Genomic DNA, 144179 nt, shown 5'->3' with positions numbered 1-144179 from the left:
TAATCAATTCCTGGAATAGGGAGAGTCAAGGACAAGGCAGAGGCTCCATGGATGCAGAGGAGAGGAAACAACACATGAATCAAAATCTTATGTGCAAATGTAACCCCTGCCCTGCATTCCACAGTGGGAATAACAGAATTTTAAGTTTGTAATGTCAGGCCTTCCCTTACTACTGAAAAAATTCACTTAGATGGGTAGGAAATTTTCCTTGCCTTCAACTTATGTTTTGCAAAAGATATTTTGAGTTTGTAATAAATTGCTTACTTCTCAGAGGAAGAGAATAGCTCTGTTTCATATCTTTCCACTCACTTCTAAAAACAAGTTTAGAAATGTCCTGATCCCCTATTATTATACATCAAATTAGGACAGGCTTTGCATATCAGACTCAAAAGACCTTACTTTATCCAGTAGCATAGTGTCAGAGATCATTTTTAATTTTGTATGTTGATTTCAAATAATAATAAATTTTTTAATCTATGCTACCAAATCTTTGTTATACAACAGGCTAAATGACATAATAACCAACAGCCTTATAAATGAAATATGTACAATGTGTTGCTTGAAAATCCCATCCAACCTAAATAACCTACCCTAATGAGATATATCCATCCCTTGAACCTAGAAGTCTCACTTTAGAACTTGTGATCATGCCCTTCCATCTTCATACAAATTGTTTGGGAACTAAATTAGAATTCAAAATCCGATTCCATGGGTCCGAGGTGGGATCTAAGGTTCTGCATTTTAACATGTTACCAGGAACACAATGCTAGTTCCCAGACCACACTTGGATTAACAAGGCCAGAGAAATCACAGACTATCACTGGACAACAGATTTTTATTTGAAAAGAGAGGTGGGATAGCAGGTTGGAAGGAGTACAAGGTGGAGTCAAAGACAAGAAATCCAAGACCTATTTCTGCCAATAATGAGCTGGTGACCTGGGGCAGAGCCTGTGAGGATCATCAGCTACAGTTCCCTCAATATGTCTTTCTGCAATAGAACAGTGAATTGGTTTTCTTTTTTTTATTGATTTTTTAAAAATAAATGACAGTGGAATGCATTACAATTCTTATTACACTTATACAGCACAATTTTTCATATCTCTGGTTGTATATAAAGGTTTTCTAGGATATAAAGTATGTTTTTAATAAGCATTTAACAAAATTCTAGCCTTAATGAATAAACATGCTATAGTTGACTTAATTGCAGTCAATGTATTTATTTTAAAATGTTAAATGTTTTCCTGCTGAGAGTGCATCCCAAACAGTTACCATCTGGTTATAAAGAAAATAGAAAACTAAATTACCTCATGAGAAAGTGACCTCTTCTCTTTGTAAAGTCACAGGGTGAACACAACAGAAAACAAAAGATGAGGTTCAAGAACCACATTCAGGTGGTTAAAATATTCCTTCTCACATGTAGAAATAAATACCCTCCTTTTCTGCCTCAGGCATGACTTTTAGCAAAATTTACTCTCCGAATCTGGAATGAAGCATTTTTCATTTCTTTTCAACATCTGGCTGTCAACTGATAGCAAGCAAAGGAAAAGCAAGTGTTGTCTCCTGCTTGTTGGTCAGTGCCAGCAGCGTCCCCCACACAATAAACAGGGTCCAGTTGGAACAACCCTAAATCTACAATTATGTATTTTGTATAAAATATTAGTTCTTAATAATATGTATGTAGTAAACTAGAAAGGATGAGTTTTTAAAAAGAGAAGAGAGAGAGGGAAGAAGAGAAAGAGAGAGAGGGAGGGAAGGAGATCATCTCACTTGACGTGCCTTGTCAGGAGCTCATTTGCTCACTTCCGCTCACTTTCTCACCGTCTTTGGATCACTGTGTTTTTTGAAACAGCCAAGCATCCAAGGGTCACCTTTTGCCAGCTGCCCTAGTCCTGTTGCTTTTGATCGCTTTCCCCTGGCAGATGTGATTCTTTTTGCCAGCTCACTCCTTTGCGTCTGCTAACTTGGCACATACTACTCTCATCTCACTAGCAGGGCTGCCTCTAGGTGAGAGCACTTGCTCCTGCCAAAGGCGATCTCCCCTGGGAAGGGCAGGCCCCGTCATCTCCTGACAGCCAAGGCTCCCACAGCGGATGCAGCTCTCTTCCTCTCTGGTCCTGGTGTCAGCTTCAAAAGTCTGACCAGCTTCCATCAGCAAAAGCTCCCTCTTAATTGCTATAGATCAAAAGTGCTGAGCATGTCAATTAAAAGAGAGGAGGAGAGGACAGAGCAAGATTGGAAAGATCTAGCATTACCAAGATAACCCACTTCTTACTGGGCTGATGGCTTTCTCTGTGCCACCCGGCAAAGTCTGATTAATGGGCTGGTCACTTCCCTGAGCGCAGAAACCAATTTCATTGCCTCCTATTTACCCTCACTCTCACTGACTTTTCTCTTTCCTCTTCTTGAACAAAGGGTATGTCTACCCTACATTTCCTAGAGCTACCTCATATTTTCATAAGGGGAAATACAGGCTGGAGCATGTAACCTCATTTCTTCTCATTCACTTATTGTTCCTTTATTCTTTCCTATTACATTCTATCAATGAAACTAGAAAAACTTAATTTTTAAAGCTGGAAAAGGGTTTCAGTAACCTGAATCTAATAGATGAGTAAACGGAGGCCACAAGAGTTTAACTGACTTATACAGGGCTGCAGAGAAGTTCTAAGGAGGACCCTATTTTCTGTTGGATGTAATTTTCTATCGCACAACTATGTTTCTGTGCTAGCCACATTTGAATTAGCTGATCAAAAACCTTGAAAGGCAACTCCATGTACTGGCTAACAGCCACACCCATGATGCCACACTAGCCTGCGCCATGGCTCCTCCTCTCCAGATGGGAGTTTATAGCAGTCGGACCTCATTGAGTTGCTGTGAGAATTAAGACTGTTAGGATTGGCAATCTTCTCTAGACTTAACGCATAGTGAGTTCTAATTTACTGATTATTTCTGAAGTGGAAATCAGTATTCACAGGAAGTAAAACATTAATAGTTCGCTTAACTTATTTAATGCATATAACAAATAAGTTAGAGACCAGTGATCTCTACAAATTGGATATTTCATGACTTTTTTTATTCATTTGGCAGACCAACAGAGTGCCACATTTTATTATTCCAAGTGAGGAAATACGACAATTTCCCATTTACTAGCACACCTATCTTATAAACTAAAGAATATTTAATTTCCAACTAGTAGCAGAGCATAATTTGAAAACTAAAAATAATTTCTCCCCCTCCCCCCAAAAAAAGAATAATCCTTTTGCTTTTGATAAAAACAAAACAAAACTTTGTCATAGGCCAGGATCATACAAGCACTGGAGTTTGCAAACTCTTCATTTTTATTTCATCTCCTCCAACAAAGAAGTATGCTCCCAGAGGCATGTGCATCCCTCTTTGCTCTCACCTTCCTGGGGAGATGCCAGGCTCAGGGACTTTAACTGAACAGACGTTTTTCAGGGTAATAAATGAAGCAGCTGCCAGTCACCCAAGCCTTAGCCAATGTTCATCAAGTCTGCACATCAATCTAATTTTCCAGAATCAGGATCCAAAAATATTCATAAATATGTCTAATAAAATTAACTTGGAAAAGGGGCAGGATTTCTCCTCATTACAAAACTCAACTGAACTTCTAAGAAGTCAGTAATAGTGATGTGTGAGAAAACAGACAGAATGTTTAAAGATCAATGTAGGCTGTAAAGGTACAAACTGTGACCAAACTAAGAACAGTGATGGCCCCACTTGCTTTTGTTGCACTCAGATCAGGCCTGAAAGTGAGTTTCCAACAGAAACAGAGACAGGCTAAAACAGGCAACAGGAGGGATTCTGAGGAAAAAGGCTCTGGGATATATCATAAAAGGCAACTGATGTCCATGGGGAGGTCAGTCTCAGAGAAATGGAACATCAGGGGAGACACAGTTACTGTCTTCAAACATCTAAAGCGCTGTCATATAGAGGGGGAAACAGCTGTCAGAGGGCATAAAGAAACAGAAAGAATGAAAACTGATCTTTGCTCCGTGAAGAATGTACTCTTTTTTAAAAAAAATATTGAAATTATTTTGCATTTAATATATGTACTTTTTAATGTATGTATTTTTTAGTTGTAGGTGGAAACAATACCTTTTTTCATTTTTATGTGGTGCTGAGGATCTAACCCAGTGCCTCCCACATGCCAGGGGAGCGCTCTCACTAAGCTACAGCCCCAGCCCATGAGGAATGTACTCTTAATGCTTACAGCTATACTCACCCCAACACCATCCCAGGAAAAAATAAAGAAAGAAAGAAAAAAATATAATGCATTTCTTGAGCAGTGGTGAGTGCCCTACCCTAGGAGGCATTGGAAGAAAGCTGAATAAAGATGCCTTCATAAGAAAAGCCCATAGTAAGAAGTTGAGCCTGAGATCTAAAAAAGAGAAAGAAGGTGGCTAGAGTTCCTGGCAGTCCTATCACATGATCCTGCACATAACCCAGCCACTTTCTCAGTCTTGATATGTTGACAATTGAGGCTATTGCGTATGACAAACTCTGAGCATCTTTCCAGTGTAAATATTCTCCAGCATCTAACCAAGATCATATCTGTTTTCCCCTTAACTTCTATTACAGAAACAATCATTTACTGGATGATTTCCTTCAAAATTATTAATGTTTTTAAATAGATTGTATTATTACCTCATATAGAGAACTAGGTTCCTTCAGTCATAATTCTAACCCAGGTCTGGCTGATGCTCTTAGACCACATAGTAATTAAACCTGACTGTAATTAAAACTCATTATCTTGAAAATATTCTCATTTTGCCCTAAGGGTCTCTGTTCCATTGACACTCCTATATTTAAAAATTCATACAAAGTCCTGATTACCCCAAGATTACCTTGGAGAGTTTATGTCCTTGACCCCTCAATTACAGTCATCTTTCTTTGCACTCCTCTTCAGTTATTTACTTCTTGGGCTCAAGGTCTATTCCATTTCTATAAATATCCTCTTCCTGGCTGTTAGACTAATTCCTTCATTTCATGACACCTGCACTCTAATCTTCCTGTCATGTCTTGGTGATCTATACCCTCTTCTCATTTCAAGATATTGTGATGCTCCACCTTGACCTCTTTTTTTCCTGGCCCTGCAAATCCCTGTTGCACATGCCCACCTGAACTTCCACCTGGATTACTTCCAACCATTTCCTATCTTCCGCTTCTGCAGATGGGTTACCGATGCTGATGGGTTGATGAACACCAAGCAGCCATGAAGATTGATGCCACCATAAATGTGCTGCATTCCAATTGCAGCTGCTCTCTCGATCTGCAGTGCTCAGCAAGTCCTAGTCAGGGCCCTCCATCATTTCCCTCAATCATCTTTCCAAACTGTCACCAATCTCCACAAGCTTCTAAAGACCACTACTCTATTTCAGAATATAACTTAACTTCTTATGTCACATTCCTCAAACTTCCAACCTTACCCCCTCATTCTCAGCACAGGAAGTTCCCTTCTCATTTACAGAAGAAAAAGACAGAAAAGAGAGAGGAAGTGGGAGGGAGGGAGAAAGGGACGGAGAAAGAGAGGGAGGGGAAGAGAAATTCCAGCCAAGTGTGGTGACATGCACTGCACCTGTAGTCCCACCTACTTGGAGGCTGAGGTGGGAGGATCATTTGAATCATTTGAGCTCAAAGGTTGAAGACTAGCCTGGGGAACATAGCAAGACCTTGTCTCAAAAAATAAAGGAAGGAAGGAAGGAAGGAAGGACAAGACAGATGAGCAAGCAGGGTGGCAATGGTACACACCTATAATCCTAGTGGCCTGGGAGGCTGAGGCAGGAGGATCACAAATTCAAAGCCAGCCTCAGCAAAAGCGAGACATTAAGCAACTCAGTGAAACCCTATCTCTAAATAAAATACAAAATAGGGCTGGGGATGTGAGCCAGTGGTTGAGTACCCCTGAGTTGAATCCCCAGTACTCCTCCCAAAAAGAAAGACATTCCATCTATTTCCTATCTCCAAATTCATATGCATCCGCACTTCCTTTCCTCCTGATAAGGCAACCTCTGTGTGTGTGTGTGTGTGTGTGTGTGTGTACACACACATATACACACATATGTACACATATATACATATATACACACATATATAAGACTGTGTCTCTGGGTTCTCTATCAGGAATTTTATTCTATCATTAATACACCATGTTTTTCAAACTCTTTTCTCTAATTGTTCATTTCCATCACTTTGAAAATACACTCAAATCTCCCTGAGCCCCACATTCTCTCTGTATAATTACAATTACATGTAATTGAGTCCCATGTGCAGAAGAACCTGGAACACAATTAGTTCACCTTCAGTTTCCATCCACTATCATCCTGTCACTCCCCTAGATGGCCCTCTTAAACCACGTGTCTGGCTATCTAACACACGCTGTCCAGGGCTAGACTGGGAAAAGAGACACTCTTTACCCTGAAAGAAATTCCAGCCAAGTGTGGTGACACAATGATTCAATGTAGTAAAAGGCATTTGTGATTGGGTTTGGTGGGTCAGTGATTGCTGCATCAATTGTTCTAAATTATACTTACTGATAGTCTTGAATTTTCCATATTAACATCTACTGCTTCCAAAGTATCACGTTTGTAAAACTATGATTTTTTTCCTAACTCATCCAGACAATTCACTTGATGGGTTCTCTCAGGGTTGGTGCTGCAAGGTTAAAGCTGTCTTGCCAGCTTCGAGTGCCCTCTGCTGGCTAAATATGAGTACAACATGCAAAGAGTCTGGTGAAGGTGTTCAGATTACCACCTTGTATTTATAGTTCACTGTTTTAGGTTTATAAAATTCTTACATTTCTATTATCATATGACATTAGTTATCATAGTAAAATTTTATTCTCCATGTTTCCATTTTATCTTATGCAGACAAGTCTGAACTGTCCAATCCAATACCCACTAGCCACATGAGACTCCTGAGCACTTAAAAACCTAGTTCTAACTGACAAGTCTGCAAGTAAATATAAAATGCACACATTTTTAAAAAAATGTCTAATGGCAAAAAAGGGACAGGTGGTGAAAGTACCCGCTGTCCCACCTTTTCTGAGGAGTGCCAATGGAACCACTGAGAGCTCACCAAAGGCTGGTAACAAGGTATATGGAAGTAGTTTGGAGGAGACAGCCAGAAATTCCAGATTCTTTCAGGGTAAAGAGTGTCTCTTTTATCAGGATAGCCCTGGACAGCGTGTGTTAGATAGCCAGATGCTGAGAGCCACAGCCGAGTCTGTATGGCCCCTGGCAATTTGCCAACAGCATTGGTTGACAGGCGAGGCATTACTATCCGCCTCGGCCGCTACTTTTGAGTTCTCGCACTACTTTGGAGTTCTAGTGGGGATTCCCGGGATTCCCCGAGAGTTCCCATTGGTTGGGGAAGTGCAGGAGGAGGGATTTCCAGAGGAGATTTTCCAGTGGCTGGTTCCTGCACAAGCCGCGTGGCGTTCGGGAGGAGTTGCTGGTGGAGTTCAAAAATAAAGTTTGTTCCTGCTTCAGTGGCTCGTGATTTGTGTCCAGCCAGACTGCGGCATTTGGTGGCCCATACAGGGAGCGCCTGAAGCTTGGGCGTAAGTGAAATTGCTCGCCCCTAAGGAAAGGCGACAGAATGGGTGACCATTTTAAAAAACAATGTGTTCTTGTTTTGATTTGTTTTGTTTTGTTTTTGTTTCAAGCTGCCTATCCCTAGAACTTTCTCAGGCAAACTGGGAAAAATGGTTGGCTCAAGGTTTGAAGTTGTTCGCCCCTGAGGAAGAGATAGAAATAGACCACAAATGCACATGTCAAGAAAATAGGAAAATTGATACAACGATTTTTTGTTCCGTTTTTGTTTCATTCTGTTTCGGTTTTGTTTTGTGTTATCTTATTGGGTTGCGTTATCTTTATAATAGATTAGAAATTAGTAAAAAACAAACTGAAAGAGTGTTAAGTAAATTGTTAGAGGTTCAGACCATGGAGAAAGACATTTTAGATCAAGCAAAAGAGAAGGTCTCTCGAGCTAGTCAGACAGAGGAAGAAAATTTAAAGGAAGAAAGCTTAGAGGAGAAACAGCTATTAGGGGAAAAGCTACAACAGGAGGCTGCTACTAACACCGTTCTATCACCAGAGGGCGTAATTCAACCAACAGCTCCACCTATGGAGACAGCTGAGTGGCCCTCAACCCCCATAGTTGATAGATGGGATCCTGAGACAGGACCTCAAAGATTAGCATGCCCTGTACTTGAGCAGGCAGGAGGGCAGCGAATTCACCGTGCTTTAGATTTCAAAACAGTGAAGCAGTTAAAGGAGGCTAAAACAACCTATGGTCCTCAAGCACCTTTCACTGTAAGCATGGTCGAATCCATTACCAACTTGGACATGACACCAGCAGATTGGGCTAGCATGTGTAAATCTGTACTAAATGGAGGACAATATTTGTTATGGAAGGTTGCCAATGAGGAATTTTGCATGGAGACGGCTAGGCGAAATGCAGCAGCCGGTTACCCTCAAAGAAATCTAGATATGTTGTTAGGAAATAGACCTTATGAGGGTCAATGGCAACAAATTGAATATGATCCTGCTATATATGCAAAAATTGCTGCAGATGCAGTTAGGGCATGGAAGACTTTACAAGGACATGGAGAGTTACAAGGTCAATTATCTAAGGTAATACAGGGAGCTAATGAACCTTACACTGAATTTGTAGATAGGCTTATTCAAACAGCTACCAGAGTTTTGGGGGATACAGAACAAGCAATGCCATTAATTAAACAACTGGCTTATGAGCAAGCAAATCATTGGTGCAGAGAGGTCATTAGACCATGGAAACATGGAGATTTAAATACATATATTAAATTATGTAGAGACATTAATGAACAAGGGCAAGTCTTGGCACCTACAGTACAACAGGCTTTAGATGCCAGGCCAAAAACATGCTACAATTGTAAACAAACAGGACATTTTAAAAGGAATTGCCCCACAGGAGGAGGGTTTAACAAAGCTAGGTATCAACGGAGTAGAATACCGGGTATTTGCCCACGATGCCGTAGAGGGAGACATTGGGCTAATGAATGCCATTCTCAAACCACCATAGAGGGTACTCCCTTATCAAAAAACGGACAAGGACCAGGTGTTTACCCACGATATCATGGAGAAAGGCATCGGGCTCCATTGCCAAAAAACGGACAGGGGGGCCCAATGCTCCGGGGCCCATGACCACAAATATATGGGGCACTGGAGGAACCCAGAAACACCATGGAGGAACCCAGCAACACCATGAGGGTAGTGCCCAGGACACATTATCCATCAGATCTCTCATCAGACGAACCAGAGGGAGTGCAGGGTTGGACATCTGTGCCTCTGCCACAGCAGTACTAACTCCAGAGATGGGAGTTCAAATCATTCCCACAGGAGTGAAAGGACCTCTTCCCCAAGGAACAGTAGGCTTATTGTTAGGACGCAGTTCTTCTACTCTAAAAGGACTTATGATAAGTCCTGGGGTAATTGATCCTGATTATGAAGGTGAAATAAAAATTATAGCTAGTTCTCCAAAGGGTATATCAGTAATTTCACCAGGAGATAGAATAGCACAGTTATTAATAATACCCAGCCTACATAATAAATTTTCCAGTAGTAGTATAGAAAGAGGTTCCAGGGATTAGGCTCCTCAGGTGTAGATTGGGCTATGCTGTCTTTAAATTTAGATTCTCGCCCAATGCTAAAACTAAATATTCAAGGACATGAATTTAATGGGCTACTGGATACAGGTGCAGACCTTAGCATCATATCTCATCAAGAATGGCCAAAACATTGGCCATTACAACAAGCCACTCAAACGCTTCGAGGCCTAGGAGTGGCAACTAATCCCCATAGAAGTGCAATGGTATTAGATTGGAAGGATCCTGAAGGATGTGAAGGAACTATACAGCCATATGTATTGGCTCATCTTCCTATAAATTTATGGGGACGAGATGTCCTAGATCAATTAGGTTTGACATTAACAAATAACATCAATCCAAATGCGCCCACTATTAGGGCTAGACAAGGTTTCAGGAAAGAAAAAAGATTAGGAGAACAAGGCATAGCAGCACCAATTCAAATAGATCAAGGAATAAATAGACATGGATTGGGTTTTCAGAAGGGGTCACTGAGGCAATAAAAATTACTTGGAAATCAGAAAGACCAGTATGGGTTCCTCAGTGGCCTCTGACTAAAGAAAAGATACAAGCAGCCCATGACCTGGTCAAACAACAATTAGCGGAGGGACATATACAACCTTCCGTATCTCCCTATAATATTCCCATTTTTGTCATTAAAAAGAAATCTGGTAAATGGAGATTATTGCAAGATTTAAGAGCCATTAATAATGAGATGGTTATTATGGGACCTGCTCAATCAGGGATTCCCCAATTGTCTGCTTTGCCAAAAACCTTGTATGTTTTAGCTATAGATATTAAAGATTGTTTTTTTTCAATTCCAATTCACCCTGAGGATAGTCCACGTTTTGCATTTACTATCCCTGCACTAAATCATGAAGGTCCTGATCATAGATATGAATGGAAAGTACTCCATCAAGGGATGGCTAACAGCCCAACTATGTGTCAAATTTATGTTAACAAAGCAATCCAGCCACTTAGAAATCAAAATCCTGAACTACAAATATTTCACTATATGGATGATGTATTATTGGCACATAAAGATAAAATCACATTGCTAGAATGTTATGCCACACTTACAAATTTATTAAAAAATTATAATCTAGAGATAGCAATAGATAAAGTACAATTAAATTTTCCAATTAATTATTTAGGAGTTCTATTATCCTCAACCATGGTCCGTCCACCAAAATTAAAATACGAATAGATCAACTCAAATCACTTAACGACTTTCAAAAGTTATTGGGAGACATAAATTGGATAAGGCCTTATCTAGGCATACCAACAGGAGAGTTGGGACCTTTATTTGATATTCTAAAAGGTCCATCAGATCCAAATTCACGTGCATGTTAACTCCTAAAGCAATAAAGGCATTAAAAATTATTGAAACGTATATGGAAAATATGCATTTGGATAGAATTGATATAAGTTTGCCTTTATTATTTATTGTACTACCAACAAAAAATATTCCTATAGGAGTATTTTGGCAAGAAGGTCCATTATTGTGGATACATTTATCTTATTCTCCTAACACTATTCTTACTAGGTATCCTGAGGCTGTAGGACAATTAATACTCAAAGGAATAAAAGCAGCAAAGGGAGTGTTTGGAATTTCTCCCAATAAAATTATTACTCCATATACTATGGATCAAATTGATGAGTTAGCTAATGAGTTAAATACTTGGGCAATAATCATGTGTAAATCTAATGTTTCATTTGATAATCACTTACCATCTAATCCTTTGTTGTCTTTTTGGTCTAAGCATCCTGTAATTTTTCCAAAAATGACAAGAAAAACCCCTATCATGAATGCTCCAAATATATTCACTGATGGGTCAAATAATGGTACAGCAGCAGTAGTTACCCCTGATCAAACTTTTACATTTTTAGTATCCAAACAATCAGCTCAAAAGGTAGAGCATAATGCAGTTTTACAAGCTTTTGTGATGTTTAAAGATTCTGTATTTAATTTATTTTCTGATAGTCAGTATATAGTTAATGCTGTAGTATCCCTTGAAGATGCTGGTAGGATTTCTCCTTCCTCTACTGTTTTCTCTTTGTTTTCCACTATACAAAGTCTAATCTGGGACAGAAAAGATTCATTCTTTATAGGACATATCAGGGCACATACAGGATTGCCTGGAGCCCTTAGTTTGGGCAATGATTTAGCAGATAAAACTACACATGACATACATATTTTCTCTACACTAGAAGAAGCTACAAATTTTCATAAAAGTTTCCATGTCAATGCTAATACTTTACAAAAGCATTTTAAAATAACTAAGGAACAAGCCAGACATATAATAAAACAATGACAAAATTGTGTGACCTTTTTACCACAAGTTAATCTTGGAGTCAATCCTAGAGGACTGATACCTAACCATATTTGGCAGATGGACGTCACACACTTGCCAGAATTTGGAAAATTAAAATATTTGCATGTTACAGTTGATACCTATTCTGGATTTTTGATGGGCTCCCTTCATGCCGGAGAAAAAACTAAAGATGTTATAGCTCATTGCTTACAAAATTTTGCCACTGTGGGCGTTCCAAAACAGTTAAAAACAGATAATGGTCCTGGCTATACCTCTACCTCTTTTAAACAATTTTGCTCATCATTTGGTATTACTCATATAACAGGAATCCCATACAATCCACAGGGACAAGGCATAGTTGAAAGAGCTCATCAAACTATTAAAACATACTTATTAAAGCAAAAGAGGGGATTCGAAAGGGGTATATATCCCCCAAAGATAAACTTAAAATAACCCTTTTTACTCCAAACTTTTTAAATTTGGATTCATCAGGGCTTAGTGCTGCGGAAAGACATATGTATCCAAAAAGTGTACATAAGCCTAAGGTACTTTGGAAAGATATTCTAACAGGACAATGGAAAGGTCCTGACCCAGTGATTGTCTGGAGTCGGGGTTCTGTTTGTGTGTTTCCACAGGGAGAACAGCAGCCGATTTGAATTCCAGAGACACTAACCAAAGCGATTTCTAAAGACCAAAAAGAAGATGATTTGGCTCAAATCCATAACAGCTGATATCCAGAGCTCCATCCTGGCTATTCTTACGTCTGCGACAGTGATTAACCAGGATGCTTTTGTCAATATCTATTTTATTATTGCCTTTTCCCACATCATAAGTTCTATTTTATTTCTTAAGCTCATACAGACCTAGGTTAATGTTTTTCTGATCAGTTTTATTTTTTGACTGTGGAGTTTTAAACATTGCAATGGAGATTTCACCTGTGTAAAGCTACAAGGCCTTTACTATTGTCTTATGTGTTGTATGTTATGTGTGCACACTTCTGTTTTGTGTTGTATGTCTGTATGTGCGTATGTCCATATATCATATATGAGGAGCGCTCATGAAAAAATGGATCCGAATTTTTTTTATCATGTGATTTTAATGGTTTAATTTAAATTGGGTAAACAGCTGTTGAGGATTGTTTTAATATGTGAACAAATAAGGAGGTTAACAGATCTGTTTACTTTCACCTTTCCTTTTCATTATATTTAATAATTCTGTTCAGGATAATGTAAATTGTTCAGAAAATTGTTTTCTTAGTACCTGTTGGAATGTTACATAATTTTTTTTAGCATCATTGCCAGAATTCCTATCTTCATCCCAGTGCCGGTGAAGACAAAGATAAAACCAAACTACAGCTTCTTCGATAGTTATCATAACAAACTGTATAAACTGATGCATCAATAATAATAACTCAATAAGTGATGCTCAATCAAGAAGTCAATTTACTATGGGAGGAAATGGACATATTGATGGATTCCTCTGCTTTGAACTGCTTGCAGAACTTGCCTGGACTATGTATCACTTGTATGCATTGTGAACTATCTGTTGACGCAGCGAATTGTGGTAATGCTGGAGTATCTTTGCTGATGGTGTCACCGGTGGTACAGTTTTTCAAAGGAGCCCTATTTGGCTTAGTGTCGTGGCATTTTGCATCCTCCTCCCTTCTACTAGTGATGGTCTAAAATTTGGGGGCCAACAGAGGTGAGGCAAAGAACCTCACCCCCCACTGGCACCAAGGCCAAATTTGGGGGCCAACAGAGGTGAGGCAAAGAACCTCACCCCCCCACACTGGTGCAAAGGCCTATCCACAAGTATGGCTGTATGCTGGACCGGTAGTCAGTGACGGGTATGATCCAATTGCAGTGGTACCAACCTAAGACAGGAGGCTGACGCCTAGAGGTCAGTTCATCCGATGACGGGTAAGGACCATATGTTGAATTGGACAACCTAACAGGCACGGTCCCTAAGCCACATTGTTTGTTGTTTAATTAAACAGAAGGGGGGAGATGCTGAGAGCCACGGCTGAGTCTGTATGGCCCCTGGCATTTTGCCAACAGTATTGGTTGACAGGCGAGGCATTACTATCCGCCTCCCCCGCTACTTTGGAGTTCTCATGGGGATTCCCGGGGATTCCCCGAGAGTTCCCATTGGTTGGGGAAGTGCAGGAGGAGGGATTTCCCAAGGAGATATTTCCAGTGGCTGGTTCCTGGACGAGCCGTGTGGAGTTCGGGAGGAGTTGCTGGTGGAGTTCAAAAATAAAGTTTGTTCCTGCTTCAGTGGCTCGTGATTTGTGCCCAGCCAGACTGTGGCAGCCAGATGTGTGGTTTAAGAGGGCCATCTAGGGGAGTGACAGGATGATAGTGGATGGAAACTGAAGGTGGACTGAAGGGAGTACATATGATTCTGAGAATCCAAGATGAATGATCCCCGGTGATGGCGAGGAGGCAGGAAGAAAGCAGCAGACATGCCAGGTGACACTCATATCCTTAATAAAACTGCCTTCTATTTTTTTTTTCTCATGGTTTTAGGTAAGGGACTATGAGGGAAATAAATAAACATGAGATATGTGGCATTCATTTGAAATGCTCACTTGTGTGAACATCATCTATAAATAGCTAATGGGTTAAAAGCACTAAGCATTTCCAGATGGCTTCCTCCCATCCTTTTGTGACTCCCTTGACACTTCTTATTTATTCATTCCTTCCTCCCATCTTGACTAAGACCTTGCTCAGTAAACGGGGATTCCAAGAATGTTAAACCCGGAGAAACCTTTAGAAGTCCTTTTTTCCTTTTCATCCATACATTTATGTAACACAGAATGAAGCTCCCACTATGTCAGGCACAATGCTAGGCCGAATGGAGTCCAACCAAGGGTGCCCTCAATGACAATCATTATCTCCCACTGTGTCCTACTCTGAGAAAATCCTCATATTTGAAGGATTTTGTTTATAGCCACACACAGAATTATAAAAAAGGCTGTGTGTTTCGAGTCAGTTCAGAGTGGCCGGATCATAGTATGGTGGGGAGTCTGTTAATTCCCGAGCAGCCCGAGCCAGATGGCTTTGACTGTAAGAAAAGTTTGCGTGTCCACTCTGTCAAAATCTTGAAGTTTTTGCCTTTACAAAATGTTCTTTTTCTTCTCTAGTAATATTTTTAAATTTAACATTGCCTTTTCTGATATTTATAAACAGCCATGTTTTGGTTTGTTTCCATGGATTATCTTTTCTTCATCCTTGACTTTTTTAAAATTTATTTTTAGTTGTACACAATACCTTTATTTTGTTTATTTATTTTTATGTGGTGCTGAGGATCAAACCCAGGGCCTCCCATGTGCTAGGCGAGCGCTCTACTGCTAAGCCACAACCCCAGCCCATTCCTTGACTTTTAATATTTCTGTACCACATACTCCAAGTATTTCTTATGAAGAAACATTCTGACAATCTTGTGTCTCTCAATTGGAGCATGCAGACCATACGTATTTAAAATAATACTTAAACATTTGGGTTTGAATCTACCAACTAAATACTGGCTTTCTGTTTGTTACTTTTCTGTCTCCTTTTGGATTGATTATATGTTACCATCCCATCTTCCAAGCTATTAACTAAGTACAAGACAGTTCGCCAGATGAACTTTGACTGACTCAGTTCTCTTCATGTTCTCACCTGTAGTTCTCAAGAATTACTGTAGACATTGCTGACAATGTAACAACCTGAGACAGGTAGGGACTGGATGAAAAGCCAGGCCTCTGTTCCTGTCTTCCCTTCAAAACATCATCATCAACACTTTAGCACAGTGAACCACAATTCCGTGAGGTAAAAAAAGTTGTATGGGCTGCTTTCAAGGGTCCCTTAGCTGCAATGCAACAGGGGCATGTGCAAGTGAGACTTGTCTACCTTGGAAAATTTCCTGAGCCTTGGGAGACCACTTATAAATGAACCCTAGGTTTCTATTATCCCTTGATGCCTATCTATAAGTTGTGAATTTGCTTTGTATACTTTGTGGATGGGTGTTCTGTCTCACTGGAAGAAGCTGGCAACCAGTACACAGTGAATCTGCTTTAGCACAGGTAGCTTTTCTTCTCATAGTTGTGATGATGACTATAGTAATCATGACTTTCAGAGCCTAATAGTATTTTTCTTATTCCCAGTCAGTGAAGAAACTTTCCCTTTCTACTCAAAATGTGTTCTTAGATAGGCAGCATAAAAATCACCTGAAAGTTTGATAGTAATGTAAAATCTCCAGCCCCACCCCAAGCGTTCTAATCAGAATCTACAACTTGCCAAGATGACTCATGTATGAAAAAAATTGAGAAATACTACCTTAGTACACTTTAATTTACTTTTTTATAATTTATAAGCCATTTCATGTATTTTATTTACATTTTAAATTCACAAGGTTATCACTTTAAAAAGTCAATATTTATTTTCATGTAGCAACATATATATTTTCATTCATATTTATTACTTTGTGAATTTCTGACATTTTATCCAAAAATTTTCCTTTTGCCTGAGCATATGTGGACATTTACTTTTTTTTTTTTTTTTTAAAGAGAGAGTGAGAGGGAGAGAGAGAGAGAATTTTAATATATTTTTTTTTTTTTTAGTTTTTCGGCGGACACAACATCTTTGTTTGTATGTGGTGCTGAGGATCGAACCCGGGCTGCATGCATGCCAGGCGAGCGCGCTACCTCTTGAGCCACATCCCCAGCCCCTAGACATTTACTTTAATGTGGTTTCCTCATTGAGTTTTTGTTCAAAGATTTATTTCCCTGTCATTTAAAAACTTTAGGAAGCTGATTCATAGTGGGGTAGGGAGGGGGAACATGGGACGAATAGACAAACTCTAGATAGGGTAGAGGGGTGGGAGGGGAAGGGAGGGGCCAGGGGATTAGCAATGATGGTGGAATGTGATAGACATCACTATCTAAAGTATATATATGAAGACATGAGTTGGTGTGAATATACTTTGTATACAACCAGAGATAGGAAAAATTTGTGCTATGTGTAATATGAATTGTAATGCATTCCACTGTCATATAAATTTTAAAAATTAATAAAAAACATAAAAAAAATTATTATGAATATTTTCAAATCTATGATAAAAGAAAATAGTACAAGAAACCTGATTACCCATCCTTCATGATTCATATATGGCCAGGTTTTTCTATATCTCCTTCACTTCATACTAACATACCTGTTCATCTATAAATATTTCAGAGGCTATCTCTGAAATGCAAGAAGTCTTTTGTCCTTAGATTATAACCTTACTCCAATATCATTATTGCACCTGAAAGATTAACCTCAAATTCTTATTTTTAAAATAAGAAAAAAAAAATATATATATATATATATTTAATTGTAGATGGAAACAATACCTTTATTTTTTTATGGTGACGAGGATTGAACCCAGTGCCTTACACATTCCAGGCAAGTGCTCTACCACTGAGCCACACCGTAGACCCAACATCAAATTCTTAATATCCTCATATATTAAATGTCCACAATTCCAGAATAATCTTATATATTTTTGTTTTCCATTTGTTTACAATTAAAGCAGCACTTGTATCTCTCCCTCTGCTTTTCCTTATGAACACACATTGTTTTGAAAAATTTTTGTCTTTAAAGTTTTCCAGTCTGAATTTTGCAGATTACAACCTTTGTTCCTTCATCTTCTGTACTTCCTATGAATCAGCAGATAAAAATCTTGAAACTTGGGGAATCTATTGTTAGTATTGTTACTCCTATTTGGAGGTACAGAATATCTAATTCTCCTTCTTTTTTTAAAAAAAAATCTTGTAAAAATGATCCTAATCTTCTATTGCTTTTTATTTAACAATTAAATACTTCTAGCAAGGAAAATTAGCACCCACCAACTATTCATTACTCTGAAATATATTGTTTTGAAGAAAAAAAAGCTGGATAAATGTTTGATGTTTCCACTCATTTATCTGTTTTCAAAATAGTATCTGTTATAGGTGATCATACTTTTGAGGGGATAAAGATCATTATAAATTCATGGATTTAAACAGATTTCTATGTAGTTATTTTCTCTAAGCCTGCACAAAATGTCTCCTCTTTGGCTGGGGACAGTTTGACATGACCCTAAGTTGTGTTTGACAGTTTTTTTGCTAATGGCAGTACAAGATTATCCAGGTTCATCTTGTACATTTAAATCCCAGACCTAAAATGAGCCATTTATCTATGAAGGTCTGTTGTCTTCTGGTAAGAAATATTATTTTAAGAGCACAGTAAGTATACCCAAGTAGGATGTTCATTGCAACTGTGTTACTCATTGTTTCTGGACTTTTTCAATGGATAAAAATGGCTGAAAAAAATTAAATTTTTTTTAATATGCAAAGAAAATGAGGAGAGAAAGACATAGTTACACAGATAGTCGTTCATTCAAAAACAGGTCCATTCTATATGATTGAGTCCTAATTGGATTCAGTTATTTCATTTACTTTGACTTAAAATTTGCCATGTAGTTATAAAAATTTTATGTCATAATTATGTAGAATAATACCCAATTCTAATATAAAATCTACAAAATAAGAAATATTCTATACCTAGCTTCTCCATTTTCTATGCACATGTATTTCCTCCCTTTCTATAGTTAATTCAAAATTTCAGTATTCTATTTTTCTTATTGTTCATCTATAAAATCAAATTCTTTGTTTTTAAGTCACCAAGAATGGCATCAGCAAAAAGGCCAAGTAGGCAGCCCAAGCTTCTCTTCTCACAAATAAATACCCCTAACCAAAAAGAAACTATCAGAACTAACACTGTCATAACTCTGGAAAACCATCAAAGGCTTCTATCTACCTGGTACACACTGAATCAAGGAAAGGTAAATTTTAAAATAAAATAGTAATGGAGAACTTTCTGGCATTTACTTGACCTTGCACACCCCCTCCCTGGCTTGGAAGTAGTCTTAAAGATAGTGGTCCATTTCCCAGGATGGAAATTCTTGTCCATGAAGAAGCATGTATATCTTATTTGCAATATTTTTTGCATGTCTGTTCTAAGCTGGGGGCTATCTGAAGGAATAATGCAAGGTGTTCCTCTTTGTTCTAATTTGAAACTCACTGAAATCAGAAAAGTGGTAGGCATTAAGTGAAAGTACTGCAAGGTAGATAGAAGATACACAGACATCCAGGGCAACAGATTATAATTGAGACATACAACACACAATCGAAGGCCTAGGAGAGATAACTGAAAATTTAGAGCAATCAAAAGCACCCCTATTAATGGGAGAATTTAGAAGCCCATGCACATGTCCAGGAAAAGAACTAACCTCAGAAAAGACCTCAGAGGAACCCAAGCTTTCACATGGGTGGATCTCTGGGCTCAGCAAAATCTGGCTAAGTGATAGAGAAGAAGGTCCCATTACTGAGCTGAAACAATCTGTGAAGACTCAAAGAGGCCCCCAATCTCTGTTATTGAAGGAAATCGTTATCAAACCCAAGAAGAACAAAAGCTAAGAAAAAGACTTTCATGAACCCACATGACAAGGCATGTATTGTCTGTGAAAAATAGTTTGTAAAAGACATTACCAAAATCTTCAGTAATCAAAAATAAAGGAAGTAAAGGAGAAGAAATGATAAAAATGAAAAAGCAAACCCTGTGATTTCCAGGTTACTATATGATAATATGCGAATGTACAGTTTTCAAACATAAAAATAAGTCACAAGATACACAGAGAGACAGGAAATGCGGTCCTTTCAAAGGAACAAAATGAATAAACCAACACCGTTCTTGAGGAAATCCAGATGTGGAATTTACTAGACAAAACTCCAAAATATCTGTCTTAACCATAATGGATGATGTGAATCTACACATCTAAAGAGCTCGATAAACTCTAGAGTAGGATAATCCACACTGAGGAACATAATAATCAATTTGTTAAAAATCAAATAATATTGAAGAAGCAAGAGAAAAGCAACTTATCATTTACAAAGGACCTTCAATAAGATTAACAACAAATATCTTATAAGAAACCATGAAAACCAGAAAGATGTGGGAAGACACCTTTAAAGTGCTGAAAGAAAAAAGACAATCAAGATTTATATACAGATGAAAAATCAGAAAAAATTAAGACAGTCCCAAATAAGCACAAGCTGACCTACCCTATCAGAAACACTTCAAGGTTGAAATGAAAGGACATCAAGCAGTAACTCAAAGTTATATGAAGAAATAAAGGGCTATGACACTTGTCACTAAATGAACAATATAAAAGCTAGGATTATTATATTCTTGATTTATGACTTTATTAAAGCCTACATAATGTAAAAGTCAAAATATATAAAATAACTGTGAACCTATGTTATTGGGCATAAAATATATTAAAATGTAATATATAATAATGCAAAAAAGAAAAAAGTTTATATGCTATGAAAATGGTACCAATTCAAATAAGATTGTTATAATTTTAAGATTATAAATGTAATACATATGGTAGCCATAAAGAAAATACAAAAAGTATGAAAAAAAAAGAAATGAGAATGGAACCAAAATACCTTAAATAATTAGAGAAAATAGAAAATAAAGCTGAAAACTAGCAGAAATCATAAAATAATAAAGATTAGACTTTATAAAAATAAGGAACAGAAAAACAGAAGCTACAAAACCAAATTTTTTCCCTCAAAAGATTGACAAAACTGACAAATCTTTGATTGATGAAGAAACAAACAAACAAAAAAAGAATACCAAAATCAGAAATAAGGTAGGAACATTATACCATCCTTACAGAAATAAAAAGAACAATAAGAGAATACTATAAGGAACCATACATTAATAAATTATATAACCTAAAATAAAAGTGTTACTTCCTGAAACAGACAATTCATCTAAATCAACTCAACAAGAAATATGCAATCTAAAGAGATTTGTAATGAGAGATTGAATCAGTAATTGAAAGACTTTCAACAACAACAGAAAATAAAAATCACAAGTCCAAATGGTTTTACTTGCGAATTCTATAAAATATTTAAAGAATGAATAATAATCCCCTTCAAACTCTTCCAAAAACTAAAAGTAACATTCCTGACTCATTCTATGAGGCAATCATTGCCCTGATAACAAACCTAGATGAAGTTATGACAAAAACAAAATTATAGATCAATATCAATGTGCATACAGATGTAAAAATATTCAACAATATCAGCAAACTGAATCCAACAGCCTGTAAAGATGATTATAACACCATGATCAAGTGCCTATCCAAGTGCCTACCAACTGAAAACTAGAAAACCAGAGTAATAAAACATGATAAAATGTTCAGACCAATTGCCGATTCATGCTAAATGTATGAACCTTAAAAAACAATATTCTATGTGAAACAAGCCATGCATAAAAGGAAAAATAGTCTTGTTACATTTATATGAAATATCTAAAAGACAGAAGGTAGATTTGAAGTTGCTAGGAGCTGTAGGGAGAGAAGCAATGGAGAGTTATCACTTAACAGGTGAGGAGTTTCTATTTGGAGAGAGAAAAAAGTTTTGGAAATATGATAACTTCCTAATATTATAAAGGGAATTAATTGTAGCAAATTATCCACTTAAAAATAGGAAAATTTTTATCAGTAAGTGTAGAAGAAAAAAAAATAGAAAAGAAAAGAAGAAAAATATCTTAAGCCCCAAATCTAAGTCCCCACCTCAGGAATCTAGAAAGGCACAAAATAAAGCCAAAGAAAAGTAGTAGGAAATAATAAAAAAAGCAGGGATCAAGAAAAATAAACAAAAAGCTGCTTCCTTGAAAAGGTTAACAAAATTGAGACATGATCAGGAAGTGAGAGAGAAAATAACAGTAACCACTATCAAGACTGAAACAGTAGATATCACTACAGATCCTGCAGACATTAAGATGAAGGAATACAACAAACACCCCTATGTGAATAAATTCAATACCTTGGCTGAAATGGTCCAACTCTTTGAGAAACACTGACAATATAAAATATATTATTTGAATAATACTGTAACAATTCAAGACATTGAATTTGTAATTTAAAAACTCCCAAAAAAAGAAAATCTCCAGGCACAGATGGCTTCAATGGAAAATTCTGCCAAAACTTTATAAATACCAATTCTATTCAATCTTATCCAAAAAAAGAACAAAAAGAATAATTTTCTATTTTATGACCAATACCAAATCTAATCAAAGATAATTACAAAAAAGAGAAAGAAAACCTAGAGACTAATACCCCTCACAAAAATAAATCCAAAATTATTAACACTAACAAATAGATTTCAATAATATATAAGAATTATACATCTTCACAAAGTGAGGTTTATGCCAGGGATGCAAAGCTGGTTCCATAAAAATCAAAGTAATTCACTATATTAATAGGCTAAAGAAAAATCATATGATCACATCAATCAGAAAACAAATCATTTGATAAAATCCAACACACATTTATGATTAAAAACTCTCAGAAAACAAGAGACAAAGCATCAAAAAATTATTGTTATATTTAATGGCAAAAAGAAATGCTTGCCCCTTGAGAGTGGGAACAAGTTAAGGACATCTACTTTCACTTATTTATTCAGCATAGTGCTAGATGTTGTAGCCAGTGCAAAAAGAAGGTATACAGTTAGGAAAGGAAGAAAAAAAAATGTCCATATCTGATTGTTCTTAGAAAACTAAAGTAAATGTGTTCAGAAAAGTCACATAATAAAAGAGCTCAGAAAAGTCAGAGATGCAAGGTAAATATACAAAAAATCAGTTTTTTAGCAATGAGTTTGTGGACACAATATAATACCATCTACAATCACAAAAAAAAAAAATGAAAGGAAATAGATCTAATAGAACAAATTCAGCAAATACATGCCAAGAACTGTAAAATGCTTACTTAAGAAATCAGTGAAACTGTAAATAAATGGAGACACATAGCATGATCATGGATTGGAAGGTGTAACAGTAAAGATGTCAGTTTCCCTCAAGTTGATGTAGAGTTTTAAAGCAATTCCTTTCAATTTCCCAGACAGATATTTTATAAATGTATACAAAATTATTCTAAAATTGACGAGCTAAGGCAAAGGAACTAGAATATCTAAAATAATTTTGAAAAATAATAAATTGCAAGGGAGTGAGTTTTTTCAGTTTCAAGACTTCCTAGAGGTTGATTATTCCTTATCTGAAATGCTTGGAATCAAAAGTATTTCTGCTTGCATTTTTTTCAGATTTTGGAATTTATATATGCATAATGAGATATCTTAGGGATAGGACCCAAATCTAAATCTGAAACGTTTATGTTTCATATGTATTTTAAAATACATACTTAAAGGTAATTTTATATAATATTTCAAATAGTTTTGAGCATAAAAAAAGTTTCACAGTGTACAATTTCCCACTTATGGTGCCATGTTGGTGCTCAAAAGCTTTTGGATTTTAGAACATTTCAAATGACAGATTTTTGGTTTAAAGATGCTCAACCTGTAGATAGCTTTAATCATCATGACTAAGTGATATTGGAAGAGGGATAGAAATAGATCAATAGAACAGAATACTCAGAAAATACCACACAAAACACACAACTGATTTCTAATAAAGGTGCAAAGGCAGGCAATTCAATGGAGGAAAGCCTGTTCAAAATATAGGGCAGGAACAACAAATCCTACTATTATGTATAACTAATGCACTAATAACAATTGTAGAGAAAAAAGATATATGGGGCAGGAGTGAATGAATATCCAGGTGAAACAATAAGCTTTAACTAACTCTCAAAAATTAACTGAAAAACATACTAAGGACTTAAATACAAAACTACAAAACTTTCTGAAAAAAAAATCTTCAGGTTTTAGGCCTCTATAGAGAGTTCCTACATTCAACATCAAAGCATGATCCATAAAAGGAAAAACTAATAAGCACTGCTGTCTTTCTAGGCCAGGAAAGTCAAGTGTCACTTGTATATACCATACAGCCTTAAGGTCAGTGACAGATTTACCTGCAGATACATACATATCCCAGTTCTGTGTCTGAGGGTCCCTCTGGCCTAGTCAGGGGTTTGAGAGCATAAAGCTGGCAGGTGAGCAGAAAGGCTTCAATCAGGCACTGACAGCACTGGTAGTGATACAAAGATCAGTTAAGTACTGACACTAAGTAATTAAGAATGTATAATTAAGGGCATGCCATGATTGACACAACTGAACTAAAGCTGCATGATTAGTCTAAGGAATTGCTAGGAAAACTAAGTGTGTTTTGAGAAAACAGCAAGAAAAGTCCAGAGGAGTTTCATGAACACTGAAAGACCATCTGATAAAGAAGGCTCAAATCTGATGCTTAGAGATAAAATAGAAAGATTTTGCCTAAAGGAATACATACAAGTTAATGAAAATCTGCTGGGTCTGAAGCTGGAAGTATAACAGTGCAGTTGAGAACACAAGACCAGGAATGAGGCTTTCTAGGGAAATGCCTAGGAAGTCTCTGCAGCATTCCATCCCATAGAGGGCAAAAGCAGAATGAAGCTGCTCTCTTCCTGGCAACCTTTTAAAGAAAACCAGCCTATCTCTACAACAGGAATCCTAGGACTTATCTGAAGGAGTGCTTATGTAAGTACTGAAAAACAGGAGACAGGATCAATGATATCCCGATTCTTAAAGCACGTTCATGGCAAAACATGGACTAGGACCAGATATCTTTACTTCTTTTCTGTAATAGACTGTTTTCTCTTTTTGTACTTTATTTTGTGTCTGCTCCTTATAGCATGATACCCAGATACAATGGGATGGGGAAAAGTGAAATTTCTACCCTTTAAAATGGAAGGAAAATTATCTTGAAATCCCAACCCCAAGGATTTTCAGTAGTACAGGGTCTTCTCTAAAATTTCTCCAAATTTCTAAGGTGTGGGAAGTGGATACTGTTCTGGTGGCTTTTGATTAAAGGAAGGGCTTTCTGGTACCCCACCTCTCCACACATGGTGATAGCCTGACACTCAAACTCAGTCATAATCCGCAAAACCAGCTTATCACACCGAGTACTTCCTACCACGATTAAAGAGGCTGCCTTACTTAACCTACTTTTTTTTTTTTAAAGAGAGAGAGAGAAAATTTTTTAATATTCATTTTTTTTTTTTTTTAGTTTTCGGTGGACACAACATCTTTATTTTTTTAATGTGGTGCTGAGGATCGAACCCAGCGCCCCACGCATGCCAGGCGAGTGCGCTACCGCTTGAGCCACATCCCCAGCCCATAACTTACTTTTTAGTTGGCTTTATTGTGTCCCCTTTCACTAGCAGTTTCATCTAGTAATTGTTTTAGAGAGCAATGTTTCAAGTCAAAAGAACAACATTGTTCAACTACATAAAAATTGCATATCACTGGAGCACCTTAGGATCTGGTAGTGACTACAGAAATCATTTAGGTTCCTCAGCATATTTGTCAGAGAATAAACTAAAGCCAAGAGGATATGCTCCAGGCAACTTAGTCAATAATAAGTGAAAATAGTATCTAAGATTCCTGCCAAATTTCTGAAGAATCAGTTTCTTCCTTTATGACTATCCTATATAAATAAATAAGATAAAGGAATAGCCTTAATAAAAGCAAACTACTAATATGTAGAAGCTGTTAATGTTCATTTTCTCAAAAGTCCACTTGAGTGTCAACAACGCATCAGAGTGCAGAGTGGTTGTAGTCTTGGGGACTTAGGAGTCATTAGGATTATTGTGTGAAACTCCACTTACCTGCTTTTTCTGGTTTTTTTCTGATACTTAGGAATATATGTTGAGAATTTCAATGCACTGTGCATCATTATAATGTTATATATGTTCTAAGAGTAGACGGAAGTGGAATAAAAGAAAATTTATTAGTATTAAAATAATATTAGGATTATTTTGTAAAGAAGAAGAAAACAAATTCCATAGCTTCCAGTGCTTGCTTGCAGTAAAGAAAACATGAGACAGAGATTATTGATTTAACAAATGGATGACTTTATTAAGAGAAGGACAAGATTGTTGTTTATCTCAGTCAAACCATCCAGGAAAACAAAGCACACATACTTATACAATACTTTGGTTTGAAAATTAGTCATAACATAAATGTTAAACCTGATGTTGGAAGAAACAAATGGGACATAAGGTGTAAAATACAAATCATGAAAACACAAGCTTGCATAGATGAAGTAATGTAGATATACAAGTGGTATCCCAGGAAGGCCTGAGCACTGGAGTGCCTTGATGATGTTGACCACCTCAACCTTCCAAGACACAGGAAAGGAACCAGCACCATGTTTCTCAACTTCCTCAGTGAGGTTATGAGCAGGAACAATTTGTGCTGTATGAAAGTGAACTGAAATAGACTGTTTCCATCAGCCTAGTTCAGGGGGGCACATACATACAGTACCCACCACAGGTCACCTTAAGGCATCCACAAAGTGTCCCTCACAGTTTCTCTAGATAGGCATGTGTTTTGAGTTGGTCTTCGTTTTCTGTCCTTAGACAGGTAACTCTATTTTACCAAGGCTCTGTTCAGCTTTGTTAACAGCTATTTCAAACCTGCTTTTGCCTCAGGCTTGCCTATCAACTGATGAGCACTTGAGATAACACTGAATTTGTTTCATAAATATACCCACACTCTGAATATCAAAAGGGCTCTGAAAAAAATCTTAAGTGCCTCACACTATGTAGTCTCTCTCAAGAAATGACCTTTCCAAATTATAAGACAAATGACAGTATCTCCTCAAATTTCCTGAGCAACCTGATTTATGAGCAGTCTCTTGTTCTTTTTAGTTCAGTACCTTTTCAAAATATATATTGGGCCAGGATGAATTCTTAGGAGAAACCCCATATTACAGAGAATTCTCATTTTGGAACATTATTTTTATATGTTATTTCCCCACCGAACCATCTTATTATTTACAGTGTTTCATGATATGAATACTGGTTGTCTAGATGAGGCAGATGAGAAATATAGCTACTTCTGAGAAAGGGCATTTGGTTTTCAGTTTACTGCAAAGGCTAAAGTTAAAGCCTATGGGAATTTCAGAAACCAATTCAATCAGAAGTACAAAACTTCTGATAACTAAAACTCTCTAACCAAATTTAAGAGTTAGAAAATATTTTAGCAATTATGGTCTGAAATTAACTGCAACAAAAATGTGGCCTATCATAGCATAGTCTCTCAACTATCTTCTCATCACTGTTCTCAATCCCCACCTGCTCTTTTTTTTTTTTTTAAAGAAATATTACTCAAACCCTGTCTTTCAATTCTTTTATTCTTTATATTTGAACCTCAGCATGGAATAACAGGCACTTGGTGAAGGTGTTCCACCTCCCACTGTCTTGACAAGGTCACAGTGAGGAGGTCAAGTGTTTGGCAAGGCCACACTTGTGGGAAACCAAAACCATGAGACCCTTTTTTTATGTAATTGGGACTGTTTATTTTATATTCAACCTGACAGAAGACATGAGTATACTTTAAATTCTAGATGGTCAAGAATATAGCAGGTGGTTCATGACTTAAAGGTTGTTTTACTATCTCTCAGGACATTGAGGACAAAACAAAAAAATATCAACAATCATTCTGGGAAATGTTACAGGAACTCTAGGCACCACAATTGATTATATCAACTAAGAATCCAAGTTCATGTCTTCCGTCTCTCAAGTCTAAGCAGATAGTTATCATGCCTATCGCACGAAGCCCACCATATGTAGCCTATTTAATTAAAGATAGGTTATAGTATTCATTCAGGGGAGAAAAGGTTAGTAAAAATATATTTTCCTTCTAATAGACCCTCCTTTACTTTACATAAGGATTTATGATAAGCATACAGAGCCTGCCCTTTAGTTAAAGATTAGTAAGGAACTGCTGTACTTTGACTAAGGAAAAAGGAAACTCTCTGAGAAAGCAGCTCAACCAATTTTATGAGAATAAATGTAGACATTTTTAGATGCTTTTAGAATATATTATAAGATTTTTATAAAGGGACTTTTAGATGGGATCTTATGTACAGGTGTGTTTTAAACTTAAAGATTACTGATTGATTAGGAGACAGTCTGGTTACATAGTTTGGCTTCTGTTAAATAAGGAAATGTCAAATCCTGGAAATTGTTAATTGATGATACATTTTATTAATAATTCTGTACCCATAATGATAAGAAAAAAATAGAATAAAAGGAGACAGAGAGAAAGCAGCTGACAGCTCTCTCTCTCTCTGGAGATTGCTCCAATGAAAGGACTCCTTGTCTCATCCCTTGCGCAGACGCCACTCATCCTTCAGGACCCCCTGGACCCCGCTGGGGCAGGACCCTGGCAGGCACTAAGTTGTACAATTAATCCTGCTCTGATCTGAAAGCTGAAATCACTATGCTATGCTATGAAAAGTTATTTAAAGAGAGAAAAATTATTTTCTACTTTGCTGAGAATACACAAAAGCATATTAATCCTATCAGGAATATGTTAGTAGGAAGTATTCATATGGGAAAGAGAATGGCTTTTAGGCTAGAAATTTCCACAAGTTAACATGATTACTTACATGATTGTGTTAGTTTATGGTATCAAGTAGAAACTGTAGAAACCACTCCATTGTCAATTCTCATAATTCTTATCATAGTGAAAGGTCTCCTGGTTAATTTTCTTCAGATCAGAAAATCTCCATTTCTAGTAAATGTCTACTCTGTTTTTTGTTTGTTTGTTTGTTTGTTTGTTTTTGGTTGGTGTTTATGGTAAGCATTTCAGTACACAAAAGTAATGGTAAAATTCTTACAAACAACCAGAATGTTTTCATAGCACAACAGAACTTTTGGAAGTATCTTCTACACAGTTACCACAAAATAGGAGGACAGTAAACTCTCAATTATTCAGAAAGTGATTATCAGGTTTGAAGGATCTGGTCAGGAATCTCTCTCCCTCCTTTTATGTTTTTGGTCATGTCTCTGCTATTTTAGTGGACTGAATTCAGTGTCACGTCAGCCACAGCACAGTGGGAAAGAAGGTCCCAAGTCTCAATGACAAGGATGCTTAGAGATCAACTATGAATTTTGTATCTCAATGAACAGTTGACCACTAATCACATACAGAAGTACACTGAGCTCAGTCAGAGTCAAACTAATTTAAGGCAATACTGCTCCTCATAGACATTGCTGACATGAAGTGCAGGATACATCAGAAAAGCAACTCTGTAGTATAAAATTTTACCAATTTACTCCTACCTTCTTAACTTTTCTAGAATAAATTTTAGCCATTTCTGATGACACTTGTTATATGCTAAGAGCAACAACAGCCTCTGGGTTCATCCCTTTAATAGTGTTACATATCATCATGGATAAAAAAAGATTCTTCCACCAAGAATTTGGATGACATTGTACGCCATGCAGCATTAATAGGATAGTCTATAGTTTCCTTCTCTGCCCATATTACCTACCATGGGCTAAGAAGGAAAATGTACTCTATCAACAGTAAGAAAAGCAAGTATGGCTTTAAGACGCACAGGCACCAACAGATATGAGAGAAAATGGAACTGTTTTAGAGTCACTTCTCTGACTATGAGCAGTAAGTAAGGGACGTAGTATGTACTTTAAAAATCTTTTCATTTTTTTCTGAAAGATTTGATTTTTTATGAATACTTCTAAAAATCCTATGCTATCAGAATATGGCACACTATATACAGTGAAATCTATATGAACAGTGTACTCTTTCAATATTAATACTCCTTACACAAATGGTATCCCCCTCAAAAGGGAAAAAGCCTTTGACTTCACTTTATTCTGTTCTCAGTCCTTCTAGCTATTTATAAGAGGAGTCTCACTCCTTTATTAGGCTCTAAATCTTAACCAATAATCATAATTATGTTCTAAAACAATCATCACTGAGTAATCAATCTTCTTGATATTTCCCAAAGTAACTATTATATTAAAGGCAACAAATTAAACAAAAATCAAGGCCCTAAAATGTTAACCACTCATGTGGTAAACTGAATGCACCATATAATAGTAGGTATTCCTGATTTGGCACAAGACAGATTTAGAAAATATTTGATAAAGAAAAATAATTATCAGTTTAAAGATACTTATTTTTATACTAACACATTCTGACTGAGAGAAAGGGATGGAGAGCTGTCAACAAATTTTAATTAATGCATTACCTAGTTCTTTCTCCAGCCACATCAAACAAGAGGGAAACAGGTTGGGTTCAGAATTTTCTAGAATGGTTCAATAGAACATAAGGCCCAAGGTCATGAATTTTAGCATATGTTCAACTAGAACCAAGGAGCTCATACCATTCATACCATTCTGAAAAGATTTTACTCCTGAAAGCATTTATACATATCTTTCTTTTCTAATTTAGATGTTTGTCTATAATATATATCTGTGGGGAGTTGCAGTTCAATTAGTATGCCACCAGGTATTGTGAAGTTATTTAAGAAACAGTAATTCAGCAGTATGTAAAAATCACTTTCTAAAAATTTCAATGTTCTTTTACAGCAGGTAAAACAACTATCTAGCCTCCCAACAAAATAATTATGTCTAACAGTGGCTTGGACACTGGAGTCAATTTTTTTTTTTTTTTTTTTTTTTTTTTTTAAGTCAGAGCATTTAATGTGACCATTATCTAACTCCTCTACCAGGTAACAATTTGCAAAAAGGTAGGGAATGACAGTGAAATATAAGGCTCCATAACATATTGTATTCATTCAGCAATATTGGGGTTAATGGGATCTGGCTTCCAGAGAACAGAAATCTAGAAACAAAGGTTTTCCCAAGATCAGAAGTATTCATTTCATTTACATCACAACATTAAATCATAATACATTGGGGCCTAAAAATTAAATTGCATGTGTTCCAGTGGCAGGAACATAAAAAAAAAGTGTAAAATGCTTACATATTTATATAAAAATGACAACGTAAAAAGAGAACAAAATGAGTAATGTCTGGCAGTTCATTAACAGACAGTTGTTAATTGCCTCTATAATCTCAAAGATAATCATTACATTATTTGAATGAGAAAGAATGAGGATATATTGGGAGAATTAGATTTCTATCTCCTTATTCACTGGTAAATAATTACAGAAACTCTTAAAAATTGTTTGCTTTACAAAAAAATAAAATAAAGACAAAATATTTCAAAGACTAATCTTTAAAAAACCTAAAAAACAAAGTAACAAATTTTCAATACTGATGAATTGGCTGTCACAAAGGCTATATCACCTTTGCTCACTAAGATAGCTAAAACAAACAGCATTCTGGTTAAGTGTTAAATGGTCTGACATTTTTTTGACTAAAGTACGTTCAGTTAACATTTTACAATAATAAATATGAATGAATGACATACATGAGAAACAGAAGAAATGTAGAATTTTTAAAGCGAAATTGATCATTATATGAGATAGAAAAATAAACATTTATAAAATTAAAATATGGCAAATGATGTTGCCCATTTGCCTAAGTTGATATCAAATAAAAATACAATTGCTGTTTTTCTTTAAAGTTACCATTAAAATATTTTAAACACGAAGCAAAACCACAGGGCAGAAAAAGAAAAAATATAGCATTATTTTAAGTCAACAAGGCTAATCTGGATATTGAAACCACTATGGAATTTGACTTAAGGCTAGACTTCCATTTTCTCTCCCCTTCTCTACATGAAGATTTTTCTATATTCACTTCACTTCACCATATTCAAAATCCTGTTATCTTCCCTTTCCTCCATTTCTCTAAAATGACTATATCCCTTAAGGTTTTTTTTTTCTTCTTTCCAGGTTACCATTTGCCTAAAACTTAAATTTCAGGTATGTTATATTCAAATTCCTATAATATAAAAACTTTATGAAAGTAATTATCTTTCTCAAAATGAGATATTCAAATGTACTGAGAATCTGCTCTAAATAGCTTCCTGATACTGCCCAACTTTAAAGACCATCTGAAAAGATAAGGCAAAAAGAAGGTAGTTCCCACTAGGGTGATTAACAACTTTTTCTTTAGTCACCTATATATTTCATTCCTAAAGAAACACTATTGAAATGCAAAAATGTCAGATTACATACAATAAAAAAGAAAAGCAAGTCAAGTAATGGAAATTATTGTATATAAATATATAGATTGATTGCCACGTATGTTAACTAAGTATTATGGGCAAATAAACATATTTTATGAATCAGCTACTAGACAAAGACACTGAATATCTTGAAGAGGGGCCTAAAGATCTTCTACAAAGTAATACAAGGCCCACTAATGCCCATTTATAAATATGAAGAGTCAAACTCTTGGGTTTAAAAAAACACTATCAAATTCAACATCATGTTGAATTAATTTAATTATTGACAGGTGCACAAAACGTTACTGAGACATTGCCAACAAATACTGCTGTCTTTTAAACAAGAAAGAGAACCTTCGATCTACAGCCAGAGATATTGACATCACTTATGCAATCAAATTCCAATTTAATTTCCCTTGGCTCTACAAGTGAATGTAAAACAAGGACAGGATATAAAGGTTTTCACTTTCAGCTGACTGCACAACCCAAGTTAAAGTTTCAGAGAATTAAGTTTTTGTAAATAAAGGGTCCACTGCCCAGGGGCTTCAGAAAGCCTTGCTACTAAGAAAATATCCGCACAGTGTTAAAAAATGGTGTCTAGGCCAGTTTTCCCAAGAGGGCCTAAAAGGGTACAAAAAAACCTCTCTGTATGGTCCATGTATTCAGAATAACATTTTTCAAATTCTCCAGATGTCTCTCTTTTAAATACTTTGTAATTATGACTTTTTTATTTTCCCAAAGAAAATAAAAAGCAAAGGCCCTGTCCTTCAAAAACATCACACACTAATGCACCAAAAATCTGCTTCTTATACTCTTATTTTGCCTTGCATCCAAATGTCACTTTTCACTCTGATTATTTATCTCCATATAATTCTAACTGCTAACTAAAGCTTCATCCCTAGATAACCAATACTCCATACATACCAAACAAAATGGCATCTAATAATTCCCTTAAATACTATATCTCAGGAAGTATATCCAGCACAAAGGTGGCTAATATTCAGAAGCTGCATTTTCTTATACTGCCCAAGTGATAGAAAATAACCAAAACATTTGAAATGAATTGAAATCATTTATAGTCCGAAAAACACTTGAGAAAAAAATCCCAGGAATGCAAACAGGCAGAAAATAATAAATGTGGGATGAATTCTGTATTATCCAGTAATATTTGCTACAGTGAGTCCATTTTCAAGGCAGATTCCTAGGTGTTTTTTTTTGTTGTTGTTTGTTTGTTTTTTTACTGCTTGTAATGGAAACCTGGGGAGGGAAAAAGAAACAAAATTAAGGGAAAAAAATTTCTGAAACTCATTTTTTTCTCCTTGCCCAAGCAAGATAATTTATCTTTATTTCAAGAGGATCCCCTTTGCTTTGCTCTTGATAATAAAATATTCATATCCAGAGAGTTATTGTGTTATTTTAACATTATGCACAAAATATATGTCAAAGACAATGAGGCACCCCCCAAGTGATGCATGCATAATTTGAAAAAGAGAAATATGAACAACTTTCAGTTAAATCAAGGATGATAAAAATGCCACCAATTGATGAAAACTGTGATGAGGGTGTTGTTTTGATAAAGACATTTATAATATCCAATATCTTTTAAATGTATTTTGTCTTACTCTCAAAATTGGATGAATATCAGAATGGGGGAAAGGAAGCTTTTAAAAATGCAAATGTCTAGCACTCTTTACCAGGACATTCTGATTTAATTAGTTTAGAAAAAACAAGAAACAAAGTCATCTGTAAAGAGATATTTTTCTTTAATGACAGTTGAAACAGTAACTTAAAAGAAATGTGGGAAGACTACAATTAACTTTGGAAAATGATAACAAAAAATATCATCTAAGAAATCTTAAAAAATTGCAATGACAAATTAATTCTGTCAATTGATAAGATTCAATGTTTAAAAAGTCCATTGAATCTGCAAACTTCTTGCATGTATTTTATTTTATATGACAACTTTGACAACTCTGAATCAAATATTTAGATTGCCTCTATTCTGCAGATAAGGAAGTTAATATATAACAAACTACCTTTTTATTATTTGAAATTACAACTACCAAAAAATTCATGTAAGTGAATGCATACCCTTAAAAGATACAATCAATTACTAAATACAACCATTTTAATGGTTTATTCCAATTTAGATGCTCTTATTTTTCTGCATTTTCTTTACCCCACCTTTTTTTACATAAAATTTTATACGGTACATATCTATGCTTATTTAAAACCTAATTAAAACAGTCATGGGCAGAAGAGAAATAACAGTCAATACAAGTTGAGCATCTCTTATCAAAAATGCTTGGGACCAGACCTGTTTCAGATTTTAGAGGTTTTCAGATTTTGGAATACCTGTATAGACTTTATTAGCTAAGAAAATCTAGTCTAAAAATATGAAATCTAAAATGCTCCAAAAATTCAAAACTTTTTGAATACCATATCAACACTCAAAAAGTTTCACATTTTAGATTCTGGGATTACAAATGCTCTATCTATGTAGAGAAAGCAGTCCAACAAATCTTAATGTGGTCATGATAACCCTTTAGAAATCTGCTGAATGGATGAGCTTTGGAGGAAATTGCAGAGACACAGAAACATTTGCACTCAATTTAAGGTGCTTGTTTTTTATGTTTTGCATGTGTGTGTGTGTGTGTGTGTGTGTGTTGTAATAAAGAACAATACAATGATCTACTACAGAAAGAATTTACTTTCCACTCTAGTCATCAGAAGATATAATTTGATTTTCCAATTTAACAAAAGGTTTATTAAAAAAAAAAAAGATTCAAAACCTGACCATATACACTTCTTACCTTTATGAGAGGAATCCGATTTTGAGAAATGGCGTGTGGAATTATGCTGGTTTGTAAAATGAGTATGATCCAGACCCTCGGCCTCTGTGTTTGTAGGTGGTGGTGGTCTGAAGGAAGCCAAAATTTAAAGACATATCAAAGTAATGGTTACTACAATTCTACCTCTCATTGGATTACATGGCAAACCTTTTTCTGTAGAAATGAAAAGCCAAAATGCTTTAGAAATCTCACTTTAGTTCCTGGATAGTTGCATGGCCTTATTTGACCCTACTTTGTTTTGATGCACACAATGCAGTCAAAACAAATATTTTCTCAACACCTCACCTGATATTTGTGGGGCACTGTGCTAGAAAAACAAAGATAAAAGAGAGATAACTGCTGGTATTAATAAGTGTACTTTGTTTCAATAGATTTTACCAATAAAGAGTAAAAAATGAAAAAAGCAATGGATGATTAGAAAGTAATAAAGTTAAACAAAAAAGAAAAGAAAAGAAGGAGAGGGGAAAGGTGACAGGCAGGTTAAAAAGGGATGGAGGGAAGGAGGGAGGGAGGCAGGAAACTTCAATAAAAGTTAAAATTTCATGAGTAAAGTTCCTTTATCCACTAGGTGGCAAAGCAGATCTTAGTACATTTGCAACTTTCTATGTAATACATTTGCAAATTCTTATGTAAAAGAAAACAAAAATACTAAAAAATAATTTTTTGTCATTCTAAACTTTTATTATTTTAATTACTTAATATAGATTTTTGTAAAAACTGGCATTGATGAAGATAGTGAAACAAAACCTTTCATTCATTATTTTTTTGTTTCCCAAAATTATACTCAAATTTTGTGTCAAAACATGAAACCTGATGCAGTTAAGGGTGAAAGGTTGTATTTTGTGTAATTATAAGGCATAAGTATCCTGAGTTTGTCAAGTTGTAGTCAGTTTAGTACAGTGGGCTCTGTAATATAAAAATAAACACAAATGTGTTCAAATTCCTTACCCTATCCTTAGCATTAAAGTTCTCCCTGGGTATTTAGCATCTGGAATAAGTCAGAAATGGATGTAAACTTGTATATATACAGTTAGGACTGTGCTGTAGGTTCTATACGATTATCTCAACAAACTTTCAGGACAAATCTGCATAGTAGGAAGCCTGCACATATTTTAGATTTAGATTAGGTTGGATGAGGTAATGATCTAAGTTCACATAGCTGTTAACAATAGCAAAGCCAGGACCTGATCAAATGGACTCTAAATCAATGCTCTGAACAGAAGTACATAGGTGTTTGCTTTTACCAACAGAGCACACAAGAGAGATCCATATCTATACACACATATGCATGTGTGAAAATGTATTTTCATAAGATGTGAATGTTTTATATTTTCATTCATGTCTTACATATATATATATATATATATATACACACACACACACATATATATATATATATATATGTCAATTTGAGTACAGTAAATGTGGCATTTTTCATTTCTCATTGAACCATTTGTTTAGAAATATTACAAATGAAAGGAATGGTGCTTTTCTTTTAATATTACCTGGCATTTATAGAAAGACAGAAGCCAAGTGGGAGTCACAAAAAAATTCCCTAATTATTGGCTGGATAATAACTCATTAAGAAAAAGGATTTTAAACCTGCAAACAGAGCAAAGGATGTCAACGATCCTCTGAACTCTCCTTGTAAGGATCAACAAATCACTTTAAAATGCCCTCAGTTCTCTTGGTGTTTGATTCTGTTTAGTTTCAGTTTATACAGAAAAGAACTATTAGCTTATTACTTCCAGGGATCTTACCAATTTTTGTTGTTGTTATTGTAACAAAAATGGTTGTTACAAAGTTAAGGATATTTATAAGTAAAGTTAGAAATAATGTCATTGATCAATAATTTGTACCTGTTTCCTACTATGCTCATAAAATGATTTGTATCTTTTTGTTGTTGTTGGTTTTGGTACCAGAGATCGAACTCGGGGGCATTCAACCACTGAGCCATATCCCCAACCCAGTTTTTGTATTTTATTTAGAGGCAGAATCTCACTGAGTTGCTTAGCACTGCACCATTACTGAGGCTGGCTTTGGAACTTGCAATCTTTCTGCCTCAGCCTCCTGAACTGCTGGGGATGATTTGTATCTTCAAGTGATATAGATAAATGTCCTCAGAATTCACTTCAGAAGTCACTTCTTCAAGAAACCTGCCTGGACACCCAAACAAGGTTAGGTGTCTCCTTGTGCTCTTATACACACTATGCTTTTTTATCTATGGAGCTTAACATAATAATAACAGTTATTGAAATAACTGTTTAGACAATAAACTTCATAACAGCAAGAAACAATTCATTCTTTTGGACTACTGCTTACCCCTGTTCTGAACAATTATTAAGGTGTCCAATAAATATTTAATAAATGATTAAATGGAGATAAATATAATTCACATACATAAGAATGTACAAGGAACTAAATGAGATTTATAAAATCTTTAGCACTTTCTAAGGTAAACCTGCAAGCAAAATATCAAATAGTATTTCCAGTATAGAGTTATACAGGTAAAACAATTTGGAATTTGGGTTATAACTTTTTCCAATTACAAAGAGTTAGAAGTAATCCAGTCTACTGACTAGTTTTCTTATTTCCTTACAAAGAGAAAAACAACTTATAATGACAAAAGAAACTCGTGAGAATTTGTTTCTCCTCTCTTCTATTTCTACTACTAACCCATGGAAGTAATAAACATCTTAACTTAGGAAGCTCCATGTTTTTCAAAACTTGAAATCATTGCTGTCCATATAGATAGCTAAATAAACTTTTCTACCATGACCAAAACAGGATACTAGACTCTAACCAGAGAGCATATATATATACAAACATACACACACACATCTAAGGTATATAAACTTTCATTTTTAACTACGAAAATAAATGTTTCACAAAACTCTTGTTCATTTTTGTTTTGCCATATATATAATCTTTCAGTAAATGATATTTGAAGACAGTGTTTCCTCTTAGGTCAAAAAAGATTTAAGTTCTACTAGCAGCCATAAGTCAATTTTCACTAATAGCCCTTTTTAAAAATTTATTGATTCTTTTTTTAGTTATAAAGACAGTAGAATCCATTTTGATATATTTATACAAGCATGAAATATTCTCTTTCTATTTAGGACCCCATTCTTTTTAATTTTATATTTTTTGAAATTTTTTTTAGTAGTAGATGCACACAATACCTTCATTTTGTTTATTTCTTTATTTTTTTTAAATGTGGTGCTAAGGATGAAACCCAGTTCTCGACACATGTGAGGCAAGCGCTCCACCACTGAGCCACAACCCCAGCACTAGGACCCCATTCTTGTGGATGTACATGATAGTGGGATACACTGTGATGCTTTCATATATGTAAACAGAAAAATTATGTCAGATTCATTCTATAATATAGGATCATTTGATTACTCTTTCAATAAGCCTAATATTTTTAGAATATCTATTTATATTTACATTTATATTCCAAAAACTTAATTTCAACAGGAGGAAGCTTTTGAAATAGCTGTCCAAGACTATTCTATCAAATCAACTATAAAGGTAGTAGTGTTCTAAAGAGGCCAAGGACTTATTATGAAATCACTCTAAAATTGATTTGAATTCATTTGACTAAAATCGTCATCATCAGCATCGGTATCATTATCATCATCCAGACATATTTACCCATAGCTGCCTTTTATATTATCTAGATATTGTGGAGTGTACTAAACTATATAATTCTAAATTGTGGTTTAAAAGATATTTGGCATGTTTTTAACCAAAAATTATGAGAGCAACAGATTCTATATAATTAAACAGACTATATTACTATTATCCTCCGAGTAATACAAACACAATATTATTTTGTTAAGGGTATTTATCTTTTGAAAACACATGAGTTTAAAAACAGAGGATGGATTTTTAAGGACACTAAATATATTCATTTGAAGAAAGCAAGTCCAGCAACTTAAGTATTGGTAATAAGTGGCAACAACTGTATATATTTTTCAACACAATAAAACTTACATTTATAATTTTAATAAATATTAATAATTCAAGGTATTAATGATTCAGAATTAAATATTAGGTTTAGTGTTACTTTTTTTCTTTTTTCATTTTAAGAATATTTTAACTGATAAATAAAAAATATAAAATTTGTATATATTAACAGGATGACATATTTATACATGTATATATTGTATAATGTTTAAATCAGATTAAACATATCTGTCTCCTCATTTATCATTATTTTATGGTGACAGCTTTTAATATACTTTTTTCTACCTTTTAAAAGTGTACAGTTCATTACAGTTATTTATATTCATCTTCCAGTACAATAATAGCCCACCAGAACTTCTTGCTCCTGTAACTTAGTTTTCATTGATCACCCTTTTCTCATTCCTCCCTCCCTGCTCCTTTCCCCAGTATCTTTTCATATTTAATGTTTTGTCTTCATATTCTAATTGAAATGTTGTCAAAGAAAGACAACAAAAAACAATAGAGAAAATAAGAGGTTACTTCCTCAGAGAATTAAATATTGATAACTAAAGGTGGAAAGAGTTGTATTTTTCCTATAAGTAGGACTCAAGACTGCTTGAGAGAAGTCAGTCAGGAAGTACATATGCCACAGCCAAAGCTATTTGCTCTGGAGGGATTTAGAGTTTGCAATGACTCAAGTATTTGCCTAAGATATTGAGATTCAATGCAGGAATGAGTTTTAGCATCTTTAAATGTCATGCATACAGTAGTGTGGATGAAGAAATCCAGTAAAAATTTAACACCTGAGATTTTATTTAGGAAAATGGTTAATCTCATCTCTCCATAGCTGAGGGTATAAATTCAGTGAAGACACAGATGGAATTGGTCCTTCAAAAAAGCACACCTTTCCCTATATACCCCAGTTTCTGTAAAATATCACTTATTTGACTTATGCAACCCAATTTAAGACTAGAAATTTTAAAAGTTTGAGAAGAACCCTTAAAGATTTGACAGCACCTCAAACCTGCAGTTTTCGATATCTTCTCCAAAGAATAGTCTTTTCAGGCAACTGACATCTCCTTACTCAAAATTCAATTTCCTCTCTCCCCTTTTCAGGTGTCATCTTACCGTGAAGGCCTGTCATTTTTAGACCGGTGGTGAGCTTCATCATGCTCCTTTGACTTTGGGTGTGTTGATTTAGCTGGTTTTGACTATGAACAGAAAAAGAAACAAACAAAATGTACACACACACACACAAAAAAAAAAAAAAGATCAAGCAAAGAAAGAGGTTTAAAAAACATTTAAGTTCTCCTTTAGTAATTTCAGGTTACTTACATTTAGTTAAGCAACACGAACTTATTTTATATACAGTCACTCTGAGGTTTTAAAAATACATAAAAAATACATAGGTTAAAGGAAAAAGAAATGTTTCTAGATGAGATAATCTCTGTGTGGTAAAGTAAAAAGTTGTAAAATGCCATTTAAAAAGATTTTGAGGAAACCAGACTTACTTTAAAAGCTTGAGAAAGGAAGAAAGAAGAAAAAGATATTTGTACATGGCAGATTGAGACAAAGCTTCTCAATGGAGTTAAAAAAAAAAAAAAAGCCTTTGGTTGAAGGGCAGCCATGTAAACTAACATTAAAGCGATTTAAACAGAATCTAAGCCTCGTTTAAAAGAGTGAAGTTGTAGGTGGTGAAAAAGTACATTTAAAAGTACAGTATAGATGATAATTAAAAGGCTTTAAAAGGTTAAATTGAAGGTGGTCGAGATACCTTCATGGCGGAAAAAAGATTGCTTTATTGCGTCATTCGAAGCCTAGTTAATCTTAAAAGCATTACTTAAAAAAATAAACATGAAAATGGGAAGATAATAGGATAAAAGATATTTAGATAAAAAAGATTAAAATTTTGAAGTGAAAAACTTTAAAGACAGAAGAATAGAAAGTTAAAAAGAAAAAAGATAGAAAAGATGTAGGAAGATAAAAAAAGGTACGAAGACAAGAATTTTAAACACACAAAATAGGAAAAAAAAAACTAGGAGGAAAATAAGCAAATAAGGGTAAATATAAAAACCTTAGGGAAAAAAAAAAAAAACTAGAAGATAGAAATAAGATAGAAAATGGTTGAAAATGTCAAGTAAAGGTATTTCAGATAGAAAATACAAAAGGCTAAGACAACTATTAGATACAGACATATACTTATTAAAACAAAAAGAGGGAATTGGAAAGGGGTATATATCCCCCAAAGATAAACTTAAAATAACCCTTTTTACCCTAAACTTTTAAAATTTGGATTCATAAGGACTTAGTGCTGCGGAAAGACACATGTATCCAAAAAATGTACATAAGCCTAAAGTACTTTAGAAAGATATTCTAACAGGACAATGGAAAGGTCCTGACCCAGTGATTGTCTGGAGTCGGGGGTCTGTTTGTGTTTTTCCACAGGGAGAACAGCAGCCGATTTGGATTCCAGAGAGATTAACTAAAACAATTTCTACAGATCAAAAAGAAGATGATTTGACTCAAATCCATAACAGCTGATATCCAGAGCTCCAGCTTGGCCATTCTTACATCTGCGACAGTGATTAACCAGTGATGCAATTTTTATTTCCTTGCCAGCGCACCCCATGTTAGTTGTGGTAGTGCTGGCATATCTTTGCTGATGGTGTCACCAGTGATGCAATTTTTTCCAAGAAGCCGTCAATTGGCTTGGTGTTGTGGCATTTCTGTATCCTCCTCCCTTCTGCTAGTGATGGTCTAAAATTTGGGGGCCAATGGCTTATGCTGGACCGGTAGTCAGTGACGGGTATGATCCAATTGCAGTGGTATCAACCTAAGACAGGAGGCTGACGCCTAAAGGTCAGTTTTCCGATGACGGGTAAGAAGCATATGTTGAATTGGACAACCTACCAGGCACGGTCCTTAAGCCACATTAACCTCACTCCCCCACTGGCACCAAGGCCAAATTTGGGGGCCAACATAGGTGAGGCAAAGAACCTCACCCCCCCACTGGTGCATAGACCTATCCACAAGTATGGCTGTATGCTGGACCGGTAGTCAGTGACGGGTATGATTCAATTGCAGTGGTATCAACCTAAGACAGGAGGCTGACGCCTAAAGGTCAGTTTTCCGATGACGGGTAAGAACCATATGTTGAATTGGACAACCTACCAGGCACGGTCCTTAAGCCACATTGCTTGTTGTTTAATTAATCAGAAGGGGGGAGATGCTGGGAGCCATTAGCCAAGTAGGTATGACAATTTCCTTGCCAGCGTACCCCATGTTGCTGACATTTGGCAGTGACATTGAATGTAGGTAACCTTGCTCAAGGACCAGGCGGATTAGGGTGTTCCCGGTTTAAGATAATCGGGTTTAGGGCGTTCCCAGTTTAGGTTCCAGGTTTAAGGTTTAAGATTATTCCTGCTGGGAATAGGGCGTATCCTGCTGCCTGAGTTCCCCTTGAGTTCTCACGGGATTCAGACAGTATTTTTTGGGAGATATAAGCCCAGTGGATTTGGATTTGGGCAGAGAACGTGGATTTCCCCAGAACATGATTGTAGACGGTTGGTGTGAGTTCGGGAATAAAGAGTTGCTGTTTGAATCTACAAGCTGTGTGGTGGCTCGTGATTGTGTGCCCAGCCAGACTGCGGCATTTGTGCCCAGCCAGACTGCGGCAATATATAAAATACATATATATGTATTATAATACATACATAACATATATACATATATAAAAATACATATATATGTATTTATATGTATATATGTCTATGCTCACAGATATATACACACATACACACACAAAGGCAGGTCAAAGATGGTTAATGCAGCTATATAAGTGGGCAATATACAAATAAACAAACAAGGTCACCCACACAGGCATGCTTGGCTATATATTGTTAATTTAACAGCTGGATAACTACTGATATGAACTAAAGATACCCAGAGTCAACAGAATCTACGTTTGGGCTCTCAAACTTCCTTCTATATACCTGGCTGATGATTTTCTAGCTAGGCAAGTAAAGCACATGCAAGTTAAGTTGCCCAAAAGAAGAACTATTACAGCACCAGATATAAATCTAGAAATCACAGAAGTCATGGTACTTGCTAGACATATGGCTGTTGGCAGCAGGTCCACCCTGGCCCCTGGAGCCCTACCTCCACTAGTTTGTTCTGCATGCCAGTGTGGCCAGCTCACAAGGCCATGGCGAACTTGCGGTTTTTCTGTTCCTGCTTGTCCGTCTGAGACATATGTATCCCACGGGAATGCCTTGACCTTTTCTGGTCTGATGGACTTATTGTTAAGGGAGGTTTCGGTACCTGACAATAATAGATGTGGAAACTAAATTTCTCCCCCCTCCCTCCTGCTTTTGGGTAGTTTTCCACTTCTGCTGCTTGGGGTATAAAAAAAGGTGTGTTAGCAATAAAGATTATTATTGACTCCTGGATGAAGAACCTTGGTGTCCTGTGTGTCTTTTAACCTCGCCGTCCCTCGCCGGACTCGGCTCCCTTGGCCGGACGCGGCAATTGGAGGTTCCCACCGAGATCCGGAAAGCAGGGGTAAGCGGACGGGGCTCACCTTCTAAGAAAGAAGGGGGAGGATTGGTTTAAAGATAATTTAAAGAGACAGGGTACGTACCATGGGAAACTCAACAGCGAAGGTTCGTCTGGCCAACGAACTAAAAGAGCTGTTAAATACACAAGGAACAGGAATAAAAACTAAGACTGCAACCGAATTCGTTGAAATTATTGCCCAGGCTTGTCCTTGGTTTCTGACAGGAGGATTTCTTAATAATAGTGACTGGGACCTGGTGAGGCATGACCTTCAGAAATTATTGAGGGACCGGGGCTCGGACAGTGTCCCAGTTGCCACTTTTTCCTTATGGAGGTTGGTAAAGGATGCTTTATTAACAGATAAAGTAAAGATCAAGGATCAACTTGCTGAATGTGAACAGGCCCTTAATCAGGTGCAGGAGGAGCAAATGGCAGAATCCTTAAAGGATGAGGGTCCTCTTGAGGACTCGGGCTCGGGGGGTAAGAAACGCCTCCAGATTTCTAAGCCCGAAAAGGATCCTGAGGACCTCAGTTCTCTCTCTGAGGAAGAGGAGGGATTAGAAAGGGAGATAGAGGAATTAGAACATCGCCTTAAAAGGGCAAATGTGAGGGTGCCTAGGGCCCCCTCAGTTGCCGCACCTCCTCCCTATAATCCTGATTGGAATGAGGACGCCCCTACTAGACGGGCGGGGGTCCACTGGGGTTCTAGAGCGGCTCAGGTTTTTCCAATGATTGAAAACGCCGATGCTGATGGACAGCCGGCCAGAGCCCATGTCCCCCTAGCCTTCAAGGACATAAAACAGCTTAAGGAGGCGGTCATTAATTATGGACCTCATGCCCCTTTCACATTGACCCTCTTCGAGTCCTTCTCAGCCAGTCAACTAATACCTAATGATTGGCAGCAACTTTGCAGGGCTGTGTTGTCTGGAGGGGATTTCTTATTGTGGAAAAGTGAATATCATGAAAGGTGCCGCGAGCTGGCTCAGATTAACCTAAATGCCGGCCATCAACGGCGAAATGCTGAAATGTTAACAGGAACTGGGCAGTATGCCACCATAGGCCAACAAATTAATTACGACCCAGGTGTTTATGCTCAAATAGCCTCAGCTGCAGTCCATGCCTGGAAAGCCCTGCCCATTTCTAAGACTGAAACAAAAATTTCCAAGATCTCTCAAGGGCCCTCTGAACCTTATTCGGACTTTATAGCCCACCTAATGCAGGCTGCTGGAAAAATATTCCCTAATCTAGAACAGGCTATGCCACTTATTAGACAACTGGCATATGAAAACGCTAACACTTACTGCCAAAATGCTATTAAGTCCTCCCGGGCCAAAAGTATAGATGACATGATTCGAGCATGCAAAGATATAGATGGGCCTCATATTACTGGTCAGGTTTTGGCTGCTGCCCTTAAGACTGGAATGCAAAAAGCTGATAACAGGGGAACCCGCTCTAAGGGGTGTTTTAAATGTGGAAAAGAGGGACATATAAAGAGAAACTGCCCGGAAAGGAGCGAGGGTGCTGGCAGAGGGATGCCTGGAATTTGTCCTAGATGTCATAAAGGAAATCATTGGAGCAGTGAGTGCAGGTCAAAATTTGACATCCAGGGTAACCCAATACCGTCGGGAAACGGGAACAGGGGCCCGCCCCGGGCCCCGGAAGCCAAAGTGTACGGGGCAGTGCAGGGACAAAACAGTGCCCCAGGGAGTGGGCGTCTCCAACGCCTCCCACTGACCAACCCCTTTCTATCTGGGAACTCCCCAGGGGAACACCAGGAAGCGCAGGACTGGACCTCAGTTCCACCTCCCGAGCGGTATTAACTCCCCAAATGGGACCTCAGACGCTGCCTACTGGGGTTTTTGGGCCCCTGCCAGAGGGGACGGTGGGACTAGTGTTGGGACGAGGTAGCGCACCTCAGTGGGGCTTAAAGATTCTTACGGGGGTTGTTGATGCTGATTATCAGGGAGAGATAAAAATAGTAGTAAAAGCTACCCAAGGAATTGTTATTCTTCCCCCCGGGGAGCGTATAGCTCAATTGCTGCTGCTACCCTTAGCTTCCATTCCTGGGCACACCCTCCGTGGGTCCCGGGGCGACGGCAGCTTTGGCTCCACTGGAACTCCCCAGGCCTTTTGGGTAGCTCATTTGGATTCGCGTCCCAACCTGACTATTGAGATACAGGACAAGGCTTTCAAGGGAATACTAGATACGGGGGCGGATGTCTCTGTCATTTCTGAAAAACAATGGCCACCTGCCTGGCCCCTCCAGAGTCCCTCGGCCATATTACAGGGGATAGGACAGACCCGACCAAAAAGAAGTGCTTCCTTTTTAAAATGGAGAGATGGCGAAGGACATAGTGGCCATTTCCAGCCCTATGTGGTGACTGGACTCCCCACAAACCTTTGGGGGAGGGACTTGCTTCATCAAATGGGGGCTATTCTCACTACCCAGACTTTAAAAGGAAATAATAACTTTGTTAATGATGCAATGCTAGACATGGGATGGATCCCTGGAAGGGGACTAGGAAAGAGACATGAGGGCAGAATATCACCTGTGGATCCAGCAGAACAGGTTACCCGGCGGGGAAGAGACCGGAGAGGACTGGGAAATTTATCCTAGGGGCCACTGAAGTGCGGCCACCTCCACTGTCCATTACTTGGTTATCAGATGACCCTGTGTGGGTAGAACAGTGGCCCCTAACTAAGGACAAATTACAGGCCGCTTCCCTATTAGTTCAAGACCAGCTTAAGTTAGGACATGTGGTGCCCTCTACCTCCCCTTGGAATACCCCTATTTTTGTTATACAAAAGGGGTCTGGGAAGTGGAGACTTCTTCAGGACCTACGGGCTATTAATAAAACTATGCAACCCATGGGACCCTTACAGCCAGGGCTACCCTTTCCTACTGCTATCCCAAAGGATTGGCACCTTATTGTTATAGATTTAAAAGATTGTTTCTTCTCTATCCCCTTAGACCCACGAGACCGAAAGCGTTTCGCTTTCTCCTTGCCTTCAACAAACTTTAGGGAACCTTACCAACGGTATGAATGGACCGTCCTACCTCAAGGGATGACTAATAGTCCTACAATGTGCCAATATTTTGTAGCTGAGGTTTTGCGACCCTTTCGACAGCAGTTCCCACAGCTCTACCTCATTCATTATATGGATGACATCTTACTGGCAGGGCCCAAGAAAGAAAGGCTTCTTCAATCTTATGAAGTCCTCCAATCCCTTCTAAAAGGGGCAGGGCTGGTCATAGCACCTGAAAAGGTGCAGTTTCAACACCCTTACAATTATTTGGGATACATCATTAATAACATAGGAATCTTTCCCCAGAGACCCCAGTTCCAGATAAATCAGCTCAAAACTTTGCATCAGTGGCAGACATTCCTCGGAGAAATACAGTGGCTGCGCCCTTCCTTTCATATTCCAACTGGAGAGCTCAAACCCCTGTATGACCTCTTGCGAGGAGATCCTTCTCCTACGTCGTGTAGAGTACCTACACCAGAAGCCTTACAAGCACTGAGGCTAATAGAAGAGGCTCTGCAGGACATGCAGATTATGCAGATAGATTATTCTCTGCCCTTGTCATTTATAGTTCTACCTTCTAAAATTACTCCCACAGGAGTGTTCTGGCAAACGGGTCCCATTTATTGGGTCCACTTGCCGGCTTCTAACCCCCGGGTATTGACTCCCTTTTATGAGCTAGTTATTAATTTAATTTGGAAGGCTAAATATTTGGGTGATGCATTGTTTGGAAAAACCTTTGACATACTTATTCAACCTTACACTCAAGATATGATACACAAGTTACAACAAGAACATGACCTTTGGTGTCTTTTCCTGTGCAGCTTCAAGGGTCAGATTGATAATCACTTCCCTAAACATAGACTTTTGGAGAGCTTTAAAAGGTGTCCCATTATCTTCCCAAAGATTATGAAAAGGGAACCTATTCCAAAGGCCCAAACTGTATATACAGATGGGGCCAAAAATGGATTTGCCGTCGTTTTTGATGGATCTCAAATTCTCCGACAACCTGTGTCAGGTCAGTCGGCCCAAAAGGCGGAAGTTGAAGCTTTAATCATAGCTCTCAAAGTCTATAGTTCTATTCCTCTTAATGTATATACTGACAGCTTGTATGTAGCCAATCTGGCTCTAGTCATAGAAACAGCATCATATATTGGAAAGCAATCCACCATCACAGAACAACTACAGGTAGTTCAGCTTCTCATTTGGGCTAGACGAGATCCTCTATACATTGGCCACATCCGAAGCCATTCAGGGCTCCCTGGACCTTTGTCAGAGGGCAACGCAAAAGCAGACGCTGCTACTCATGCTGTTGGCCTTTCCTGTGTGACGACCGAATATGACAAGGCCTTACAATTCCATAACAAATTTCATTTAAATGCACAGTCTTTACGCTTCCATACAGGATGTTCACGAGACCAGGCTTTACAGATTGTCTCATTATGTCCAACCTGTGCACCATTTATTCATTCTCCTTCCCTTGGGGTTAATCCAAGAGGACTACAACCTAATGATGTCTGGCAAACTGATGTTACACACTTCCCTAGCTTTGGTAAGCTCTCCTTTATACATGTTTCCACTGACACATATTCTGGCTTCATTTTTGCCACCTTACATACTGGAGAGAAGGCTAAGGACGTAATCAGTCATCTTCTAAAAGCCTTTTCCTCCATGGGCACCCCACGATGCCTCAAAACCGATAATGGTCCCGCATATGTAAGCCAGGCGGTTCAACGGTTTTGCACCCAATGGGAAATTAATCATAAGACTGGAATCCCTTATAATCCACAGGGACAGGCTATCGTGGAACGAGCCCATCAACATTTAAAAACTTATTTACAAAAAATAAAAGAGGGGGAGATATACCGGAATTGTCAGGGACCACAAGCACTTCTAAGCATAACCTTATTTACTTTAAATTTTTTACTCACTGACACTGGAGGGCGCACGGCTGCACAACGCCATTTTTCCCCTCCCACTGTACAAGATGCTCAAATAAGGTGGAAAGATTTATCCACTGGAAAGTGGCAACCCCCGGCTCCACTCTTAGCTAGAGTGAGGGGAGCTGTATGTGTTTTTCCCCCAGGAACTGAGAAGCCCATTTGGATCCCGGAGTGCTGCACCAGACCGGTGAATGAAAATTCAAGACAAAATGAAGTTCCCAAGATGGCTGATCCTGCCGCTGTTGTTCTCACCCCTTCAAGTGAGTGCCGAGACACACCTCATGAGCTGGACCCCACTTGTGGCATTCCTTCTGGACAGGTTGGTTGAAGGAGGGCTTGACCCCCCACCTGGGAATATTCATGAATATCTTTTTGGAGCCCCTTGTGAGTGTAAGGGAGGGCCCCGGCACTCGGCCCCCTCTGGTTATATCCAGAGCATTGATTGTGGGACTAAAGTAGCCTATATGGCGGCTGAACTCAATCAAAACATCGGAGGATTTGAGCAACCAAAATGGGTATGTGTTAATAAGCCTGGACTTGTTGTCCCTAATCCGACCGAGACTCTTGGAAGCTGTCCCGCCACTTGTCATTACATCCCGGCAATGCACATCTCCTGTTATACATCGGCCTCAATTTGTGTTAATAATCAAGGAAAACAGTATTTTGAGGCCATCCTAACTAACACCCGTGGAGAATGGGGGACCACTTATAATTACATTCCTTTTCTTGGTGACCGGGGAGGGGAAGGCATCACGACTCGGTTAACGGAGGCGGGATGTGAGGGCGTCGTGGGTAAACCTTCCTGTTGGCCCATGCAGGCCCCCATCGGAATCTCTGATGGAGGGGGACCCACTGATGCTATCAAACACCTTCAGGTGATTAAGCTTTTAAAGCCGGAGATTCCTAAGCCTACATACCACCCCTTGATATTGCCCAAATCCCAGCTTCCTGATTTAGATGCCAATACATTAGATATCCTAGAAACTACCTTTTCTTTACTTAACAGTTCCAACCCTACCCTTGCTGGTGATTGCTGGCTCTGCATGACGGCAGGTGCAGTCATGCCATTGGCGGTTCCTATCAATTATACCATTGATGATGACAACACATGTCAATCTGGGCTACCCTTTAAGGTGCAGCCTCTAGGTGGTTTTATGTCATGCCTTCTGGGCATGATGCAAAATAATACCTATGATGTTGATGTTGGAATCTCTTCTTTTGGAAACTGCTCATTAGTAAAGAATTACTCCTCACCTACTCCGCCCATTTGTCCCCCTAATGGTACAGTCTTTATGTGTGGTGGAAATTTAGCTTTTCCCAGGCTCCCAGCAAATTGGACTGGTGGTTGCGTTCTGGCATTACTGCTTCCTGATATCACGATTATCTCAGGAGATGAACCCCTACCTATTCCTAGCCTAGACATCTTAGTTAGAAGACACAAGAGAGCTGTGCAGGCCTTACCACTCCTTGTTGGCCTTGGAATAACCGCTGCTGTGGGTACAGGCACGGCAGGATTAGGTACGGCTATACATTCTTACCGCCGCCTATCTCAACAGCTTATAGATGATGTGCAAACCCTGTCGGGAACCATTAAAGACTTACAAGACCAGATAGACTCTCTAGCAGAAGTAGTTCTTCAGAACAGGCAGGGTTTAGACTTGCTTACTGCCAATCAAGGGGGAATTTGTTTAGCCCTTGGGGAGAGGTGCTGTTTTTATGCTAACAAATCTGGCATAGTTCGCACAAAAATTAAACAACTCCAAGAAGACCTAGAAAAAAGGAGGAGGGAATTATTTGAGAACCCTCTCTGGACTGGACTTAATGGATTTTTGCCTTATCTTCTTCCCTTATTGGGGCCATTGTTAGGCCTCCTTCTAGTAGTGGCAATAGGACCCTGCATTGTAAATAAGATAGTACAATTCATTAAGGATCAAATTAATATCTTAGCCTCTAAGCCAATACAGGTTCACTATCAACGCTTGAAGATGGATGATCACCTCTCTGAGATATACTTCAGACCGATCCGAAGATGAGTGTCCTCCTTAAAAGAAGAACTCCTGCCATATCTTTTCTCTATGCATACCTCTCCCTTTTGCCTTCCTGTACTAGGATCTTTGCTGTCTAATCTCTCGGTCCAATCACATCTGCCATTCGGCGGTGACGGTCGTGGGTCCCGTAGGTGGAGACGGTTAAGCGTTCACCGCAATAATGTCTTGATAGGTCATAACACCTTGAGCTGATCTTGTAGTACCCAGTGACGGGCAACTTTCACGCTTGCTGTGCGACCTAAGACAGGGAATCGGGGCCTTCCCAGAGACGGGTAAGCATCGCAAGGGCTGTGAACGACCTAAGACAGGGGCTACTTGATTCCCACTGGCATGCAAAAAACAAAAGAGGGGGACTTGTTGGCAGCAGGTCCACCCTGGCCCCTGGAGCCCTACCTCCACTAGTTTGTTCTGCATGCCAGTGTGGCCAGCTCACAAGGCCATGGCGAACTTGCGGTTTTTCTGTTCCTGCTTGTCCGTCTGAGACATATGTATCCCACGGGAATGCCTTGACCTTTTCTGGTCTGATGGACTTATTGTTAAGGGAGGTTTCGGTACCTGACAATAATAGATGTGGAAACTAAATTTCTCCCCCCTCCCTCCTGCTTTTGGGTAGTTTTCCACTTCTGCTGCTTGGGGTATAAAAAAAGGTGTGTTAGCAATAAAGATTATTATTGACTCCTGGATGAAGAACCTTGGTGTCCTGTGTGTCTTTTAACCTCGCCGTCCCTCGCCGGACTCGGCTCCCTTGGCCGGACGCGGCATATGGCCATTACCCTCTGACTTTCCCAGTTTATAATCTATAATACACCTAACCTTTTCTAGTTAACAAAGAATTTGAATAACTGTGGCTTATATTATATAGCAGAAGCATTTGGGTATTCTTGATTAAAAATAAAATGTTAAAAAAAAGTTTGAATTACTAAAAGGATAAGGCGGGGAGTTAACTATACATAATTAATATGGAAATAATCCTTTCATTTGATTTAAGTCTGACTCTTGGATAAGCGAGGAAGAGAAAATGATAGAGCAATATTATCAGTCTTAGTTTCTATGTCTTCTTCTGCCTCACAATCATTACCAAAAATGTGAGGCGAAACCAGAGCTCAAGAGAAAATCTGTTTGAAAGAGAACAGTGCTAAAGATCGACTGTATCATGAACACACATCCAAAGTTGCATGCTTCCAGGACTGGTGCAAACTCCCTCCCTAAAAAGTCTTTATTGTGTGTATTCTTGTACTGCTCCTCTGCTTTTATTCCATCCTACTGGGTCATGTATTTGTTAGCTATCTAATCTTTGTTTTCCTCTTTGCATTACATAAGATCATTCAGGAAAGATCTTCTTTATCTCCATGTGGGTCCAGTGTGGTGCTTTGCAAACAGTCACTGATGAGTAAAGTCTGTAAAACTGAACTTGTAACCACCACATACAATAATCAGATTACAGCAGAAAGAACTGCAGTCACTGCTTGTTTTGTCAACTATTTCCAATTAATGAAGAGAAAGAAAACAGTCCAAGCTAGTGCTAAAGAGTTCTTCCACTGTGACATATGCAATAATTTGCTAGTGATAAGTATGTATCTGTCAGTCTTCCATAGAAGTTGTGTCAATGAAAAGAGAAAACAAGTACATGGTAGGGATAAAGAATAACACAAGTATAAAAGGAAAGTAGACAGAACAGATTACCATGAAAATTCTGAAAGCATGTGAAAATACTCTATTCTCCTATACTGTAAGTATATGCAAACAAAGATCATTCGTAACCAGAAACACATGCATCTTAGGTCTTAAAATGAATAGACTAAGCTTTTTCAATCTTTGCAGTTATCTTTTTACATAATTATTTTCAAGAACTCAATGACCTTTCACAGTGAAACAACTTTTACACATTAGATTCACATATGGTAATATCCTAAATATATTTGCAGAGCCTATTCTAAAAGCAGAGTTCCCTTCCCATTTCTTATCTTATTTCTAATAAAAAAATTAAAACACACACACATACACACACACAACCACACACAACCACACCATACCTTCCACTCAGAGTCATGCTTTCTTTTGTCCAAAGACGACTTCTCCCGCTCTTTGGCTTTCTTATAAGCTTTCTTTTCTTCTGCCATTAGAAGTCGAGCAATTTCCTAAACAAGATCCAGTCAATATCATAAACTACAAAGTTGCAGGTAGATTACTGGGATATTTCCAAAAAATATTGTTAAATTCATTAACACAAGCATACCTCATCCTGGGCTACTTGAGCTGCTCGCAGGTCCACCTGGGTAGCCTTTGATGTAAAAGAAACACACACAAAAAAATTAAGACATTCATGTTGCCCACTTAAAAAATCTTATACAAAATACACTGGTATTTGAAACTAGTTGTGATTAACACCTCTGAAGTTGATCAGTAGTTGGTGTGCTTTCACTAGTCAGGCAGCAATTCTTTTGATCAAATCCTCCAGCAGGTTCTTAAGAGAATTGCTAGAAACTTCATAATGCCGAGACAGGGACTTGGAGATCTGTTGTCAATACTTAGTAAATGAACCTGGATGTAACACCTCCCCCTATCCACTTGGGATATGTTCCAAAACCCTCAGTAGATGCTTGAAACAGCAAATAGCACCAAACCCCATATATAGTTGTTGTTTTTTTTTCCTGTTCATACACACCTATGATTAAATTTAATTTAAATTTAGGCACAATAAGAAATTAACAATCATGAGTATAATTATTATAATAATAATATACTGTGTATATTAAAATATACCAAAGTTGTGAATTGTTTATTTCTGAAATTTTCTATTTAACATTTTGGACTACATTTAACTATATGGGTAACTGAAATTACAGAAAGAGAACTGCAGATGAGGGGAGATATTGTACTCCCATCTTTGTTTTCCACATATCAAAAAGATTTTAAAAAAACAGATTTCAGTTTCTTAACTGATGGAAGACTATAATGCCCATTATATAATAATAATGTTTATTCAATTCACAAAAAAACCTACTGATTCACCTGAACTTTTGCCTTAAAATATGCTCACCAAAAGTTCTTCTTCTTGCAGTTTTCTGGCAATTTCAGCATCATACCATTCCTGATTCCTGTGGGGGACTCGTGGTGCAGGAGGGCAGACAGCATCTTTCACTACCCGTGGCTTCGTTCCTGGAAAAAACTCATTGCAATAAGGCAACTGTGGTTGTTTCCTGAAAAGTTGTGAAATTTAAGAAAAAGAAGTTTTTCTTGATGTATCTAGCATTGAAAATATTGCCTCCATGCCCAAATTCAGTGTGGGGTGCATCTGAAATATATTTTTCCCTAGGTATGCAAGGACAGTGCTGCTGATCATCCATTTTAATAGTTACCCGCCCCCAAACCTGACAAATAAAAACCCCCTTTCACACGGTCCCATTAACAGCAGAATATTGCACAAGAAATTACAAGTGAGGCCTTCACAAAATAGAAAGTAGAAAAAGAAAAAGTTAAGGAAAATCAAAAGAATTTCTTTTAAAAAGGAGGTTACAGCATCATTAAAGAGACTAAGCTGACAAGACTAGAGGAGGTGAGAGAGACTCCTAGTTACCTCAGATGGCATATCTTACTGCAAAGGGAACAGAAATAGCATCACCTGCAAATTATGTGAAAATACCTGTTAGCCAATCAATGGCCCTGCCATGGCTTCTGCTCTGATGATAAACAAACCCATTTCTTCAGATCTTTACCACAGCTTTCATCCATCCTTTAATGTCATTATTAAATTTTAGGAAGACATAAGAGAAAGAACACAGAGCAGTGACCTCAGAGTTCTATTCCTCTGGGGAGAAAGCAACACGGGGGACTGGTGAGTTTTTTGTTGTTGTTGTTTGTTTTTTTTTTAACTTTAAAATGTTATCTAAGACAAGTTTTGAGAGCTATTTCAAAATTGTGACTATTTCTCTTCATACCCATTTATAACTGCAATTACTCAACAGTGTAAACTGTAGTATATTCAGAAATAATATAAATTTTGAATGCAGTGAATAAAATCAGTCACTTGGAACATCAACTTTTAGTAACTGAGGCACAGAAGGGGAAAGAAAGTTTACTCCTAATTGCCTCTCTTATACCAGCATTTGGAAACTATGGCTACATATTATAATCTCTTGGGTAGGGGTGATTTAAAGAAAATTTTTAAGGAATATTTGCCCCACTTTAGTGTAGTGTGGCCTTGGATAGGTTTAAGTCTTTCCAAATAATTCATATTTACAACTAACATTGCAACCACTAGTTTAATACATTATCAAAATGCCTTATCACACTAGATTTACTTGCTGAAAATATGGAAAGGAAGGGAGAACTTAGTGAAGAGAATTTAGGTTATATTGTGAAGCCCATCTTTGTAGAGTTTTCAGCCTAGTCTTGTGATAAACTGAAAAGCTACAGACCCATATGCTTCTATTTTTACCACAGAGAAAGCAGAGTAAACCTAGTATTTTAGCTCCAGACTTACACAGACCATTTGAAATCATCCCTAGAGCTACTAAATCTTACAGGGAGCTGGAGTAGAGAGGGCTGTTCTGAACCTAAATTTCTGATTGGTTTAGGACAGCAAGAAAACAGTGGCATGCTCCCAAGAAGATAAGTAGAATGTAAACCTCCCTAAATTTAACCCTCCCTGAATTATGGTTAGCTTAGTCATATCTAGAAAAGGAGATTTCAAGTGAAATAAATTAGACAGGGAACTTCGTATTGGGTGAGGTCAGCAGAAAAGATAGGCTGCTATACCACACTCCAAGTCTCTAGAAAAATGATAGTTTAATAATCAGTCCAAAGCCTAATTGAAGGTGATACAATACAAATAGTTTCTCCAGTTTTGCTATATAGTGAAGTGATAAGTGGGATATACTGAGATTTCAAGACAGCAAACTTTCTCCACTATTATGCCTTCTACTCTACACAACAGAATTAGCTGAGAAAATGTAGTCAAATGAAAAGTCTTAATTGGTCTGACAGAATGATAACATTAGTGCTTACAGTTAAAAAGAGAATGATAACTTTAATTATTCATAAGAGTTAGAATTTGAGGTAATAACTCTCAGTCTCAAATATTTAGAGGGGAAACAGTTCATTTAAACTTTTGCCGTACCACTCGTATTTACAAGTCTCATTAGATAGAAAATCCCAGTCTAGTACACTAGATTTCTAGACTGGCAGGACTGCCTAGTCATTATAGGATTTTCTGTTCCTGATGCGATGTGATGTGAGTTTTTCTAATTACAAGAAGAAATACCAGATACTTTAGTGGAAGGCTGTCATTACAGAAAACAGTAATGCTTAAAAAATTTTTTAAATGTAGTTAATTAAAGGAGATTAAAGGAAGAGTTGCCTTTATTTTAACAGCTTAAATAGAATCAGAAAAACTATCTTCAACTAGGTGAGCCAGATTTCCAACAGTTCCACATATTAATGTAATTGTTCCTTGTATTTCTGTTTATCATTTCTCCAGTTTGAGAACACAAGAACTTCCCAAAATGAAATACATGAAGCATCCTCTTAAATAAATTCTGATAAAATAACATTGCTTAAATTAGTACTGCTATTCAAAATACGTTTATTTCAAGCTTGAGATAAAATTAAATGATGACTGGAAGAGTCTGAGATATCATGCAAGAATATTTTATAAATAAGCCATATGACACCTGGGAAATGCCATAGTATATTTAACTAATAATTTGTAAAAGAAAGTGCAAAATATTCCAAGGCCCAGAGAATTTAAAAACTAACTTCAAGGCGAAAAAAAATCAAAGCAATGATAAGCTGAAACAGATACACAGTGCAATAAAGAAGCTACTCTGAAAGGTTAGGTACGGTCATTGTCCTACAAAAAGTAAACTAGTCATATATTTAATTTAGCAATTTTATTTTGCTTTCCTTTTTCAACTAAATCTATAAGTGTTGTTTTGAAAATGCTCTTAGAACTAGCTTTGTCATCTTGCTAGTTTCTTCATTATTAAATTAAATAAAACTTTTGCTTATAGTAACAACTTTAAAAATTGAGTTTTCTTCAACAGCCAGTGTAGCCAACAGTACTTAGATATTACATTTTAAAGTAATCCTCTGGCCTACTCCAGGAAGGTTGTAAAAGCAAATGCTGACAGGGCCTGTGAAGGTAAAATTTATAAGGCAAAGTAAATATCAAAGGATAGACACTAAGCAGTTTACATTGTAACCATAACACATACCTCAACACATCATTTTTTTTTTAAATCCTACACTAGCGATATAAAACCAAACCTTTGCCTCCACAACTGTAATACTGGAGATTGTAATTCAGCGTTTAGTTTCATGCTTTTTAAACCTATTTACAACACCCTAGAACAAAACTTGAAGCCACAAAAGCTAACCATCCCTCAGAGCACATTTATAAGGTCAGATTCATAGAATCAGAAATGAAGAAGGTAATCACCATTCATCCCCCTCACGCACCCACCTTTAGAACTCTTTCTAAATTTCGAGAAATATAACTTCTTTATAAACCTACTCCAAATAGATCCTACTCTCTTCTCTATGCCCCCATAGCTTTTTGTTCATGTTTCCCTGTTATATAATTTGGGAGTGTGTTTATATATCCATATTTTTGGCTTGACTAATAACCTTCCAAGGCTCAGATCCAAGCACAAAGGCCAAGGCAAGAATATTTTTGGTAGATTTTCAGTATGGCTTGCTAAAGTAAATTTTAATTTTTCTTATAACCAAGTCCTTTAATTAGAGACAATATAATAGGAAAAAATCAACTGAATCACCCTGAATCTGTAACCTAGAAACCAGTTCCCCAACCAAGAAGAGTGTGACTGAACAACAGGTTCTTTCTTGGTACCTCTTGCCCATCAATCCTTCTGTCTCTGTAAAATTTCAATAAGAGCTAAAAGAAACAAAGATGATGAATATGATCAATTAAAATACAAGACAGTAGAGTGCTATAATAGTGCTGAAGGCACATGGAAAGCATCAGAGAGTCATTACTATGTCAATAATGGACTGCAGAGTTAAGCCTGAGGTGTTCTAAAACATTGACACTTACCTCTAACATTAACCTAATTTCTATACAGGCACCAAGAACTTGTGATGGCGCTTTAGAACACCAAGTGAAGAGTTAGAATTGGAGAAAGAGCACAAAATGTAACTCAACACAATAATTTTTAAACTCTAAATTCATGAGAATTACCTTTAGGTGTAAAACATGCCCAAACTGACTCAGAAATTTGCATTTTTAGGAAACAGTCTAGCTGAATCTGACAATTTGAAAACCCTATATTAAAAGACTGCCAATTTTATATTTGATAAAGGGGCTAAAAGCATGCAATGGAGGAAGGATAGCATCTTCAACAAATGGTGCTGGGAAAACTGGAAATCCATATGCAACAAAATGAAACTGAATCCCCATGCACAAAAGTTAACTCAAAATGGATCAAGGAGCTTCATATCAAATCAAAGACTCTGCACCTGATAGAAGAAAAAGTTGGCTCCGATCTACATATTGTGGGGTCGGGCTCCAAATTTCTTAATAGGACACCCATAGCACAAGAGTTAATAACAAGAATCAACAAATGGGACTTACTTAAACTAAAAAGTTTTTTCTCAGCAAGAGAAACAATAAGAGAGGTAAATAGGGAGCCTACATCCTGGGAACAAATTTTTACTCCTCACACTTCAGATAGAGCCCTAATATCCAGAGTATACAAAGAACTCAAAAAATTAAACAATAAGATAACAAAAAAACCAATCAACAAATGGGCCAAGGACCTGAACAGACACTTCTCAGAGGAGGACATACAATCAATCAACAAGTACATGAAAAAATGCTCACCATCTCTAGCAGTCAGAGAAATGCAAATCAAAACCACCCTAAGATACCATCTCACTCCAGTAAGATTGGCAGCCATTATGAAGTCAAACAACAACAAGTGCTGGTGAGGATGTGGGGAAAAGGGTACACTTGTACATTGCTGGTGGGACTGCAAATTGGTGCAGCCAATTTGGAAAGCAGTATGGAGATTCCTTGGAAGGCTGGGAATGGAACCACCATTTGACCCAGCTATTCCCCTTCTTGGACTATTCCCTAAAGACCTTAAAAGAGAGTACTATAGGGACACTGCTACAACAATGTTCATAGCAGCACAATTCACAATAGCTAGACTGTGGAACCAACCTAGATGCCCTTCAATAGATGAATGGATAAAAAAAAATGTGGCATTTATACACAATGGAGTATTACTCTGCACTAAAAAATGACAAAATCATGGAATTTGCAGGGAAATGGATGGCACTAGAGCAGATTATGCTAAGTAAAGCTAGCCAATTCCTTAAAAATAAATGCCAAATGTCTTCTTTGATATAAGGAGAGCAACTAAGAACAGAATAGAGAGGAAGAGCATGAGAAGAAGATCACCACTAAACAGGGACGAGAGGGGGGAGGGAAAGAGAGAGAGAAGGGAAATTGCATGGTAAAGGAAGTAGACCCTCATTGTTATACAAAATTACATATAAGAGGAAGTGAGGGGAAAGGGGGAAAAAAAAACAAGAGAAAGAAATGTATTACAGTAGATGGGGTAGGGAGAAAAGATGGGAAGGGAGGGGAGGGGAGGGGAGGGAAGGGGAGCGGAGGGGGGATAGTGGAGGATAGGAAAGGCAGCAAAATATAACATACACTAGTATGGCAGTAGGTAAAAAAGTGGATGTGTAACCGATGTGATTCTGCAATATGTGTATAGAGTAAAAATGGGAGTTCATAATCTGCTTGAATCAAATTATGAAATATGATATGTCAAGAACTTTGTAATGTTTTGAACAATTAATAATAAAAAAATAAAATAAAAAATAAAAATACTGCCTACACAACTCTTCATTTTACAGATGAGAAAGATGAGGTCTAGAAAATAAAGTATTTACAGTCCTATTGGCAGGTAATATTATTAAGGAAATATCACCAGATCTTCTGGGTTCACTAAAGTAAACGAGAAGTTCAGGAGTTTTCACTGAGTATTGAAATTTCTGTTGTATGGTCTTGGTAAATGAAGAAGTACATTTGGGATGGGTACCTCCAATTGTAACCTAGATCTGGAAAAATCTTCCAAGGAATCAGTATATTCTCATAGAAGGGGAAAAGTAACAGATATTTTCCTTCTTCCTACAGACCTAAGATTGAGTAAATACCTTTATGGACATTTGGATCCAGGATTTTTTTTAAGGACATGAGTACGAAGCAGAAAGGAATGAGATTTGCTTAACATGCTTACTAAAGACATTGGTTTGTATGTATATACATGATACCAGGACTTCCAATGGGGTGGTCCTTTATTACCTGGGTCATGGTGATGGTGCTGCTCCTCACTCTCTGAGAAGGGAGGAGTCCTGTGCCTGTGTCTCCTTTCTCTGTGCTCACCTTGCCCATGGTCCCTCCCATATACAGCTTCCTTGCAGTGAAGCCCTGCTTTCTGTGAGGACTTTGGTGAAAGTCGATCTTGGTGTTGGGACTGTTTTCCCCAATTATGAGTTCCATGGCTACCATTAGCCTTCCAGTCATCACAATGAGTGCTCAGAAACACATCACCATTGATCTTAGGAAGTGGAGGTCTTCGGAGCTTCTCCTGACTAGGCTTTTTTCTTTCATGCTGCTCGCTGGTAATTTGGGCATCATCTCTCACTTTGCCCCAGCTGGAGGAAGACAGGGATCTCTCTGGTGAACAATGTTTTTCCAACTCTTTTAAGTTCTCCAGTGGATGTCTTGGTTTCTCTTTCTTCTGCTTCACAGTCTTTCCATCATTCTGTAGTCTACAAGACCTTGAGTATCCAGAACCCAATTCCCTGGCCCTCCTTGACCTTGGCTGGTCTGAGTGGAGGTATAGGGATATGAAAAATAAAAATGCAAATTAACTTAATGAGAGTATGAACTAACTACATAGAGGAAGTCAGGGCCCAAGTTTAATATTTTCAAAATGGAGAAAACTGCTTAACAAACTGAGCAGAGAGAATGAGTATTTACTAAAATGTTCCATGTATACAAAAAGGATTCTGGGTATATAATCAGAAAGGTGAAAAACTAAAATTAAGTGAAATCTGAAAGAAGAATTTGATCTTGATTAGGCAGAATTTATGGAGTACTTTCATATTTGCCAATAACAAAGAATATAGCTGTTGAACATTAAAGTGTATTGTATAAAACTGTTTTGGTACTAGTATGGGGAGAAAAGTAGGGACTCAAAAGTCTTATAAAATAGAAAAAAAAATTAAGATTTGTGATTTCAGTCATAGGCTTTCAACTATTCTTAGGGGAAATGGCAATAAAATTATATCAGAATGTTGCTAGTTTCTGCTTAGTTTTGAGAAAGATCTTGATATTCCTATACCCACTTCCCTTTTGTGGCCAAAGCAAACATTCCCAGATACTTCAAAAAATAGCCCTTTATCACAGTTCAGTGTGGAAAAGGTTAAGAGGAGAATTTCAGGTGAATAAATAACCATGTTTTATCTTTTAATAATTCTGTTCTCAATTTTAGTGAATCTTGGCAGAGAAAAAAAATCTTAAAAGGGGATGCCAAAATGGAATACATAAAAATGGGTCACTTCCTAAATATATTTCCAAAAATTTTTATACAATTTATAAATAAATATATAAATCTCAAAATTTAATACAAACTTCAGAAGAGCACATGATGGGTGCTTTTGTCTCATTCAAGCACACTGAAAAAAAAAGCAAATTAATATGCACTTTCCAAGGAATGTACTGATTTTAGTGTTTTTAAAATTTTAAATTCATTTGGGGAATAAAATAAAGAAATCCTAATTCCAAAGAAAATTGCTAATTTAGTTAAGATACATTCCCTTTTGGAATTAATCATTTGCTGAACTGCATGTAACAAAGCTATCACCATTTGATGGGGTGTAGAGAAAATAAAGAACTATATTTTCTTAGTTTTTAGTGTGTTTTTACTGTTCGGTTGCTTTGATACTGTTAATCTGATAAAGGAATAGTGTAAAGGGGTGTCACAGCTTCCACCCAAAAATCTCAGTTTCATCTTACATTTTCCAGAAGAAAAGGAAATCTTAAAGATAAATCTGTATTAAAACCTATAATCAAAACAATCTGTACAAGTATTTAACTCTACAATTTACAGTTAAATTTATATGACATAAAAATAAAAAGTGAAATGAAATAACTACTCTATGATAAATAAAAATTCTATTCCTTTAATCAAAATATTATTTTAAGTCTATTTTATAACTGAGCAAGAATCATTTGGCTTGTGCAATAATGTGATATAACCAGCTATTAAATGACAACCACATTCAAGAAACAATGGTTTATAGTGTTGATACCAATATGCACACAAGTAACATGAATGAGTCTACTTTTAAGATCAAAGGAAACAGAAAAGGTTTGGTTTTGATATGAATTTGTGAGGCTGTGTTTTTTAAAAATTCCTGTTGAACAGTAAACCCAATAGTAGATTTATTCTAAGAACATGTGTTGAAATAATTATTACAGAGTCGTCACTATATTTTCAGAAATGACTGGAAAAAAATTTCTCTAGTTTACCTATTGTGATATCTATAAATTTGAGGGGAAAAGAGACAGAGGTGGAATATCTGTGTCAGTCCTTCAAAACCCCTTCCAGCTGAGGACTGAGAATTAGACACTTTTTGAGACTAGGTTATTTGGCAAATATAAATAACCTCCTTATTGCATACACACCCACACCCCACTTCCATGTTTATCATTCAAAATAAAATATTTTAGGTAAATGCTATATTATATACACATAACAACATATACACATAACAACATTCATGAATGTATAGAAATAGTACTTTAGAGTTCACAAGTTCTTCACCAAAATTACATTACTTGATTTTTTCAATATGCATGTGAAGGACATGTTTTTAAAATCTTATTTTACAGATCAGAAAACAAGGCTTAAAGATATTGCAGTAGAGATCTTTTTTAAAATTACAGTTGCTCTAAAGAAGGGACAAGACTTGAATCATAGTCTTATGACTTTAAAAATAATCATACATATGAGTGTAATACAGGGTATGTAGCTTTGAAAGAAAAACATGGACTCACAAGTGAATAAAATAAACCATTTCACAAGTGACATAATTTGAAAACATTTTGGATAATTTCAAAATTTTTAGAGAATCTATATATAATCATTTTTAAAAGATTAAATTGTTAAATTTTATGTAAAACAAAAGCTGAAAGGACAACCATTTCTGTAATGTTATACTGTGATTATGCAAGTAAGGCAAAACTCAAACTAAAATCAAAAGAAGTACAATTAAGGACTATCCCAGATGTGTTGGGAAAGGATCACACCGCAAACAACAAAAAACTGCTTTATAAATATAAGCCAAATTATAATATGGTCTCTGTGGAATTCAACTTGGCCTAACTAAAGGCATATAAATGAGGATCACATGTTTACCAACATGTAATCTCTCAGCACCACCACAGCTGAGGCAAGAGAAATTCTAGTATCTACACACACTTGCTCAGGTCACCACTCCCTATTCTTCAATACACACTCAACTCCCTCAAAACAGCATATATTGTGCTCCATATGTGTACAATGAGTCAAAATATATTTTGCTATCATGTATAACTAACTAGAACAAATTTTTAAAAAACAAGCAAATATGCCAATCTCTACAAATTTACAAAAATAATTAAATATATAGATTGTTTTTATAAGGTGTATTTCAAGTGTCTGAGAAACCATTCAATTCTTAACACAGTCTCCTACCTAGAGATGAATCAGAATAAGAGTAGTCTAGTCAAAACAAATAGGTCTGAGTTTCAACTCAAGTTAGCATAGATGTTAAAATTACTACTTTAGACCAGTCGGGCATGTTGGCACATGCCTGTAATTCCAGCTACCTGGGAAGTGGATCCTGAGTTCCAAGCTATCCTGGGCAACATAAGTACCCTTCTCAAAAACAAAACAAACAAAAATATTTTAGTATTCTTAATTATTTGCCATCCTAATGTGTTTGGATTTAAATTTTAAAATAGTTTTATTTATAGTGAGCATGCCTCTAGAGCAGAATTAAAAATTAAAAACAAAAAAAAATACAAGATAATATTTCTGAGATTTGAATTACAGCTGAAGAATAACTTTACCTTCTGGTCTCCAGTATAGCAAATGTAGTAATAACTTTTCTTTCTTTTTAAATGATGTAATATATCATTTCATCAGAAAAAAACTAGCATAAAAAAGATGGTTATCAAAAAAAGATCTGAGCATTTCACTTACGAAAAAAGAATCAAGCAACAAACAGAATCAACCTGCTTATAAAAATAGGCCACAGAGCTGATCCTACTGATCATAGTAAACTGAGTACAAAACATGTGACTGCTTGCCCGGTGTGCAAACCTGTAATCCCAGCAGCCAGGGAGGCCGAGAAAGGAGGATCAAGAGTTCAAAACCAGCCTCAGCAATGGCAAGACACTAAACAACTCAATATATCCTTTCTCTAAATAAAATACAAAATAGGGCTGGAGATATGGCCCAGTGGTTAAGTGCCCCTGAGTTTAATCCTTGTTACCCGCACCCCCCCAAAAAAATGACTGCTCAAGATTATACTCAAACTATAATAATCATATCATCTACATATATGTTGCTTCCATTCTACTCATCAAAGACAAACACATCAAAGTTGATAACTGGTTTTGCAAGGTCCTTTTGGATCACTGACCTTAAAATTTTTACTATCTAGAAGTTGTCTTTAGGTTTTTTTTTACTCATGACCCAAGGTATGGTCTTCAAGCTTATGTTCAATAGTGACTCTTGAAACCACGTGAGATGTCATTCCTTAGACAAATCTTTGAAAAGGGCTGAACTTACTTGCAAATACTCATTTCCCAACACATATTTAAGATAAAGAGTCACCACCACCACAACTACCACCACCACACTGCAAAGCAAACACCAGAGAAGCAAGACTGTAATAGAACTCTATTCCCTTATACATATATTGTAATCAAAGAGCAAAGAAAGCAAAAAATATATAAATAAAAATAAACAATGCATCTCAAAATTTAGTATTGTCTGTCATCAGCAGGATAAATCACTGGCCTAGGTTTAAAAGGCAAGAAAGCATGGAGAAAAAAAAGTTTTGTTTCCCAGAAACTGATGCATGGTGTGCCTTCTTTATTCACACCATTTTGCAAATTAAAACAGCAATGTCCAGACTTCTTTGAGAAAATTTAAGTGCAAAGACTCATCCATCATTTTCAAACTCTATTTTATGTACTTAGAAGATAATACATCACTCCAAGAGACTGCAGCACGGGAGAATACATGCCAAATCTTACAAAGCCATATCCAAGTTTAAAAGTCATAAAAATGGCTCTGATTATCCAACTATGGAACAGATGAATTCATTACCTTATAAATAGAATCCCACCACAAATCTAAATGTACTCAATATCTGGGATAAGAGAAATATCCCCAGGTCCCTAAGGTCACTTTATGGATAGAATCCAAAGAGTGTCTTGCAGTTATATCTAAGAATAGAGTAGGTCATAATACAGGGATGGTTACCTCCATCTTCATAAAAGTAACTATCTCCATAAGCACTGGCTCCAGAAAACTCTGGAATGTGTTTCTTTCGCTTTTTCTCCTCTTGCAACTCCTTTTCTTGCAAAAGGCGAGCTATATCCTGCAAAGACAAGAGGGAATGAAAATAAACACCACCAGGGAATGAACTATCTCTATATAATGAAGTTCAATATCCTACTACCAAGCTTTTATGGTCTTTGTCCATGGTTCCCACACTTCCTGGCATTAGTCTCATGCTAGCCAAATACCATAGACGATTGGATTGCTCAATGGCAGTGGCATATAATACAGATGAGTAAAACAGGATTTTATTTTCTAATTGAAAGTTAAGTCTAACCTAATTTCAAGATATTCAAACAGTATTACCTACAGCTGGTTGTACAACAGAATTTTAAAAATACACATTTGTGGGCCCTTCATCTAAGCTGACAATTCATTAAGTCTGTATGGGGAAGGTCACAGTAATCTATAAAACTTTATAAATTATAAAGGCACTGTGAGAAAGAGAGTGATGAGTAACATTCCAACTCTGCTTCTCAAAACATTACCACCCCTACATGAAAACAAAAGAACATGCAAATAACTTTAATAAAATTATAAACTATAAATGCCTCAAAAAAAGTTAAATATCTATGGGAATACAAAAGATGGAATATTATTTAGAAATTAGTACAAAACTCTGCATTGTGTTAGGCTTTGAATGAAGATCTGAATTTCAACATAGAAAGGAGAGACAGAGCGAGAACATCAGCAAAGTTGTGAATGTTAAAATGGGCATCAATCTAGAAGATGACCAGCAGTCTAATCAGAACACAGGCCATGAGATATTGAAGAAAAAAGGTGAGAAAGATAGTCAAAGGCTGAATCACAAGCACTCCTCACAGAGAATTATAGGAAGTCTGAAGCCCAAAATATAGGAGATAAAGGGTCACTAAAGGTTGTGGGGTGGAGAATGACAATGTTCTAAATCTGATGGCTATTTCTATGAAAGTCCTATAAAATAGCATATAAATTTTTATGCTCACATACACTTTCCTCATTAGACACATAAAGGTTCACAACAAATATGGCAGCAATATTCAAGCATGCAAATGGTAATAACCATCAGAGATAATTCTCTATATTTATAATAAATAAGGAACACAAGAACTGCTTAGATGTCAGTGATGAAAATTGGAAGTAAAAATTACTATTCTTTTGAAATCTTCTGAATCTGTCCAGAGGAATACACTAAGACTATAAAGCAATTTAAAAAAACATCCATATGAGTGAACTAGACTTTTTTTACATCTCTGCCAAAATGCTGGATGCTAAGGCTAGGTAAAATAAAACTGATTTGGGGCTGGGGTTGTGGCTCAGTGATCCTCAGCACCACATAAACCTAAATAAAGATATTGGGAACATCTACAACTAACAGAATTTTTTTTAAAAAGGGGGGGGGGGTGTATGTGAAGGATCCATTTCTATTTATAAATAAATAAATAAACAAAGATGTTCACTATACCTTCAGCTTTTTTTTTCTTTACTATTTATCAAACTAGCCTTACAAATTGACTTTATGTTAAGTAAATGCCTAAATGCAAACTTAAAATATATTAACACATTGCTCTTAAGTGAAAAAATATACATGTATGTATATGTATACATATATATGTATAGATGTGTGTATGTATTTTTTGGGGGGTAAATAATCTATTTTTAAAAGTCTATACTACACAGTGTCAGACACTTGAGTGGGCATTCATAAAATATTCCAACTCAGAATGAGAGATAAAGGATACAATCCTACTTAACACAAGTATACTTCTCATGCCTAAAACTTGAATTTCTAACACTTTAACAGAAAAAGTATGCTGTAAGTCTGAAAGTTAAGATGGTTTTCTTTCCCTTCTAATTCAAGCAGAGATGCTTTAACAAGATATTGGGTGAGAAACAATAACTACTAATATAAATTTCTTTGAAGCTTCTACTATTTATGTGTGTCATGAAGACTGAATTATTCAATTCACATGCGTTTGACTACTTAATGCATCATTTTAATACATCTGTGCATGTTTACCAGGCACCAATGCCTAAGTCAGTTTCGTTACTTTGACGTCTAAGAAAGTAATATATCAATCAGTTAGGAAGGGAAAGAGGGGTGGGAGAAACAGTTTGCTTCTCCAAACTATAATCTGTTAAATTAGATGTTCTCACATTCTTACACAGTTAACCAAGGGAAAAAAAAAAATACAAACACCTCCCTGAGTTGTCAATTTTACTAAGCATCCAACAATTTTCTCTAAGTGATGTGTTCTATACAAAACCAAAATTTCCTGTTATAACTGAGGGAAAAAAATACAAAGAAAAATTATCAGGCCTAACTGCCAGCAGAAATTAATAAACTACACTTCAGGGACCTTATAATTGCTTTCCTGATATTGAATTTAGTACTAATGAATACACAATAATGAACACTCTCCCAGTGTGAAGAACTAGGACAAGAATCATGTCCCTTCTTTACAATGTATTATTAGCTAGTCAAGGGCATGGTTTTGATCAAGTAGAAAAACAATAATAATATGCACTTATTACCTAAGCTTTTTTGTCTATAGCTTTTTTGAGTAAGTTTCTCCTGGGTGTGAAGAAATGGTTTGCTAGACTTGAAGAAGGGAAAAGATTCAATGGAAAATTGCCACTATATTATAGGTGAGGCTTAGCATAAGTACCCCACTTCCCTGCTTTCCAACATTACTGTGCAATGAATTCTGCTGGGAGATTTCATAATGAAGTAATTTCCTTTGAAACAAGCTAAAGATGACAATTATTAGTCACCATGCATCAATGTAGCTAACCAGTTTAGTCACCTTTGATACAATCTCTGTAATCCTTAGCTTCCTTCCTGTTAAAGGATAGTGTAGTCTAGAATATCATTCCCTAAACTATTCTGAAGAACACAGAACTCAAAAGTCTAATAAAAAAAGCATTCAAATGAGAGCATATACCACATCTCTTCAAAATGCCTATTAATATGCTTCAATCTTTGATTAAAGAAACTATTATGTTTCCTTAACCTAGAATTTTCCAAACTCATTTTATGAGAGAGCCCGTTATTATATATTGAGTGATATATATTTATTAATATGAACCTTGTGGAATTTCTGTTCTACACAACATAACTTGGGGAAACACATCTACAGAAATGTTTAAACCATTTCAAAGTCATTTTTAATTTTTTTTAACTTATTAGGTAAACTTATTTGGGGCCAACAAGTGGAAATATCCCTGTTCTACAGAAAACTCTCCAGGAAGTACGATAACTAGAATGGGAACTTACATCTCACCTCTCCCTTTTCTGTTATCTAAGCTTACTCAACTCTGAAAATTTGAATATATAATCATAAGAAAGGGCACAATTAAGAATCTCTAGAATGATACTAGAGAGTCATTTTAATGAAAACATAGATTTACTGATATTCTTCAAGGAAACAAACATGATGCTGTGGACCAGTAGGGAATCAGAATATAGAGTTAATATCCCTAAAGTTTTCATCTATTTATGAAGGGTCAAAAGCAAATCTATTAGTATAACATAAGACATGCAAGGTAGAGCCCAGGGGAGTTGGGTACATCTTTCCCAAGTAGATAACAGATTATCAAATCATGGTGTTGAGTTTCTTAGAGTATTATCATGGTTTATATGATTTATATCAGGGTTACTTCTACCTTAAAGTTTTCTTCTCTATCCACAATTGTAGTGAGTTTCAAAAAGAGGAGATATATTTTAAAACAATCAAAAGGAGATCCAAAAATGTGATTATCAATTGACTGAAAGGAAAAAAAAAAACCTATTAACTGGCAATTAACATATTATCATCCAACTCAGTATAGATCTCAAAACAGATATAATAATATATGATAAAGCAGATAACTCAAGGAGTTATCTAGGAAAACAGAATACTGTCAATTCTATGGGTGTAAAAACATCAACATAACTAGGATAAGAAGAAAGAACTTTCTCAACTAAAAGCTACTCTCTCATCTCCCTTTCTGCTCATGTAAATATAAATTCATCTTTAAGGTTTCAAAATAAAGAAGTTTTTTTAATAACTAAAATGTGTTGCTATTTGAGCTCGTTTCTAAATATTACTAACTTATATAAATATTCTTTCAGATTCTTTTGAAATTTCTAGTCACTTAAGAGTGTTATGAATAAGTACCAGGACTACCACTAGATTATTTTTTTTTTATATATACATTGGTTACTAAGTTTATCCCTGAACAGTTCACATTATAAATGGTTTCAAACTCTTGAACCAGTGCCACAATGTTTCATGACATGTTTGGCCATGCTAATGTTTACTTAAGCCAAAAAAAAAAGCTGTTCCTAAAATAGTTGCACATTCACGTATATTTGGAGTAAAGTCCAAATCTCACACACACATAAGAGCTTTATTTAAGAATACATTTAAGAATAGCTAAGTCAAATCAACCAAAAATGCATTCCTTGGCTTTACTAAAAACTGACAAATGCTTATGGTGTAACTGAAGAGAGATCTCAGTGGCAGTAATCTATTTTTATTAATCACAAACTCATAGTACTGCACATCCAAAGGCTGCAAGTCCCTTCAACAGGGCACCTAGAGAGAAATTTAACTACCATATTTAAGGCATAACATTAAAAAAGATTAAAAAAAAAAAAAAGAAAGAAAGAAAAAAGAAGAGAAAGAGAGAGAGGAGGAAGAGGGGGAAAAAAGGAAAGGAAAGTATCCATAAAGTAAAAAGACAGAAAAAAAAAGTCCCAACTTTTCTACATCTGTCTCCTTGAATGGAAATGCTACTTTCTTTAAATCTGTGCTGAGTTAACAAATGCAATTAAATTATATCATAACAAAGTTGGAAATGCTAATTTACCCACACAAAGCCAGAAAACTCCATTACATCTCATGACCAATGCTGTTCAGAAATAAATCTCTGCCCTACACAGAAAAGGGCTTGGGTTTTTACATCTATTTATTTTGGGGAGTTATAAACTAGCTAAGAGAGTTAACCTCAAAAATCTCTTAACAGATTTAGGCAAAAATCCAGAGAGGAATTTTCCATAGCCCTACTGCTGATTCAGTTATTAATTAAATAGACTCTACCAGGAAGCAATATATATATATATGTGTGTGTGTGTGTGTGTGTGTGTGTGTGTGTATAAAAATAATATTTAGGACTGCTCATAAGTAGCAGGCAATACTTTCCCAAAAACTGGCCAGAAGAATTAGCACTACTGTTTTAATCTCCTCTGCCTTTGAGGCATCCTATTTCCAATGGATTAAAATAAACAGCACTATTATATATCCTTCAATGACAAACTTCATTAATGTACATTTTGATCATTTAATATTGATAATGTACTAGTCAACTAAGACAAAAGGACATTCTGACAGTAGCCATCTTCTAAAGCATGAGGTGAAAGGTCAAAAAGTGAATGCAGTTTCTTAGGGGCTAATCTCTTTCAGCTACTAAATCTCGACAACTGTATTCCTCATTTAACTTTTCCACTCTATGGGGAAGGGGGAACATTTCAGTAGGTCAAACTAGTGATGGAAGGAAAGCTAGTGGGAGGTCTATAAAGGCAAGTAAATGCTTGAAGACCCCATAAACCACACCATATTGGGACACACTAAAACCTGTTTAATTTTCCTCTACTTTTGCACATATATCTCTGTATGAGAAATCCAGATAGTCATAAGGGGCAGAATTATGAAGAATTACCTCGCAGGAAAGCAAAGAGGAAAGAACAATTATTAACTTCATATGTACCAGAGGCATGATATACATAATCTCACTGAAACCTCATAATAGCCCTTTAAGATGCAACTAAACAGTCTTACTCATTTTAGAACCTGAGGTTCTCCACAGTTAGATGCTGAAAGTCATCCAGCTAAAGTTAAGAATTAAAATTCACATCCAAGTCAGCCTAAATTCCAAAGTCCACAGACTTTCTGTTGTAACACAGTATACCCAAGTCAGAAGCAGTCAGTCAGGAAACCTTAATCATAGAAACAGTTCTCTGGCATCTTATTATAACCTGGGATTAGAAACTTCTTTAAGACTTAATTTCTTAATCTGAAAAATAGAGTAAAATCACTACATTTGTTTATTTTACATAATATTTCATGAGACCACTTAAATTGCTTACTATTTAAATTCTACATGCCTAAAATAAACTGTTTTAGTTTCTCTTTTTATCTTGTTTTTCTCTGAAAGGAGAGGGAAAAACTCAGACACCAGTAGCATTTATTAGAAGTCAATTAGTTCCTCTGTTATTTTTTAAATAGAAGCTTTACTGTCTATAAAATATAATCACTCATTTCATTCACCAGTTTCATTCTCAAAGCAGTCTTTACTATAGAGAAGAACACATGCTGTAGTAAAAAAGAGCCTCCTGTGTTGATAACAAGGACCCCAAATAAGCTCTCTTACTTTAGTTTTTATTATCACATAATCATAGTTTGTTTCTAGAACAACTAAATATATTCAAACCAAGTATATCATAGTAATCTAATCTTGAATAAGAGGGGGTAGAGGAACAAGAGTGGCTCAGTGAAAATAGCAGTACATATAGGCTAGTTTACTGAAGACCATGATCATATTTATTTAATAGGGTAAAATGTGCCAGTTTGCCCATAGTCCAAGGGTATGTTATTTATTAATAGCACCCCCTAAACCCTCAAAGTTATTTCTGGCTATATAACAAATCATACCTACTATTAAAAATGATAAATCAAGACAGTAGCCAAGAACAGCATAATAGATGTAAAAAAAGGGAGAAACAGAATTGATTTAATTGAAGTGCATTGTTTGTATGTAGTGGTGCAAGTATATAACACCAGAGCAAATAACAGTTAACTAAAAGTTCAAGTCTTTTCACAAACCAAGCATTATTGCTCATTTCAGTCATTTGAAGACTTTTTAAAAATGCAACTAAAAACATATATAAAATCAAACAGATTAGTTATTTAAGTCAACAAATCAAAGGAAAGTAAAAACATCAAGAAAAGAAAGAGTGAAAATAATTGATAGTTCCTGGCCTCTTACAAAAACTAATAAACCCTGACTCTATTTCAGGCTCCAAAATCTGCTTTTTCTAAACCTGCATGAATAACCCAGGCAGAGAAACCTTTAGTGAGCTGAAGAGTATTCCCAATACTTTCTCTCTACCCAGAACTTCCGAATGCAGCCATAATTAGAAACAGGGTGTTTGTGGACATAAATTAGTTAAGCTGAGGTTATACCAGGTAGGTCCTCAATCCATAAGAAGAGAGGACAAGCTGGGTGCAGTGGCACACACCTGTAAACCCAGAAGCTTGGAAGGCTGAGACAAGAGGATCACAAGTTCAAAGGCAGCCTTAGCAATAGCGAGGTTGCAAGCAACTCAGTGAGACCCTGTCTCTAAATGAAATACAAAATAGGGGATGTGGCTCAGTGCTCGAGTGCCCCTGAGTTCAATCACCGGTACCAAAAATAAAAGAAAAAGAGAAAGAGAAGGCAGCATGCCATATGATAATGAAGGCAGAGGCTGATGAAATGATGCAGCTATAAGCCAAAAACAGGAGTCAACAGGAGCTGGGAATAGACAAGGAATGATCCTTCTCAAAAGGAAACATAACCCTGCCAACATCTTGATTTTAGATTTCTAACCAAAACTATGAAGGAATAAATTTCTGTTAAGTCATTAACGTTGGGGTACTTTGTTTCAGTACTTCCAGGATATTAATTTACACCTTAGGACAAATTATCCATTAACATGTCTAAAAACTATATAAAATAAATAAATAAATAAGGTTAGAGCATAGCTGCTCAGTAGTAGGGCACCCCTGGATTCAATCCCCACTATTAAAAATAAGAATATAAAAACATTTGCTCCTGATCTGAGCAGTCCTTCCTGCATGGGATGGAAGGGTATTAACAAAGTTATACCTCATCCTTCTTCTCCTGAATGCGCCGTCTCTCTGCCTCAATAGCCAGCTTCTCCTGAATTTCCTGAGCAATTTCACAGTCTTGTTGTTCACTAAAAAAAAAAAAAAAAAGGTGAAAATAATATGAATACAAAAAATAAGGACTACATTTTCCTACAAAATAATAAACACAATTTATTGAATACTATGAGCCACTTCATATTTTTACTTCATTTATCCTCATGATAATGACACAAAGAGGTTGACACTGTCACATTTTAAAGATGAAAAGACTGAGGTCCAAAGAAATAACATCATTTCCTTAAGAACACACAAAAAAAATGTGTGGCACATAGGGAATCTGATCCACAGACCCAACAATGGAAAGCTGCATGCTTCTTCTACACCACCATATTACATACCCTACTGGGGCCACTCTACAGGAAGATAGGCTTTTTTCCTCAAGATTCTGCAAATGCTATATAGACTAGGACATTAGTGTCTACAAATAATCAAACACAGATGTACAGAAAAAGTCTGACAGCAAGCTCACTAAAATGTCAATTATACTGTGGTTATAGAGAGTTGATGGTATGGCTTTGAAATGATGTTTTTTAACTATTTAATTATCTGGATTTTTTTCCCCAGTTTCAACAGCAAAGACTAAAAAAATTATGCTTACCCAAAAAAGAAAGAAAAGAAAAAATTTAGTGTATATATCTCAGCAAGGTCAACCAACTGGCCCAATGTCTTAATAGCTTAAGTGTCAGAGTTCACCATGATCCACATGTTCCTAGTCAAATGTTTCAATAACCAAAAAAATTGTCAAAAAAGCTATTGGAAAGTCACTGTAGGACTTGTAATCTAACAGTAGAAGGAATCAGAGGGGCAGGAGCAGTCTTCTCTGCCACCCAAGTTGCTGCACAGACAGTCCTGACCATTTTTTCCCACTCCCCAAATCCTCACAGATCTTTGTAGCGCTTTTGGAGCTGAGCCTGGGCTTTCAGATCTTCCTCTTGGAGCTGTTTAGCAATCTGGAGATCATGCTGGACCAAACGGTTCCGCTGAATGTTCGATGCCAAATGATGCTCAACTTGAGACAGAACAATTGGAGAAAGAAATTATAATGCTTTCACTTGTTAGTAATAAATATTCTACTAAATTTAAAAAGAGCTTTATCATTAGAAATAGCTTCACATCTACTAATTCATTTTGTTCTCAATAATATTGTGCAATATGCAGCAGAGGAATTGTTATTCCCAGCTTTTCCCTGAATGAAAAGAAGATCAAAAAGACTTAATTTGCCTTTGGTCACATGGCAAAGTGGCAGTGCCAGGATTTCTACACAAATACTCTAAGGCAGGGCTAATGCTCTTTCTATTACTACATGTTGATACTCTATTCTTAGCTGCATTTTAAAATTCTTTTTATATAGGTATAAGAATTAATAATTCACAAATCATGAGCCCACAAATACATACATAACTTTGACTTATTTTCCCATCAGAACACTACATAAATATTCAGAAAAATCTACACTATGACCTAATCTAGATGCCATTATTGCCTGGAAAAGATGTTCAGGCTAAGGGGCGAGAATTGATTCTTATGCCAACCTCTGACATAGCTCAGATGTGGTTACTACCACTGCTCCCTTTTACAAGGGAGGGAATTTCAAGTTCTTCCTATATGCTCAGTAATCTTCTAATCCTTGAAAGAAGACTCACTTCAAAACACTCAAAAATTTAATCTTTATCCAGGTGACATTTGCCAAGACAAATCCTTCAGAATGAATGTACAGGGTAGCCCAGTGACTGTGTTCTATCCCTACCACACCTTAACCAGCCTCAAGCTACTACATAAAATGGTAATCTGAAGGCACAGGAATGAGGACTATTACTCACTCTCTTGTTCCTGCAAGCTGTGAGCCAGGGTGTGGTCCTCCAGGACAGCAAAATCCCGGCACACTGCAGAGCATGAGGGAGGAAGAGCAGACAAGAAGGCTCATTAATAGTACTTTAACATAAAAACAACTTTGTTTACTTAAAACAATTCTAAGGTTTTGAAATGACCAAGTTTTTAACTTACAAAGCATAAAATAGTGTTAATAAAGTAGAAAGTCTTCATTCACAAAAATCCATATAGTGTCTGCTCAGTGCCAATAACAAGGTGTCACAGAATACTTAGCCCTGGTCCCTTGTCTGAAGTGATAATATTAATCACAGCCATCAGAGCTCTAGGTCTAGACATCCTAATTTACCTCCATAGGGAAGGATAAATATTGCTGAAATAAGAGAAGATTCAATAATGCTTTATAAATTGCTACTGAGAAAAATCTGAGTTCTTGCACGGTCAAAAGAGTCACAAGAAAGCCTTTGCTTTAGTCATCTGCAGTACAAGCGATTCTCTACTAGAAAAGTTATGTCTATTCCAATGTCTGTAAGGAAAAATACAATATTCATAGTCCTACATGTAGAAACAGATTTATACTTCAAGAATAATCACATTCTTTAATGGGAATTAGAGTTTGGTCTCGAGATCTCTCTACACATAAAACTGCCTTATATAATCTACAAACCCAAAGAAAATGAGAACCCTAGAGGAATAAGGAATGTATGCCTAACTTTGCCTCTATCTGAAGATACAGGCAAAAGCATCTGTTGGCCTGTTTTCTTAAAAAAATATGGAACGTGATGGTCTCTAAGGTCCAGTTTACACCTGCTTCTTTAAATAAACATACAAACAAAACATGAAGTCATGAAAAATTCTATTTCAAGGACATGAGGTTAGGTGGTAAGTTTTCATTCTATTCCAAACATCATGTAACACACATTTTTGTTTGTTTGTTTGTTTGTTTGTTTGTTTGTTTGTTTAAAAAGGAAAATTCCCTAAAGTCTCAAATTACTGCAATGGAGACTCAAGAACCCATCCCTGAGAGTCTCTCAGAAGTTTTAGGATCTCTTTCTGCATCTCTGGACTTGCTATTCAGAACACTTAGATGAAACAGAATGAATATTCCCCTGCCATCTAGGTACTGAAGTATGTTTACATGTACATCACAATAGTTCTGTTCCTCACTGAGAAATAATGCAACAAAGAGTAGGGAGAGCTTGGTGATGTGGCAATTAATTTGAAATTTTTATAGTGAAGGAATCATTCTTGCTCAAGAACCATACTAAACTGAATAGGGCCTGCTTACCACTTGCTCAAATGTAACTGCAAAACCAGTAATTCCAATAGAAAGCTCTATTTTTTCATCAGATATATTCTCAGAAAAATCTAGTACTTGAGGCCCTGATCCAAATCATTCTATATTTCACAAAATGAACGTGCTTTCAAGATGAGATAGTGAATACCCTCATTTGATAGGTGAGGAATCCAAGGGCCAGAAGGAAGAAGAGTCTTATCAAGGTGACCCATATATAGTGCACTGTGACAGGGCAACGGTCAATGTCTAAGCCAACCAAGATCCCTTTCCTTTCCTGACAGCTCTCCTTGATTCTAGGTAAATCATGGTCAGAACAGACTTTAGAGAAGAAATTCTATATTAACTAACATTCACTCTCTAAAACACTTAAATCAATATCCAATTTTTAAATTGGATATTGTTCTTATGATCTAATAATAGTGTGGCATACATGATTTGGAAAACATTACTCTGTCAGGAATAGTGGGTAGACACCTGTAATCCTGGCTATTTGGGAGGCTGACACAGGATAAGTCAGACATGGATTTAATTTATAGACAATAAATATTTGAAATAGATTAACCCAAATGAAGATAACCAAATCATGTGTTAAAAAATGCTACTTTAATATATTATCTTATTTTGAAGCACCTTTATTATAATAGAAAAGCTAATGCTTTTATAGTTCATCAATTTTCTCATGTTAATCTTAGAATAACATTCCTTTTTTTCTTCTTTTCCTTCCCCTCTCCCCACTGTGTTGGGGATCAAATCCAGGGCCTCATGTATGCTCAGCAAGCACTCTCACACCAAGCTCCATCCCCAACCCTTTTCACTTATTAAGATAGGGCTTCACTAAATTGCCCAGGCTGGCCTTAAACTTGCAAATTCTTCTGTCTCAGCCTCCCAAATAGCCAGGATTACAGGTGTCTACCCACTCTTCCTGACAGAGTAATGTTTTCCAAATCATGTATGCCACACTATTATTAGATCATAAGAACAATTTACTAAGTCTGAGACAAGTACTTTAAAAATAAATAGGCTTGGGGCTGGGGTTGTGGCTCAGTGGCAGCACTTGCCTAGCATACTTGAGGCACTCAGTTTGATCCCAGCACCACATAAAAATAGAAACAAATAAAATAAAGATATTATGTATTTCAAGAAAATAAATAAGTAGGCTAGAAAATGACAAAGTATACCACATACACAAGAGACTATGGTTTGGAGAAACTATATTTCAGTTTTATATACATGCTATCCACATAAATATATACAAATGTAAGTGATATGTACTAGGTCACAATGTAAAACATGTATCATTCTGCAGATTATAGACAAAAAAGTTTAGAAGCTACTTCATTTATGTTTTTAGGTAAGCAAGTTATGCCAAAAGTACAATTGATGTGTTTTTAATGTCACGCTAAAATAAAAATTATAAAACTTTTATAATATAAATACATAACTTACATGTATTTTAGTCCATTAAGCATACATATATTTATTTTATGGATAGCTACACCTATAGTAAAAAAAAATAATATATGAAAGTGGCACAAACTGAATTCAAAATAGTGGTTATTGCTAGAAAGAGAAGAAAGGAGGCACTAGTGCCTTAGTTATATATGCTGTTCCTCTGCTTTAAAAACATAAAGGAAACAGGAATTAATAAAAAAAAAAAAATACTAACATCTACTTAATTTAATTTGGATGGTAGGTTCTTGGGGATTTTTGCTATTATAGTTGTGTTCTTTTTATTTTTTGAAATGCTAGGGATCAACTCAGGGCCTCGTGCATTGTAGCCTGAACTATACACCACCCCAGCCTCCACCCTGCCAACACAGCTTAGGTTCCTGGGTTTTTGTATTTCCTGTGCTTTTTGTAATGTCTGATATACTACATTTTAAATTCCATAATTAAATGTTATTTTTTAAATCTACTTCTTTATTTCATGTACAGCATATATTGTAAACCACAAACATGAAGTCATGGTTTGGTATGTCATAACAGTTGAAGAGTAACTGATTACCTTACCATTACTCTTCTTAATGACTTTTTAATGTCCAAACAGGAGGACTGAAGTATATTCAGTTATTGTGATTTGACCCTAAATCTTGAGAACATATTTTGAAGCAGCTGATCTTGTACTCACAAGATATGAATAGAGCTTGTGTTAGAAAAGGATCTAGAAGATCTTCAATAACTGTTATGAAATATGTATCCCCATACATTCGAGAGAGCTGTATCATGAGAAACACTGACTTATATAGCACTTCAGAGTTCACTAGGAGTTTCCAATAATTTCTTTTACACCAAACTATTATTTGCCATTTTTGCAATCTACCATTTCCTCCCCTCTGCTTCAAGATCTTCCTTTGTACTCCTTGCATTACTACTCTAATACACGCTTGAAAACAGTCACACATCCAGTCAACTTTGTAAATCAGTAACCAGAACAACATTACAAAAAACTCATCACAACCAGGTCAGGTTTAGACCAGGATGGAACTTTGCTCCTTTTCTCACCTATAGCACTTGGATGTAAACAGTATAAATAGTTTATGAAGATAAACAGCATAAATTTACTTCACCACCTTTCCTTGCAAGTACATTTAAGATAAAGTACTGGAACTGGGGCTTTCTTGCTCCCATGTCTCAAACTTTTTCCCTCCTTCCCAGGTTCATTATTCTTACCCAGAACTCAGGCTGATCTTTCTACAAGCCAACCCCATCATTGCATTCCTCCAACATGCTGCTAAAATGAGTTTCCTCAACATAGTAAATCTCACAATATTCTCCTTTTTCCCACTGAGGCCTCAATGGTCCTGGAACCTCTTTCCTGTGTCCCAAACATTTTTCTAAAGTTAGGGTGTTATGCCTGAATCTCTTTTGAATACTAAAAACTATGCAACTCTGCATCCTTGCTAAGGAAAACACAACAGAAGGAAACATATTTTGTCCTTCAACTGGAGTTCACAGGTGCTTCCCCATCCAGTTGCAATTTCTTACAAGGTAGGAACTTTGTGGGGGTGATCTCTGCACCTCCTACACAATTAGTAATGGTACAGTATGACTTCAGGAAATGCTCATAAATTTTAAAAGAACAAAGAAGACCTGGTCAATAAAGTCAAAGAATGAGCTCCAGAGACACAAAAATTAAAAATGTTACGAACAAAATAAATCTCTGCCATTATGAGAGCATCACAAACTTGTAAATTTTGTCAAATATCATTTAAATAAAATAATTCATAATAAATTACATAAAACTAAAACTCTCCCATTTTCATTAAAAGTTTAGTGATTTTTTAAAATCCAATACATACGTGCAACTATACAGCAAATTTGTTTATGTTAAGCCAAGTAAATATCAAAAATGCAAAGGGGAGCTTGACTGCCACAAATACATTCATATGTACATCCCCTATCCATTTTTCTTGAAGAGAAAGATAATTCTCAATCATTTATAGATTCTCCCAAAATACATAAATAGTACAGTATGCACTTAATAACTACTCACTCAATAAACATGTGCTGAGCTCTTTTCAAGATGAATAACTCATTCCAAATCATCAGAGGTGGAGATGACAGAAAGGTAAAATAGTATAATATAATGTGACAGATGATACAATAAAGACCTGAATGAAGTAAATTATTTGAAGGCATAAACATTGGAGCAGTTATACTACTTATGAATTGAGAGTGGGTATAAGGAGAGAGGATGACTGAGAGTCACTTGGGTACAGTGTATCAGGAAACCTTAATTAATGTGCAAAATGGATCTCAAAGGGAGGTTAAATTTTTATGAACAAAAGTGTTAACCATTTATGGAAGAAGAATCAATTATGGAAAAAAGACAAGAGTACAAAAACACAACAGATGCCCTGAAGTTACTTGTGTTGAAACATACAAAAGATTCCTTAAAGGGAATCACATCAAGAGATAAGACAGAAAGGCCCTGTGCACTGCACTGAGAAAATTGATTCTTTACACCACAGGAATTTCTGGTACACAGTTTATATAACATGAAAAAAAAAAAAAAAAAATCTGGTATTTACCACCACATTTCACCTAAAGCAAACCAAAAATCTGCCTATTATACTTGAATTCCTACTGTGTCCAAAGCATCTGATTGTCAACTTTATCTCTTTAGGGGAGACACAGCCACTCCAAAATTCTCCCTACAAGTATTTATGGTGCTTCCTATTTACATAGGTACAGACTGCTATTACTCCTACAGATTAACACCCTTTGCCTGCCCTTCCTTTGGAAATTACCTGGAAAATGGAAATGTTTTCTATACTCTAATAACCAATATGTTAAAGGAAAACAGAAAAGTAAAATCACTGATTTGTATGTCTCCTAAAATTCTGGTCCAATGAAAACAAGTTTAAAATCCTAAAATAGTATTTCAAAAAAAATGTTTTCTTAGTCATTAACAGTACCAGATTATGATCTCCTCAGCTTTCTATACACCAAGGAAGAAGTACATGACTAGATTTTATATGAAATATACTTAAGACTATTATTTTATAAACTTCACTTTAAAAAAGTTTCTCTCCTCCTTAGAAACAAAATATTCTCTTTAAAACTTATTCCAGAGAGGTGATCTAGATTTAAAAGTTATATAGTAAAACAGTCTTTGAATCCCCTTATCTCTTGTATGAACAAATAAAAACATTCCTTTCTACCCCTATCACAACTGCATATATACACATGCATACATAAACACACACACACACACACACACTCTCTCTCTCTCTCTCTCTCTCTCTCTCTCTCTCTCTCTCTCTCTCTCTCGCAGGAATTCGGTTTACTCTTCCACTAAATACACATATTCTTAAATTTTAGCCAAGAATCAGCACTTAACCTAACAACACTAACGGGAAAAAATTTTAGTGGGGATAATTTGCTAAACTAATTCAGCTTGAAAGTTTAAAAGTTCTAAATAAGAATTGAATTATACTCCTATTAACAACAATGTTCAACTTAGGTCAAGCACACAGAATGAGTATACATAAATTAATCATTCCATTCAAACCAAAACAAACCCAAAATTTTTCTGCCCTAAGAAATGACTACATGATACTCTCCACATTACCCAAGTAATATTCACATCCCAAACTCTCAGTTAACTCCATACAAATAAGAAAAGTGAAAAAGTCATTTCCTTTCTGTCATTCTTCTATCCATACCTCAACACTTTCTGAAACTATAATTCATATGACTCAATCTTTACTAGCTTCCACTACCCATCATAAACATGCCTAGATTAATAAGACATTCACTTGAAACTTTCAACTGTATCTGTTTTCCCTTATATGGAAGGGTAGAATTTTATGACTTGTCTTTATTTTTATGTAAATGCTATTAGTAGCAGATGAACTATACACTCATTGTTTTGAGAGCAGGGATTATGCTCTCTACTGTTAATTCTGTAGATCTGAAATACCAAGAACAAGGAAGATATTCCAGAAACATTTTTTGTCTTAAGAAAGTATGATAGGCAGCCACAAATGAAATATAGCACTGTGTGGTTTACAACACAGGGTACTTTCACACTTATTCCTCCTAACCAACTAAAAAAAAAATGCTATGAACATCTTCATTTTATTTATGAAGAAACTAAAGCAAAATGTTAGTGACTGGAGCAAGATCATCCAGCCAAAAAACAAATTATTGTAAATTAAATTCACCTTTGTGGTAAGACAAGTGTGCCTTAGGTCTTTGAAGGTGACAATGGAATTAACTTGCAGTAAAGATGGTTACACGTATTCAAAAAATGGGTTCTAGACCCCAAAGAAAAGTTGACTTTCCTCACTGTCTCAAAAAAAAAAAAAAAGACCTCTAGCAATAATAATCCATCCTCACCCCTGGAAAAACTTCAGTTGCACAGTGTTTCATAGGTGACCAACAGGGAAAACCTTATGACCTTAATAGTGTCTGCAGTGGAAAATTTCAAAAAAAAAAATCTCCCTTTGGAACCTAACAACCTGCTTCCATCACTCTGGTCCTCCACAGAACACTGAGTTTCCTAACCTTTGGGAAAAGAGAATAGTAATAAATTTAAACTAATATATCTAAGAGATATTTTTAAAAATATAACTGAGAAATAATAGTGTGTAAGTTCTTATGCCTTTGTTTGCCGCTCTACAAAGAAAATGTCTCCTTAATCTATCAAAGAGTCTAGACCCTTACTAATAAAATTGCCTGAGTACAAGAGAAATGGGACTTAGGAAAACTAAGAATAAATCCATCCATGACAAATTCTCTACCTTCTCAACTCCAGCGAAGTTTACATACTTAGGGACCAAATGATATCAAAAGCACAATCAACAATATCAGCATCAAAAGCAAGCTCCCCCTGTTACCTAAAGCCAGGGTCCTTGTCCCTGATGCCAATTCATGCCAATTTAATAATGAGGACATGGTATTGAGAAAAAGAAAAAAAGGTTTATTGCTTTGCTATCAAAGGAGAAACACAGGGGACTCCTGTCCCAGAGGCTGTGGTTCTGGCCATCAGGGAAAACAGGACTTTTAAAGAAGCTACTCAAAGGCTACATCCCCAAGTGTGTCCTGGCATGTGGGTCCAGTACACCCTGATGGTGTGTTGAAATTCACTTGTTAATTTGAGAGATATCACACTTCCCAGTTCTTCTGGTGACATCCCTTCCAGTGAAGAACAGGTAACTCAAGGTAATCTTATTCCCTGCCTCTAAGTTATGGAGGGGGAGATAGAGAAGAAGAAAAGAAAAATATGTCCATTTTAAAATAAGCAGCAAGGGCTATGTTCACAATATAAAGTGGACCACTGTTACGTGCCCACAACCACCAGTGGCTAAAAGAACTGATAGGGAGCTGCTTTGTTTGGGTTTCTCCCATCTATGCCCTCTATACTGGGAATTGATCCCAGGGCCTATAGCATGTTAGGCAAGAGCTCTACCATTGAGCTACTCCTCCAGCCCAATAGGGAGTTTCTTAAAGTGGCTGAGCAATAAAATTATAGATACTCTCCTAACCATCTGCTCCAATTATGAGTCAAAATAATAAACAGCCCCAAGTTGCTGATCACTTTAACAAAAAATTTCCCATTTTCAGGCAGAAGGTTGAGAACAAAAAATAATATCTAAGTAATGTTTGAACAATTAATTTACTATAGACAAAGAGCAACTGAAATTTTGATCCTTCTCTTGTGTCTAAAATTTCCAGCTCACTGAAATTAACAAAATCGAAGTACATTATGACAGAGATAGGGAGTGGCACATGATATTGGCAGATGCTAAGCAAATAAACTGCACAGGTGTTCATTACTTTGTTCCTAGTCAAAGTAGGCAACAGCAGTGCTACTTTTCTGATCAAGCGTTCAAATCCCCTGTTATTTCCAATATGCCATGGTTACTCCATCTGTCTGAGACAGATGATCTTTTCAAGCAGAGATCCATTTATAATTAAATCAGATCCACCTTTCTGTATTTATGATCCTTAGTATAATTATCCCCCTATTAAATTACCCACAAAGTACCCAGAGATTTCCACAATTCCTTTGTAAAAGAAAAAAAAAAACAAACAGACTTTCATGCTACTCATTGTATATGCGATTAAAGGATCAAGTAACATTAATTGATATTTCAACTGTTTGGGGATATTTATGGTTACTGGTTTGGGGTTCTATTTTGAGTTGTTTGGTTGTTGTGGGTGTAGAACATGGACAATGGCAGGGCCTTACAAATCAACAAAAACCTTAGACACCATTACACAGGTGTTAGCAAAGTGATCCCTTATCCTGTATGCCTAAGGCACCATCCACCCCCTCTGCTACCTAGATAATTCATAATCATCCTTCAATATCTCAATTCACCTTTATATTAACCCAAACTTGCTACATACAACCAAAACCAATGCAACTGATTTACTCACAAACTGATTCATTCTCCACCTTACTCAAAACAATTCTAAGGAGCTACGTGTCCAACAATACTTCAAACAATGAATTCTATCACCCTAAATTTCAGATGTGTTATAACAGAAGAATACATCACCTGGTAGAATTTTAGAATATCTAGAAACATGGTATACCCAGGCAGGTGGTACTGAAAACCATTTGTTCTGAAGAACCTATTATTCCCTTAGACGACAATTAAATATACCACTCAATTTATAAAGAAATAATGGCTCTGGGATTTGGAGTAGTATATCCAAGCAAAAAAATGGTATTGCCCAGATTACAGAATGGTATTCTGAAAAATGTGTATATATCTGTATACATAAGCAACAAATATGCTTAGGATTTATGTGAAATTTTAAAAAAGAATGCAATATGTGCTGAGATGCTGGCAAGAATCTGAAGGGTGTGAGGTCAGTTTCATGAGTCACTGGTTTGAGAAAACTGCCTCAGGTCCTAAGAAGTCCTCTAAGGTTACATACACGCTGTAAATAGTGCTGAAAATTAGAAAATGTTAACAAATTAAATAGAAGGTGAATATTAAAAACAAGTTAAAAAGAAGGAAGGAAAGAAAGAAGGAAGGATCTTGAGAAATCCTCATAATGAAGAGACATTTTCAGGGTTTATTATTCTGCAATAAACACTACAGACAGATAGAAAGGTACCTGTTTTCTTATTGGTGCATTATGATTATGCACAAGGATGGGATTCATAGTGAAATATACATATATGCAAATATTTTGATCAATTTAATTCCCTAGTACATTCCCTTTCTCTCTCTTGTTCCCTTCTCCTTGATCCCCTTCCTCAACTCTACTGGTCTCCCTTCTGTTTTCATTCAATTAGAGGTCCCTTTTAATTTTTTCTGGGAAAACTCTTTTTTATTAAAAGATCTGCAAATACCAGAATAGAATAATTCAGGTTCCTCTGCAAAGTTCTTCCAAATATCTAATCAGCTAAAGTCACCATCTTGGTTAGAGCACCAACCTGTCAGAATATTAAAAATCTTTAACCCCAAAGAAATATATTCAAGAATAATATATTAAATGATAGACTGGGTTTCCAAATTTCCTCAAATATTTCTGAATTTCAGTCACTGTTCATAAAAGACATATTCATCATTTCCTTAAAATTATAAAAGATGCTAACATTGTCTATTATCAGAAAGGGTTTTATTTGCTGTCAAATACAGCCTCACCTTGTCCATTCAATCATCCCAATTCCTCTTAAATATCCAGCAACAAAAAACCCACTTCCTTTCAATGCAGACCTTTTTGGAAATTAGGTAAAATGGTCTTTAGAACAAAACCTATAATGCCAATCCATAGTGGTTAGCCACTGGTCCTGATTTTAGCATTGGGACACACACATTCCCTAGAGGGCATGTGGCTGCTCTGTACAAACCACTAGCACTCTGAAGCCTGTTGTTTTATACACCCTGTAGATGACCATCCATAAAGCACATCATTATTATCTAAAGCACAGGTAAAATAGCTTAAAAATACATTCTATGTTATAAGCAGAGTCCAGGGCCACCTTGAGCTATAGCACACTTTGACTATATTTGAAATATCTGACTTTTCAACTTTAATTTAGAAATTTCAAAAAAAGGTAAATATGAAAATCCTAATATTAAATGTATACTATGGGATTATAATGTAGCTTATTTTCCTATTTAAACATTTCCCTGTTTTCCAATTTATTTTCCATGATGAGGAATCTTATAATCCTTTTCAAAATATTTTATAATAAAAAGAGGTGTATCTTTATCCTAATTTAAGCATCTAAACAGTGAAATAAGAAATATTTAGAAGGCAAAAAATCAGTGGCAGTAGCAATGTTTTATTGATTCATGTATACTCCTCCCTTTGGGCTTGAGAATGCAAATTATTAAAGGAAAAAATTATGCAAATAAAAACAAAGCCTACATAAGGCCCTAAATTTCCCTATGATCTTTCTACCTACCCAAGCAAGAAGGGAAAAGTTATTCAGTTCTAATCATCAGAAAGGAAAACTAATGTGAGGGGAGGGGAGGGGGGATAGTACAGGATAGGAAAGGCAGCAGAACACAACAGACACTAGTATGGCAATATGTAAATCAATGGATGTGTAACTGATGTGATTCTGCAATCTGTATATGGGGTAAAAATGGGAGCTCATAACCCACTTGAATCAAAGTGTGAAATATGATATATCAAGAACTATGTAATGTTTTGAACAACCAACAATAAAAAATTAAAAAAAAAAGAAAACTAATGTTAATTATTTGATGAAAAATGTTTATTACTATCCATCCAATATGATAGTAAATTCAGAGGTCATGTTGGAACTTAGGAAACAATAATATAATGGAAAAGGAAATAAACTTGAGTTTTAAATGTGTGACTAGGTACACATACAAATTTTCAATGAACACGCAAGGCTAAACACAGTAAAGATTCATTATAAAAGCAAAACAATTAATTTATCCCAACATTTCATCTGATGCAATTTATCAAAGTAGGTTTCTGAGTTGTTTTTTGGTGTTTTTCCCCCCAATCTCCTAAATTCAAAGTTAAGTGAAAACCTCAGTAACCTAAACCATTTGTTTGGCAAGTAGATACATTATAGCTAACCACAGACACACCAGATTGCAGGCAAGTGGGTTTTGAAAATGCTGAGAGAATATAAGTCATCAAATCAGATGTACTACTTTAATATCACAGACCATCTACATCATTATCAAAGCCACAGACTAACTGGGTAACTTATTGGGAAAGAGAAAATAGCTGAATCAGTAATTTCCATCTGACAGGGTAAATGGGGAATGAGAAAAGCAGTGAAAAAAAAGGAGGTGGGTAGCAGGATGAAAACAGAGCAATTTTACTCATACTGGTAGCACTGCTGGAAAAAGAAGTTTCCATAAGGAACTATCTGACTCAATTTACCTCGGGTCCTAAGGTCCTAAGAAGTGATTTTTTAAAAAAATACACACAACCTCACAAGCTTCTTGTGTTGCAAGCATGAACTTCATGGATTAGTGTTGTAAAGCCAAAATCTTTTTGGCAATGGTAACAAAACAAAAGCTACTTGAAAAAGTTATGGCTAGGTCCTAATCTATTCTAAGAAAATGCAAATGCAGATATTAACACAAAACACTCAAGATGAACTTCCTTTCTTCTCAAGAAACAACCTGTAATCTCAAAATGAGCTCAATCAGGAAATCATTTAGCCTGAGAGTTCATCAAATTGAGTATTAGGCTCTTTTCATTCCCACTGAGTGGTCACTAAGGCTCTCTTTAAAACCTTAGGTGATGTTCATTCCATTTGGCCTAATGTTGACTAGAACAGATATTAGAAAAGATTTCCTTAAACTAAACTAAATCTTAATGTTCTATCAATGCATCATTGTACTCTTAGTGTCACAATATTTTGTTTTAACAGCACACTGTCACATGTAGCATTTCAATTTAAGTTAATTAAAATTAAATTTTAAAAATTCAGTTCAGGCTGAGCATGGTGGTACACACCTATGATACCAGCAGCTCTGCTCTTGAGGCTGAGGCAGGAGGATCACAAATTCAAAACTAGCCTCAGCAACTCAGCAAGGCTGTAAGCAACCTCGTGAGAACCTATCTCAAAATAAAAATTAAAACGGTCTGTGGATGTGGCTCAGTTGTTAAGTGCCTTTGGGTTCAATACCTTTTATTTTTAAAAAAAATCAGTTCTACTCAGTTTTATTAACCACACTATCTTGGATAGTATAAAATACAAAATATCTCCATCATCATGTAAGTTCTATTGGAACCACCATGCTAGATAATAGTCGAGTGTGACAGATAGGATAGTGCCAATTTAGATAACTGGACCATTCAGTAAACCTGTGAGACTCCACAGCATTTAAAACCATACCACTGGTCTGTGTGTGTGTGTGTGTGTGTGTGTGTGTGTGTGTACACACATTTTAACATACATACATGTTTTAACCAAAAGTTTTAATTCCCTTTATCATTATGGACAACCGAGAGTCTTGAGTATATTATTGTTCATGTTAACAAGTACCAATTTATCTTTAAAGTGCTTGTATATTGAAATTTCGCCATGCTTTAAAAAAAAAAAAAAAAAAAAACAGCCCTAAAATCTTGGTAGATTTGCTATCCTCACCAGGGTGAAAAGGTCAGGAATCATTCTACATTTATCAGATAACCACTGTGCAGATATGACCACATAAACAAAGTGATCAAATCTCTACTTGGAAAGGAAAGGGACCCAGTTATTCAACATGGTTCAAGCAGTTCAGTTCTTGAACATGTTCAAGAAGTTCAGTTCTTGAAATACAACTGCTACTGACATACCCACCAAATCTGTAACACTTTACTAATCAAATACTTACTGAAGGATCTTGAAGTCAGATTAGCAAATATGTATATTTGTGAATTTCAATTGGCCTTGAAAATTAAACTGATCCCAATTAAAGACGCATTCTCCTAAATTTATTATCTTCTTTGCCTTCTTTAAATAACAATTACATTTTCCTTGGGTGATCTACTTTAGAACAATTCAGAAATATTGAAACTCAACAACTAAAATAATTATGCATAATATAAAAATGAGTAAAAAGGAAGCATGCACTTCCATTTTAAAATGATGTAATTTTTAAACATTTATATATTTTTTGTAATTAAAGTGATAATTATCAAAGCTATACTTAGAAAAAGATTAAACTGTCATATAGTGTATTCTGTAGTAACAATCAAAGCTATACTTAGAAAAAGATTAAACTGTCATATAGTGTATTCTGTAATAACAAGGCACAGAATATGAGTTCTACAAGCTATTCAGGAAAGACATATTGCTCAGGAAGCTGGACAGTGTAACCATCCAACACTCACTTAATAAACTCTTACCACTATATTTATTTACCTATAACACAAGAGAAATAAAAACCATCATAAATATTTGAGCACTATAGGATATTTCATTTTTTTAAAGATACCCACAAATTATTCTAATGAAGACAGTCACATATATAGTAAACAAAGACCACTGAGAACCATCAAGTCCCCTCAAAACAGTAAACTGCATTTATATAAGCAGTAGCAAATGGAATTGTTTCAAGGCAATTTTTAAGAATATAGAGATAATAATTTTTTTTTTATTCTATCTTGATTCTATGCATCTGTAAAGAAACTCCAACCTTCTGTTGTTTCACTTTTTAGATGGCACTTTTCCTGGCACTTAAACAAGTCCTCAAGTGGTTTGGCAGCCAATTCTTTGTTTGCCTTAGCCTGGAAAGAAAAGCCACCCATCTCCCTAAACCTCTGCAGAATAAACTCAGTGATGCCCATTAAAACCCAAAAGATCACATCCAACCCAACTAAAGTACAAGTTTACACCAGATAAAGAAAAATCATATTGTTTTTTTGGCTTCATATGACAAGAGTTTCCTTAAGTACTAGCTATAGTAAATTCTATTTATCCTTGAGTCAGATATTTCTACTTTCAGCTTCTCTTCCGCAAGAAGATACTTTGGCTAGCTTTTTCTTACCTATTAGATTAGTAAATTCATTCAGTTTTAATCAAGAGTAACACTCAAAATTCTCAAACTTTATCAATAAAGGCCATGAGATAAGTAGGCAAAGTGAAATATTCTTAGAATCTTGCTCCCGTAAAGCAAACTGCAACACTCATAATTCCATTCTGGTAATCATTTGTCAGAGCTAAATACACATTTCCAGTTACCCTGAATTGCATAAATCAAAAATTAGGAAAACAGATTAGTAAACCTTGAGATTTCTGAAATTCCACTCTGGCATGTCACCATGTACTCAGTAAAGAGTCATGTTCACTGAGTAGAAATATGCTTGTCTAAAAGGTATCTTGATATTCCAGGCTTTTTCCTAAAATAAATTCAGTTTTAATACTAATCTAAGGTGATAAGTACACAAAAGATCAGAGACTTCCTAAATATCATATAAACAGGCTCATATTAAAGTCAGATTTCCTCCTCTAAAAATACAGCCTATAAAGAATAAGAAGGGAACCCCCACTGAAGCTGCTAGTTCAAGTTTCAAAGTAAACCCATTAACACAGATAACTAGGAGTTACACATAGATCTCAAGAAAGGATTCTTTGGCTCTCTATAAAGATTCATCAAAGGGGATTTATTTCATTTTTTTCTTTTTTAGGAGGAAATGCAAATTTCCTCACTGGTTCTTAAATTATGTGTGAAGTTCCAATAGTTCTCTAATCTCAATAAAGTCTTTCAACTCAGCTAGTACTAAGAGAGCAGAGAAGCAAAAATCATAGTGATAGACTCCATTAAGGTTGCTGAGATTCAAAATAAACAATACAAAAGAGTGGCAATATGGATCTCTACAAATTTTGTTTAATGTTTAAGAAGTATTTCAGAGAAAAAGAAACATCAATATTACAGCTGTACAGACCAGGATTCCAATATTGTGAACTTGTAAGTTAAAAGACCTTGAGGAAGTTATTTAATCTCTTTGAGCCTCAGGTTTCTCATCTGTAAAATAAGGATAAACAGGGGGAGGATGGGATGGGGAAAGGTTGATCAAGGAGTACAAAGTTATAGCAAGATAGGAAGGAGTAAGAACTTCTGGTGGGCTATTGTATAATAGGGCAATTATAGATAATGATAATGTACTGTATATTTCAAAAGGCCAGAAAGGATTCAGGGTCTTTTGACTTTGAAGAAATGATAAATACTTGAAGAGGTAATGTTTAGCCTGCTTTAAATGTCATACATGTATACATGTATCAAAACATCATGATATCATATAAACACATACATTTGTGTTTTTATGTTGTTAGGTATCAGCTAAAAATACATTAAAATTCAGGATAAATGTTGTAAAGACAAGGTTATGAAGGGTCAAAGAAAGCATCTGGCTGGACACAGTGGCATATGCCTGTAATCCCAGTGGCTGGGGAGGTTGAGACAGGAGGATCCCAAGTTCAAAGCCATCCTCAGCAAAAGCAAGGTTCCAAGCAACTCAGTGAGACCCTGTATCTAAATAAAAATACAAAAGATAGGGCTGAGGATGTGGCTCAGTGGTCGGGTGCCCCTGAGTTCAATACCTGGTACCGCCCCACCAAAAAAAAAAAAAAGAAAAGAAAGCATCTGTCACTCTATAAGATTTTGAAATAAATGAAGCCCATTATTGTTGTTGGCATCATCAAAGTTAATAAATTCTTAATTATTTTCTCTTAAATGTTTCCTCTACTCAGATCTCATTAAGTCAATGATTAACATAGATCTAGAACAATATCTATACTAGAATATGTAATCACTACCTGCTATTATAATTTGTAGAAATGTTTTTTGGCAAGGATGAGTTTTATAAAGCATAGTCTTACTTCATATGTCCAGAGAACACATTTCCATATGTACTTTGTGGGACTGAGGTAAGAGGAAATCAGAATGTCTAGAATGTTTAATAAGCTCCATCACCCCAAATATTTTTCAGTTGAATGCTCAAAATAAGAAAGCAAATTAGAATTCCATATGAAAATTAAGTAATTAGTATTTACTAAAATAGAAGAATCATCAAAGTATCACAATCACGAATGTTCTAAGAATAGAACTGTATGTTGAGAAGTGTGGCCAGTCAAAATATAGTGAACACATTAACATGTAAATTTAAAAATTCTGGCATAGGTAAAACTAGATGGATTTTCCTAATTTTTATAATCTGAGTTACTCCAATAAAAGCTTTTGAGCAAATCTACTCGACATTTTGATATTTTTAATTAAGAAATGTGGGTATGTATTGCCAAATTGAAGAAATATAATGGCTTCACTGTAACATAAGATACAAACAAACTGAAATACAAGAACCCTCTTCTTAATTCTAGATACCTATTATAATTTTAGTCCTGGGTCTGTCAGCAGCTCACCAAGTGATATTTTATAAGTCACTTTGCAAATCAGAGCCTCATGTCCTGACCTATGAGGAGACAATCTAAATTATCCTAATAAACTCACTAAATTTGGATATAGGGTTGTAAGTTTCAGTATTAATTGATATACATCTGTCTCTTAGATACCACAACATCATCTAAAAATCTGATTAATTGCAATCTATACGAAGCCTATCCATAAAGGATGGCTGATATGCCCACCTACTAGACAAAAGATTTCTTTGTTGCTGATGTTGATTTCACTATTTCTAGCAAACAAAATGAGAAAATCAGCTTTTATTCATCTATCTAGTAGCTTTAACCATCAGTAATGTTAAAAAAGAAAAAAAAAAAAAACCTTTTAGTCAACCTGGTGCCTTTTAAAAAGGTAAGTTTTTCCTATTTCAATTAACACTTCTCACAAAACCTTCTTTGTCAGGGTGAAAGGAGACTATGTTATCAGTCACTAACTGCCCAATATGTACAAATGAGGACTGTGCTATTTATAAAAAGGTTTTCCTGGGACTAAGCTTGGGAAAGTTAACACCTTCCTCCTTGAGGATCACCAACTCTTTAAGTTCATTTATAATGTAGAATAAATGCCCTGGATTCTCTATATAATGCTTAGTACACTATACAGTATACTTGGTTATCCTGTTATATCTTGCAGAGCAAGTCAAAGATTAGGGGCAACCTGCATCTATGAACAAAAGCTATCCAAATGCCTCTCTGCTACAGAGAATCTACTTGCCTCACTTGCTTTTTAATGGGTCAAAATCTTTTAGATGATTCAGAAAACTTCTATAATATTTCCCTAGATGTAGAAATTTGTTTTTTTATAGTTTTGCATGTTCTTAAAGCAGTGTTAACTTTTCATATACCATATAAAGCTGAAAGAGATCATTCTAAAATAAGTACAAATTAAATACTCATACCCAAAGCAAAAATCTCAGAGCTTCTTTTACTCATGCTTTCTCCCTCTTTTCATCATAAATCATTCCAAATTTGCAATCTGTACCTCATTTAGTTTCCATCCCAAAACTTTCAGACTTTTCACTATTATTTCCCTTTATAGTCAAGAATTTTAAAAATGCATGTTATGTTTGGCTTGTTTAGGTAAAAGTTTATAAGAATATTGTCCCCTTTATCTAAAAATAAATCTAAAGGAGAAAATAAAATTTCTGAACTGAACCCATCACCAATTAAGAAGCTAACTGGATCTTCCAATTAACAGCAACAAAATAGTATAGCACTTTATTGGATAATGAGCACACATTACCAGGATCTTATATAACTAAAATCAATCCTTAAATAGGACTATGGGTTCAGGCCTTGAGTTAACCACAACACCAATCAAAATCCTGGAAAAATTTAAGAGATGAGAAAACTCATACAACAACAACAAAAAAAAAATGACTTATCCAGAGTACCCTACTCTTACTATACTGAATTCATGCAAATAATCATAGCTCTTACTCTGCCGTGATTAGCACAGTTGCATCAGGTCAGTCTACTCACTGAACACAAATTGTCTCATATTTTGACGAGTTTTCTGGAGTATCTTCTAGGTGTAAGGAATCCTAAAAAATATTGAGATCAGTCAGCTCAGCTACTAGCCTTGTCCTCTGAGAACTAGCTGCTTAAAGCAGTATATACTTCAAGGTGAGTTCATGAGATAACCCAGAAAAGAAGCAGGATAGACATATGGAAAATCAGTATTTGAAGTAGGCCTAGGAGTTTGGATAGAAATAGGCTACATTTGAATTGTGAAGAAGGAAACTGCAGGTTGTAGGTTAGGGTTCCAGCTCACAGGACCCATCATATGGAAGGGAGAAAAGTGGGAAGGTTTACAGGGAGACCTGAGTAGGAACACCAAAAAAGTTTCCATATCCATTTCTTCAATTAACTATCAAAGCAGGTCAATGTATTTGGCATAGTAAACTGATTAAGAAACTGGAACTAGAAAGATACTGTTTTCTCTGAGATGTTATAGCTTCAAAAGTGGTAAAAGGGAGATATGAAAACAGTCTTAAAAATCTAGACACAAAGTACTTCATTTTAAAAAGTAAGTTAATTGAACTTAAATTTATCCTACAAGTTAGATATCAATTTGAATAAAATACTTAATATATTAATAAGGTAAAGCAAATATTGCAAAATCATTCTAGGAGGAGATCAATTACTGAAAAGAAGCATGGCAGAAATGTGTAAGAGAAAAAGGAGTAGCCTCCTACAGTTCTATTTAAAATGTAAATGAAAATGGTAGTTATATTACATACTGCTAAATAAAAATCAAAAATGTATTTATTACCTCTCTTCAATTGCATGAATCAATTCAACATCTGTTCCCCACATTTTTGGAAATTCATAAGGAAACCCATAAATTAAGAACAGAAAGAAAGCTAACTAAATAAAAACAATTTTGGTAAACTCTATAATTAAGCAAACACAGAAAATAAAACCCCAGTGATTTCTACTATTTTCTATGTAGCATATTTTACCATTCATTTCATAATCAGTTATAAAGCAGAAAACAAATTAATAACTTCAAGATAGTCTACAGGAGACAGATACCCTTCAGATTTTAAAGCCAATGAAAACTTTATATTTGCATAGCCAGAAAGGGTTTTTTAAGAAGGATCTCACTTAATCATCATATCCTACTTCTTATGATGTTTCAGCAATGTCCGCTTCAGTTAATAATTTTTCAAAGATCAACTCTATGGAGCTTTAATGGGGAACCAATAAAAACAACAAAAAAGAAAAAATGATTTGTGAATACACTAAAGGCCAAATTAAAGTAATGAGGTCTGACAATGGAAGCCTGGGAAAACAATAGAAGTAGACATAATAATTTAGAATTCAGCAATCACTGACTAAAAGGGAACATTTTGTAGACAAAGACAGAAAGTGATTTGTAAATGGCTGAAACTGTGACTAAACAGCCCTTTCTCGAAGAGCTACTGTCCCTGATGTTAAGGCAAATAAAATACATATATGGAAAAAAGGACCTTAATTGCATCCCTCCCTCTTTTTGTACTTCAAGTTTCCCACTACTCAAAAATCAGTAAATGTAATATTTAAAGTAAATCATGGGATTCTCTACTGTTAATAGACAAACAATGGTTGATGGGGAGGGAATGTATACCCAAACTTTTATTTTATGCACTTGAAAGTCCTAGAGTAAAATTAATGGAAATTGACTCGGCCTTTATGACTCATTAGAAAAGGAAGAGCCAAAAATGTCCAAAGGAGACTCCCCTGGCATTTGATCACTGAGGAGTTGTATCAGAAATGGAAATATTCATGAGACACAAAGTCTTCGAAGTTTGGTGGTAAATCAATCTATGTATACCTCTGATGGAAGTTTCTAAGAAGAATCAATACTTCATTTATATAAATATCCACAACAAGTTTTGAACAGAGCCAATTATTAAGTAATAAGCTAAATAACATAAGCAATTTTTTTTTCAAAGTTGAATGTGTTGGCATTAGGGATATATCTCTATGGTAATGCACTTATCTAACTTGCCTAGCATTTAAGGTTCTGGGGTTGCTCCCCAGCCAATACCACCAATGGGGGAAAAAAAGAAAAAAAACTTTTAAAGTTAGATCTGTTGGATACTCATGCACTCATAAAAGACCCCCACACACACCACCAGCCACAGACCTGTACTCATTGCTGACCTAAAGCAGACTCTTATTTTACACAAGATTTCTATTTTGACTCAATCTTGAAGTTCTTAGAAATTTATAATTTTTTGTTCTTAAAGCAAAGATAAAAAGATATAAGTATATTTTTAAAAGTCACTACAAAAATTAAATATGTTGTCATAAGAGTTCAATCAACAATTATTTCCAAGAGTAAAGCAAATAGTAAAGCAAAGTTATGATAATTAGTGTTCATACTGATAACAAAAATCTCAAAAAAAAATGTTAAGAAAGTTTTCCAAAAGTTTCATTGAAAGTAGTTTCAAAGGATACTTTTTTTTCTGTAAAGTACCAGACAGTGAAAACTTTTGCAAGTCATGTGGTCTCTGTCACAACTACTCATCTTTGCCTCTGTAGCACAAAAGCAACCATACACAAGATGCAAATAAATGAGCGTTGCTGTGTTCCAACAAAACTTTACTTTCAGACACTGAAATTTGAAATTCATACAACTTTCACAGTCACGAAACATTCTTTTTTAAAAATTAAAAAATACAAAAACCTTTTTCAACTCACTTGCTATATAGAAGCAAGCAGCAGGTAAACCCAATTGTGCAAGAGCTGTAGTTTTCAGGTCCCTGTAAACAATTTCAGGTACTGGGGTGAATTACTGCTCAGTCTTTAATACTGTCAGATAAATGAACATTCACTGCAAAAACTTAAGAAATTATAATAGGGAAGGATCCTGGTATTGGGGCAGCCACAGTATTTTCTAAATGCCCATTGTGTCTATACATAAAAATTATAATTTACTGGAACCATCTCCAAGAGATCCAGCTAAAATAAAGTAATATTAGGAATGGGTTTTTAATAAAGATTCCCACATTATTCTGACAGTTAACCAATATTTAAAGCCCATTGACATTTGTGAACTACATACATATTTGACAAGAATTGTATCCAGAATATATAGAGAACGCTCCAAATTCAATAATAACAGTCTAATTACACCAGGCACAGTGGTACATGCCTGTAATCCCAGCAATTTAGAAGGCTCAGGTAGGAGGATTGCACTTCAAGGCCTACTTGGGCAACTTAGTAAGACCCTGTCTAAAAATAAAAATAAAAAGCACTGGGGATGTAGCTCGGTGGTAAAACACCCATGGATTCAATCCTATGTACTGCCGAAAAAAATAGTAAAATTATAATTTTATAATAATTATATATAATTAACATATTATATGTATAAATTTATATTACATACAATTAATAATTATAAACTATAAAATTATAAACAAGGGCAAAATTTACAAGACACTATAAGCACAAGAAAAGATGGTTCAACAAAATCTATCAAACTATGCAATGTCCATACACAAATATACCACAATGAATTCCACTTGTATATAATTATAATGAACTAATTAAAGTGATATTAACAACAGAAGGGAGATCAGGAGAGTAGACCAAGCAGATCAGAAGGAGGAAAGGAACAGGGAGGGTACTAGGGAATGAGACTGATCAAATTCTGTGCACCTACAAATACACCATAATGAAGCCCACCAATATGTATAATTATAATGCGCCAATAAAAAATAATTAAAATATTAAAAATGGCTCATCAGTATTGGTCATTAAGGAAATACAAATTAAAGGTAAAATGAAATGTTATTACAAACCTATTTAAATAGTTAAACAAACAAACAAAAAGACCCTGTTTATATCAAGTGCCAGCAAGGATGTAAAACAACTGCTGCTCACATACATTGCTGGTAGGAAAGCAAAATGGTACAGCCACTTTGAAAAAGAGTTTGGCAATTTGAACATATACTTGCCATATGACCTAGCAATCCACCCCTAGGTGCTTATCCAAGAGAAACAAAAACTTAAGTACACACACACACACACACTCACAAATAGGCACAGCAACTCTAATTGAAGCAGTGAATGAACAAACTGAGGAACAGCCACAGGAAGGACTACTGCTAATCAATAAAAGTAATACAAGTATTAATATATATATATATATATATATATATATATATTTTTTTTTTTTTTTTTTTTTTTTTTCGGGAGGAGGGTGGGGGGACCGGGGATTGAACTCAGGGGCACTCAACCACTGAGCCACATCCCAGCTCTATTTTGTATTTTATTTAGAGACAGGGTCTCACTGAGTTGCTTAGCACCTCACTTCTGCTGAGGCTGGCTTTGAACTTCCAATCCTCCAGTCTCAGCCTCCAGAGCCACTGGGATTACAGGCATGCACCATTGTGCCTGAATACATCTTATTTTAAATACATTATGTTGGGGGCGGGGGGGGAGCCAGACTCAAAAAGCTACTTACAATGTGATTCTACTTATATAACATTTTTTGACAAGGCAAAACTAGGGAGGCAGAAAACAGGGATTTGGTGGGTGAGAAAAAGAGGTTAAGAGGTATGGAGGTTATACACTGTCCTACATCTTGATTACTGTCATGGTTATAAGACTATTCATTTTGTCAAAACTCAAGAATTCTATATTAACAAGAATTTTTACTGTATGACTAAAAATCAAAAAAAGGAAAAGAATCACTAATATAAAACAAGACCAATTGTACAACTGATTTTATTATAAAAATGTTCACTGTTCTTAGGACAGCATATGGTTACCAAATATCCTAGGCATACACACTTATTTTGTGTATGTATGAGCACATGTGTTCTTTTAAGTAAAATGTTGGCAAAAGGAAAGAGCTCTTGGTTTTTGTCACATCTTTTCAAAAGTAGTATCAGAGAACTCTTTTGCACTGGTTTCTAAATTAAACAAGTGGAACATTCTAGATTCAAACATCTAAATAATCCCCAAAGTTCTTCTGAATATAAAAACCAATTATCTTTCGGAGGTCTTATCTAGGGTATCCTAATTTTACATTTCTGAAGCACAGACATCTTTAAATGGGCCATCAGTTAAAAATGTAAATCCAGTGTCACTTCCAGTGGCTAAGCTGCTTTTCTGTCACTGAGAAAAAATTCATTAATCTAAAAAGCTTTATTAGAACCCTGACAAGAATTGAGGAAAGACCATGGTCTATGGCTTTATGTAGACTTTCTTAATCAATTAAATTTTAGGAATATCAGAGAAGATATGCACTGTTTATATGAATTTTCAAGTAGAAAAACACTTAAGGCAGGAGTGTGACTTCCTATTGTTCATACAATAATTTGCTCAATCAAAAATAAGTTTTTATATTTATATAAATATTCAAATTAAAATATTAATTTAAAAATATTTAATTAAAAAATAAAATGTTAACTCATTATCATCTACTTGAAACATTATCCCTAAAAGAACTGGAGAAAATTTTGAAATAGTCTTGACACTAATAATTTTCATTTTGCTATGATAACCCTATGATTATGACAGTATTTAACAAAGCATTTCAGAAATTATTCTTATGCATCTGCAGAACTATTTAAAAAAGAAAAGGAAAAAAGGAAAGGAGAGAAGAAAAAAGGCAAGGAGGGAAGCAGGAAACTAAACTGTAAATATTAACAGTTCTTGTGGGAAGCCATCCTGACACGTGACTGGGCGACTCCCGTTAAGGGTCTGAGGCTTCTGGCTGTGTCGGAATTTTCCCGGCCCTTTCCTGATGAGAGAGCCCGTCCGTGTGGGGGTGTGACTGACCACTGACCCCGGGGGCCCAATCACTGACCCTGACCTTGGAGTGCAGTCCCCCCTCAACCTTCATTGGATGGAATTATCCCCTGAATTTCTTGTTCCCCAATAAAAGGCTACTCCCTGGCGTGTTCACTCTCTCTCTCTCCTGCTAGCCCTGAGTAATCCTTGCTGCCCTGCTGGGCGGTTAGAGGTCGGAGCCAGAGAGGGGAGCCGTCTCGGACCTGGCAATAGAAATAAGGTAACTGAGTCTGTGTGTTTTATTTCGATCTCTTCTAACTAACTTTATGCCTAGAACCTCATTAATGAAACTATTGCGCAGGCCGCGTGGTAGAATTGGCGCCCAACGTGGGGCGCATTCTAGATTAGTTAGATTGAGTGGGAGCGCGCTATAAAGATAAGGATAAAGATAAAGATAAAGGAAGAGGTGACAATTTGGGTCACAAAAGTACCTGGAGCTATTGAAGGAAAGAGACGTTAAATTAATTAAAATGGGAAATTCAACTTCTACGGATAAGGAAATGTATCTGACTATTTTAGACAGTATAATTAATCAGAAAGGAAAACAGATAAAGAAAGCTCAGTTATTACAATTCTTAAAGATTGTAGGTGAATATTGTCCTTGGTTTTGTGAACAAGAGTCTCCAAATTTATCTACTTGGGAGAAATTAGGAAGAAAGTTACAAAAGGTTTATTTTTCTAATGAACTACCTGGAGGCATAGAAAGTATTCAGAAAACTTGGACAGCTCTAGAAATTTGTCTTTTTGAATATATGGGTCAAAGTTCGTGGCCCCCTGAAGACCTGTTAAAAGGCTTGCAAAGGGCTATTAAGTCTATTCAAATGGAAAATTCGCCTGAGGCTAAGTTAATTCCTTTTCCCTTAGGCCGTTTAAAAACAAAGACAACGCTAAAAGCCAAACCCAAGGTTAGGAATGTGACTTTAAACTCACAGGACTATACTAGCCCGCAGGGAGATTCTAGGGACGGAGATCATAGAGGACAAACCTCCGAGATCTTAGAAAGCCCTCCGGAAGAGGTAGAGGATCTTCCTACAGAGGAAAATCCGGAAGAGATTCCTAGAGGGGCTCACAGTTCTTCTCCGCCACGTGGTTTAGAAACCCAAATTCAAAATGACGATAGTACAGAGTCTGACCATGACTTGCAATCTGAGGGAGAAGAATCAGACATGGAAATTCAGGACTTACAGAGGAATCTTAACAGGCTGCGTTTAACACCGCCTGTCCAGGCTATTCGAATTCGGCCGGTACCTGCTAAAAGGACAAAATTTAACAGGTACGCTGGGTTAACAATGACTTTTCTTACCCCATTCCAGCGAGGTATTAAGAAAGCACAGGAAGATGGGGAGGATACTAGCGGTTTTCAACTTTTTCCAGTTTTTGAGCAAGTTAATGAACAAGATCAGAGAGTTAGAGTTCATGCTGTAATCCCATTTAAAACCATTAAGGAACTAAAAAGTGCATGTGAGACATATGGTCCAAATTCGCCTTTTGTACAGAGCCTGATAGAAAATATTTGCTCACAACCCCTTCCTCCTAGCGATTGGATTTCTTTAGCCAGATCTTGTCTGAGCGGGGGAGATTTCTTACTTTGGAGGACTTACTGGACTGATTTCTGTACTGAACAGGCAGAAAAGAACAAAAGACAGGATATAGAAACGCCAGTAGAAATGTTTCTTGGGACAGGTGAATTTACTGACCTAGAAAGACAGTTAAATTATGATTTTGTAGTGTACAATCAAATAACTGATTGTGCAAAACGTGCCTGGAGGCAGATTGTCTCCAAGGACCAGTCCAATTTAGTTCTTACCAAAATCAGGCAAGGTGCGAGTGAACCTTACTCAGATTTCGTAGCCCGGTTGTACCAGGCTGCAAACAGGTCAATCGGGGACTCGGGAGCGAGTGAGTTCATTGTTAGGCAATTGGCATTCGAAAACGCAAATAAATACTGTCAGGATATTCTCAGACCGCACCGTAAAAAAGGGACAGTTTCTGAGTTTATTAGCTTATGTTCTGACATAGACTCTACTCATTTACAAACAGTGGCCCTAACTGCAGCAATAAAAGAAACTTTGAAACCACAGGATTTAGTACGAAAACCCCGCGGAAAATGTTACATTTGCAGGAGAAATAATCATTTTGCGCGGGAGTGTCGCATGCGCAATTTTAAGTTCAGGGCTCCATCTACTGGCGATAATAGATATTGCAGGGCTCAGCCCCATGCGGCGGATCAAGATGGCGCGGATGAGCCCACCTTCTTGTCATCATTTCCGCCTGGCCGGAACACAAACTTCCGGTCGGCCCGCCCCCGGGCCAAAAATGAGGAAGTAGGTGGTCGCGCAATGTGACATCATCGCGCCGACCATGGGGGCCGCCATCTTTAATTTTACCGGAGCGAAACGAACAGTTTCCGTACAAACCCCTAATGATTTTCAAGGCTTTTAAGATATAAATTGGCTGAGGCCATCCCTAAAACTAACTACTTCTGAGTTAAGTCCCTTATTTCAGATAATACAAGGAAATCCCTCTCCAACCTCTCCAGGTCAGCTAACCTTAGAGGCTAGAATGGCTTTAAGGAGAGTTGAACATGCAATTAAAAATGCACAGCTTACTAGAATTGATCCTAAAGAAATAGTGTATTTATTAATATTTCCAACTGAACATACCCCAACAGGAGCCATATGGCAAAGATTAGGAGTTATTGAGTGGATTTATTTATCCCACTCTCCTCAAAAGACATTAATTCCTTTTCATGATTCTATAGCTCAATTAGTAATTAAAGGTAGAACTAGGATTTTACAATTAATTGGATCTGAGCCTGATATCATAATTATTCCATTTTCTATTCAACAGACTAATTGGCTTTTTCAAACTTCTAGCTCATGGCAGATAGCTTTTGCTGATTTTCCTGGCCAGATAGATAGCCATTATCCTCGTGATAAGATTATACAATTTGCATCATTAACGTCACTTATTTTTCCAAAGATTGTACGTGCACATCCTATAGATGAAGCTTTATCAGTGTTCACGGATGGTTCTAACTCAGGTAAAGCAGGTTTTTATAGTCGTGTTCACACAGAGGTAATACAAACTTCTTATACTTCTGCCCAAAGAGCAGAGCTTCAAGCTCTGATTTGTGCCTTAAATTACTTTTCAAATGAGCCTATTAATATTTATTCTGACAGCTTATATGCAGTCGGAGTTACTAAAAATATTGAAACTTCAGTTATTGGGTATACTTAATCACAAGAGTTATTTGAGTTATTTCATAATTTACAAAAGACAGTGCTAATGCAAAAGTACCCATGTTTCATAGGGCACATACGGGCTCATACTAATCTTCCAGGACCCTTAGTTTCTGGTAATGACAAGATTGATAAATTAGTAGCTTTTTGTCAACAGATGTCTTCATATGACTGTGCACTAGCTTCCCATTCCTTACATCATCAAAATGCTTCTAGCTTACGTAAAAAATTTAATATTACTAGAGAACAAGCTCGTCAGATTGTAAGCCAATGCCCTAAGTGTGTTATTCACACTCCATCTCTGCCATCAGGGGTAAATCCCCGTGGATTAAAACCAAATCAAATATGGCAAATGGATGTAACTCATATTCCTCAATTTGGTAAACAATGTTATGTACATGTCATAGTGGACACTTATTCTAGATTTATTTTTGCCACAGCACGTACTAAGGAAAATACTCAGAATGTAATTTCTCATTGCCTAGCAGCTTTTTCTGTTTTAGGGTGCCCTATGCAGATTAAAACAGATAATGCTCCAGCTTATGTAAGCTCTTCTTTTCAACAATTTTGCCAAGAGTTTAAAATCAATCATAAAACAGGAATTCCTTATAACCCTCAAGGCCAAGCCATTGTGGAACGAGCTCATTTATCTATTAAGCTTCAATTACAAAAATTAAAGGGGGGGAATAGGTTTATGACTCCCCAAAATAGCCTTAATCATGCCTTGTTTGTTTTAAATTTTTTAAACTGTGACGCAGAAGGTCACACTGCTGCTGAGAGACAAATGTCTCCCTCAGTAACAGGCCCTTTAGGCAGAATTTTGTGGAAAGATTTACAGACTGGTCAGTGGAAGGGTCCAGACCCAGTGATAATGTGGGGTAGAGGTCATGCTTGTATTTTCCCAGAAGGCGCATTTCGTCCTATTTGGGTACCTGAACGTGCTATCAGACATGGAAGAGATAGAACCCAGATTCAAGCGACTGAGGATTGACCCGGAGGAGCCCCTATCCAGAAGGAGGAGATATCGGAAAAGGATAAAGAAAGACCAGATTGACCCAGCCAAAAAGCTGATTTCATGGGAAGACTTGAAGAAGCTAACAACCCAGGCTTCCCGAATACTTCGACACCTAGGAGAGAACAGGACCCCATTGATGATGGTAGCAACAGTAATTGCCCTGTTGGGCTGTCAGGTAAAGGGGGATCAAGTAGACACTTACTGGACATATTTCCCAGATCCACCCCTGGTACACCCAGCTGTGTGGACTGGAGAATCTATTCCAGTATTTACTAATGACTCATTCATGATGGGAGGATTTACAGATACTCATATTACTCCCAATCATGTGACTAGATTTAATTATTCTGGCTACAGTGCCCAATTACCTTTGTGTTGGTCACATGATAAACATGCTGGCTGTCTAAAAGTATCATTCGAAGAAAAGACAGCGATTGGTAGACATAGACTGACAAATAATTCTTTTTATGGGGACTTAAGACCTTATACTAGATCAGTAATTAAGATGGGACTTTCCCATAACAAGCCAGTCATTTCTGCAAAACCTCCACGGATGCCCCACTGTCCAAATAGTTCTACAATTGAGATTGGCACTTTTCCTAGATGGATGGATTGTGTAAATACCTTTCCTGTACAACATAAGGTGTCTAAAGATAGTGGGTATATTTTAGACTGGTCTCCAAAAATTGATAAAAGACAATTACGAAGAAATTCTGCTATGACACCTGCAGGATTTGTTAGTAATATTTTGACTTATAGTAAAGGAGGTGTTCAGAAAGATATTTGGCGTTTAATTGCTGCCTCAGAATTCTTACATTTTACAGACAAACCTTTACCAAAATTTGTTGGCAAGAACTGTAAAGAGGGATCTTGCTATGGCTTACGAGCCTGTGTCCAATCTCCTTATGTTTTAATTATTGGAAATGTAAAAGTTAAATGGATAGATGACAGATATATTGTTACTTGTAATAAATGCAACCTAACCAATTGTATTACTAGGTATAATGGAGGAAAAGGAGTGCTGATACTTCATCAGCCCTCTTTCATTTTATTACCTGCTAATATTTCAGAGCCATGGTATGCTGATACTGGTTTACAAGTCTTGCAGCAAATTCATGCCCAGTTAGCAAGACCAAAACGTGCTATTGGAGTTATAATTGTTGGTGTTTTGGCGCTAGTCTCCTTTATTGCCTCAACTGTCTCTGCGTCTCTGACATTGTCTCAGAATATTCAGCATGCAAAATTTCTTAATAATTTAGCTCAAAATACTTCCAAGGCTCTGCGTAATCAAGTAAATATTGATGAAAGGATTGAGACTAAATTAAACGCCTTAGAGGCGACTGTTATAGACATAGGTAATGAACTTTCAGCCTTAAAATTTAAGGAAAGGCTTAAATGCCATGCCAATTATAAGTATGTTTGTGTTACAGCTGCCAAGTACAATGCTTCTCTCTGGGATTGGGAGAAGGTTAAAAACCATTTATTAGGTATTTGGCAAAATAGTAATAATAGCTTGGATATTCTGGAACTTCATCACCATATCCAAGACATTCAAAATAATAGAGCTGATTTTTCAGATCCTTCTTCTCTGGCAAACCAGATATTGAAGGAGTTGAATGGATTCAACCCTGGAAATATTCTTAAACACTCAGCCTGGTACATTATTGGATTATTCTCTTTGCTGTTAATTCTCTTTTGTGTTGTAATTATAGGATGGCGAGTCTTTGGAACAAGAATACAGAAACTCCAAAGAGTGAACCGCCGCCTCATTTTTAAGAATAGAAAGGGGGAATATGTGGGAAGCCATCCTGACACATGACTGGGCGACTCCCGTTAAGGGTCTGAGGCTTCTGGCTGTGTCGGAATTTTCCCGGCCCTTTCCTGATGAGAGAGCCCGTCCGTGTGGGGGTGTGACTGACCACTGACCCTGGGGGCCCAATCACTGACCCTGACCTTGGAGTGCAGTCCCTCCTCAACCTTCATTGGATGGAATTATCCCCTGAATTTCTTGTTCCCCAATAAAAGGCTACTCCCTGGCGTGTTCACTCTCTCTCTCTCCTGCTAGCCCTGAGTAATCCTTGCTGCCCTGCTGGGCGGTTAGAGGTCGAGCCAGAGAGGGGAGCCGTCTCGGACCTGGCAATAGAAATAAGGTAACTGAGTCTGTGTGTTTTATTTCGATCTCTTCTAACTAACTTTATGCCTAGAACCTCATTAATGAAACCATTGCGCAGGCCGCGTGGTAGAAGTTCTAAACTTTTTAAATTCTAAAGCCAATGTGCCAATCCCTAGCTACTTAACCTCAGTGATTTAGTACAGTTCACTTCCCCTTTTTTGGCTCACAGATTTTCATCTGAAAAATGAGGATGTTGGCCTGGATCAGTAATTTTTAATGCTAATATCTCTTTTTAAAATATTAACTCTACACACTCTCCTGTATAAGAACTGTCCTTTTAATACCTGTCAGTCAAAGAAAGGAAAAAAAAGATTTTACAAATAACATCACAGCCATTTGAAAAAATGCAGTTATTCATTTAAGAAACCATTGCCTGACTACCTATAGCAATAAAGTGGAAGATTTTTCCTCACTTAGACAAAAGGCATTTTTGGTACACATACGAATTTAGAGAATTTTTCTAAAAACAACTCTATGTATTCCAAAACACAGCATGATACTATGGGGTATATTATTATTATTATTATTATTATTATTATTATTAATTTCACTACTTTCACATAGTATGTACCACCCAGTGGATAATTATTTTTTAAAATCTATATCTAAGATTCCTCTGTCTCCCAAATTATGTGAAATTGCTTTGCATTTAAGAAAAACACAGAAGTTTTTTAACAAAATTCTATTCCATTATAATAATTATTAATTTCAAGGCCAGAAAAGCAGAGAATTACTTATTTTTTCTATGTTTACATATCTGTGTTGGATTAATTCTATTTACAATGCATATCTTTAAAAATAAATATTCATTAAAAAATAAAATTATGCTGGCATTAATTATAGGTGATATGCATGATTAAAAGGCATTCTCTCTATTCCTTAAGAGCTTATAAGAAAGAGTATGGAATCAATATATTAAGAATAGGAATTCTAGGGCTGGGGATGTGGCTCAAGCGGTAGCGTGCTCGCCTGGCATGCGTGCGGCCCGGGTTAGATCCTCAGCACCACATACAAACAAAGATGTTGCTTCCGCCGAAAACTAAAAAATAAATATTAAAAAATTCTCTCTCTCTCTCTCCTCTCTCTCTCTTTCTCTTTAAAAAAAATAGGAATTCTAAACCAACAAGGAACATCTAACAATATATTCATTTATTCACTCATTCATTCATCCATGCATTCAAATATTTACTGAATATTTGCCAGCTACATGAAAGATAAGAAGCCAGATGAGGAGAGTAAAGCAAGGTAAGTATGACACAGATCAAAGAGATCTAGCCAGGGTTTCACTAAAAACAACAAAAAGTACTATGGAATTTCAAAGAAAGAGGAAAGCAAATTTGCCCTCAAGCCAGACCAGGCATCTCACAAATAATCCCAATGCATTAGATGCCTAAATTGCTGGTAATGTTTTCAATCTCTAGAACTATTGGGTTAATTTATTGAACCAGACATAATTTCATATCTTTCCCCTTGAAATTCTGGATTTATGTTATTAATTTAATTTACCCCATTATGGCACTGTGTGTCCTTGACTTAAAATGAAAGAGGGCACTGTGGGTATGTTTCCTTTTATAGACATTTCTAAAAATACATTCAATTTTCTTTCTCTAAATAAAAATAATTGGCTTGCAGAAAAGCTGGCTACCTGTACATCAAGGAATAATTCACTCCCAGGTGCACTGATTTTAGATATGAAACATCTTTCACACACACAGAATTTACCAACTTTGGGAACAGCGAAATTTTCCATTTGTAGAACAATACCAAGGGCTGGGGGGAGGACTTTGGGAAACTGCTGAAGGGAAAGAAAACAGAAGGTTGACACTGGGAATGAAATTGCCAAGTGGCTAAAAGTAAAAAACTAACACTCAAGAAATTTCAAAGAAGGTGATAAAACATGGAAGGATTTAGAAAAGCTTTTGATGGACAAGCTATTGCTATCACCAAAATTTTGAGATAATATAAAATCTTGGATAGATAGAGGAAATGGCAAAATTACAATGTAACTGGGCAATTCAAATTAAGTAAAGTTAGGAGATTCTAGAAAGAATAAAAAGGAAAGCAGAACATCTTGATTCTATTTCAGAAGGAAAATTCAGCAAAGGAGTTAAAAATACCAAAAAAAATTCTAAGTTTGTCAACTGACTAAAAATGATTATATTTGGAAAAATATACTTTTAGCTCTGAACTCTAAACTAAGAAGTTTTCCTAACATTTGTAAAATGCATATTGCATTTTAGTTGTAGATCTAATTATTAAAAAGTGGCTGGGAATTATTTCAAATCTTTTTGCCCAGAACCTGAAATGTTTCAGAAGAAAGACAACATCATTCCTAAACATCAGCAGCAGTATTTTCCACTACAAAAAGTATGCAGATGTTCCAAATGTTTTAGCCAGAAAAAAAAAAAAAAAAAGACATGTTGACATTTAGTTGACTTAATTCTTTTTACTATGTAAGAACTCAAACACTTCTTTGTGTCATAGTTTAAAAGAGATATGCCAAGGTATAAATATTGCAAGAGTTGTTTGTGAGAAACTGTTGGGGAAAGGGTTAAAAAGTTCTGACCAAATGATGAATATCTTTGACCTCTTTAAAAACTAAGGGGGCAAACAATGGATTTTAATCTGGCAAAGAAGATTCTTCAATATCCCATTACCCTGATGCTTGTGGCTGCTACCCATGACCTCTGCTGAGATGTTCACAACAAAGGTCTCAGGGTGCCCCAAGCCCTACTAAAAAAGTGGCAGTGGGAAAGGTCATGTATTCATTATATTAGTATTCTAAATCTCTATTGGAATCTGCCCCATGATGCCAAATTTAATTGTTTATCAACCAACTTAAAGTTTAAATTAAAATAGAAAAGTGAAGGAGATGGATTTTTTTAAATGGGGTTCAAAAATCTGAGCCAGAATATTAAACATATAAGCATATAAGCCAAATATTAAGTACTACTAAACTTCCTCAAACTTGGTTGGAGTTTTGGTATTACAACAGTCTCAATGTTTGTGCATATTTTACTCCATCATAAGCAACAGCTCTATTCTAATTATGGTAAAGACACTGTGAGGGAGTAACAGCCATAATTAAAAGGTAAATTAGAGAAAGATACAATTTATTAGACTTGAATACTTCCCAGATCAAAAATTTTACCACCATTAAGATGTTCCTAGTATGACACATTATTTCTTTTGATGATCTTAAAACCAGTAAAATCAGATGCTTATAAAAACAATGATCTTCTCAACAATTTCTGACCTTCAAAAAAATTAATAAACATTAAATCCTAACTTAACAAATACACACGAAAGAGCCACAGTTTCCTTATCACTTTATCTGAATTACCAAATGCGACATTATGCCAAATGAAAGCCAGTTAGAAATGTTCTAAAGTCTTAAAAGAGTTTGGAAATAGAAAAATCCAGCATTTTTAGATGAAAAGTGTTTGTGAAACTCCTTGGAAAATAATACACCAGCATAAATCATTCATGTCTTTGTAAGAAATTAGAAGATATAACCATAATACAAATGCATACACAGAAAGTGAGTCTTAAATTTTTTTCCAGGTCACTGACATAGATAATGGACTGAGTAAAAATCACAGCACTATATTTTAATACTTTAAATGTCAGGCTTTGGAGTGTGTGTTTTTTTTGTTTTGGACTGTATGTGATTTTATTGTTTTGTTTTGTTTTTGGTACTGGGTATTAAAGACAGGGGCATTTTACCTTAGAGCTATATCCCCAGTCCCTTTTTCTTTGAGACAGGGCCTTGCTAAATCGCCAAGACTGGCCTTGAACTTGCCATACTTCTGCCTCAGTCTCTTGAGTAGCTCAATTACAGGGGTGTACAATCATGCCCTTCTACCTATCATGTTTTGTTTGAACTGCAATTCTCATCTACTCATCACTCACCCCTAAAGAAGCACAACCTCAGGATCACTTTTCTTTAAAGTACCTCCCCCCCACACACACACACAAACTCATATCCAATAGCAATGGGCAACCAGATAATCTCTAAGACTAGGACTCTCAGAGTAAAGTACTAATCTGCCTTTCCTATTAATCAAGCTCCTTAGTCTTAACAGGGAAGTGAAAACTACATGTGAGTGTCTTCACCAAAAACAGGCTAGGAACAGAAAAGTGAAAAGGCACTAATGATAAGACCCTAAATCTGGGTATGTTAGAACACCCTTCAGGAACAATAGGACAGACCCAGCCCCACTAAAAATTATACATAAAATCAGTGACTACTAAGTAACCACCAGTCTCTCCTAGTGTTTGGAACTCTGGGAAAGAAAGCAGCTAAGCAGTCACTAGTTTTCTTGGGATTTCTGAACTGATCTGAGCAAGAACATGTGAATCAAACTAAGCTGGCAACGAAACACGTAGTTCCAAGAAAGCAAAATTCTTATTTTCAATTCCACATTCTCAAAACATTTCAGGCCACAGTACTCAACATTCACAACAAAGGCAGTCTTTGCAAGCTCTTGGAATTTCTGACCTCACAACAGCACTCTGGAACTTTAGTACCAAAGAATCGCCAAAGATAACTGAAGGCTAGGATGATCCAAGATCCAAAATAGCAATAAAAACGCTAGGTCCTACGGTATCTGATGTACAGCAGGGGAAGAGAAGTGGAAGGACTAACTGCGGGAAACTAAAGCCAAGTCAGTACTACTCAATCCTTATTTTCCTGAACATCAGCATAGGGAGACATTCAAAAAGGTCACCAGGCCTCTGGTTCCCCCTCGCTCACTGTTTTTTGTAAAAAGAAAAAAAAAATGCTTATAGCTTCCGGTCCGCCCACTCATGGCAAAGCCCAGTCTAAACTTTTAAACCTTAAAGAAGGTGGGAAAGTCAGGCAGCCAGTACCTAGGGCTGGGAAAAGTAGGAGAGAAGGAGGGAAAGAGTCATGTTTCAAAACAAAGGCTCCACAAGGGAACTGAATGTCAACCCTCCCCAATTCTCAGCCTACAAGTCAGCTAGTCTTTGATTTTTAAGAAGTAATCAGATATACCCAGCTTTTCGGGGTTCGCTAAGGCTTTGCCATTCTTGAGAACATTGGCACAACCACTTGCTGAGGGTGGTGCTATCCTCCCCCATCCCCTTTTAAAGGAAAAACTAGGCTTGGAATCTTGAGTGACTTGCCCAAGATCCCACTTTAGAGCCTAAATCCAAGTTCCTTCATGTTCAGGCCAGGCCAGCCAAGGCGGACGACCTGTGAGGACCTCGGGGGCCGCAATGCCGATGCCCCCGGCCTGAGAGGACCCGCCGCGAGAGGGGAGGGGCCCGCGCGCGCCTCCAGCCCCAGCCCCAGCCCCAGCCCCTACCTTCCTTCACTCCTGGCAGCTTGGACTGGTCAATGCTGACCTCGGCCATGTCGGGCCAGGGTCCTGGCTGCCCCTGGCCGCCCACTTCCCAGCCGCGCGGGCACCGAGCTGGCCCGGAGCTCACCAGCAGCGCCTAACGCGGCGCAAAGTCTGGCGGGCACAGTGCGCCGGCCGGGAGCCCGAGCGGGCCGGCAGACAGGGGTTGACGACAAAGACTGCGACGGCGGCCCAGCTGCCCCGCCGCAGCCACCTGCTCCGCGCCCCGCGGCCCTGATCGATACCAAATACCAGGAGCCCGGAAATGGACCCGGGAGGTCCAGTACGGAGGGAGAGAGGAGACAGAAAGGCGGGCAGGCGAGCGGGCGGGCGGGCCTGGGTGGGGAAGGGGGAGGGGATCTGCAGGTCTGTAACCGCAATAGCGAGTAGCTGGCGAGAGAAGATCGGCTCCCGCCGCCGCCTCCAGTTGTCTCCTTTGTGCTCAGCTAAGCGCCTGAGGCTGGGGCCCTGCTGTGTCCTGGTCCCAGAGCCCTGCCCCGCCTCCTGCGGGAAGGTCGTGTCTTTAAGGTGGGGGCTTGGTATTCTGAAGGCCTAAACCAAAAGGCCACAAGGGTCATCCGGTAATCAATCCTGTCAGCTGTGTAGTTAGCATTCTGTGCTATGGTTCAGAGATAAAGATTTCCACAGGGTGTTTACTGCGTGCTTGGCTGTGTTTCAGGCACTTTTTTGCACCTGGGATTAAAAGGGAGTTTATATGTGGGCATAAAAACCTCAAATACAACAAACAGAATGAAGAGCAGCTGATAAAATTCTGGGCCAGTGTAAGGAAGAGAGTAGAGTGTTCACAACCAGCTGGGGGAACTGAGTCATTCATTGATCAAAAACGCATGGAAGTCTACCAAGTTTGCTGGTAGGGACTGGGGGTGGTAAAGACATATGTCATATTTATCGCTGTTGTAGCATGCTACACATTGAACTATAATTATAACATTTCTATCACCTTATTTCTCCTGGTAACAAGAGTTCTCCTTCCTTTTGGAAAACTGCCCCGGCCATCCCCCTACCACACACACACACACACACACACACTAACACATCCTTGAGTTCACTCCTATCTTAAATTTGTGCAATGGTAAACCTGAACACCACCTCCAATCTTACCCACTTTCATCAGAGGGTGTGTGTGTGTGTGTGTGTGTGTGTGTAACCAAGACAGGTTCTGTAGAATACTTCCTTGGGTTTTTTATATAAAGAGAGGGGAGTATTTTCTGTGGGGGAGGTCTGCCTTCACTATAGATAGACAATGAAGCCAAATGGTAAACGGAAGCAAAGATAAGAAAAAGGAAAATGAAGAGGACATGTTCTGATGGTAACACAGAAGCAAACCAGGATATCCCCAAGAGCAGCTGTAGCTTCTGCTGCTCCTGGATTCTGGGATCTGCCCTCAACATTGGTTCCATTGAGCCTCCGTTTCTTTTTTTTTTTTTTTTTTAATTTTTTATTGTTGGTTGTTCAAAACATTACATAGTTCTTGATATATCATATTTCACACTTTGATTCAAGTGGGTTATGAGCTCCCATTTTTACCCCATATACAGATTGCAGAATCACATCAGTTACACATCCATTGATTTACATATTGCCATACTAGTGTCTGTTGTGTTCTGCTGCCTTTCCTAACCTCTACTATCCCCCCTCCCCTCCCCTCCCCTCCCCTCCCCTCCCCTCCCCTCTTCTCTCTCTGCCCCCTCTACTGACATTCATTTGTCCCCCTTGTATTATTTTTCCCTTTCCCCTCACTCTTAAGTGAGTAAAGGCCTGTTCTGTCACTCACAACTTAAGGTCCAGGTCCCAGTATGAGAGACCAGGAGAAGGAGGTTTTATTTTAACTTAACATTAAAAAACAGACCTTAGGTTAGCAAAAATTTAGGAGAAGACTTTCTAGGCCAAAAAGTGGCAAAGTAAGATCCACAGGCCAAATTTGAATGACTACATGAGTTAAATGACTATATTTTAAATGATTATATAAACATGACATCTTTTTAATTTTGCCTCTTGAGCCCAAAGTCTATCAGACCCTTTACAGAAAAAAAAAAAAAAATTTTGCTCCTCCTGTGCTAGACAGAGAGGATACTCAGTAAGTTAAATATTAAACAAGTTAAATATAAATATACTCAGTAAGTTAAATATGAGAACAAGAAGGAGATAATATTAGAAAGGTAGGTTTATGGGGATTTTTTAAATTGTCCTGCCATCTATTTTTAACCTTCTGTAATTTTAGATAATATTTAAAATAGCTGTATTTTCTGTTTTGCTCCCAAAATCTATTGTTTCCACTTCCCTACCAAGCTCTGTCCTGAGAAGCTGACTTGTATGGATAAATCACCAGGATCCTCTTGCTGTGTGACTTCCTGTTGAGTCTGACCAATGATAATCACTGGCAGAAAAATCACAAGAAGGGAAGTAGAAATAGCAGATTATGTACTGCACTCTTCTTCCTCTATGCTAAAGCAAAATTTGCCTTAGCTCTATCCTTCTATGACCACAATGCCCATCTAGAGGGCTCTCTTCCATGGTTTCAGTCTCTATAGTTCTCTAATAATGACATTTCCTTTCAGGCCTCTTTAGGCCTGGTCATAGTGGCTTCCACTGTTGCTGATTCCCTTAGCCTTGGCAACACCTCAGTAAATGTCCTTCCTTATATTCTTTCAGTTAAACTATTTCAATTATTACTTATTTCCTGCTTAGACTTTGAATGGTAAGATATGCCAAAAGGTCACTGCTTTGCTTTCCTTAAAAATACTCGCATTTCTGGCCTAGATAAAAAAATGAAAACATATAAGACTCAGGCCTATTGTTTAGCGAATCAGCTGACTTTAACAGAAAAAGTAACGAAAAGGAACCAGAATCCCCAACCAGTTTCTAGAAGAGAAGATCTGGAAATCCCCATATAGTTGGACTTTCCTTCTCCAACCCCACATTCACACTGTATCAGCCCCCAACCTGGACAAACAGTTAGAACTCAGGATTATGGGCGTGGACACCTTCTAGCAGAAGACTAAGCAACATGGGTAATAACTAAATTTTTTTGAGTATTTATTTCATAGGAAATGAATATATGGTGAATTCTTTAGTATGTGTCTTTTAATGTCCAGAAATATCACTTGTGCAATAAAAAAATAAATAAATCAAAGGACAGGCTTCCCAGAAGGAGTACAAATCCCTAATTTGGTGTGGGTCACAAACAAGTAATTTAGAGCCAAATCAGAACTTGAATGTCGTAGTGGTAAATAAGGTTTTTATCTACAAAGCAACATGGAACCACTAATTGGTTTTTAATTCTATGTGTTTGACATTAATAAGGTAAATTTGGGAATAATGAAAAATAAGTGATTGGAATATGGACAATTTGATCAGAGGAATTCCAACTGGAAAAAATAAAATTCTACAGAGACAACTCCCAAGTTAGAACCTCTCTATAAGGTAAGCTCTATGAGGAAGGGGATTTTATCTGTTTCATTCACTACTATCCCTAATACCTCGAATAGTGCTTAGCATATAATAAGCACTCAATAAATATCTGTTAAATATATAATATAGTTATCAAACTATTATCAATAAAAATCACAAATTAAAGGAAGACTAAAGGGTAAAGAAATACCCCAGTAGTAGAACACTGGCCTACCATATAAGAAGTCCTGTGTTTAATCCCCAGTACCACCACCAAAAAAGAAAAGAAAAGAATATAGGCAAATGAATAAATGACACTGGACCTTGAAAACATAGGAAAGAGGATCCAAGGAGTTTCACACACTTGCAGGAAAGAATCCTCCCTACCTCATCAATAAGTTCCAGAAAAGAGACTGTAATCAGAACTGTTATCCACTTACACAGAAAAGTGATAGTCTGCTAAGGCTGTCATTTAAAAAAAAAAAAAAAAACAGACTAGGTGGTTTAAACACACAAATTTATTTTTGCACAACTCTGGAATCTGAAAGTCCCAAGATCTGGGTGTCAGCAGATTTGGTTGCTTCTGAAGCCTTTGTTTCCTTGGCTTGCAAATGTCTGCCTTCTTGCTGGGTCTTCCCATGGTTTTTTAAATATGTGTGTATGCACCAGATTTCTTCTTCTTGTAAGGATGTCAGTCAAATTTGAATTATAGCCTACTCCAATGTCCTCATTTTAACTTTAATCTTCTCTTGAAAGGCCCTGTCTTCAAATGAAGACACGTTCAGAAGTACTTAGGGTTAGGATTTCAGCATATCTCCTTTGAGAGAACATAATTCAGCTCATAAAAGAGACTAGCAGTACAATTGCACCATCCTGTTTATCTTTGTACTATGTCCCATGTGGACCCTCCTACTATGTGGAATGTCAGTAATGTTAGGCAGGATCCCGAAATTCCCCAGTTGCCCAGGCTCTTTCACTCTGTCTAATGGAATTCATGGTCCATTATCCACAAAATCCCCTGTATCTCAACTATGAATGTTCTCTTTTCTTCTTTCCCTATGGAAACCTGGTTTTTCTTTTTGGGGGGGTTTGAGTGGTGGAGGGTGGGTACTGGGGACTGAGCTCAGGGGCACTTAACCACTGAGTCACATCCCCAGCCCTATTTTGTATTGTATTTAGAGACAGGATCTCACTGAATTGCTTAGCACCTTGCTTTTACTGAGGCTGGCTTTGAACTTGCAATCCTTCTGCCTCATCCTCTGGAGCCACTGGGATTATAGGCGTGTGCCACCGCACCCGGCTGAAACTTGGTTTTCACCTGAAGATACTGCTTCTCCAACAGCCATCTAAATTAGTGGCTATTTCTTCTTGTATACCCGATATCCTACTGGACATGGAGGTGTCTTGATTTTCTTCTTTGTATCTTTTTGACTCTTCTAGAACATATATACACACACAAACACACACACACACACACACGTGTGTGTGTGTGTGTGTGTTTGTGTGTGTATTACCTTCAGAACTTTCTTTTTTGTTTTTTAAATTTGTTCTAATTAGTTATAAATGATAGTAGAATGCATTTTTACACATTGTACACAAATGGAGCACAACTTCTCCTTCCTCTGGCTGAACATGATGTAGAGTCACACCAGAAGTATAATCATATAAGTAATAGGGTAATAATGTCCATCTCATTCCATTGTCCTTCCCATCCTCACACCCTCTCCCCTCCCCTCACTTCCCTCTGCACAATTCAAAGTTCTTTCATTCTTCCTCACACTCTCAAACCCCATTATGGATTAGCATCTGCTTATCAGAGAAAACATGTGGCCTTTGGTTTTTTGGGTTAGGCTTATTTCTCTTAGCATGATATTCTCCAGCTCCATCCATTTACCTGCAAATTACATAATTTCATTCTTATTTTAGGCTCAGTAATATTCCATTGTGAATATAACACATTTTCTTTATCCATTCATCTGTTGAAGAGCATCTAGTTTGGTCCCATAGTTTAGGTATTATGGATTGAGCTGCTATAAACATTGATGTGGCTGCATCCCTGTAGTATGCTGATTTTAAGTATTTTGGGTATTAACCAAGGAGTGGGATAACTTGGTCACATGGTGGTTCCAGTCCAAGTTTTCTGAAGAAACTCCATACTGCTTTCCATAGTGGTTACACCAATTTGCAGTCCCACCAGCAATGTATGAGTGTACTTTTTTCTCCACATCCTTGCAAACACTTATGATGCCTGTATTCTTGATAATTGACATTCTGACTGACGTGAGATGAAATCTTAAAGTTGTTTTTGATTTGCATTTCTCTAATTGCTAGGGATGATGAACATTTTTTCGTGTTGTTGATTGATTGTATTTCTTCTTCTGTGAAGTGTCCATTCAGTTCCTTTACCCATTTATTGATTGTTTTTTTTTTTTTTTTTTTTTTTGGTGTTAAGTTTTTGTGTTCTTTATATTTCTGTGAGATTAGTGCATATGGTAAAGATTTTCTCTCATTCTGTAGCCTCTCTTTTCATGTTATTGTTTCCTTTACTAAGAAGAAGCTTTTTAGTTTGAATGCATCCCATTTATTGATTCTTGATTTTACTTCTTGTGCTTGAGGACTCTCATTAAGAAAGTCAGTTCCTAAACTGACATGGTGGAAATTTGGGCCTACTTTTTCTTCTGTTAGGCACAGGGTCTCTGTTTTAGTGCCTAAGTCTTTGATCCACTTTGAGTTGATTTTTGTGTGGGGTGAGAGTTGAAGGTTTCATTTCATTTTGCTACTCATGGATTTCTAGTTTTCCCAGCACCATTTGTTGAAGAGGCTATCTTTTCTCCAATGTATATTTTTGGTGCCTTTGTCCAGTATGAGATAACCATATTTATGTGAGTTGGTCTCTGTGTCTTCTATTCTATACCATTGTTCTACATGTCTATTTTGATGCCAATACCATACAGTTTTTGTTACTGTTGCTCTATAGTACAGTTTAAGGTCTGGTGCTATGATATCTCCTGATTCACGCTTCTTGCTAAGGATTTCTTTGGCTATTCTGGGTCTCTTATTTTTACAAATGAATTTTACGATTGCTTTTTCTAGTCCTAAGAAGAATGTCATTGGGATTTTAATAGGAATTTCATTAAATCTGCATAACACTTTTGGTAGTATGGCCATTTTGACAACATTAATTCTGCCTATTCAGGAATATGGGAGATCTTTCCATCTTCTAAGATCTTCTTCAATTTTTTTCTTTAGTGTTCTGTACTTTTCATCATAGAGTTATTTTTACCTCATTTGTTATATTGATTTCCAAGTATTTTACTTTTTTTTTGAGGCTATTGCAAATACAACAGTTTTCCTAATTTCTCTTTCAGAGAATTCATCACTGAAGATGAGAAATGAATTTGATTTATGGGTGCTGATTTTATATTCTGCTACTTTGCTGAATTCATTTATTAACTCTAGGAGTTTTCTGGTGGCTGCAAGCTTGGTTCCTCATACAGAAATCAGTAAACATAATTTATCACATCAATAGACTTAAATACAGGAATCATATGATTATCTCATTAGATGCAGAAAAAGCATTTGACAAAATATAGCGCTTCATGTTCAAAACACTAGAAAAAACTAGGGATAATAGGAATATACCTCAACATTGTAAGAACTATCTGTTAAGACCAAACACCCAAAGAAATCTCTCAAGACAGAGTCTCTTGCTTAGAAAGCAAAGCCTATTGACAGGTGAAGCCTGCCAGGCTGCCCAGTAGAGTGATGCAGCATCCAGAGTTATTTGAATAGGGTTTTTATATCTTTTTTACCAGAGAACTAGAGCAAGCTGGAAATGGCCTGGAGTGTAGTGTAGTAAGCTAGAATTGTCCTTGGGGGCAGGTGTTTGGGTAACAACAGATTTGGGTATTTAGGGACCTTGGAGGTGGGGGGACATGGAAACAGGGCATCCCAAGTTTCTATTTCTTGGAAGCTCATAAGCCCTGGCCCTGGGCCAAGAAGCAGTTCCAGAACCAAAATGGAGTCATTGATGTCCAGGATATCCCATTATTCTCCCTATTTTTTTTTTTTTTAATTATTGCAAAGGACTGGAGGTCAATCTTCTGTAGTTACTTCCTGCTGGGAAGGGTGGTCTCTAGGCAGGGAAGCTGGGGTCATAAGGTTTAAGGTTTTTTTATAGTTTCCAGGTATGGTCGTTCTGTGATTCTTCAGGTGTCCTTCAGGTTGGAGTCTCATATAGCTACTCGGGACCATCTGGTTGACTGTCTGGTGAAGATCTTTATCCAGTTCATTGGGAAATTTTGGAGGCCATTAAAAATGCAGGGACCTATAAGAAGTACTAAGAGAATCATTAGTAAAGGCCCAATGAGTGTGGTTATCTACAGCCAGAAGTGCCCCAGTAGCCCTATATGCCAGGGGGAGTGAGTGGTCTCTTTTAGCTATTTTTTTTTATAGCTGGTTTCTTTAGTTTATCTGCTGCATCTCTAACTATGCCAGACATGTTGACCTAGAAACAGCCTTCTTCCTGGAGGAAGGCACATAGGCCTCCCTCTTTTGCCAGTATATGGTAGAGGGCCCATCGATTTTAGAGGGCCACAGCCATCAAGGAGTGTACCTGAATTTGTAAAGTCAGCACCAAATCACTGACCTGTTGGATATCTGCAATAACCTGTGCTGTTTTTATAGTGAATAGAGGTTCTTAATCCTGCTGCTCCTATATTAATCCCAGGAGATGTTTTTAGCCCTATGAGTAAGGAAATAATTTGGGGGCTCCCCTATGTCTGGTGTGTGTTGCTATTGGAATGGGTAGACATTGGTTGTGGGATTAAATGTCAGTTTGGGAAGTAAGAAAAATTAAGGTCTAGAGGCCAGTTTATGAGCCTTGCAAAAGATAAAAACCTCAGAAGTTAGGGGATATTAGGACTGTGGGACTGACATGAGTGTACATCTTAAGTTCTATTTTAAAAAATTATTAATATTATTATTTTGACTAAAATGTCCTTGTGTGGCTGTGTTTTGGTTATATTCTCTTGCCAGGTGTTTAAGACCAAGTTGGTCAAAAAATGAATTTGTTTTTATCTGCTATTAAGAGTCACCTGAGTTCCCACAGGGGTTACCTTTGGGGAACTTGAGAGCAGCTTCTTAGCTCTTTTAGTGTCATGTGCTAGTTAGGTCTCCTTGATGAGGTGGCTTCCTTTGAAAACATTAGGGATATCTCCATTTTTCAATGACCCTCCTTTTTTGCAGCAAGTGAATGGATTGGCTTTCTGTTCTCCAGTGGTCTCATTAACCTCCCTGATCAGAAGGTAATGTGGCTCAGAGCTGTAGAGGTCCTTGGAGAAGTTTTCTCATTCTCTGGGTTCAGGCTGACTCAGAGAAGAGCCAAATATTGTTTGTTTGTTTTTGTCCTTTTATTTTAACCTTAATCTATCTTTCTTTCTTTTTTATTGAAAGAGGCTTTTTTTTTTTGTATCTTTATTTTATTTAACTATTAGTAAATATGTGGTGCTGAGGATCGCACCCAGCACCTTGCATATGCTAGGCAAGCACTCTACCGCTCCTTAAAATTAATCTTTAAGCCTTGGTGTTAAACATTCAGCAAGCTAGTCTCACTAGTCTTAAAGTAAGAGTACTGGGCTTTAATTTCAATGTATATAAACTTACAGTCATTTATCCCTTATAATTGGAGTCTGTATTAGTACTAAAAGTTAGCCTTATATCTTATTTGTCTTGTAGGTGATGGCTTATTATCCAAAATTAACCCAGTTTGTGTGGTTTTGAAGCAGTACATCTGTAAAACATTAATAGGCAAAAGTTATAAAGTTTATAAGAAAAATACAAAATGAAATTAACAATAGTAAAAGCATGTTCAGTCTGTGTGATAGCTAGCTTGAATTTTGGCTGCCTATTATATTATAACCTGTTTGAGATCAAAGTAATCTTTACAGCAAACATCAATCTTTGAATATAACTTTAAATTAGCTGATAAAGTGTTTTAGTTCTGAGGGTGATTTTATTTTTGTCTCTTTCTTAAATGTCATTTTATAATGTTTGGATAGATAGTTTCCTGAATCTATATGAATGTTAATTAACACAATATATCATTACATTTAAAACATAAATCAGAGAAAAACTGAGAGAGATTTTAGGGGTTTGTTGTGTAAATAAATGGCAAAATGTTTTTATGTTTTACAAAATTACCTTTAAATCAATTAGATTCTCCTCATTATCTTTTAAAATTTTTTATTTAAATTTCAATTTCAGTGTGAAAAGTAACACAAATTGTCCATGTAACTTATTGACAACAGGTTACTTTATCCAGCTATGAAACATTAAATCCCATGAATAAATATTAACCAAATTTATTACTTCTACATAAATCTGAGAATTAAAATTTAGAATTTAGGGTATATGGTAACAATAATTACAGGTCTGTATAGGTTAACAAAAAATACAGAATAGCCTTTAATCTCTTTTATATTTAGGTAACAGTGTTAATGATCAGAAATTGACTTAGTCAAAGTGAACAGATATAAGACAGTGGCCCTTGTATGATCCTATACAAAAAAAAAGAGCACTTATTGGTTATCTTGTAGTAAAGTTACCTAAACTTTCAGTTTATAACTTTTTATATAAGATTTAGATTAGGCTTAGCTAGATATAGTAATCATATATATACAGTTATGTATGTTTTGGTGTGAACTATTTTATTATAATTTTAATGACAACTATTTGTTTAACCAGTTACAAAATAATCATTTTAAGACTTTCAAACTCTAATTTGATCTATATTAAGCCCAAGGCCCATATCATTCAAAATGTAGAAAAAAAAAATTGAAAGCATTCCCTCTAAAACCTGGAACAAGTCAGGGATGCCCTCGTTTACCACTTCTATTCAACATAATCTTGGAAACTCTAGCCAGAGCTATTAGATGAAAGAAATTAAAGGGATACAAATAGGAAAAGAACTCAAATTATCACTATTTGCCCACAACATGATTCTATATTTAGAAGATCTTCTAGAATATATTTCTTCTCTATTCTTAAATATTTTCAGCTTTTTAAAAACTCTTACCCTCACATCCTATCACTCACTGCATCTCCTTATGACAGTCATCTATATTTTTGCATAAATTCTCATTCCTTAAAGATAACAGCTTCTTTCTTACTGTTCCAACATCATGTAACTCTTTCATTTTTTTGGTGGGGGAAGTACTGAAGAGTAAACTCAGGGGCATTCAACCACTGACCCATGTCCCCAGCCCTATTTTGTATTTTATTTAGAAAAAGGGTCTCACTGAGTTGCTTAGCACCTCACTTTTGCTAAGGCTGGCTTTGAACTTGCCATCCTCCTGTCTCAGCCTCCCAAGCCTCTCATTACAGGCGTGTGCCACTGAGCCCAGCCATCATCAAGGAACTCTTAAAAGTCTTCACAGACTTTCCTCCTGGTAATCAGATTTCTCTTTCCCTGATTTCCTGTCTTAGTTCATTTTTTGTTGCTAATAACACAATGTCACACAAACTGCATAAATTATAAATAAAAGAATTATTCTGGTTCATAGATATTATCCAAAGTTGAGGGGTCACTTCTAGTGATGGCCCAAAGATGGTGCAGGTCATGACATGGCAAGAGATAAGGACTGTGTATCTGTGTGTGTGTGTGTGTGTGTGTGTGTGTGTGTGTGTATGTGTGAATGTGTTTTGTGTATATCTTTTGATCTCTTTTTTGTTTTTATAAAGTCACCAGTTTTAGTCATGGGAGTTGCATCCTGATGATCTTCTCTAATTTAACCAACTCCCAAAGGTCCCTCCTCTAAACATGGGAGCCTGGTAGTTAGATTAAGTTTCTACCTCTTGATACCTCACAATGGGCATTAAATTCCAGCTCTGAGTTTCAGAGGAATCAAACCATATTCAAACCATAGTTAATTCAGTGATTTTATACACCACCTATCTTAGACACTACCAGAGGTTATTCACTAGAATTTACCATCATTAAATTGAAATTTTTCATGAACCACAAACACTTCATTCTTCAACTACCGCTTCTATCTCCCAAATTCCCTCCTACTACTAACTACCCCAACTTTAATGATTCTACAACTACGTCAGAACCGAGAATCCATTGGCCCTCCTTACTACTGATTCTCAACTGCTTCTATACCCCATTTTATTCTGAACTGATCTGAATTGAACCCAGGGGAGTTTAACCACTGAACAACAACCTCATCCCTTTTAAGATATTTTATTTAGAGACAGGGTTTCTCTGAGTTGCATGTTTTCCCCATTTCTACGTGCATGGAAATATCAACACCATAATCAATCTGCTATAAATTTCATGTATTGCCCTTATCAATTAATTTCCTAATCCAAGGGTTACTAATTGCACATCTTTCTCTGTTAAGCCTATAAAGTACCTTGGCCCTCTTTACTCTTAGTCTCTTAGGTTCCTGTAAAAACAAAAGCATTGAAAAGAGGACTTTCACATCTTACCCTTTGCAAATCTATTAACCTGTTTCTTCTCAGACTTACACCTTTACTTATGTACTGCAATATTTAAAATATTTAACAACCATAATGGCAACAGCACAAACATGTCATCAGGGCAAATTGTAGAGTTTTCTACTGTTCCAGTTTGTACTCTTTAATTTCTGGATGATGGGCAGGTCCAGGGAGTCTCAGAGGACTGGAAATATAGTCTAGGTGGATTTAGGAGCATTCAATGGACTCAGAATTGTAGTTATTTATAAGCTATTCTGAAAGTATGTGTTATGGCTTGAATGTTTGCTCTTTTGAAATTTTACATTGAAATTTAATTGCCAGTCTCAGATTGTTGGAGATGGAATCTTTAAGAAGGCTGATAGAATAGGCCGATATATTACACACACACACACACACACACACACACACACACACAAACAAACATAAAATCTTTTTACATACAGAGACATATATTAATATATAGTTTTTTTGTGGTATAGTGACTGGACTCAGGACCTGTGCCTGCTATGCAAATGCTCTATACCCTCAGCCCTTTTGTTTTATTTTAAAATGGAGTACTGCTAAGTTGCCAAGGTTTTTCTCAAACTTGCCATCCTTTTACCTCAACTTCCTGAGTAATTGGAATTACAGGTATGAGCTACAATGCTGGGCATTAAGTATATTAATGTATTAATGATCATTATGGCTGTGGTAATACTAATCTAGTGAATATCATTCCAGATCAAACCCAATCCACTTACTTTTTCAAAGATATTGCTTCATAAATTTTCTTCTCTTTACCACATCATTATTTATTTCTTCCTTCTACACACTCTATATATTCATACATACTATAATTCTGCCACCTTAACAAAAATTCCCCTTAACCTCAAATTCCCCTGAGCTATTACCACATATTTTTGTTTCTGTTTCATCAATCTCCCTTGAAATATTTGGTTATTTTTATGATCTTCATTTCTTACTCTTTCCCTTTTTTCTTGAAGCTTTCCTATACTTTTTGCCCCTGCCACTCCAAAGAGTCTCTAATTAACATTAGCTTCCATGTTGCCAAATCCAGACATCAATCAGCTCTCTTCCTTTTATTGGCTAGTGGTAGTCACCATTTAACCTAGATGAGCCTATTTCCATTCTTGAAACATTGTTTTGATTCCTGCTTATAATTTTTATTTTATTTTGTTTCATTCATTGTGTGTTTCTTTAATCCCAAAACAGTTCTACATCACTGGCAGTATTGTTGAGAAGTTACTAAACCAATGAATGTTCAACTCCTGGCTTATTTTGAAGAGTGATTTTTACCAATTATTGAAGAGAGTTATAAGCTAGATTACCTCGTATCCTTAGCAGGTTACAAATAAAGTAAGTCTGAAATCAAATTACTGTATACACATTCACACACACATGTGTATTATAATGAATGTGAATGTATGTGAATATATGTGCACACACACACACAATATATATATATATATATATATATATATATATATATATATTGTGTGTGTTATTTATAGGTTCTTTTTTTTTTTTTGTATCAGAAATAGAACTCAGGAGCGCTTAACCACTGAGCCACATCCCCAACCATTTTTATATTTTATTTTGAAACAGGATCTCACTAAGTTGCTAAGGCTCTTTTTGAATTCATGGTACTCCTGTCTCAGCCTCTTGAGCTGTTGGGATTTCAGGCCTGTGCCACCTCACCCATCTTTTTATAGTCTTTCAATATTACATTATGTGTTGACCAACTTTGCATTGCGGTAATCAAAATACCCAATGACAACAACTTACAAGAAGAAAAGTTTATTTTGGGCTCAAGGGTTCAGAGGTTTAGTCCATGACCCAACTGCCTCCATTCCTCTGTGCCTTTGGGGCCTGTGAAGGGGCAGAACATCATGGCAGAGGGGGGTGGTGGATGAAAGCTGCTCAGCTCATGGCCTCTGGGAAGCAGAACAAGAGAGGGAGAGGTAGCCAAGATCAAACTAATCTCTAAGGGCATACCTCCAGAGAACTACTTCCTCCAGCTATGCCCAATTTGCCTGCAATTACCACCCAGTAGTTTATTCAAATTTTTAATCCACCAAATGGATTAATCCACTGATGAGTTTATAGTTTCATCATCACCTAGAAGGCCTTTCTGAACCTTTCTGTCTTCAGAACTTGTGTTTTCAAAACACAAGTTATTGGAGGACATTTCTAGATCAAAACCATAATATTACATATGCATAATATTGCATATAATGTGTATATATATTATATATGTATATAATGTGTTTATTTATATATGTATACACACACACACATATATATATATACTCACACATATATAAACACACATTTATTACCAACAAAGTACAAATAAGTCATAAAACCTCTGAAAACTTGATAAAAATCTCAATTCCTTATTCTTTTATGGCCTCTGACTACACAGTCCATAAAAGATTTGTACAAAGACATTATTTTGGAATCATGCCTTGGGCACCATTGCAAAAATTTGAAAGGCTCTCTGTTCAAACAAGAATGTGGAAAAATCCTCATATCTGCACACATTTCAAATACTCCCAATTTTTTTCTCCCAAGGGTGAAACCTATTACTAACTGAAAACCTATTACTAACATTCATTTAGTGATGCTGTAAAATTTTTCTTGTTAATCTGAGATTTTTAAAAGTAGCTTAAGCTCTTATAACAGATGTCTAACCTTCTTAAGGAATTCTGTCTTTCAACACCTGGAGTTTGCATTCCTAGTTAGGCAAATGACCACCCCTAGAATGGATGCCTAAACACACACACACACACACACACACACACACACACACACACACCCCTCATCTGCCACACACACATTTTTATGTCACATTCTTTTTTTTTTGTGTGTGTGTGTGTGTATGTGTGTGTGGTGCTGGGGATTGAACCCAGGGCCTTGGGGATGTGAGGCCTTGTGCATTACTCTACCAACTGAGCTATATCCCCAGCCTATATGTCACATTCTTTAGGCATTTCTCTCACATTTCCTAGAATTTTAAATTTTAGAATGTTTGAGACAGTATTCTAGTTCTCTCAGTTCTACTTCCAAACAGTTCTTACTCTGGAGAATTCATTCAATCTGTTTATTATTTGTCAGCTATTAGGAATGAAACTGTCAGTATAGAATCATTTTGACTAAACAAAACAAACCAGCAATTCATATAATTCAACCTAATCCAAACATTTTTTTCAACCTGAACTCTTTCTGAGTTTCATGTTATATACTCAATTGATGACTTGTTCATATTCGTTTTAACTGGTATTTATGCACCAGTGACCAAAACTGATCTCTTGATTTCTTCAATATCTCCTTCTCCTCTATGCACTTCATCTCTATAGAGAATACCTACACTCTAAATAAACCCTAAATAAACATATCTCTTTCACACCCCACATCTGTCTGTCCGTATGTTCAGTCAACTTAAGTCTCAAAATATAACTAAAATTAACTGAATTTCTTCCCTGACTGCTACCATCATGATGCAAAATCCCATCATTTATCACCTGGATTTTTGTTATAATCTCCTTTCTAGATCTCTTGTTCCTGCCCTAGTCCTCCTTGAGTTTGTTATCTACCCAACAGAGTAACTTAAAAGATGGCAGAATATGTCATTTATTTGTATATCAACCTCTAGGGGTACCTTACCTTTCTCAGAATACAATTCAAAGTCTCTATCATAGTCTGCTATGGTCATTCCCTTGTTCTGACCTCTTATCTTTGCTTCCTTTCATTCCTTTTTCTACTAACCTATTGCACTTACACTTTATATTCTTTGAATAAGTTATGCATATTCTTGCCTCAGGGCCTTTTCATTTAATAGAACCTTCCTCCTGGTAAGACTGCTCCTTGTCACATGTCAATAACTGCATGATGTACTCCCCAGATTTCATTCCGGAATTTTCTCAAATCACCTTCTCTGAGAGACCTTCCCTATCCTTATACAAAATAGCAACTCAATTTCTGTCTCTTTCCTTCCCTCCCTTTCTCTCTTTCTTCCCCAAATATTTTTTAAATTATTTATTTTGAGACACAGTCTTGCTAAATTTCTTAAGGCCTCACTAAGTTGCTGAGGATGGCCTCAAACTTACAATTCTTCTGCCTTAGCCTACCATGTCACTGGGATTATAGGTGTGCCATAACATGTCCAGGGTCTAATCTCTTTCACTCTGTATATTGCCCATTCGTTTCTATACAAGTTAGCAATTCCTGCAGATGTTTATATGTTTATTTATCTGTCCAGTCTATATGAGGAATGGATCTTTCCCTATGTGGATTACTTCTGTATCTTTAGTACATACAATAGTACATACAATTGACATGTAATACCTGTTCTTAAAATATGTATCAGATAGTGACTGGAGGTATAGCTCAGTGTTATAGTACTTTGTAGCATGCGTGAGGTCTTTGGTTTGATCTTCAGCACCAAAAAAAAAGAAAAAAATATATATATACACATATATATCAATGTATGTATATGTATGCATATGTGTGTGTATACATATATATCCAACAAATTATTGGATAAAACATTTGATAAAGAATTATTAAAGGAAACCAGGCATAGTGGCACACACCTGTAATCCCAGCTACTTGGAAGCTGAGGCAGAAGGATTAAAGTTTAAAACCAGTCTGGGCAATTGACCCTATCTCAACACCAAAAAATAATTTTTTAAAATTATTAAACTAATCATGATAATGCTGATAAAATAATTTTTAAAGTAAATTTTTAAGAAAAATGAATTTTGAAGAAATAAATTAAAACAAAACAAAACTATCTGGGCATAGTGGTACACACCTGTAATCCCAGCAGCTCCAGACACTGGGGCAGGATGATCTCAAATTCAAAGCCAGCCTCAGGGACTTAGCAAGGCCCTATGCAACTCAATGAGACCCTTTCTCTAAATACTATAAAATCGGCCTGGGGATGTGGTTCAGTGGTCGAGTGCCCCTAAGTTCAATCCCTGGTACCAAAAAAAAAAAAAAAAGTACCTAGACCTTAATAGATAGCAGGCATAATTTTTAAAATTTAGAGAAACAAGTTAAACAACAAGCTTTGCCATGAGGACACTTTAGCTTTTACAAAAGATATAGAATAAACTCAATAATACAAGGAAAAACAAGCTCAGTTTCTCCTACTATACTCTCATAATACAAAGCACTTCTGTGACCCTGAATAAATGTGCCCCTCCATGGCCCCCAAGCAATTCTGAAGCAGATTTTCCATCGGACAAGCTGAGTGTCTTCTAATTTAAATTAATTCTGAAATTATCTCCTTGGAAATAGTGTCAGATACTATAGTTTGAGGTATCAGCCCCACAAGATTCCCACCCCACTACCCCAATTTAGATACCAGTTACTTCATAGGTTATGGCCTTGTTTCTAAACAACTGGCTATAAATTGAGGTTCCCATAATCTCCTCCTTGGGTTCAACTAATTTACTGAAGTGGAAACAACAATTTATTATAAAATATATTAAAAATGATACAGACAAACAGATGGAAGAGATGCACTAGGTGAGATATGGAAGAAGGGCATAGAGCTTCTGTACCTTCTATAGGCATGCTATCATCCAGGAACCTCAACTTGTTCAGCTAGTTGGAACACAAGTGTTTTTTTGTTTTGTTTTGTTTTGTTTTGTTTTACTTGTTTTTTAAAGGAAACTTCATTACCTAGGCATGATTAATTGCATCACCCATTGGCCATTGGTGATAAACCTCCAGAACCTCTCCCCTCTATGAAAGTAGAATATGAGACCAAAAAGTCCCAAAGTTCTTATCTTGCCTTTATCTTTCTACAACCAGCCCTCATTCCAAGGAGAAGCCAGCTGATTAACATGCAAACAGACACATCATTTTGGAGATTCCAAGGATTTTATGTGTTTTGTGCCAAGAAACAGGGATGAAAACCAAATATGAATTTCATACTATCACAAGCACAATATCTGAAGTCTAGTTTTTGTTTAAATGACATTTATTTATTACAAATAAATACATTTCTGCTTTGGAAAAGGAGAAGAGAAAAAAGACTTATTGACTCCTACTGTCATTTGAAAGATTTTCCATGGCTGCCCCAGTAGTGTAGGTAAGAAAAAATATAAAGTGAGTCAATATCGAGAGAGGTAAAGGGAATCTTAGCAAAGAGAATTCACAGGAAATCTGGTAGGAGGTCAACAGTTATTGTTACCAGATTCCTTGGTCAGAGGTCTGACAAATGGGGTACTAAAAGAATATGGCCACTCACCTCAATAACAAAATGGAAAAGTAATTGTGAAAATCAGGAAAGGAAATTTAAACAGTATAGTTATACCATAAAGACAAAGGGGACCAGGATTTCCATCCTTGTCTTCAGGGGTACTGGCATGAACTCCCAGAATATATGGTCAAGAGAGACCAGAAATATGCATAGTTAAGCAGTCTTGATGGGTCTGGCTGACCATTATCTCAGAATTGGTCAGAATTTGGGGAGATAAGAATGTATCTGTTGCCTGGAAGGTTGTTTCACCTTATCACAGATGTTTATTGATTAGACTTGGAATTCATGATGATTCTGAGCAGAGTGTGAGCTATGATAAAAGGTTCCTGATCTCTGGGCTATGAACATCTAACAGGCCAGGTACTGTCAAAAGTCCCACAAATTCATATGTACATCAAGAATTATCTATAGACTACGTAAATAATAGAGCTGTCATAAAGCATATTTCAAATGTTTAAATGAACACAAGTGCAGTTTAATAAATTTAAATTTAGTTATAAGTATTAGTAAAATCATAAGATTTATGACTATGTATTTTTCACCAAGGGTCCTTTGAAGATAAAACAATTATTTATGAAAGGAGATATTAATTAGACATTTTATGTTAAAAAATATTGAAACCATTATAAGAGGATGAAACACACAGCATTTTTTGCAGGAAGCCTATTTTACGGGCTCTATAGGAAAGGCTGTAATCAAGTGAGAGTTTCAAGTAAAATTAACTGCTAATTGGAACAAACTTCAACAGTTTTTTCCAAAAGAAAATTCTAATCCATATTTCTTACACCACAGTATCCAACATTCAGACAACTATTGCTAGACATGCAACTGGGAAAATATAATGTGGTTCTCATGATCATGCTATATCATTAACACAGACAAGATGGTTGTGTCTTTTTCTTTTGTTGTGTACCGGGGATTGAAGTCAGTGGCACTTGGCCACTGAGCCACATCCCCACCCTGCTTTGTATTTTATTTAGAGACAGGGTCTCACTGAGTTGCTTAGCACTTGGCTTTTGCTGAGGCTGATATTGAACTCAGGATCCTCCTATCTCAGCCTCCCAAGCCTCTGGGATTACAGATGTGTGCCATTGTGTCCAGAATGTTTGTGTCTTTTCACAGGCTACAATATTTTCATGAGTGGCAGTTCACTGAATACGTGTGGGGCACCTTGTAGTGGTAGTGGGCAATCACAAGATCAGGTTCTTTTATTCCAATCTTAATATTCCAATGCCTATAACACTCAAGTCACACATCACACATTACATATACATATAAATAAATATATAAATGTGTGTATATATATGTATATATATATATATATATATATATATATATATATATATATATATAACAGAAAGATTAAGAAAGGGTTAAGGGGCAGTCACAGGGGTTTAGGAAACTGAATTGAGAGCAAAGGCAGAGAGCAAATATGAATGCAAAGAGTCACTCTAGGAGATCAGATAAAATTACTTGTTTATAAGAAGAACTTGTTCAGGGCTCAGAGCTGTCAAAGCTCAGGAACTTATTCCTAGAGTAAGCAGGCAAGGACATAAAGAAGTTATCATAAGCATCAATTAAACATGTTTTTAAGAATCTAGAATGAAATATAATGTGTTATCAGCTAGTGAATATCAGTAGAGAAATAAAAACAATACAAAAATCAATAATCAGATACAGAAACTCAGCAGATGAAAACCAAAAAATAAATGGAAATAATGCAACCAACAACAAACTCTAGAGTGAAAAAAAAATCACTGGATGAGTTTAGTAGTAGATTGGAGATTATAAAATGAAAACTGAGGAAAGATCAATAGAAAATACTTAATCTGACAAAACGGACAACAGATTAAAGATAAATAAATACAAAATGGACAACAGATTAAAAATAAATAAATCTTGTTAGAAAAGTTGGCACATGTCTGTAATCTTGGCCAGCCTTGGCAACTTAATGAGATCCTATCTCAAAATATAAAATAAAAAGTGTAAGCTCAGTGGTAGCTTCCCCAACATGTGCAACACCTTGAGTTCTATCCCTAGTATGGAAAAAAAAAAAAAGGAACAAAATTGTCCTTAAAAAATAATCTAAATGGAGTGGTTGTCCTCATTTCCATTTCAGAGGATTTGTCGCTGATATACAGGAATGCCTTTGATTTATGCGTGTTGATTTTATATCCTGCCACTTTGCTGAATTCATTTATTAGCTCTAATAGTTTCTTTGTAGACCCTTTTGGGTCTGCTAGGTATAGAATCATGTCATCTGCAAATAGTGATAATTTAAGTTCTTCTTTTCCTATTTTGATGCCTTTAATTTCTTTCGTCTGTCTAATTGCTCTGGCCAGTGTTTCGAGAACTATGTTGAACAGAAGTGGTGAGAGAGGGCATCCCAACCTAGATGCCCTTCAATAGATGAATGGATAAAAAAAAAATGTGGCATTTATACACAATGGAGTATTACTCTGCATTAAAAAATGACAAAATCATAGAATTTACAGGGAAATGGATGGCATTAGAGCAGATTATGCTAAGTGAAGGTAGCCAATCCCTAAAAAACAAATGCCAAATGTCTTCTTTGATATAAGGAGAGTAACTAAGAACAGAGTAGGGTCGAAGAGCATGAGAAGAAGATTAATATTAAACAGGGATGAGAGGTGGGAGGGAAAGGGAGAGAGAAGGGAAATTGCATGGAAATGGAAGGAGACCCTCAGAGTTATACAAAAGTACATACAAGAGGAAGTGAGGGGAAAGGGAAAAATAATACAAGGGGGACAAATGAATGTCAGTAGAGGGGGCAGAGAGAGAAGAGGGGAGGGGAGGGGAGGGGAGGGGGGATAGTAGAGGATAGGAAAGGCAGCAGAACACAACAGACACTAGTATGGCAATATGTAAATCAATGGATGTGTAACTGATGTAATTCTGCAATCTGTATATGGGGTAAAAATGGGAGCTCATAACCCACTTGAATCAAAGTGTGAAATATGATATATCAAGAACTCTGTAATGTTTTGAACAGCCAACAATAAAAAATTTAAAAAAAATAATCTAAAAAAATTGATAAGCAAAAGTTCAGAAAATTTGTAACCAAAGACCTATTCTATAAAAAAAGAAATTCAAGAGGACCTAGGCACTTGTAGTTCCAGCTATTCTGAAGACTAGGTAGGAGGATGCCTTAAGCCCAGGAGTTTGAGGCCAACTTGGCCAACATAGAGAAACTTCCATTGAAGGAGAAGGAAAAGGAGAAGAAAAAGATGTCCAAGAGGTTCAAGAAAAGACTACCAAATAAAACTTCAAGTTTAAAGGAAAGAATGAATACCTAAATACGAGAATAATTTTTCAAAATATTAATTTTTTTCTTTTCTCTTTATTTCGCTAAGTGACAATTTATTCTTTAAAGCAAAAGATAATAATAACAACTGTTAGTGTTTATAAAGAATGAGAAGTAAAATTCATGATAACTACAACACAGAGTAATAAGTGAATGAATCAATGAAATTAAATTTTTATGAGGTTGAAGTGTGAAAGACTTTCAAAACTTTGGAGAAAACATGATCCAATTTATTTATGTGTACAGTATTGTACTGAATATAAAACCTAACAGAGATATTTTATAAAAATAAACACATGAAAATATAGATGCAAAAAAATCTCCAACAAAATATTAGCAAATTAAATCTAGCAATAAACAAAAGGAATAATAGATAAATACCAAGTAAGGATTACTCCCAGTAATGCAAAATTGATTTAACATTAAAAAATCAAGTCAGTGTAGTTCAACATAATGATTAACTCAGTAGATTTGATAAAAATGCAACATGAATTTATAATTTCTAAAACATCTATCAGTTGAGAATAGAAGAAAACTTCCATAATATCATAAAAAGCATTTATGAAAACCATATGGTTGTTATCATACTAGATGGGGAAATATTTCATGGCTTCCTTCTAAGATTGGGTACAAAGGAAGTGTATATGTAAATATATATGAGAATTGTGTGTTTGTGTGTACTGGGGATTGAACCCAGGGTATTTTACCACTGAGCTACATCCCGTCTTTTTTTTTTAATTTGAGAAAAATTCTTGCTAAGTTGCTGAGGCTGTCTTGGAACTTGCCATATTCCTGTATCAGCCTTCTGAATTATGGGGATTATTGTGCATGGCACTGATTTGATATCTAATATAAAATGAAATTACTAGAATGGTCAAAACCATTTTAGAAATGGTGAACTTAACTATTGGTTTTCACATCTTAACTATAAAATTAGCAATGAAGACTGCAATATTGCCATAAGGAAATAATTCCGTGGAATAAAATAGAGAATCTGGAAGTTCTGTATATATGTTTAATTGATTTTTGCTTAAAGATGCCAAGGCAATTTAATGAGAAAAGGACTGTCTTTTCAAAAGCTGAAAGAACTACCACTTTAGAAAACTATTTATCACTAATATTAAATATACTCATTCTGTGGTCCTCACCTTCCTGTAAAAATGTGGCCAGCAAAGAAAATTGTGTTTGTTTTCTCTTCTTTCTGCCTCATTTTCCTTTCCTTTTTACTCCTACTTCATTTAGGCTTTCCATTCAAGTTTTAGCATGCAGCAAGTTTTTCCAGTTTCTCTTTTCTAATGGTTCCTGGCAGAAGATAACTGATATGAGTGACTCATAAGAGCTAGTCCTCACAAAGTGTTTTGATTTGGGATCACACACGTTCTTGAAGCCATAAGGACTCATTCCATCTCTAGTGCTATGAGGAATGTCAAAATAAACAAACAAACAAACAAACAAATAAATAAATAAATAAAGGAAGAAGAAGGGCAGTAATAATCATAAAGCTTTCACTTTTGGCTAAGTAAAATGAAGTGCAGGTTAAAAAAATCTTTAGGAGGTGAAGTATTTGTTGCATCAGATTAATGTAGATACATTTGCAATTATCAAGTTGTAGAAGCTGCCAAAAAAGAAGTAAATTCAGATTTGATGGGTTTTCCATAGCAAAGGAATTATAGTCAAACAAATATATAATCAAGGTCCACACATTTAGCAGTTGATGGGACTCATTTTGATTTGATTTTCTGACTTTGGAATACGAGCCAATTCATGGTGATATCTGAAAGCATCTGAAACTGCATCCCCCAAAATAATAAATAATATAATATTCCAAAGCAATTGAAGAAATTCAAATCATCATGAAAGGCTTAAAAAGTGTAGAAATGCTATTCTCTAGAGGTTTCCTAATCAATTCATCTGTTTGATGTTTGTAGAAAACAATTGGATCAGGGTAGATTGGGGAGAAATCTAAAACTTTAACCAGTTTAACTCTAATCATTGCTTATGTGTCTGATTTTAAGAACTGTAAGTTCTGAGATTTTATTCCATTTGCAAATAAATGTTAGCCTGCCAATTTCAAGGATCTTGGCAGGAAATGTGAGATTCTTGGTTTAGACAAAAATAACAGTAACTAGAATATCAACATTGCACCAGATCCCCAAGCTAAGGTCACAAATGCTTATAGGAAGAGGGTCAGGTAATTTCTGCATACTAAATGGGATGTGTTACAAGAGAGGACACTCAAGCTTAGGTACACTGAATCTTTTATAATAGTTGGTAAGCTTGCTTGGCCTTTGCCTCAATGGAAGATATTATCTTTTTAATCTGTACTAGAAAGAAAATTACTCTTTATTCTGAAGGGAGAGATGCTACCTCTATTTTCCAAGGCTGTTTGCTATACAAACATGCTGAAAAATTGTCTTGATGGAACAAAGAAAGTTAGAGACTGCTTACAAGACATGAAGAAATTTGGGGTATCCATTGAAGAATGACTCCAAATAGCAGATCTATTATTTTTGCTTATGCACATTAACCTAGTCACTGTCATTGGTCTGCTTGTCATCAAATTAATGATCTCTTTAGTGTGGCAGATCAAATACTGTTTGCCTTTACATGGCGATGTTACTTTTCCTATTCTCTTATAAAACAGTCTTCAGTTATCTTGACTATGCTGATCACTTTCATATTCTGCAGAATGTCATGATTGTCTATTCTATAGATAGAACTGTGATTTGTGTCTTTATCAATTTTGTGTTGCTTTAACAGAATATCCAGAACTTGGTAATGTGCAAAGGAAAGATGTTTATTTGACTTATAATTCTGTTGTAAACACATGAGGTCTCTGTCTAAAGAGAACCTTCTTTGCTGGCAATATGGTGGAGAAGGACAAAGGAAAATGGCCTCATGCAGAAGGTGCATATATATAAGGAAGGAAGGAAGAGACTACATAGAGCCAGGCTTTTAACAACTCACTCTTATAGGAACAAAACCAGTCCTGTGAGATCTGACTCACTTCTGAGATGAGATATCATTAATGCCTTCATGAAGGTGGATCCCCTACTACCTAATTATCCTCTACTAGGTCCCATATCTTAAAGCTTCTAACCCCTCAATATTGCCACAATGGAGACCAAGCTTCCAGCACATTAACCTTTGGGAAATAAATTGTGTTCAAATCATAGTACCTTGTAATCAAGGGGTGACAAGTACCTTCAGTGTTCTAGTAAGATGTAAATATGTCCTATAATATATCCAGAGTAATGATCTGGGGAATATTGAGTTATTTCTTATAAATCAATGGCTCTTGATTAGGAATGATCTTATCTCAAAGAGACATTTGGTAACTTCTAGAGATGTTTTCAGGTGTTAAAAACAGCCAGAAGGGTGATGGCATCAAGTGGTAGAGGCTAGAGAAGCAATTAAACATCCTACAATGCATGAGGCAGTCCCTCCAAGAATTATCCAACCCAAAATCTTAGACAAGATTTAGAAAACTCACTTTTAAGCAGTATATATGATGTTATCCCTTGGAAGTTCTACACAATGTAAAGTACAGTACACTTGGGCCTGTTTGCATTTTGTACGTCATGTTCACAGCAACTGATAATACTGCTTTGATCCTTCAATTGAGTGACTTAAAGGCTGCATGATTTGAATGTGGCCTTGCACAAAAGAGGGTTTTATGTAGATTTATGTTGTAGTGAAGGCTACTCTGCCACTTGGGACATTCATATGGCTCCAGTTTACCCTTGTTCCTGGCCCTGGTACTTGTCTTCTTTCCAAGGCACAGAGGTTTTAGCCATAGTTCTTGCCATGCCCATGGTGATAAAGGCCTCACCATTTCTGCTTGTCCCACAAACACAGATGAAGGAGCCCCTATGTAAGATACTGACTAACATAAGGAGACCACTTTGAAATGGCTTTTAAATAAAATAGAGTTGAAAAGATTCCAGCTTCCCTCCCGGACACTTTAAAGGCAAGGAGGGTGATAACACAGCCTGAAAGTGAAGGGGAGTAAAGTGCCATGGGGCAGACCAGTGAGAAACAAGAGATGAGAAGAATGCAGTGGAGAATGTTATGCTTCCTACCACAGGTTGAGCTGAGGTACAGTCTAGATTAGCACTGCAGGACTCAGCATTTGACTGTTTTCCTACGAATGTGGAATATTCCAGCACAAGAGCATATCACATTGCAATTGCTTTCCCTTATTCATACCTCACTCTTTTTCTTCCTGTGCTCTTTTGTCCTCCTCAATGGAGCATTGGTATGTAGTTTTGCCTCAGGTACCAGAAAATGAGAGAACAATGAAATATAGTTTGTGAGGAGATTATATGGATGAGTTGAAGTTACATTATGGAGAATCTTCAATGTCAAACTAAAGATTAAAACTATGCTTAGGTTCCAAGACTGTAGGATTCTGTATTCACACAGAGTGGCAGGAATTGAACTCTACATCAATAAAGTGACTCAGTGCCCGTCCAGTCATTCATTAGCTAATTAACCTGGGGAACAAATATTGCTGATTCTTTCTCTTCACATAATCCCTATGAATCTTTCACTTAATTGCAGGGGCTGTACTCTCTCCTACCATAACTCTTCTGTTAGGAGTTGGGGAGAAAAGGTCTGCCAGAGATAAACCAAGGCTTCTGTGGGAAACTGGTTAACAAGAAAATCTGTAGTAACCACAGCAAGAAATTTTCACTTCCTTACCTTTCCCTTCCTTAACAGAGGGTCTATTTGATACTCAGGAAATTTAAGAACCTCCAAACAGACCTTCTGTTCTATGACTATTATCAATGTCTCTATACTTGAGGCAGTTTTTGAAACCACCATGGAATCTTGTGAGTATTGTGTTTCTGACTTACATATTTTTGAGGAGAAATAAAGACATAACTTATAAAATAGATGACCAATCAATCAATGTGAAAATTGCAAAATGTGTTTGGATTCAACCATCACTATATCTAATAGAAATGATCAAATCTGCAAGTTGGTTAAATATATCTTTCAATTTCACTTGTGATTTTTATGGTTTCAAGAAATATAGTCTTTATGACTTAGGATGAGGGAAAAGAGAAATAATATAAAAAAGTTAGTGTTGGATGAATTTCTGTACAATGGAGTTTTGAGGTTAAAAAAAAGAGATGCAAGTATTGTTTGAAGGGAGAATAGTATTTTGATTGTACAAAGAAAATGCAAATCTCTGCAAGTACAGGCATGGTTCAGGCTGCCCTTTTATAAAAGAAGTTTACATCTATAAAGGAAATCTACCTTAGTAAAATAAATATCTAGAGGATGTAAACAGGCTTTAAAAAAATCTTACATGTCCCTTTCTGCCTAAGATCTTTTCACAGAAAGAAGAGATTGGGGTTTGATACCTGACTGAAAGATTACCAAGAGATTGCAGCAAGTGGCTGTTTCCTGGAAGACTTTGTCTGCAAAACAAGGCAAGCTTTGCTGGCTGCACTCACTCATCTCAACCTTCCATCATCTGCACCACCTCCTTTGCTCCTAGAAGTCCAAGGCCCTATCCTTTTGTTTAGCTCTATGTAAGCTTCCACTGTCTAAGCATCCTTTGAGTCTCATGTTGTTCGTGTGTAGTTTCTGTATTTAGTACATCAATAAATTTGTCTGGTTTCTTCACTATTAATCCACATATTGTGTTCATTTATATACTAAAACTATTGAACCTTTAACGAAAAAGAACAAATTTAAAGCTTTGCTGCAACATTCACGTGGTATAGAGGTGTCTAATTGCTTCCTGCAGAAGCACACTCTCAGACAAAGATTCAAGAAGCAGTTTATTCAGGACAAAGTACCAGGAAAGAATGGGGAGAGTAGAAGAAGTGCAAACACAAAAGAAAGGAAGCCAAGAGAACCATTATCAAACTATTTACCACTATGGGCAACTGGAGACAGCTCAAGGTAACAGTGAACAACATACTTCAGAGTTGTCCCAATCAAGGTGGAGGTAGCCAGTATATTTATTTTCCAAGTCCTTATCTTTTATTGGATGAAGTCTACTCTCCTAAATTTGCTTTTAAAGTCATTAGCAAAGTTTGTCTTCTGTAATACATCTTTCCCAGGTGAAGGACTGGTACAAAACTGGAACTAAACAAATGTGTCTCCTCATCCAATTCTATGTGTGGCCAAACAGAAAACTACATCCCCAAATAGCAGGAGCAAGGCTCAAAATCATATGGTACTCCATGGACATTTGTTCATTGTGCTGTCAACCTGAAACATGAGAAAGAACACTGGTAAAGGAAGCACAAGATAAGGAAATTGGTACTCCAAAAATGCCATAACATCCATGAGCAGTGCGCCACACATTGAATGAAGGCATTCTGAATTCCAGTGATGGGCTCTGTTAGGTGCCTGGTCAGCCATGAATGACTGCACAGGGAAGGGACAGACAATGAAGGATGACTGAAAACCACAGGGAGTCTTTTCTGACAAGCAAACATCTGGAAGATGGGGCTTGGTGTGTTAAAATATTTCCCAACCATAATTACATTCCCTTAAGGAAAATGTCAAAATCATGTCATGCCCTACCAGGAAGCCTGGACCCTGCCTTATCACGGCAGTTATGTCACTACTCCCAAACACTTGGTCAACCAAAGCATCAAGACCCTCACACAGAAAGCTTGCTGAAGGCTATACAAAGGTTAATAAACTGCTTAATGGGACAGGAAATTGAGAAAAAATGAGGGGGATTCAATTTCATTAAAATCTTCAACTCTGTGAGCAACATACCATCCTCTCTTGGAGGTAGTCCATGCAATTTCTATTCTCAATCAAAAGTCAAAATTTGTATCTAGGTGGGACTCTCTGGAAACTTCCCTGGAACCCCCAATAAAACTGGAGGGCAGGAGAGGCATACTGTCCTTCCCTTCTCTGAGAAGCTCTTGACAGTGTCCCCTTTTCCCTTTTCCTATCCCTTTAATAAACTCATACCTGCTTTTCTGAGTGGCATAGATGAAATCTTTCTGACATGATTGCAAGAACAAGTGAAAAGGAGACTTTGGCAGCTGCCTCAGCTTTGTGGCAGGCTTTTGCCCTGTAACACCCTCCTTCTAACATGGAGCACAGCTTTTTTAATAACTTTACAACACCGCACAATACTTAGCTCACTGATCAGTAAGTGGTTGGAGATAAAAAGTTACTTAAGAATTGACTACGAATCAAAAATTTTTTTTGTACTTGTAGATGTACCCAATACCTTTATTTATTTATTTATCTTTATGTGGTGCTGAGGATCAAACCCAGGGCCTCACATATACTAGGCAAGCGCACTACCACTGGTCCACAACCCCAGCCTCTGACTATGAAATTTTTTGGAAAGGTAATATGTTCCTCAACACTACTCCCCAAATTCCTTATCTTAAATTCTCCCTTGCCAAAGCTCTCTCTTCATCTGTCTGATGGAGATGTCTCATTGCAAAGCCATGAGTGGAGCTAAACCTCAGAAGCCAACAACATTGATTCTTTCTAAATCTTCCACCTTCCAGGGATCTTTTCCTCTCAAACCCTACCTCTTAGCAAAGCTTTCAGTAGTGCCAATAAATCTGAGTCTATCCTATTATAGTAGTTAATGGACTAACAAACAGCTGAGCTTAAAAGTCATACCCAGTCAGGAGTAACAAATTATACAACTCAGGGTAAAAGCTCTATAAATATTGACTCCATCTAATTGTTTCTGTCAGAGAAAGAAATCTCATTGTGATAATGGCAATTTCTCCCTCCAGCACTGCTCTTTGAACAGGGGTTCTTCAGATGTATTAGTATTACCAGAATTAAATTAATAATACTCATCTGAATTGTTCAATAAATAACTTCACCTATTGCTCAATGTAGTGATGACATTGCAGATTTTTCATAGTGAAACCTTGAAAAACATTGTGGTGAGAAGCAAAATGAAATCTGTGGAAAAACATGGACATGCACCTGAGGAACTTCTGGATCTGGTGGCCTGAACAGGGACATGCACCCGTCAAACTTCCAGATCCTGGGGCTTAAACACGGACGTGTGCCTGAGGAACTTCCGGATCTGGGGGCCTAAACATGAAAGCCTGAGGAACTTCGGAATCTTAGAGTCTCAACATGGACATGCACCAAAGGAACTTCTGGATCCTAGAGCCTAAACATGGATGTGCAACTGAGGAACTTCCGGATCCAGGGGCCCAATCATGGAGGACTGAGGCATTTCTGCATCCCAGCACCTAAACATGGATGCCTGAGGAACTTCCGGACCCCCGGGCTTAAACATGGACATGCACCCGAGGAACTTCCGAATCTGGGGGCTTGAACATGGACGTGCACCTGAGGAACCTCCGGATCCGTGGGCCTAAATATGGACGCCTGAGGAACTTCTGGATCCGGGGGCCTAAACATGGACGTGCATCTGAGGCACTTCCGATGCTAAGGCCTAAATATAGACTTGTGCCCAAGGAACTTCCAGATTCTAAAGCCTAAACATGGATGTGCGCCCGAGGAACTTCTGGATCCAGGGGCCTAACCATGGACGTTCCCTGGAACTTCTGGTTCCTTGTGCCTATAAAGGGCAGGGGGTGACTCTCAGAAGGGAAGTGGCCCATGAAGGGGAGCCGAGTATGGGGCCTGTTGGGAGACAGACTGAGCTGTCACACCCTGAACTTGAATGTGACGGTGGCCTCACTTCCCGGCCTTCTGTTATGCTCGAATTCGGGACCCCCAAAAGACCACCAGAGACCAAGATCGATGTAAACAGCAAAGACGTGTTTATTGCGAGTTAGCTAGGTCCTCCACACGCACACAGCAACTGGTGATGCTGAGAGGCCCCAAGCCCAGGGTTTGCAGCAGTTTTATACATTCTTTGGAGAAGGCAGGGACCCCCACATACATCATAGCATCTCTTAGCAAATCATCACACACCACGGGGAAATCATATAACAACTCTAAAACATGATTATCACATTCACTGGCGGGAACAAGTTGGGTAGGGGTGATTGGTTACTACAAGAGGGGGATTCATTGGAACTGATTGGTTTAAGCCAAGAGGGCTGTTCATGCTTAACTACATGGTTTCCCAACATGTTATCAACCACCATAAACTACTGGAAGGGTCATCTGGCATCCCAAGTATTTCCCTGTCTCATGCTGATTGGTGGCTGCTAGGGGGTTGCTATGGATCCCCACCTAGCCTGACTGAGTCAGGGACACCTGGCGCAGCAGATCTCTCCTGTTATTTGTAGATAAACAACTTAGCAGGGTGGGAATGTGCCTAGGAGTGCTCTGTGGGTCTTTCCAAGGACAAAGGTGATGTCTCTTCCTTGGACAGGCTTTGCTCTGAGGTAGAGGCTGGTTTTTCACTTCCAGGCGGTGTGTCACTTCCTCCCCTTCCAGGCGGTGCTGGGGAGGAAGTGAGACCAGGCGCAGGGGCAAGGCCCTGAGGAGGGACACCGTCTTTCTCCTCGCTTAGCCAGGCGCCTAGCCTGGCTGGGGACGGGGATATCTTGTGACACTGGCTGCCTCCTGCATCCTTGCCCCAGGACCTCAGGGACCACAGGCGGGGACAATCGTTGATTCTCCCCTGGCCGCTGACCCTCAGCCCCGGGATCTGCCCAAGGAGAGCTCTGTCTCCCAGAGGGTCAGGGGGTCCCTGTGACCTGTTGCTCCTTACCCACCGTCATCCTGGGCAAGCACAGGTCAGGACACCAGACGGTACTGAGAGTGACATCTCCTGGCTGGGTGGCTGGGGACTTTGCCTCTGTCCCCAGGCCTCGGACACCAGATGATCCCCCCAAGAGACAGAAAATAACCCCACAGTGCCAAAGACTTATTTTTAAGCTTTGGATTCTGAAATTTTCCTGCTGCCACCTTCTTTGTGAAGCCAGTTTTTCAACAGAGTCAATATTCTTGGGGGAGAGGGGAGGAACCTTGGAGTTAATCAAACCAAGCTGACATATCTGGTCCTCCAAGAGAAATCTGGATTGGAAGGAGAACAGCCATTCTCAACTGGCAAAATAATGAAATTCCCTTGTCCTTATTTTGTGTAAGCAAAATAAATACTCTGATGTTAATCATCAAATTATTTTTGATGAGTGCTTGGCTCATAGGAAAACTGATTCTGTTTTGTGGAATGAAGTGTTACCTGATTTTAAAATTTAAAATGAAGCCAATTAGGATTGTTAAATTACACTGTCATAATTCTGTTCTTTGATAGCAGAAATAAATAAACCTTTTTTTTTTAAAAAAAAAAGAAATTTGTGGAGGGCAAGGTAGCATTGTGAATCAACCAAGACTGAGAAAAATTGCATTCTGTGGAGCCAAATTTGCTTGAACAGCTGTATTGTTTTTCACTTCATTCTTTAGGCCACCAGTCAGACCAAGACAAAAAAATTTCTTCTTTTCCTTTGATAAGGCTTATATGAACTCTTGAATCTATTTGTCCATCTAGAAAGATAACTAGAACCCACCTAGAGAAGAGGAAATGACTGTTAGTCAAGGAGACCAAGGTGATTTATCATGGTTAGGGCAGGAAGTCACTCCTATAAATGAAAGAAAAGAAAGTAACAGAATGAAATGTACACCAAAATAGATTTGCAGAGAAAAATGAATAATCATACAAAGTTAAACAAAGAAGTGACTTTTTAAGTAATTCAATTCACGAACTTTTCACAATGTTACTGCGGATCTAATATTGTGGTAGGTACTTTGGTGAGTGTTAAAATTTATTATAAGGGACTTGAATTATTTTTTTTCCTAAAAAATAAATATACATGCTATAACCAGACAATAGTAGGTGATAAAGTGTTTATTAGAATATTGCCAAGGAATATTTGAAGGGAAAAGATCTTATCTATATTTAACCTCAACATTAACAAGGGAGAGACCAAATCCCAAGGCTTTTAAGTGCCAATGTTATATGATAGATGTAGAAAGTGTTTTCTTCTAAAGAAATGAGCAAAAATCACTTAATGGGCTGGATGAAAAGAATTATCACAATGAATAAGGTTTTCTTAACATTGATTTGCTTAGTAAATATAGATTATTTAAATAATAATAATCAATGTATATTATTTATATGAAACATTTGCCAATCTCATAATAATGTGCCAGTTGCCATGTTAAATATTTTATATCTATTTCTTCTTTTAACCCTCATCATAGGCTAGAAGGAATGTGCTGTAAGAAAAATAAGAAATTATTATGCTTGTTCTCAAGCAACTCAGAATTTAGAGAAAGGACCAGATATTAACTTAATTATTAACAGAACACAAAGAATAAAATGACACAAAAATAGGAAAGATAAAGCAATTAGCTCTATACTAAGGAAAAGATTAGGAAATATAACCTTGACTTGTTTTTTTTAAAATAATATAATTTTCAGGTAGAATGAATGAAGGATAAGAATTTTCTAGATAAGTTATAAATAAGGGAAATTGTGTGAACAAAGGAATGGACTCTTGAAAGCATTCTCTTATCTTCATTGCACCATGAGGCAAGTTCTAAGCCAACTCTCAGGGTAAGAGAAAAGGAGAAGTCAAAATCAAAGTCAGAGAAGAGTAAATGAGAACTCAGAGAATAAGTAATAACAGTGAGGAAAGTAGTGAGACCAGGGCAAAGGACAAGTACCTGATTATCAAAGTAAAGGAAATGGGTAGATAGCACTTTCCCATCAACTGGTTGCTAACAGCTTCTGGGGGAGAAGAAGGATCACACATTTCAACACA

The 144179-nt window shown here is 36.5% G+C and overlaps 1 protein-coding gene and 1 long non-coding RNA gene across 4 annotated transcripts; one reads left to right on the top strand and one right to left on the bottom strand.

The window, feature by feature from the left end:
- Positions 1 to 25851: 25851 nt before the first annotated feature.
- On the bottom strand, positions 25852 to 111449 carry Ccdc50 (coiled-coil domain containing 50). Of its 3 annotated transcripts, XM_027935961.3 has the most exons (12): positions 110924 to 111443; positions 74714 to 74776; positions 73776 to 73902; positions 72832 to 72922; positions 64864 to 64981; positions 59622 to 60149; positions 53328 to 53446; positions 52524 to 52568; positions 52321 to 52425; positions 39847 to 39929; positions 34729 to 34835; positions 25852 to 33172 (listed from the first exon to the last, which is right to left on the bottom strand). In XM_027935961.3, the coding sequence occupies exons 1-12, from the start codon at positions 110970 to 110972 to the stop codon at positions 33153 to 33155; spliced, it is 1455 nt and encodes a 484-aa protein (XP_027791762.2). In that variant the 5' UTR covers positions 110973 to 111443; the 3' UTR covers positions 25852 to 33152. The 3 variants fall into 3 exon arrangements, with proteins under 3 accessions (XP_027791762.2, XP_027791763.2, XP_027791764.2); XM_027935962.2 differs by lacking the exon at positions 39847 to 39929 and having other exon boundaries at positions 110924 to 111449; XM_027935963.2 differs by lacking the exon at positions 59622 to 60149 and having other exon boundaries at positions 110924 to 111428.
- An 11976-nt stretch (positions 111450 to 123425) lies between these two features.
- LOC139706709 (uncharacterized) lies at positions 123426 to 138089 on the top strand. Its single transcript, XR_011708332.1, has 3 exons — positions 123426 to 123502; positions 124085 to 124228; positions 137808 to 138089. It is a non-coding gene; the product is annotated as an uncharacterized lncRNA (long non-coding RNA).
- Positions 138090 to 144179: the final 6090 nt, after the last annotated feature.

This window comes from Marmota flaviventris, chromosome 8 (genome assembly GCF_047511675.1).
Source record: "Marmota flaviventris isolate mMarFla1 chromosome 8, mMarFla1.hap1, whole genome shotgun sequence".
NCBI lineage: Eukaryota > Metazoa > Chordata > Mammalia > Rodentia > Sciuridae > Marmota > Marmota flaviventris.
Note: the sequence above shows the minus strand (reverse complement) of the source record. Positions and strands in the feature narration are given on the sequence as shown.

What these genes read in the sequence shown, in the direction of transcription:
- Ccdc50 (XM_027935961.3), bottom strand. Translation starts at nt 110,972, where the DNA reads ATGGCCGAGGTCAGCATTGACCAGTCCAAGCTGCCAGGAGTGAAGGAA. An exon ending in CTCAAGTAGCCCAGGATGAG is followed by an intron (nt 52,426 to 52,523) that starts GTATGCTTGTGT and finishes GATCTTGTTTAG; the next exon opens with GAAATTGCTCGACTTCTAAT. An exon ending in AAAAATGACAGGCCTTCACG is followed by an intron (nt 34,836 to 39,846) that starts GTAAGATGACAC and finishes GGCTTCCTTCAG; the next exon opens with ACCACCACCACCTACAAACA.